Here is a 130,433-nt window from a genome sequence, read left to right as displayed (position 1 = left end):
AAAATCCCTCCTATCGTATCCATATTGGTAGTTACTTTGCCTTCTTTGTTCCTTAGAGCATACATCTGGTTTTTTGCCTATTCCAAGTTTCCTCTTCACCACTTTCCCGCTTCCTCCATTCATTAGAGAATGCTACATTATCTCCATGTTCTATCTTCTTTCAAGGAATTATGCTTAAAAATCAACTTCGACAGCTCTGTTAGTTCTATCTGGTCTGTTTGAGGCTATCATGCTTTGACGTTTTTTAATAAGGTTCATCGTCTCCTAGGACACCTTGCTAGTGTCCTGTCGGACTACAGTAAGCCCCTACTTACACTGGACACTCCATAATGATACTCGTCAGATTATTATTCATTGCGTCAATGCTAAGGCCGTTTTCCTCAATAAAACCCAAGTATCTGTTCTCAAGCGAGACTCTGAATTTCTGTACTTTCCATCTCAGTGCTAGCTCATTGATTGGCTTCTTGCGTATCAGTTTATGTTGTTCCTTCTTCATGCCTAGGCACATTCAAGACCTTGCCATTCTATCGTGACTGCATCGTATCTTGCCAAGCACTTCCACATCTTGCACGATGCTTGGGTGTGCACTCAGTATAAAGTCTATTTCGTTCTTACCTTCACCGTTAGGGCTCCTCCATGTCCACATAACGTTCACTCTTTTTCCATAGAAGGCATTCAATACTCGTAAATTGTTGCTTTTTGTGAATTCACTAATACCTCCCCTTTGGCATTTCTTGTACTGATGACATTATCCCCTACAGCCTGGTCTATACCCTGCTTCTTTCATACCTTAACATTGAAGTAGCCCATAAGTATAGTATACTTTGTTTTTACCTTGCCCATCGCCTATTTCACGGCTTCATAGAAGCGTTCAACTGATACGTCATCATGGCTGCATGTAGGTGCGTAGGCCTGTACCACCTTCATCTTGTATCTCTTATTTAATTACGATACCTACCAACCTTTTATTATTGCTATAGTATTCATTTCTGTGGATAAGGAACCCCACCCCCAGTTCTCTTCTGTTAGCCAAGCCACGACAGCAAAGGACGTGCCCATTCCATAGCTATGTACAGGCCTCATGTGTACTCCAGCCTCACTGATCCCAAATTCATCCCAATTAGCACCCTCTCGCTCCTCGAAAAGTGCAGCTAGACTTGCCTAACATAATAAGGTTCTAGCGCTAAATGTTGCCAAGTTAAGGTTCAAATGGCAGCCTATACGGACACAGAGATTCTCTGCACCTTCCGCTGTGTCACAGATATGTCCGCCGCCGTGTTCAGTTTCTTTGCAGCCGCTGGTGACTGAGGGCTGTGGTTTATTTGACGTATGTATGTGGGAGGTATTGGCCAGATACCGCACCAGGGTGGCCAATCCTTCTCTGTTGATGGAGTGCGTTACCGGGGGTGATCACTGGTGAAGCTGCACTCCAGGCCTTTTAATGAAATTCCATCATCACGTCGAAATATATATATATATATATATATATATATATATATATATATATATATATATATATATATATATATATATATATATATATATATGAATATATATATATATATATATATATATATATATATATATATATATATAAATATATATATATATATATATATATATATATATATATATATATATATATATATATATATATATATATATATATATATATATATATATAATTCAGTGGGGAATGGCCTGGCACCGGCAATTGAACCATGGACCTCTTACACGTGAGGCTGATACTATAACCACTACGCCATCGCTGCATCATCGTTATCATACGCCGCAATAAAACTTTGAATCAGCTAATGATATCTAGGGTTCTATGTTCCAAAACAAAAATACCATCACGGCCACAATCGAGACTTTCGAGTTGTGCAGAGCACAACCACGGCACCACCACGGCGCACTTCAAGTCAACTGAAACGACAAAACTAACTTTACGCACATACTGCAACAACGTGGAGTTCTGCGGCCGTACGACGAAAAAAAAACGAAGCGCGTAATGGCACCGAAGAACGCTACGTGTCCAAATATATCACATGTCATCGACACATTATGTCCTCATGCCTAATATTCAGGTACAAGTATCTTTTACGCACTCCCTTCATTCCCCATCCTTGCCCATTCAAAACAGGGCACTAATGCATTTGCCTCTTGATAACTCCAAGGTGAAAGTCATCTTTTCCTTATTCTTTTCAGTCAACCAATTGATCCTCTCCGGTACCCTATCACCTAATGTGTTTTCGCAAGGCCTCCAGCGTCGGAGGCGCTTACTGCAAGCTTTCTGCACCTCAGTGGCTTTCGCACTGCCTCCGTGATTGGGCACACCTTTTTCCAAGTGACGTGTCATGTCCGGAAATGGTATGTGACGTTACGTTATGTTGACGCCATTTTTATTGCTATCCGGGATGTCATGCTGACGTATTTATTGTGGCGTCCTCACAAGATGATTTTGTTCCGATAGCAATTATATAGAGAGTCTCGGCTGATTTTTTGCCGTCGTCGCCGCCGCCACCACCACCTTATTCCCCGTATATGTATACGTATCTGGAAACTCGAGAAAAAAAAAAGCCGCCCACGCTCGGCGCCTAGCTCGTCGTGATGTGCCTACGAGCGTTTATCTCCCACACGAACTTTGCCCCGTGGAGGGGGGGGGGGGGTTGGGTGATTGTGCGTGCGCGCTTATCCTTCGCTGGGAAGAATCGCGTGCCTTCAGCTTTTACTGGAACGATTGCGTTAGTTGCATGGCCCACAAAGGCAATTTGGACGCTGCACAGGAATCGTTTGCGAAAACAGCGCACTTTTCGTACACAGCGAAGTATAACAACCGGGAAACTAGCAGTTTGGCACTCCTCTGAAGCTGTAATTACGCTTTGTGCGTCGCTTTTGTTTAAGCAGTGCGTTAAGCACCGCATGGTAAACATTGTTAATTCGCTGTCGTCCTATGCGTGTTCTTTTCATGCGTAATTTGTGTGGAGCAGCTCGTGGCACGTTTCGATTCGCTAGCCGTTCTCAGCGTAACAACTCAAGCTATTGCTATCGCATTCATTGCTTCGGCCTTGCGGCGACATTGTGACTTTTTTTATCATCACTACTGTGTGCCCCACTGGTGGTCAAGTTTAGTGTTTCGTAAGGCAAGGAAGGCATCAGGGGGTTGTTTACAGCCTTAATAACATGCGTCAAACCATAATTCACAGCACTGAAAATGGGTAAGAAGGCGGGCTGTTTGTTTGAATAACAAATTTTTTTTCGCAATAAAACTTTGAATCCTTCCTTCGCACATCATAGCAGGTCCTTTTGTATGCGTCTCTCGGAGAGCTGTCCATGGAGGTACTGTATATTCGCTATTATATTCCTTATACTCGTTATCTTGCCAGCTTCTCCGTCTCCTTCGTTAACATTCCCGTAATTTCTATTTACGTCACACCTATAACTCAATTTACTCATGCATGGATATAGCGAAAAAGACCACACACACCATTACAACAATTCATATTTGCGACGGGCACGCTCACCTTCGCAATTGTTTTCCGTATAGCGTAGAACTTGTCCGTTGGATCACCGGCCTCTGAGATCGGTGCGTCAAAGTCGTAGCTGGTAACAATTGGATGGAACTGTTCGTCCACATTGGCTGAAAGTATACACAAATAGACTAGTCACTTAACAAGACTCGCCGACATGCATAGTCTGTACGATACAGAACTGTGTTGGGCTGTAACTTCAGTGGCATTAAATAAGATGACAAAACCGAGACAACAAGTTACAATACTTATCATCGCGAATTTTTACAGTGAGACCTGTTGCGAGATCACAACAACCGCCGCTTTTTGCACCTTAATTATCCGCTTCTGCCACAAGTGTCACCAGTGTCAAACCGCTATCACGTGAAACAAGACAAAACCCAAGTAAGAGTTGGATTCGAACTCAGGTCTTCTGCGTGGCTGCCCTGTATTCTACCATAGAGCAAACCTTGCACTTTACTAATGTGGAAAGTGACCATACACAGACTTCATATCGGTGAGGGATTTGCATTAACATGTGCGATGGAATGTCTTAGAAAAGTAGCATAACAAGCACGCATCAGACAATGTGAATTTCGCAACGTGCGGGTTCTTTATTGCTTCCGACCCACTTCAAAAGGTCAAGTTGTAACTATTTGTCACCAGCCAACACATGAATGAAGTGGACATAATGTTTTATACGCAGTGGATACCTGACTCCTTCGAAGAACTTCAAATAATGGCATAGTGGACGCTTCCCTGCTACACAAATCATGACAATTTATGGTGTATGGGGTACCATGCGAGCATATTTCTAGTAATATACTCAAAAGTGTTTTAAAAAGGCTGTTCTTACAGCTTTCGCTGTGACTGTGCTGCGTTCTCCACGCAGGTCTAGCATTTATTATTATTATTATCTTACAAAGCGATCATCTGAAGACAACGCGAAAACACTGAGCAAGTCGGCCGGTAATATTGCTCTAATTGGAGGTGGAGACTGTAAATAATAATGCATGTCTCCCGGGAGCACCGATGTGCACGACAAGAAAGCCACCGCAGAAAAGCCTAAAGCAGTTATAGGTATTGGACACAGCAACAGAATGTACTCACTTTACTGTTGCACTATGTAAGTTTTGATATACCGTAATTCAATACTCTATTAGTCCAGAGGTCGGCAACCATCTGAGGTGCAGGGCCGAGTTGCATGAAGCCGACAATGTGGGGGCCACACGTGTGGGGGGGGGGGAATTTTTTGCTGGCAAAAGAGCGAAAATTCGACGTACTGACAAGAATGCAAAAGCTGGAAAACAAACATAGAGATTATGTTTATTTTAATCCCGCATGTCACGAAGTTGCAATTCACACACATAGGTTGCCAGTAAACACTCCCTTTGAGGTAAAAGCTGCCATGTTGGGCTTAACGTAATTAAGAAGCGACAAGGACAGGGGAGGAGGGGGGGTCTTAAGTCGTGCCAAGGGCCACATAACACTGCCCCATGGGCCGCATGGTTGCCTACCCCTCTGTTCAATCATTTGATTTAGAATTGCTTTGTTTTGGGCAAGTCTGTATGACGTCTGCATGTTAAACAACACGAAATACGACAAACACAAGAAACACGCACACCCAGGTATAGTGCGTTCGAGAATACATGTAGATTATGCGCAATGTCTACGAAGGAGAATGTTAATGGTGACTTCTGCTTCTAATCCAGAGTGAAAGAGACATATGCACCACCGCTGGTTAGAATTACAATGAAGCGATAAGAAATTGCAGTGCTTACATCCTGATTTGTATCCAAATGACGTGCCTCCGTGGAAGACGTACCTGGTGAAATAAGTCATTAGTAAAAGAAAGCAATCCATCTCATAGTTGATATTTAACATATTTGATAAGTTTTTTACATGCACTGGCGTAAATCTATGAGAGGTCAGGGGGATCTTGACTAGAGTTGTCAAGTTCGGAAAAAAAAACGATAAAATTCTGGAAAAAGATTTTTTTTTTTCAATTTTATTTTCGGCGCAGTTGGAAAAGTTTGCTGAAATTTCTGTGAGGTAAAACATACAGAAACATACAGACCCAGCGCTGAACGGGAAACCAAAATGTCACACGTGATACCAAAACACCGAATGACGGCTGACCACTCGCCGTCGCCATCACAAAAAGTCGCCTCCAGCGCAGCTTCGTCGCTCGGGTGAAGCCATGTTGGGGGCGCTTTCTGATGTGTTGGTACCCGTTATTTCTCTGTTTTGACTTTTTTTTTGTACACTTCTGTGACCAGTGGTGGAAGTCTGGTTATAAAGCCGTGTGCGATCGCATTCTGCAATGGCTGGGCCAATTTCCAACGTTTGAATGCACTTCGCGGCCTGGGAGATCGCTGGCGGAAAACCGGGACTCGCTGTCTGTAACCACTACAACAGCAGCTACGCTTCTTCAATGGGTCGTCTTAACATTATGAAGAAAGCTAGAAATGGAGCCAGTCATACTGAATCTGTATGAGAGTTTGAATTACCTTCATATTTTTACCAACTTGATCAATGATTCCATAGTCGAAGCCACGACGAAATAGACATTTCTCAGTTCTTTGTTCTAACCGCCGTAACAATTCTCCCATTCACAGAGAGCTCAATGAGATCGCGGTGATGCTTCTGGTCGACCTTTGATCTGCTAAATGCCACCTTCGTTTATGACAAGAGAGAAACACTTCATTTTTCGTATTCACATGATAGAAGTTATTGCTTTTGACACTTGGCAATAAACTATCACCATGTGGCAATAAGATATTGCCATAGGCTAAAAAAATTTTATTTTCCGTTTTTTTCCAAAATTTCCGAAAAAACGTTGAAAAAACTGTTTTTTTTATTCTGCAACATTTTTGGTAATTTTGCATCTATAAATTTCTGACCCTCCTGTGCTTAGGCTAGGGGTACACCCTCTCCAAGTTACCCGCCTTGTAATCCATCTTTCAAACATCGTATATCTCAATGGCTTGACAGTTAAGTACAAGGCGTTCAACATTTGTAATGCCTGTTTTTTTTGTTTTTTTAACGCGTACCGCTGTTGTGTACCCTTCAGCTGTGTGAGATTACTGGCACCGCAACTGCCACTCCATTGGTTTCAGAGAAGACCCAATGAAACAATGCAGTTACGTGAGTTGACGAGCGATGTTCATTTTGAATATAGCATTTCAAAACATTATTTTATTACTTATGCGTCATTTTTTTAATTTTATATAAACAATGTTGCCACCATGGCAAGATATGTGTTCCCCTTCTGACTTTTCAGGATATACGCCACTGGTTATATAAAGTCGTAACTCAATAGACTTGCATGTTGACAGAGGCATTCATGTTGAGCATCTTGTCCAACTGGCTCACGAAGACGCTTGTGCTCACGACCGAGTGAGGTTCAGCCCAATGGTCCAACCAGCCCGTATAGTATTCCGAGTTGACCAGAGGACCCCGCTCCTGGTGTCGCCGCTGCACAGCGAACGCTTCGCCGACGTCGTTGCCTGCGCAACGATACGGAGGAAAGCACACAACCTCGAAGCTCAATTGCTGCGCACACAGAGAGTCGCGTATCATTCCTCAATGTGCCGCTTCATGAACTAAAGCAGTTGCCTCGTTCAGTTAATTATTTAGTAGCAGACAAGCGACGGAATCAGTACAGCGGTTACTTTAATTTTGTGTGCAGCAGGCATGGGTAAGCAAATAAACTTGTGTTTTGTTGTCGATTAGTCGGTTGCTTTCTCTCTCTCTCGCTCTCTCTCTCTCTCTCTCTCTCTCTCTCTCTCTATATATATATATATATATATATATATATATATATACATATATATATATATATATATATATATATATATATATATATATATATATATATATATATATATATATATATATATATATATATATATATATATATATATATATATATATATATATATATATATATATATATATATATATATATATATATATATATATAATCATCAGCCTGACTATGTCCACTACAGGACAAAAGCCTCTCCCATGTTCCGCCAGTTAACCCGGTCTTGTGCTTGCTGCTGCCAATTTATACCCGCAAACTTCTTAATCTCATCTTCCCACCTAACCCCCTGTTTCCCCCTAACCCGCTTGTCTTGTCTGGGAATCCAGTTAGTTACCTTTAATGACCAGCGGTTATCCTGTCTACGCGCTACATGCCCACCCATGTCTATTTCCTCTTCTTGATTTCAACTATAATATCCTTAACCCCCATTTTTTTCCCTAATCCACACTGCCCTCTTCTTGTCTCTTAAGGTTACCCTTACCAATTTTCTTTCCATTGCTCGCTGCGTCATCCCCAATTTAAGCTGAACCCTCTTTGTAAGTCTCCAGGTTTCTGCTCCGTAGCTAAGTATCGGCAAGATACAGCTGTTATATACCTTCCTCTTGAGCGATAGTGGCAATCTACCTGTCATAATTTGACAGTGCTTGCCAAATGTGCTCCACCCCATTCTTATTCTTGTAGCTACTTCAAACTCGTGGTTCGGCTCCACGGTTATTACTTGCCCTAAGTAGACATAGTCTTTTACAACTTGAAGTGCACTATTACCTATCTCGAAGCGCTGCTCTCTTCCGAGGTTGCTGTACATTACTTTCGTCTTCTGCAGATTAATTTTAAGACACACCTTTCTGCTCTCCTTGTCTAACCCCGTAATCATGACTTTCAATTCGTCCCCTGAGTTACTCAGCAATGCAATTTCATCGGCAAAGCCTAGGTTACTAAGGTACTCTCCATTAACTCTTATCCCTAACTGTTCCCATTCTAGGTGTCTGAAAACCTCCTGTAAGCACGCGGTAAATATCATTGGGGAGATTGTGTCTCCCTGCCGTACACCTTTCTTGATTGGTATTTTGTTGCTTTCTTTATGAAGCACTTTGGTAGCAGTTGATCCCCTGTAGATTTCTTCCAGGATGTTTATATATACTTCATCGACGCCCTCATTCCGCAGTGTCTGCATGACGGCTGATATTTCTACTGAATCAAACGCCTTCTCCTAATCAATGAAGGCTACGTATAGTGGTTGGTTATATTCTGAGCATTACTCTATTACCTGATTGATAGTATGAATGTAGTCAATTATTGAGTAGCCTGTTAAAACTCCTGCTTGTTCATTTGGTTGATTGAATTCTAATGTTTATTTGCTCTGTTATCAATTACTTTTGTAGATAGCTTGTATACTACAGAGAGCAAGCCCATCGGCCTGTAATTCTTCAAGTCCTTGTCATCTCCTTTCTTATGTAGTAAAATAATGTTAGCATTCTTCCAAGGCTCTGGTACTCTTCCCGTCAGGAGACACCTCGGAAACAGGGTGGCTAGTTTTCTAACACAATCTGTCCTCCATCTTTCAGCAGATCTGATGTTACCTGATCCTCACCAGCAGCTTTGCCTCTTTGTAAGCTCTCCAAAGCTTTTCTTACTTCTTCTATCATTACTGATGGGGCGTCATCTGGGTTACTGCTAGTTCTTATAGTAGTAAGGTCATGGTTGTCCAGGGTACTGTACAGACCTCTGTAAAACTCCTCCGCTATTTTACCTATCCTATCCATATCGGTAGTTATTTTGTCTTCTTTGTCCCTTAGTGCATACATCTAATTTTTGCCTGTTCCAAGTTTCCTCTTCACTGCTTTGACGCTTCCTCGGTTTTTTAGAGCGCGTTCAATTCTCTCCATGTTACACCTTCTTACATCGGATACCTTAGGCCTATTAATCAACTTCGAAAGCTCTGTCAGTTCTATTTTGTCTGTTGTACTTGAGACTTTCATGATTTGACGCTTGTTAATGAGATTCTTCGTTTCCTGGGTAAGCTTGCCAGTGTCCTGTCTACCTACCCTGCCTCCAACTTCTACTGCACACTCCGTAATGATACTAGTCAGATCATCATTCATTGTATCTACGCTAAGGTTGGTTTCCTCACTAAGAGCCGAGTACCTGTTCGAAGCGAGACTCTGAATTCCTTCATGTACTTTCCCTCTCAGTGCTAGCTCATTGATTGGCTTCTTGCGTATCAGTTTCTGTCGTTCCTTCTTCAACTCTAGGCGAATTCGAGACCGTACCATTCTATAGTTACTGCATCATACCTTGCCAACCACTTCCACGTCCTGCATGACGCCTGGGTGTGCACTCATTGTAAAGTCTATTTCGTTCTTATTTTTCGCCATTAAGGCTTCTCCATGTCCACTTGCGGTTTCCTCGTTTTCGGTAGAAGGTATTCAAAATCCATAAATTATTGCGTTCTGCGAATTGTAGTAGTAGCTCTCCTCTGGCGTAACTAGTACCGATGCCATAATCTCCTACTGCCTGGTATCCAGCCTGCTTCCCTACCTTGGCATTAAAGTCTCCCATAAGTATAGTATACTGTGTTTTTACCTTACTCATTGCCGATTCCACATCTTTATAGAAGCTTTCAACTGAAGCATCATCATGGCTGGATATAGACGCGTAAGCCTGTACCACCTTCATCTTCTATCTCTTATTCAGTTTAATTACGATACCTACCACTCTTTCATTAATGATATAGTATTCCTCTATGTTGCCAGCTATGTTTCTGTGAATAAGGAACCCCACTCCCAGTTCTCTTCTGTCAGCCAAGCCCCAATAGCAAAGGACGTGCCCATTCTGTAGCACTGTACTCCTAACTTGTCCTCCTAACCTCACTGAGCCCTATTATATCCAATTTAACGCCCTCTAGCTCCTCGGATAGTACAGCCAGACTTCCCTCACTAGATAAGGTTCTAGCGTTAAACGTTGCCAAGTTCAAGTTCCAATGGCGGCCTGTCCGGATCCAGAGATTCTTAGCACCCTCTGCTGCGTTGCAGATCTGACCTCCGCCGTGGTCAGTTGCTTCGCAGCTGCTGGGGACTGAGGGCCGTGAGTTAATTGACGTATGCATGTAGGAGGTAGTGGCCACATACTGCACCAGGGTGGTCAATCCTTCTCTGGTGAGGGAGTGCGTTACCGGTAATGGTCACTGGTAAGGCCGCACCCCAGGCCTCTTTATGCAGTTCCATCACCACGCGGATAGTTTTTAACTCGGTTGGGTACTGACCTTTTGCATGGGAGGCAAATGCTCTAACCACTACGCCATCGCCGCACTATATATATATATATATATATATATATATATATATATATATATATATATATATATATATATATATATATATATATATATATATATATATATATATATATATAAAGGACTGTCATTTCTGTCATTGACAGAAATGAGAGCCCTTTATATTTTAGTTTAGCTCGCTCTCTGAACAGTTACGACATTCAATCTCTATTTAATGTACCTGTGCCGAAATCCACCGTCGTATAGGCGCCATCAAGTTTCCCACATTTCATGTATTTGTCACTGTCGCCATCCGTCGTGTAGAAGATAACGTCATCACCCAAGTAGTGGCGCATAATGTCACGTAGATAGGCAGTGTATACGTAATCACACGCTGCATAACTACCGTATTCGTTTTCCACCTGGTAATCGTATGAAGAAAATGGGATAAAAATGTAAGTTGCAAAAGATAATACTCCATATCCATAAAGGACAAGCAGTAGCGACATGAAGCATTACATATATGCATATAGATGTGAGTTTCAGAAAATAAAATGTGATGTTAGTTTTATAGCAAAAAAACAAATTAGGCGCAACAAACAGAAAAGATGCGTGGAACAGGCCCACGTCCTCTCGTACTTTGCCCGTTCTTACATTCCCTCAAACAGCCAGCTTCTTTAGTTTGCTTTAAGAAGCCTTCATTCTGCCTTTCAACACAGTGTTTTCAAAGGGCACCAGTAAAGTATGATATCTTCCATACCATCCCCTATAAAGTAATCGTGAAGGTAAGAAACACATACCAGGAACACTTGGCTTGGTTATTTTCAATATGTCACCAAATTTCATATTACTCACAAAAATGTATTCTGCTGAGCACTAATGTGATGACCTTTCCTACTTGTTTTCACTCTCATGCATTCATCGTCATCACCAGTTTCCAGGTATCTCGTTGAGCGATTTGAACGCCGAGGTGCTTTGTTAACATCCCCAAACCCTCTGGCCACAAGTGCATTTTATTACATAAACAGGATGTGCACACAAGTAACTGCACAATGTCTCAGTATACTCACCTGAACAGCAATGACAGGTCCTCCGTTGGCGTACAGTAGAGGATGAATGAGTGGTAGAAGCTTAGAAAAGTATCGATGCACATAATCGATGTAACCTGTCAACAATGAATATTTGCTTTATATAAACACGTCGATGTCAGACAAGCGATGTGTCTCGTAAGATTAAATATGCCAACTAATTCTGTTTGGCTGGTAGAGCTGATCAACAAGCTCCATAAGTGCACATCTTTTAAATAAGCAACATGTTTCATCATAATTACCCATAAGTTGATGCTCGTTCCTTTTGTAAGTCACTGTTATAACTTAAGTAATATAGTGTAGTTTAGCCGTTAGGCTTCTGTGCTGTGCGCGCATATCTATGACTTCGGAGTTCATGACAGGCGCCGGGTAAGGCTTTTTCCTATTACATGAGCATCACAGAAATTAACATTTACCGCTAACAATCAGTGCAGTGCCGCGCTCACTTTACTTTCTTGCTTGGACGCATCTTCACTAACAGCGCGACCGAAATAACAAGGACACCTGCAGGCGATAGTAGCTCGCGTGAGTGTTCACATGGTGCTTTTCTACGCATATCTTCTGGCATGTTTTAGGCGCATCTAGGTCTCGAAAAAACAGCTCGTTTGTATAACCTTTCGTTGCGTATTGCTTTTTTAGAACATTGCACTAACTGTATCACACCTCCAGGAGCAAGGAGAAGATTTCCTGACATGTCACAACAATGATGTCCTCAGACAAAAAATAGCTGCGACAATTTTGCCAAATACACACACACACACACACACACACACACACACACACACATATATATATATATATATATATATATATATATATATATATATATATATATATATATATATATATATATATATAACCAACATTCTCTTCCAGGGCTCTTACCGTCTCCCCCCTCCACGAATAGCTGAGCTTTTTTTATTATTTCACTATCTTCCCTACTCCACCTACTGCAGGAAACAATGCTACATGTCATCACAAATGTCGAGACAAGCTCCGTTTTCAAGAACGCCGTTTTTAAGTGTTCAGATTATCCCCTTTTGGCAGGTGGCCAATGACAGGTAACCCGATATGACAGTCTCGCTGGAAAAACACCTGTCATTACGCTATGGAAGTGGCGTGTGTGGGCTGATCCTCGGAGAGAGTTTGGAGATATGGGGAGTCAAAGACAAGCTGACATGAGAAGTGATCGAAACATTCGAAATCTTCAATACAAAATAACGCGCGTTCCTCACTGCACCGATAAAGGACACTGATGCTCAAGAATTAACTAGCCCGGCAACGAATCTTGCGAAGCTTACGAAATCGATCGTGATAAAAATGATTGCGTAAGCACACCTTGCGTGACATCCTTAAAAAAAAAGAAATTGAGTATCTCGATGCAGCCATCACACAATGATGAGTGTCGTTTATCTTTTTTTTTGTATGGAATGTAAAGTCTCTCACTGATTCAGCTTACACTGGATGTTTCAAGAAATGTGTGCAAAGTCATCGTAAATCAAGAAAGTGCGATTTTTGTGTGATTCGTCCATAATTACTTCTTTTGCAGGCGCAGGCATCTTCAAATGGCTAAAGACAACACCTTGGACAGTACCTCGGCGAGTCAAATTAACAAACGTTTAGTTAGCAGATTTATGTGGTTATGCCAAGTACAACTGAAGTCCTTCAGGCAAGTAATCCTTTCTAACTTTGAGACTTCAAAAAAGAGGCTGCTTGAGATAATTGAGACGCGATGAATTTCAACCAAAATCATCCGTGAAATCTGAACCAGAACGCTCAAGAACTCAGCTCACATATTCTTTTGAGACGTCTTAAATGAGTGAGCGTTGATATATAAACCAACTTTTTAGATGCGGAGCATCTAATACTCGAGGCTTGTAGTGCGGCGCCGTCCGCAAGCCTCCTCCTCCTTCTTCCACCATCTGTGCATCCCTTCCTCCTCTGCACACCGCGCGCGCTTCACTCCTCCTCCATCTGTGCACCCTTCCTCCTCTACACACCGCGTGCGCTTCTCCTCTTCACGAACATTCGCTAGCTGTGTAATGTAGCGCGCATGCGCCGTCACGCTTCGAGAACATCGGCAGCTGACGCGCGTGCATGCGCCGTCGCGCTTCGAGAACATCGGCAGCTGACGCGCGCGCATGCGCCGTTGCGCTTCTCCCCCTTCTCGAACATTCGACAGCTGACAGTGCATGCGCCGTCGCGCTGTATATATACTCAAGGTCGGCGCTCGCTCGCTCAGTTGCCGCTCGTCGGTTGGTTTGTACGGCGCGTCGACGTCCAAGGTCGCGGTGAAAAGAATTCCAACGAATCCACAAACACAATGATCGACGTCCCTTCGACCAGCGCCGCCCTTTCGCATACGTGTGTACGTGTTCACTCATTTAACACCCCCTCCTACAACCACGTTAACCAATTTAGCCATCGACCCAAGTAAGTCGCAATTTAACACCCCATTTCACAACCACGTTAACCAATTTAGCCATCGACCCAAGTAAGTCGCACTTTAACACCCCGTTAACCAATTATATGCTCCGCATCCTCCTCAGTGTTCCCCCGAGGGAAGCTGCGGGCAATTTTTTTGTGTAGGCGTGCATGCTCCGCTTGCAGTTATATTACGCACGTCGCACACACGTCAACTAATGCGAAAGAACTACACCTCTGTAATTGTTGTCTTGAACAGTGACGTCATTCTGGTCGTCTGCTTGTTGCACTTATAGGTACTTCAGTTTCGATTTCCCCGTTGAATCTGACCAAGTTTAATTACTTCGTAATTATTACTACAGGCCGAATTTTCGACGCCTCGAAGCTGCAATGGATTCTTCGCATGAAATGCTTCAATTCTCTTATTTAGGCATAAACACGTAAGTTCACTAATTATAAAATTAATTACCTTAACTTCGTAATAAGATCGTCTTGAGATGCATGTCACTACAAAAGAAACAGTAATTGTGGAGGCAGCGAGCCGCGGTAACATTTTCGTGGTTGACTTTTCGTGATAACACATTTAACACATGACATTTTCGTGATAATTGACATTTTCGTGATTGAAATTTCCGCGACTTTTTCGCAACATTTTCGTGATAAACACATTGCTTGAAACACCCTGTACATGTGTTGCCCCTTTCATTAAACTATCAGCCAGTTCGGCGCTGGGTTCTGTTTTTATTTTTTTTTCTAGATTTTAAGACCACCTCTGTGCGCTGTAAACCTTTCTAATATGCTTGCGAACTAGCCCACCAAGCTATCCTCGAGGACTATGTGAAAGTTCCAGTCCTTGAATGCACACAAATCAATTAGTTTGATGAATGTTTGAAAGGTTCGCTTGTGTTCTTGGGCAATCGAAGGCTGTGGGTCCCACCATCTGCAAGGGTATTTGATTCCCCATTTTAATGCATTTAAATTTGTCATAGTCACTACGCTACATTTAGAAAACAGCCTGTAATATCGCCTGTGCTTTCCTTGGCTTGATTGTCTGCTAGTTTAATTAGTTCACACGTATTATTTATAACGCAAAAGTGACACATAATAATATGTTCTACGTGAACATGGAATGGGTTTGTTCATTAACGTACCAAGCGAGGATTCGCTTCACCTACATTTAAGATATTTTTATCTTACGTGGGTCACTGGTTCGGAGGCCTATTGAACGGTTCGCCGACAGCAACCAGTAAGGCAGGCCCCCCTGAAACAAGAATAAAAGAAAAACGTGCAGCAGAGACAAGTGATCATAGTATGTTGGGTTGAGCGTCCCAAAATGACTATGAGCGACGCCGTAGTTGAGGGCTCCGGAAATTTCGACCACTATGGGTTCTTTAACGTGCACCCAAATCTGAACACATGGGCCTACAGAATGTTCGCCTCCGTCGAAATGCAGCCGGGATTTGATCCTGCGACCTTCGGGTAAGAAGTCAAGCGCCAACCACTAGACCTCCGCAGCAGGGCGCAGAGACAAGTATATGGAGACCAGACGCACATTGGTCTTAATGAAATTCCAAGAACTTCTAGGTACAAAATCCCCGCAGAATAAGGACGGGTAGGTGTGCCTAACGGTAAACATTCTTGAGGTCTGACTGGCAATTGATATGATTTACAGGAGCGCCCCGTCACGGTGGTCTAGTGGCTAAGGTACTCGGCTGTTGACCCGCAGGTGGCGGGATATGATCCCGGCGGCGGCGGCTGCATTTGCGATGGAGGCGGAAATTTTGTAGGCCCGTGTGCTCGGATTTGGGTGCGCGTTAACGAACCCGAGGAGGTCCAAATTTCCGGAGCCCTCCACTACGGCGTCTCTCATAATCATATGGTGGTTTTGGGACGTTAAACACCACATATCAGTCAATCAATCAATGATTTACAGTAGCGGAAAGTGTATGAACACTGCATTTTGCCACTTCTAACGCATTGGGTCACAACATAAAGAATAACAAAAGATTCATTCTAAAAAACAGGGTGTGCAAACATGGACGCGAGAAAGAAGTCAAGACACCACAAATCTCTTAAACTCCCACGGGGGCAGGATTGAAAGGTTTTTCTATTGCATGGGCTTGCGCAGATAAGGTTTTGTGCCTTCTGTCCTTTTCCACCTTTGTTAGTCGGCCCTGTCTTCATTTCCTTTTTGTTTCCATGTCTCTTGGAATGGGCACTTAGAAACTAGCCAAGCTCTCTATTACAAAAAACGAATTCGAAAAGAAGGAAAGAATCACACAGCGTGGGATGAAACGAAAGATGAGTTCAAGAGAGAAGAAGACAGCAAAATCGATCAAAGATAAAACAGAACCAATATTCTAGTTGACATAAAGAGTGAGGGGGGATGAACACGGGTATGATGACGTCATAAAAGGGACAAAGATAACCGATGGTCAGTTAGAGTGATGGAGTGGATATAAAAAGGTGTAAAGCGCGGTCATCACGGATAACGGAGGGGCAGCTGACGTGTTGAAAAGCTTTCGGGCATAAAATGAAATCACCTCATGGAGGGCAGCGTAATTTTGAGGTTATTGGGAGAAGCCTTCAGTCGCAATAAACATAAGATAGCATTACGATGATGATCATGATGATAACGACGAGGACGATCAACAAGCAAAAATCTGCATACACATAAATAGACTGTTGACATATTAAGTCGTTCCCCAGTTCACTGCTATTTATACCAGATTTCCACAAATGCCTTAGTTTATCAAAAAAGCACTAAAGAGATTGATAATAAAGAGTTCCACAGCAAATATCTGAAAGAACTCAGAAATACATGATGTTCAAGAAAGGACAAGGATTTTCATGACCTTGATAAAAGATATGTCCAGTTGGCCAGCGCTTGAACTTGTCAAAGTTCCGCGCATGCGTTGCTGAGAAATAGACCCCACTGCATTCTTGATAACAAGCTCGATGGAGAACGCGTATAACGACCAGCCATGCACATTCCGAGAATGCCTACAGTATATTGTCACGATGAGTCACAAGTACTGTGGGACTTATTAAACCACCAGGTAGCTAGCACTAGGACGATGCGTCAGTCGTGGCTGGCTCTCGAGCAAAGAAGCAAGCGATCTTCTTTTTTCCTCCAGATTGAGAGCCGCTCTTGCTGTCAACCCACTACGTGCTGGTGGCATTATCCCCCCTTCCGAAAAGAAAAAAAAAGAAGTACCAAAAAGAGGAAAGGAAAGTGCATAGCAGCACCGCGATGCTACTACATAGGCACGTGAAAAAAATTGGAAATTCGGATGAAGTGAAAGTAAAAATTGAAGAGCGTGCCAATATAGGAAACGTCAATGAACGAGAAAGTAAGTTCACAAAATAAACAAAAAACACAAAGAACGCTGTACGGTAAAGGAAAAGTTACGAACAACGCGCAATACTTGGTTTTATGCGCAACACATGAACGACGTCCGGCCTCAGCCGTGTCCTGCTCCGTGCATGGGGTGTTGAGTCCGGAACCACTTCGTAGTTCACGTCACTGACGCGGCGTAACACTTTATATGAGCCAAAGTACCGGCTCAGCAACTTTTCACTAAGGCCACGGCGGCGGACGGGCGTCCACACCCAAACTTGATCTCCGGGGCTGTAAAACACTTCTCTGTGGCGGGTATTATAGCGTCGTGCGTCTGCCTGCTGTTGCTGGCCGATGTGCAGTCGCGCGAGCTGCCGGGCTTCCTCAGCACGCTCTGCGAATTCTTCAGCGTCAGTTGCCAACTCTTCTTCGTCCTGACACGGTAGCATTGAGTCTAGCATGGTCTGCACTTCGCGGCCGTAGAGAAGCCGAAATGGCGTGAGTCGCGTTGTCTCTTGCACGGCGGTATTATACGCGAAGGTCACGTAAGGTAAGATACGGTCCCATGTTTTGTGCTGTACGTCGATGTACATTGAGATCATGTCTGCGATGGTCTTACTCAGTCGTTCGGTAAGTCCGTTGGTTTGCGGGTGGTACGCAGTTGTCCTTCGGTGTCTGGTGTTGCTCAGTTTGAAAACTTCGTCCGTAAGCTGCGCCGCGAATGCCGTCCCTCTGTCCGTTATTACACTGGAAGGAGCACCGTGTCGTAACACGATGTGGCGCATGAAAAATTGTGCTACCTCAGAAGCCGTGTCTCGTGGGATCGCCTGGGTTTCAGCGTAGCGTGTCAAATAGTCGGTCGCGACGATCACCCATTTGTTGCTGTCCGCAGACATAGGAAATGGCCCGAGAATGTTTATGCCGACTTGGTCGAACGGCGTGCAGGGTGCATCAATGGGCTGAAGCAAACCAGCTGGCTTAACAGATGGTTGCTTTCGGCGCTGACATTCCCGACCGCTCTTGACGTACTTCTTTACGCTTGCTGAAAGTCCTGGCCAATAGTACCTCTCGCTCACTCTGGCAAGTGTCTTTGAGTAGCCCAGATCACCGGATGTGGGTTCGTCATGGCAAGCGAAGAGGACGTCGTCTCGCATGTCTCGAGGAACCACCAGGAGGTAAGCACGATTGTTCTAACGAGCGTTCTTCTTGTACAGCACACCGTCTCGCAGGCAGAACGACGTCAACGAGCGAGATAAATGACGTGGTATGATTGCGCCCTGGCCCTCTAAATGATCAATGATTGGACGAATCTCTGCATCATCTCGCTGTCGTTTGCTCAAGTCTGATGCACTAACGTCGCCCAGAAAGCCTTCGTCTTCCGCTGCTTACTGACTGACGACATGAAGGGGTGCGCGTGACAGTGTGTCAGCGTCTTCATGCTTACGGCCGGACTTATGGACGATGGGGACATCAAATTCCTGCAACCGCAAGCTACACCGTGCTAGCCGACCTGAAGGGTCGCGCAGGCTTGCCAACCAACAGAGCGCGTGATGGTCCGTCACTATCTTGAAGGGACGACCATAAAGGTACGGGCGGAACTTGGTGATTGCCCACACGACTGCGAGGCACTCTTTCTCCGTAGTGGAATAATTCGCCTCGGCACGGGATAGAGAGCGGCTGGCGTAGGCTATCACTCTTTCGATGTCCTCTTGACGCTGAACGAGCACTGAACCGAGCCCAATGTTACTAGCGTCGGTATGGACCTCCGTGTCAGCATTATCGTCGAAATGAGCGAGAACGGGCGCTGATTGCATGCGCTGTCGCAGCTCATCAAAAGCTGCTTGTTGCTCGTTTTCCCAGACAAACGGCGTGTCGTCCCTTGTGAGACGAGTCAGAGGTTCTGCTATCTGTGAAAAGCCATGAATGAATCGGCGATAGTAGGCGCACAAACCAAGGAAGCGCCGGACGGCTTTCTTATCGACAGGAGCTGGTAATTCGGCAACAGCGGCAAGCTTGTCTGGATCGGGACGGATTCCTTCGGCGCTAACTACATGTCCAAGAAATTTTAGTTCTTTATAGCCGAAGTGGCACTTCTGTGGCTTTAGTGTGAGGTCCGCCGATCGGATAGCCTCCAGCACGCTGCGCAGGCGGTGAAGGTGCTGCTCGAACGTGGTAGAGAAGACCACCACATCATCAAGGTAGACAAGACAAGTCTGCCACTTGAGCCCTGTGAGGACAGTGTCCATCATTCGCTGGAAAGTTGCCGGGGCTGAACACAAGCCAAAAGGGAGCACTCGAAATGGGTATAGGCCGTCTGGAGTCACAAAGGCTGTTTTCTCACGGTCTAGCTGATCTATCTCGATTTGCCAATACCCGCTTTTGAGATCGAGAAAAGTGAAATAATGGGCACGACGAAGTCTATTCAGCGAATCGTCGATACGTGGCAGCGGATACACATCCTTTTTCGTCACGTTGTTAAGCTTTCGGTAGTCGACGCAGAAGCGTAGCGACCCGTCCTTCTTTTTGACAAGTACGACTGGAGATGACCACGGGCTGTTAGATGGTTCAATAACGCCATCGTCAAGCATCTTGGGGATTTGCGTACCTATCGCTTCACGTTCTTTGGCCGACACGCGGTAGGGGTTCTGGTGTATCGGACGTGCGTCCTCGTACGTGATGATCCTGTGTTGAGTGACGGACGTCTGGCGGATCTTTGAGCAAGTTGCGAAGCAAGAGCTGAACTCGAACAAGAACGCTCGTAGCGCAGTCTGGTTAACGGTGGACAGATCAGGACTGATGTCAATATCACTCATTGACGTGTCGGCGGTATCCACTATTTCCGATGTGAGACAGTTGGTGACGTTTGCTACTTCGTGGGCAAACGCTATCGAAGAGCCACGGAAAAGATGTCGATGCTCGTCGCTAAAGTTGGTTACGAGCAATTGAGATCGGCCATCACGAAGGTGTATTACACTTCTAGCTACACAAATGCTTTGCTGCAGGAGGTGTTCTAAATTTGTCTCAGCCACCACATCGCCATCGCCCAAACCACAGCATGTTACGTCGACTAGAACACTTGTTCGTGGAGGAAGCGTCACACTCTGTTCAGAAATACGGAGTACGTCGACACGCCTTCCACCATCCTGCACGTAAATTGTTCGCTGGGCTGAGAACGTCACGCGGCGCTCTTGCAGATCAATGATAGCTCCATTTTCTTGTAGAAAGTCAACTCCCAGAAAGATGTCACGGGAACATTCGCGTAGAACAAGGCAGCTTGCTACGAATGTGTACCCTTGAATCTGTACTCTAGTTGTGCAGGCACCCAGTGGAGTAACGACATGGCCACCAGCTGTCCGAATCTGCGAGTTATGCCACGGCGTGATGACTTTCTTCAGCTGCGTTGTCAGTTTCCCGCTCAGTATGAAATAGTCTGCGCCGGTGTCCACTAACGCATTAACTGCACAACCATCAATTGTCACTGCTATGTCGAGTGAAAGTCGGCCATCCTTTGCAGCAGTATGTGATGTCGGACCGGTTTCTGTACAGTTCTGCGTCAATAGGAGGTCTTCAGCGCTTCGACATTCAGCGACCCCGCCCCCAGAGGTCGCTTGGGCTAGTTTTCCCGGCGGGGGCTGGGAGACCGTGTGGTAGAATACCGCTGGGGCGTTGATGAAAATAGCCTCGGTGATGGCGAGCGGGACTGGCGCCCGGCAGATGGTGGTGCATGCTGCTGGGAGAGGTAGTTTTCGATGTCGCGCGGTCTCTGGCCGTAACGGGGTGGCGGTGAGTACGCAGAGAAGCCGCGAAGCCCAAGACGGCGATATGGGCACTGGCGGTACAAGTGATCAGCTTCTCCACAGTGAAAGCACAGAGGCCGGCGATCAGGTGTGCGCCAAACATCAGACTTTCGAGGAGACGTGCGCTGATCGTCGATGTACTGAACTGGTTGCACTGAACGATGGGCGACAGAAGCACCAGGGACAAAGGCCAACGGTGGTGGCGTGTACGTGCCTTCGTAGTACGGTATGTGCTGCGCTGACTGTAGTGAAACAGCAGTAACAGGATGGACGAATAATGGCGGCGATGCAGCAGGGCGTTTCAAAGCTTCCGCGTAAGTTGTCTCACGGCGGTATTCAACAGGAGCTGGCACAGCTGTATCATGAGGCAAGGTGTCCCGGATGGCCTGTTGCAGCTCATCCTTGATCACAGTTGCAATAGAGTTAACTGTAGGATGAGGTGTTACACCAGCCTTTTGTAACTCTTCACGTACTATATCACGGATGAGTTCACGTAGACAGTCGTTGTTGGTTCTAGTGGTGGTGAAAATGTCGGCAGTAGACATGCCACTGACTTGCCTGTCGTTTTGGTTGGATCGCTGCTGCAGCATTTTTTCCATTGTCACGGCCTCGGACAAGAACTCCGCGACCGTCTTCGGAGGACTTCGCACGAGGCCGGCAAAAAGCTGGTCCTTGACACCGCGCATCAAGTGACGCAAATTCTTGTCCTCCGTCATTCTTGAATCGGCCCGTCGGAAGAGGCGCGTCATGTCTTCGACGAACGTGGTCACAGTTTCGTTTGGCAGCTGGACGCGGGCCAGAATAGCTCGTTCAGCTCGTTCTTGGCGATCAGCACTGGCATAGGTCTGCAGAAGTCTACGAGAGAATTCGGGCCACGTCGTCAGCTGCTCCTCTCGATTTTAATATCACGTGCGTGCCCCGTCTTCGAGATAGAAGTAGACACGACCCAGTTTCGCCGCGTCGTCTCACTGATTCAAGGTGGCTACGCGCTCGAAATCCGCCCACCAGTCCTCAACGTCCTCGTGCTCAGAGCCATGGAACGTCGCCGGTGCGCGTGGGCTTTCCAACGTGTAGCGGTTCGACGTCGTGCTTCCCGTGCCGGTTGCCGAGGTTTGCACCGAAGCACTGGTCATGTTTGTCGACGTGGTGGGAGCAGTATCGTCGGCTTCCGGAGGCAATCCCCTGATTAGGCGGCTGGTCCGATGCACGGGAGTATTGACTGGCAATGGACTCGTATCGCGGCTTCCTGGGGGGCTCTGCAGCATCCGTGAAACTACCCAGCACTTCCACCAGTTTGTCACGATGAGTCACAAGTACTGAGGATTTATTAAACCTCCAGGTAGCTAGCAATAGGACGATGCGTCAGTCGTGGCTGGCTCTCGAGCAAAGAAGCACGCGATCTTTTTTTTTCCTCCAGATTGAGAGCCGTTCTTTCTGTCAACCCACTACGTGCTGGTGGCAATATAATGTAAAGTAAGGCCCTATTCTGTGTGCAGCGCAAGCAACGACTGGAAAAGCGGTCCTTGAGTGTAGCTTTAAAACGAATTCCGTCTTCACTGCTTCACTAATTCCCGTCACATCATCGATGCCTGTTAGTGCCGTCTTCTTATTCGTCTCGGTGTGAAACTTGCATGTCATGGTTGAGGCGAATGCAGACCTCCAGTACGCATCTACTGCAGTGTCTTATTGTTAAAGTCCGAGCTTGACTGACAGGTTAACATAGAGATGATAAATACGAGAAGAAACACGTACTAATCAGAAAACAAAAAAAACCAATGATCTCTGAGAAGTAAAGTATTCTTTCATTTTGTTTTTAAGGATCGATCAGTAAAACTTAAGATTTAATGACTTTTTATCTGAACGACCTGGCTAGCTTTGTTCCTCACTAGTGTATCTTGTTGCATCTCAACCGGCATATGCAAAAAGCATGTACGTTGAGCGCATTCAATTTCAGCCTGTGGGTTATGTCCGTGCTATAGAGCTGTAAAGCTGTAACTTTGTAAAGCTGAAAGGTGACACGTTGGTTTCTGATTCATCATCATCATCATCATCATCATCATCATCATTATCATCATCATCCCAATCAGCCTGACTACGCCCACTGCAGGACAAAGGCATCTCACACCTTCCGCCAGTCAATTATATCCTGTGCTTGCTGCTGCCATTTAATATCCGCAAACTTCCTGATCTAGTCTGCCCACCTGAATTTATGTGTCTCCCTCACCCGCTCACCTTCTCTGGGACTCCAGTCAGTTACACAAATGAAGATCACCCCTCACACAAATGACGCACCACTGACCTGCTAAAGCTAAGTCGCTACGGACGCTCACTGTACATTTAGTGATTTTGGTATCTGGCCGCTATGTGACTTACATGAAAAAGCAAAAAACAAACTTGCTTCAGCATAGCAGTGTTGCGCCTGTTAAAATATTTCTCTCCCGCCAGCCATTCTACCCTTCTTGTGTATAACACATCTTCGTTCACAAAACGAGGATATCAAAATAAAGGTGACCACGAACACGCGCACCATATCTCTCTCTGAATCAATGTAAGGTCCAGGCCTGAGCAGGACGAGCAGGTCATGCTTCTGCGCCAGCCTCAGGAAGCGGACGATGTCCTGTTGTCCTTGAAAGTTGAACACTCCCTCCTCAGGTTCGTGGCTGCTCCACTCCACGTAGCTGCATCAGACGCAATACACGATGGATCTAAGTACACGTTATATCTCGGATTTTTAATGTATATGTTTTTTATCGGGATTTCTCGTGTATTATTTACTATTGATTTTAATACTACCACTCTTTTCGAGGCCATAGCAGGTAAGCTTACATATTGGATATGCAGGTACATAAAAAATCACCACCATATCTCCCAAGTGAAGGATATTAGAAGAGCTTGCTTAAAGATGATCGGGTAATCCGCGAATCATCCGAATACATCTCGCGCCCTCCTATATAGAAGCGACAACGTTGTTATATGATATCCTGGGCTGCCACTGCAGGGTCTTGACAGCGAGCCAGAGCTCCCGGCGAAGAGAAAGAAGGCGCACATGTCGAGAGTGGTGTACGCAGCCTTCAGCGGTGGCGGACCATCTAGACAGCATTCTTGAAATCACCGAAGAGGATGCCTTGAGCGGCGGCGCGTCATCTAGCGAGTATTGCTCTAATCATTGGAGAGCCAACGCCTTGAGTGGCGGCGCGCCTACTGGTAAGCATTTCTAAAATCACTTGAGAATCGTCATGGCCTCCGAGATGGTGGATGTGCGGCTTATTTCTATCCAGCCATTCTAATCGCACGGAGAGCGTGTTTCCAGAGCTGGGCGTACCCCGCTCTTTTTTTTCCGCACCACGGTGCATGTGACGAGAGAAAAAAAGTAATTTTGCGCCTTTATGTAACCTCGCGCTGAATTGTAAATGTCTGGTGAAGGTGTACGAGAGGCAAAGTCAGTACTGGGGCGTAGCCAATATATTTTCTGAAGTGGGCAGTTTTTTTTTTCTATGAATTTGCGCTTCCCATATTAAAGCACTCATAAGTGCGATATGCCTCAAGAGATCTACATATGAAAAAAACTTGCTATACTTCGAAGTTTGTGGGCTGTATAGTGTGGGGGACAACAGCGAAGACAAAAAATAAAAACGATGACAGCGTGATCCGCAATTGAAGTGAGAAGAGTGCCGCTTTCTACGCCCATGGGTTACACTCGATTAAATGCCTTTTTCTTTCCTTTTATGGAACTATGCTCGTTTTCATTGTAACGCTGCTTTAAGAATTCTTGCAGATGCGTTGATGTAATCCGCGCTGTTGCAAAAGCCGCGTTCTCACTGTGCACAACGATTCACACTCGCCCGCGAGGCAAAAGCCGGAAAGAGAGTAGGATGAAGGCGGTCGCCGTATGTCTATAGACTGAAGTATACGTCGCCGCGACGACCACAGGCTGGTTACAGGCGCGTTTTTGGTCACTTATGTTTGGTCGCGCTGTTCAGTGGATACGTTAAGTGGTGTAAGAACGAACATCAAAATTCCTTGCTTGTTGAAAAAGAATGCAACACACTTTCAAAGTTTGGTGAACCTAGTGAACCTAGTATGATACATCATGCCCTATATAGCAGTGAGAATTCGCACTTTTTTTTTGTTCAGTAGTCTACCTCAACGAATACTCAGTTTCTCCAGAAAGACACACTTCTGCTGCATGTGTGAATGTCCCTTTGATTTGTATGCAGTCAAGAGTGCAATAAATGAACACCATACTGATATTGCCAGTATGCTACCAAAGCATAATCTATACACATGTGACAAAAAAGGAGACTGCGACAACTCAGGCACTTTCACTGTGAAAGACATAGGGAGTAAATATAGGTCGGCTAATCGAAGACTTTGGCAATATTCGTGCAAAATTACTTATCACCTTACTTCAGTGACATGTCCAGGGCACTCAGTTATTTAGAGTGTAACTGGGCTTCGGTTGACCACCTCTTGTATCCGTGCACGATGAAATAGTAAAACGATGTGTCACAGGAGGGCAGTATTATCAAGCAACAATAATTTGCCCAGTTTTCACCCATACACGTCTCTAGAAGAGAGGAATGCTAGAGTGAGTCTATATTTCTCAAAAAGAGGTATTTAGCACCGAGCCAAAACGGACCGTAATGAAAAAAAAAGTAATGCTGCCACAGATGAATTGAAATCTCCTTGCAATGTTCTCTATCAGGAAAATTTAGCAGTTTCCAGGCTTTCTTCGTAAATTGGATCAAAATAAATGCAGCAACAGAAAAAATGCTTGCCTTCAGAGCAGCCAGAAGATTTTGGCGGCGAGTCTTGCTCATTATTGCAAAAAAAAATCATGCGTACGCTGAAATGCCGTGCGCTCTGCTATCTGCCGTGGTCTCTGCCGCCACCAGAATCCACAGTGAATACGCCCTCTCGCGGTAGGCGGGTGCGTGAGGCGAGACTCGTTGGTTTTGCTGGGGAATGCGGCCAATGGGAGAGAAACACGCCGTGCGCCCGCCATCATGGAGCTCATGGAATTTTGCACACCGCCGCCAGACAAGGCGCGAGCATAAGAAGCTTGCCAAACGAGACCCCCCCCCCCCCCCTACCCATAAAAAAATCGCGAATTGAATGTAGTGCTCAAAAATGTATACAATATAGGTTTCTAAAATATAATTATGAATTAATATCCAAATTACTTTCGAAAATGTTATATTGAAGTATACACATAAATATACGAATATGCGAGTAGTAAAGAAATATGTGCGTAATACACAAATGTAACCAAAAGTGTACATGAAATAAAGGGCTACGTGGACAAGTCACTACAAACCAGTAAACACTGTACACTTGGCCGCTGATATGCTTCCAATAGTCATAAAATGATACGCTTCAAATAGTGATAAAATGAATCAGGGGCTGGGAACGCTCCCGTGTTAATAGGCTACTTTCTATTTTTGAGAAAAAGTATGAAATTGAATTCGCGTTAGTAACCGATGGATCTAAACAATTCCACTCACTGACAGAATGTTCGGAAGTGGCATTGTGGTAACTATAGTGTGAGCGATGTGTATGATTGTGAGTGAATGTTTACTTAGATCATCCACTGTTTACTTGGACTATCCATTTCAAGAATCGGCAAGCTTCGGCTATATATACTCGAACTTAGCTTCCCTGTTCCATGTGGTGTCAACAAATATTAAAGCTTTTTTTTTTCTGTAAAGAGTGGCACTGATGGTGCAGCAAATGACGCTTACACAGAACTGTGTTCAGCTATTTCAGCAAACAATGAAAATTGCAACGAACGCATATGCGTGCTTACACCAATGTCCATGTCACAGTTCCTCGGCTTCCACAAACTGATTTGAGAAGAACGTTTGCGGACCGTTGGAATAAACTGGCAGTAAAGTTAATAGACAATTACGGACAAAAATTTAAATAGAAGAACTAAGGTTAGCGCTATTTTTCAGGCGTAAAATATGCGAACCAGATGTTTCGTTTTTTTTCTTTTGAATCTTCTTGTATGCAGTTGTTTTAATATCAGAGCACAAACTAATTTCTGCTTAATAACAGAAGGATATGCAGAATCATGACGGTTCGAACGACTGGTTCTAAGGCCCGTTGCCAAGCGAACTCGTCTTTAAATGAAAGTTTTTTTTTAAACTAATGGGTCTGTCGCGCCAAAACAGTGCCATATTTTTATTAAAAGCTACCTCGAAAGAATACCTGCTACAAAACATATAAAAATCACAGTATATCCACGGAGTGACTGATAATGAGTGGGGCGAAGCTTTGGAGGGTTTTATTGGTAAACCATGAATATGTCCGTCGGTATGTCAGTCCGTTACTCTGTCCGTACATCCGTCCGTCTGTCTGGTGGTTTTTCTGTCCATCCATCCGTCCAGACCTACTGAGTGAGTCATCGAACTAGGCGGTCACGTACGAGCTAGGAGGGACAGACCCGCGGCTTTAGCAGCTTCGCCCCTAAAAAAACGCGTTTGTTTTTATTGTATGCTTTTTAGGGGCGAAGCTCCTAAAGGCGTGGGTCTGTAAATCCCTTGTATGTATGTACGGGACCACTTATAGTTGCACTTTTGCCAACTGCCCACGACTTCGTTCTTGCAAACATCCCACTACGCCCTATCCTCGATCCACCTCTTCACCGACCATAAACCAAATAGTGTTGAGAAGTAGTCAATATGAAGTGCAAGATAGTTGTCTACATGTATCCAGGTGTGCTTTAAAGGACCATCGATTTTGCCACTGTGTCCATCCTTTGTTTGTATGTGACCGTCCATAGTACCACTTTGGCAAACCACCCCTACTTCGTCCTTGCTAACATCCCACTACGGCCCATCCCCGATCCACCACTTCACCGACCAATAAAGCAAATACTGTTGAGAAGTAGCCAATATGAAATGCAAGATGGTTGTGTACATGTACCCAGGTGTGCGTTAAAGAACCATAGATTGTCCCACTGTGTCCATCCTTTTTTTTGTATGTGACCGTCTATAATCTTACTTTGGCAAACCACCCCTACTTCGTCCTTGCTAACATCCCACTACGGCCCATCACCGATCCACCACTTCACCGACCAGTAAAGCAAATACTGTTGAGAAGTAGCCAATATGAAATGCAAGATGGTTGTGTACATGTACCCAGGTGTGCGTTAAAGAACCATAGATTGTCCCACTGTGTCCATCCTTTTTTTTGTATGTAACCGTCTATAATCTTACTTTGGCAAACCACCCCTACTTCGTCCTTGCTAACATTCCACTACGCCCCATCACCGATCCACCATTTCGCCGACCATAATGCCATTATAATGAAAGGGGAACGTAAGCGACGTATAGCTACCACTTACGAATAATAAATTATTTTATAAATATATACAGTGTTTGTTACGTCTTTGATGATGAAGTGGGCGATATTCGCAGATGGTTTAGTGATAAAACGCTCCAGCGCTTCGCCTCACTTATCATTATTCATTCCGTGGATATGCTGTGAATTTTTTCTAACTGACCGCGATGTAAAAAAACCTATACAAGTTACGTGAGACTTTCGGTGCGTGTGTCTTCTTATACAGGAAAAAGGTTGAAATTTAAGGGCTCGTTTTTTTTTCTTCGTTAGACACAATATAATGAGAACTAACGTACAATGATTAAAACTAGGATTCCTTAGTAGCAATTGCAAAGTAAACATGAAGAAAGAAAAGTGAACGAAAAGATAACTTGTCGCTGGCAGGGACCAAATCTGCGACCTTCTATCAACGCGTCCAATACAGCAAGGCGCACATAGGCACCCCCTTTCATCTTATGCAAGTGCCTGCAGGAACCCCTGTAATTTTTTTTTGTTCACCTCAGTGCCTTTTGCCTTTGTGACACAATGAAATGCAATTTTTGTTGTCAGTTGCAGGAGATAAAGAAATTTATGGGCAGTGTTGTCCCAGATGCTATGGTCCACAGAAAACGACCGTACAAGAAGAAGAATGCATACTGACGTTTGTATTGCGTTGAGTCCAGCAGCCCTCATTGTTGACAAGCGGTCGTCCCATTGCTGAGGGAGTGAACGGAAGGAATGGATGGACCCAGACACAATCTGTATCGGCTCGCCATCCTTCAGGTAGCGGTTGTTCTTGTAGTCGATCACGAAGGACCTTCCAACCTACGTGCATGCGCCAGTTGTCATTCAAATGCAACTAATGGCGAACGCTGAAGGCTCTTGTACAGATTGAACCTTGCGCTCCGCGGAAGGAACAAAAGCAAAACCAGCGTTGTTACATGAAGCATTATTACAAACTTCTAAATTCTTCAAAGTAAACATTAGTTCGCAGTTCGCTTAGGCCATTGTCTACACTGCCTTCCTAAAAATAAATTGTCTTGTTTCATTCTGTTTCCCACTTTCGAGAGCACAATACTTTTCAGTGTTGAAAACCCAATTCATAAAGCAAGAACAATACAGCGTCACCACGTGGTTTCCGCAAGTAGCCACTGAATTAAGATTGAATTCATCATCACTTCTCTTTGACGAAGGCAGCGCCACCTATGCGGAGACAAGAAGACACATAAAACACAGAGATGCACCGAATGGCGCTCGTCTGAGCTGCTATGTTTTTTGTTGTCTTAATCTTCATCGCGCTGCATTCGCCGGAGTATATGCAGCAACTTGCCCAAGTCAACGTGCTATTTGAACACTTCTCTCTGCTATTTTCTAGGGGTGTGCGAATATTTCGAAGCTTTCGAAAAACGAATCAAAGAGCATGATTCGATACTCGAATAGAGTAGTACATATTCGAAAATATTCAAAAAACCGAATATTTTTCGGGTTGTTTTCGAATAATCAACACCGACGAGAGAACTCCAAAACAACGAAACTTTAGAACAGCCAAAAGTCATTTTTTTTTCTTTTTGTCCCTAAAGTTATCTGCACGCAGCCCGATCTTTTACGAGATTACCGACACTATACACTGACTGCTCGACAGATTTGTTTCGTCTGAAAACTGACCTTTTGTCCACTTTTTACGATGATGAAGGTCTGTAGTATTAATCAGTGCATAGCTGTCTCCATGTTGTAATAACTGAAGCTTGAGGACTATGACTACATACAGCTTCATGTCTAACAACAGGCGCAAATGTTGCGTTTGCGTAAATTGTTCTTGCAAAGGTAGAATTAAGCTCCGATCGTTACATGATTTTGGTGCGCAGGCCATGTTGTGATTACCGGTATATCTGCTTCAGTACATCTTCAGCTGTATTCACGGTGTTTGGTTGAAAATTGTTCGGTTTGATAAATTTTATTTAAAACAAGGCGACACAGTTTCACATAACATTATTGAACACAGTATTTGAATGTATACAGCTACAAAATATTACAAGGGCTCTGGTTCCTGCTGTATACGAGGTTACTTTACTTTCCGTGATTTGCTGTTTGCACTGTTTGCTGTCAGTGGGAAAAAAGGCATGAAATTGACAGTCGAGTGCTCTATTCAATACGTATTCAACAGAAGCTGTTTGAAAAAAAAAATAAATCCTGATGGAAGAGGCAGACTGGGAGACTTGATTTCAAGTTACATATATTTAGGGCAAAAAGCACTCAAGCGTGTAAGCGTGTTCTAGCGAGGGGACATTAATTTGTCTGTGGCCAATCCTACCCGAGACAAATGCACTGGTGAACGGCTGAAATGCTTACAAGCGTAGTTACACTGTATACCAGTGCACACCCTTAAAAGTGCTTTGCGCGTCTATAACTAACGCCCCACGAAAAGGGTGTTTTGACAAACCAGAGCACCCATCGTAGGTGTTTTTGGTGTTTCGAAACACCCATGACATCGGTGTTTGGTTTGCCAATATAACCATATTGTAGGGTGTTAGCTATAGACACGCATTGATTGGTTGATATTTATGGTTTAACGTCCCAAAACCACCATACGATTATGAGAGATGCTGTAGGGGAGGGCTTCGGAAATTTCGACCACCTGTGCTTCTTTACCGTGCGCCTAAATGTGAGCACACTGGCCCACGTCTTCTTCGTCTAAATCGAAAATGCAGCTGCGGCAGCCGAGATTCGAACCCACGACCAGTTGTAGACCCGCAAAGCAACCTTAAGGGTGCGAACTGGTTTACAATGAATGATGTTAAATTTTGTGAAATAAATAAGCGCGAGCTATTTCATTACAAATGGAAAGTAAGAGGAAACCCATGTTTGATTTTGATTGTGTAACACGTGGTTAAATTATGACTCCATATGGAGTAAACGAGTCGCGCAACATTTCACGGGATGCCTCAAGGTCCCTCATTAATGTCTGCTTGTGAGTGTCCCACAAAGTAATTTAGGACTATAAAAAGCTCATGTTACAACAACCATGCTCTTATAGGCTTTTGCTCTAGTATAGTTGGACGCATATTTACCCTTACAAGGTTTACTTTGGTGTGTGGGTAAAACAGACGACATCGTCATCGTTATTTCTAGCATATAGCGCAGTCATCCGCGACTAAGTAACTTTTTTTTTTATTTTAGGTTTTGAGTCGTTGAGTTTTAGGTTGTAGTTTTTGTGAACATGGGCCCTGGTTCAGTCGATGAATTAAAATTGTTAGCAGAAATGAACGATTAAGGCAAAATAAAAATAAGCAATTCTAAATAAATACATTTGCGTAAACTTGAAGAATTAATGAAGGCGGATGACCAGCCTTATTGAAGGCTTTAGACACGTCAAGTAAATTCAATCCTCGTTGACTTCAGATCCAGTGTGTGATGCAAGTCAACAATGAAAACAACAGTAAATTTCAGGTTCTTTTGGCGTTGTGAGAACAACGCTTCCCACTAGGCACCCGAGACGCTCCACCCGAAGTGGGAGGTGCGTCTTTCGCGCGCCGAAAATCCGCCCGCTTCTGAGATCTGCGACGGAAAGTCACTGGTGATCCCGCTGTGTACTCACTCGGTGATGACAAACGGTGGGTTCGTGAGCCGAACCAATGCGAGGGGTCATAGTGCCACGCTGGGCCCCGGAAGAGGCTTATTCATGCGGGCCAGAAGTACCTTAAGGTAATCAGGGGGCCGTCACAATTACGGTTCCGTCCCTGCCCGTTTGTCGCCGACGTGGAAGTTGGTTCCTTTGTCCTAGGTCAGCAGAAGCACTCGGTCATTTGGGGCGCCCCAGCACTTCGCGGGGTGCCGTGCGGGCACCACAGTGTCTACGGTCAAGGCCGAACCGGTCGTACACTGACCGAATGCCGTCAAACCAATGCTCCGTGCCACAACAAATGCAGCACAACGGCTTGCATGCCTCTCCAAGCCTACCGCACAAAATAAATAAAAGAAAACTAATACTGCCATACACCTTGTTCTGACGGTGGTCCTACTTCAAAAAAAAAAAGTAGCTGAGTTTCAACAAAAAAAAAAAAGTCTTACAATACCCTTATTGAGCTGACGTGAAAGAACTGATTTTTTATTTTTTTAAAAAAGCTTGCAAAGGGGGAATATACGATATGGTCTAGAATTTCACACCGAACGTATCTGTGGGACGAAAGATTCCATATTCGCCCCCTTTACAACAAGAGGAAATGGGCAAGCTGAGTTTACTGTTTACTGACAATTGAACTTTCAATAAAAAAAGCAGCCCCACCGTGGTGGTCTGTCTAGTGGCTAAGGTACTAGGGGTCTAACTCGCCAGTCGCGGGATCGAATCCCGGCTGCGGCGGCTGCATTTTCGATGGAGGCGCAAATGCTGTAGGCCCGTGTGCTCACATTTGCTTGCACGTTAAAGAACCCCAGGTGGTCGAAACTTCCTGAGCCCTCCACTACGGCGTTTCTTACATTCAATCATATTGTGGTTTTCGGACGTTAAACCTCAAATATCAATCAATCATCAATCATCATTGAAAAAGAGAGAGAGAGAGAGAGTTAGTAAAAAAGTAAAACCAAATACTCATCGCGAACAAAACCGCGAACCTCAGATGCGTGCATCTAGGTACCTTTCCTATGCCCGGCTTGGCTACACAGTTATCACCAGCTAATAATTAAGAAGGATTCAACGAACTCAAGTGTAGTCGAATCCCTATGACGTGGGAGTAGTAGGCGTTATTGCAAGTTATCGACTTTGCTAAACAAAACTCAATTACGTGTTGTAAATCTACCCGAAGGTCCGTACCCCTAAAGCCCCTCCATCGGGCCTACTGCCGTCGGCAAACGCATGAATAAGCCTTAGGTACCCCTTCCGCCTAATTGCTAATGTTTGTCCGTTCATATGCGTACGCAGGGGGGGGGGGGGGGGGATGGTGGGAAGGGTGCCTCTCCCGATACATAGGCTTAACTATAGAGCTCCCCCCCCCCCCCCCCCCCTCGCTGAAGTGGAGCCCTGCGCATGCCTACGAGTCTAGTGTATTCAAAAAGGCTTTTCTCACTCTCTGCGGTGCTCCTAAGGCGTCTCCGAGTGGCGTCACTTGAGCCCAGAACGCTATGATGAGCAATTTGAACACGAAGCCCATTGGCGAATCGCTGATCATCTCAATCTGGCCCAGATTGGCTGCCGACTTGAAGACAACGATGTTTTCACTGCGACCACCGCCAGCAAGCGCGGGCCTGCTATCCCGCTGCTGCGAGATTACCGCGATAGAGGCGCGATATTTCCGCTAGCACCTCGCCACTTGAAACGTGAGCTACATCGCCTGCCGACATCCGCTAGCTCTTCGCGCGAGTGATTTACAAGCTGATTTTGTTTTGTTTTGTTTCCCTGGGATGTTGGCTCATACCCACTCAGGGGGGATTGGCCAAGAAAGTGTATTGCAGTTTTTCTGTGATCATTTTTACTCTGTGTAATGAATTGATATTATAATAAGACTAATGTAAAAATAAAAACAACATAAAAACAGCAAACGAAAAAAAAAATCAAGTTGAGCAATTTTGAGATTGGAGGTGTTATGATTACCTCTCAGCTGCGTTTACTTCACTCTGCCCTGGGGAGGAATAAACAATTTTTTTTTTATTGAAGATCACAAAGGTATACGCTTGGTTGCCTGAATATAATCGCAAACGGCATTGAAAGCATCCCTGTGGCAATGTCCCAAAACTGAGGCACCAAAGCTTAGCGCCGTTTCCGCCGTCAATCTAAGGCCTATTTTCCGAAATGGCATAACTAGTAACCTTTTTCTAAGTATATCTAGCGGCGACAATACAAAAAATAATGATCTAGTGATTCCATTTCTCCGCAGAATGCGCAGAGGGGTGATGTTGTCTGACCAGCTCTGTGTAGATACAGGTTTAGGGGGGGGGGGGGGGGACACGACATCGAAATTTAGTGATTAAGACTTCGAGCTTTCTGGACTGACTCCAATGGGGTTGCCATGGAAACATGAGGTGGTTATAGTCTGTCCATGTAGTTACTTTTTTTTATCGTATCAGTGGGGATTGCTGATTTTCGATATCTTATTGCCGTGATATATACAACATCTGGCAGTATGGACAAAATGGCCCATCAAGTGCGGCTCGTGCTAAGGAATCGGCCAATTCGTTTAATCTTAATCCACAGTGTCCCGGAACCCGTAGTAATCTCAGGAGTCTCAACTGCGGGGGTACTAATGTTTTGAATGTGCTTAGAATTCGAGAGTTCTCTGAAGCTGTCAGAGCTGCACAAACTGAAAGAGAATCCGTCATTATGACTGCGTTGTTTTGATTTGATGGAAGTTTTCGAAGAGCTAAAATAATCGCCAAGAGCTCCGCTTCGAAAACTGGAGTAAAATCAGGCAGTCTCACTGAAAAGGACCAGTCAAGCGAAACAGAGGCAATGCCTACACCTGGCTTTTGATTATTTACGGAAGCATCTGCGGCTATTATATTTTTAGTTTCTGCATGCTCCAAGTAATCTAATAATATGTTATTTAAAAATTGGAGAGATTGTAATTTGGCGTTTTGGGGGAATATATCATCATACTCAATAATAACATGACAATTAGAGTCATTAGTCTCAATTACATTTCTAATATTCACATTTATACTTTGTAGATTTTTTTGTACAAACATTATCTGAGGTGTGTGAAACCGTGGCCGACAAGCAAGAAAGAAGGCGTCTGGGTTTGCGATTAAAGCATATTGAGATCTTCTTGCCGGTAAGCTATAAAATTTTAAAAATGCTTGTACGGTCAAAATTCGAAATCGACAAAGTAGTGTACGCAGGTGCGCTTCCTGGCACAGTACGTTGATAGCCACAAATCTAGGGAGTCCCAGACACATTCGCAGTGCTTCTCGCTCCAAGACAACTAGAGGTTTCGTTTTATAAGCAGGGTCACCCGAGAATAATATGCAGCCGAATTCCATGATGGGGCGCATATAAATCTTGTACAACGTTATCAAGGTGTGCCTCCGTAACCCATATTTCCGGTTACTTAGCTTGTGTAGTAAGCCTGAAGCCCACTGTGCTTTGGTAGTTATATACTCTATGTGTGGACTCCAGTTAAGTTTGTCATTATAAATGATTCTCAAATATTTTATAGAGTCTACTTGCTGGATGGGTTCCTGTTTATATAGAATTGAAATTGAAATTGGTTCTGCAAGCGGAAACGCCATGAGCGCGCTTTTGTTGACATTTAACGATAACGAAATCGACTGCAACCAAATTTCTAACATGTTAATATATCTTTGTAATTTGAGTTGTAGTGAGTAAATACCACAGTCAGCAGCAAAGAGTGCGATGTCATCAGCATAAATGTAGACAGTAACTTCTTTATCTGTTGGAATTGTGCTCATTAAAGCATTAAATAATATTTGAGATAAGACTGCTCCTTGGGGAACTCCGCGCGTTTGTTTAAATCTAGATGAGGAACATCCATCCTTGACGCAGTAGAATTCTCTTGATTTTAAGAATTCTGCCACCCACTCAATAAAATATTTTGGGAAGTTCAATCTCTCTAGCGTATTTAACAATATGAAGTGCTCCACACTGTCATACGCCTTGGCTATGTCAAGCGTTACTAAAGCAGCGTATTGCCTTCTTTTACGCGCGAGCTGTATTCGGCTCTCTAAATCAGCATGGGCACACCAAATAGAGAAATCACTACGAAAGCTGATTTGGTTCGGTTTTATTACTAAATTGTCTGCCATCCAGATACTTACTCGGCTATGTAGGACCCTCTCTACCAGTTTGACCATGTTAGATGTTAGAGAGATTGGTCTGATATTATCGACTGTTAATCCTCCACCCGGATTTTTTAGTATAGGAATCACCTTTGCTATCCTCCAATCCTGCGGCACCCATGAGTTTTTTAAGGAGTAGATAATAACAATGGCGACGTCTCGAGGCGATAAATTGAACAGAATTTTAATCATGGGTACTGTGATTCCATCTGGGCCAGGAGATGCACAGGGTAAATGTTTAATGACGTTGGATACTTCAGTCTGTGTCACTTCTTCACAGTCAGACTTTGTCATAGACTTGTGCCAGTTGTTTGGCACAACTGAAGTGAATCTACTTTCCAGACCTTTACCGATTGCCTCTAATGTAGTGGTCATTTCTTGTGCCGACAGATTATCACAAGCTACATTAACTGTTGATGGCAAGATTTTCCGAGCTCTCATATATCGGAACAGTGCTTTCATATGTTTAGGCTTCGACAGGTATTCGTAATGTCTTCTGTCATATTCTTGTTTATCTTGAGCTACCGCAGCAATGAATTTATAATCGGCCCAGTTTTGGGGGGATTGATTATGTAAGAGCTGCTTCCAAGCTGCCTGACGTCGTCGGTGCTCTCTTGTACATTCATCATTCCACCAACGGCTATATACTCTTTTTTGTGGATTCAACAGTAAATTCGGCTCTTTTGTAGGATCTTTTAATGACTGCGTTTATTTTCAGTGCTTTTTTATCATCGCTCTCTTCCGAGTGAAAAGCCAATGCTGACTTCAGGTCATTCCTAAATTTAGTGTAATTTACAAATACTCTTACATTTGAACAAGATGGAATTATCGGGCAAGAAATTTCAAAACTTATCGGTAAGTGGTCACTGTTGGTGCCACAGTCCAGCGCTTTCCAAGAAGAAGTAGTAATGGCTGAACTGACAAAACTTAAATCTAAGGCCGACCTGGAGTGATTACGAATAAATGTGGGGGTTCTGACGTTGAGGCACGTCAGGTCATTAGCCATTGTCCACTCCCACAAGCGTTTCCCACTAAGATCAGTTCTAAAACCCCAACTCGTGTGGTGGGAATTAAAGTCTCCAACTAAAACTTTGTCTTTGCACCACGATTTTTAGCTAGATCCAAACTTCGTGTGTCTTGAACTTCATCCGGAAAATACATAATAACTAAAGTGAAAGGAGTGCAGTTGGGCAGTGTAATGTCTACTGCCAAAATTTCGCATTCTGGCGACATACGTTTGTATGAGCCATACTAATTCTATTATTAATAAAGAGAGCTAGACCCCCACCTCTCGATGGACGGTCCAGTCGAAAAGATTGAAAGTTATTTAAATGGAACAAATTATGTACAGATAGCCATGTCTCTTGTAATGCTATAATATCAGGAGCGACTTTAGAAGTCAAGTATACCAAATCCGTAGATGCAGAATGGATTGATCGGCAATTCCAATGGAGAATCTTAAGCGACCCAATGGTTTCGAAAGAGCTGCTTCCGCTATAGCTTTCTCTAGAATGTTTTATTTCAAGAAATCCCTCTTTGAAAGGCTCTCCTTTTCTTTCAGATACTTTTTTGTTCTTTGTTTGTTTCGGTGAGTTAGTTTTCCTTGACACAGGGGATCTAGATCTCTTCAGGGACCTAGGGTCCAAATCCATGTCATCGGAATCTATTGTATATGCAGCTTTGTCCTCACTTGCACTCTGTATATCTACTGCAGAGGGTGCTGTAGACGGAGAATACGATGGTGCGGTTTCCAATTCCTCATTTTGGCTGTGGACGCCTATTGCAGAGGCTCCTGCGGGTGGATAATACGATGGCGCAGTTTCAGATTCACCGTCAGCTATTGGTCGTGAACTCTCAACATGTTGGTATACTAGGCCTGACTCTCCCGTTGTACCAAATATGCGAGTCATCTGGTTAGCCAAAATTTGAGATAGAGAATCGCAAAGGTTTAGAAGTCAGTCGTTCCATGGCTTTTTCTAGAGCCTTTTCTATGGCCTCCGCTATATTCAGAGAAATCGACCCATTTATTTCCGAGAGATGTCGTGCTGCAACAATGGCATACCCCTGAGTTCTAGTCTGTATTTCCGCTAGGGCTTCTCGTCGAGAACAGCGCCTACGCCCTATAATTTCAAGAATTTGCATTTCTCGAGCCTTTGCTGAACAATCAGGATTATCTGCACAGTGTTGTTCGTTGCAGAGACAACATTTCTCTTCTTTAGCTTTGCAGTAATTTGTTTCGCGGTTGTCACCACACACTCGGCATCTGAGTTCTGACCTGCATCCTTTAACAGTGTGACCGTATCGCCAGCACTTCGTACACTGAAGTGGTCGCGGTGAGAGCGGTTCCGCTCTGTATATTAGTGGCCATGCCTTGATTTCGCTTGGGAGATTTGCTCCAGCAAAGGTTACAATTACCGACTCAGTCGGCGTCTTCTGCTTCTCTGCTAGTCGTGCACACCTATAAACGGAAATAGCACCAGTCACGGCAAACATCTCTAATACCTCAGGCGGGGTCAAGTTAACATCGACACCGCGAACTATACCTTTCACACATGCCAGATGCGGGGGAATAAAGGCGCTCACCGGATTGGTCGCGAAACTCGAGCACTTCAATAGGTCTTGGACACAGAGCTGATCAGACGAAAAACATAGAATACCACCTCTGCCGAACTGGCGGACCTCTGTGATGCTGTGAAAGTGAGACGTCGCAGCTCTAAGCTCCGCCTGGATCACTTTCGGATTCTTCATCCGAATGAAGCCGTCATTGCTAGGGACGATGGCCACAGGAACTGCGGGAATGCCGTTGCGTAGAAACTGATCCACTGGTATTTCCTGTGGCGGAAGTGAAGCAGACCAGAGGCAAGCCACTGGTCCAGGTGAAGAAAACTGCATCTAAGTGATCTTTCTATAGCGCTAAAAGCGCTTACTTAGCTGTAAAAGCACTATAGGAACACCTAATAAAGACAAAGAAACCACAACCACTACACAAACTTAGGCCAAAACCCTAGAGCAAGCACGACCAGCTACTTGCGTGTTCGAGCGTTCCAGGCCTGTCTCCTGGTGTAGTCGCTGACGCACCGTCTCATCGTTTTCAGCTTTTTTGATGACGTCATCGACCCGCCAGCTATCATCGATGACGCCATCAAAAAAGCTGAAAATCTGGACCGTCAGATTCTTCTCAACCACCAGAAAAACGCCGACCAACACCACAACAAAAACTTGCTATTAACTTTCACGAGCAACCCACCGAACATAAACAAGATCCTAAGAAAACACTTTAACATATTGGAACAGAGCGTGCGGCTATCCAAAATTTTCACTTCTCCTCCTTGTGTGGTATACAGACGGCCGAAAAATATAAAGGATCATTTAATAAATTCAAAGATAGGCGTGAAATTTCAAATTGGGTGTCACCCTTTGGAAAAAGCAGATGCAAGGTTTGCAAATATATGCAGACAACGACAGTGGCGAAAAGCACCCACTCGGATTTTAAGCACAGGATAAGACGTGCACTAGACTGTGACTCAGACAACGTCATATAGCTCCTGAAATGTGGCAATGTAACAAGCAATACGTGGGCCAGACAGACACTCCGTTTAGAATTAGATTCAACAACTATCGGGCACATGTACGATCCCTGCCAGGCCTTCCACTTTCAAAACACAGCACATTAAAAGACCACAGCTTTGATGACATCAGAGATACACTATTAGAAAACCTATTTCAAACAATAAGAGAACGGGAACAACGGGAATATTATTTCATGTACAAAGTTAACACGATAAATTACGGAATAAATGAACACGCAGGCACTCTGTCAGCGTTACGACCGCTAAAAGACGCAAACGCTTCTCTCTAATCAGTCCGGTCTCATTACGACAATACTATTACCCGCTAACAAAACTTTTAGCCTATGCATCTGACAACATAGAAATGGTTTGCCTCATCACGCACAGCTGGAACGCACAGATAAGTGGTCCCGGATGTCGTACAGCCGCCCCCCCCCCCCCCGCTTTTCTTTTCTTTTTTTTTTCTTCTTTAAGTTTTAACGCACATTCCGTTCCTTCACTGACAAGGAGCTGAAAGCTAGCTGGTTTCGTTAACTTTTTCATACATGCGCGCATGTCTTCCCAGTGAGCCGCAACTGTGTGGTGACTGTCCCGGATGTCGTACAGTTCCCCCCCCCCCTTTTTTTCTTTTCTTTTTTTCTTCTTTAATTTTTAAGGCACATTCTGTTCCTTCACTGGCAAGGAGCCATTGCATATAATGAATTTCGATGGCGGCGCCTCAATCACCGGCTTTTTCATTCCTTCAAACGCCACCAGCACGCGCTCGAAGCGCTTAAGCTCTCCCCATTACCTTGTCTTAAACTTCAAAAAGGAACGAGCCGCCAGCGGATTACACGGAAAGGTGAAATACAAGAACGGCGGCACACTGCCCACTTGGGGAAGAGTGGGTGCGGGGGAGGTATTGTTGACAATGATGGCATCGCTCATCTACCTCTGCCCTACTCTGTTAAGATGCTGCCCCATTCTAATTACGCCGTGTTGGTCTTGCTCCTTTTCCTAGATTTTCTATAATTATTTAACGTTTCTCCTCCCGTGTCGCTGTTTCTTTATTTCTTTTTTTTACTTTTCTTTTGACCCCTTCTCTCCTGTCTCGACAGGCTATAAGAAGGCACGAAACATGTGTAAATATTATTGTGCCTTGGAAAAGACGGGGTTCCCGTCCAAACGTCGGCAGAATAAACAGTTGTTATGTGAAAGCGCATCTACTTTCATATTTATAACCTGCGGCAACAACCAAATTTATTCTTCTGCACATATGCCTCATATATATATATATATATATATATATATATATATATATATATATATATATATATATATATATATATATATATATATATATATATATATATATATATATATATATATATATATATATATGAGATCTAACAGACAGTAATGCCAAGGAATGTACAGTACAGGGGAAGTTATTAGAACCAATGGAATGTAAATAGGATGAAAGAAGAAAGAAAAGTGGATGAAAAAATAACCAGCCGTGAGCAGGAATCGAACCTATGACCTTCGAATAACGCGTTTAATGCTTAACGCATCGAACGCGAGCATCAAACCAGTTATTCGAAGGTTGTAGGTTCGAGTCCTGCTCACGGCTGGTTATTTTTTCATCCACTTTTCTTTCTTCTTTATTCTTATTTACATTCCATTGGTTCTAATAACTTCCCCTGTACATTCCTTGGCATTACTGTCTGTTAGATCTCATCAATATTGTGTTAAAACACGGAAAAACGAGCCCTTAGGTATACACTTCTTTCCCTTATTTCATTGAACGAGGGTCTCGTACTGGCAGACTCGTGTGTTTAGGTTTTATAAGAGGGACATTTAATCAACTGCCCGCTCATAATAAGTTCACGTGCTACGTGTCGCCAAACATGCGCATAAGAGTGTTTTCACACTCGTCGTTCGGCTTATAGATGGCGCTGACTGTCACTCCTACTTCTAAATTCACATATAAACCCAAAAAAGTGGATGGAGGGAAGGCCGCTGTGATAGTTCAGTGGTTAGAGCATCGAACGCGTTATTCGAAGGTCGTAGGTTCGATTCCTGCTCACGGCTGGTTATTTTTTCATCCACTTTTCTTTCTTCTTATTTACATTCCATTGGTTCTAATAACTTCCCCTGTACATTCCTTGGCATTACTGTCTTTTAGATCTCATTAATATTGTGTTAAAACACGGAAAAACGAACCCTTAGGTATACACTTCTTTCCCTTATATATATATATATATATATATATATATATATATATATATATATATATATATATATATATATATATAACGTATGTTTCGACTTTAATTCGAACTTGAGTTCCGTTTCCCCTCATTCAAAAGCAGAATGAAATTTGTATATTTGTTCCACTTCTCCTGAGCAAATCTATGGGTGGCAATATTTCATGTTGCATTGTGAAGCATGTATACAGGACGCGTGTGCTTGTGAAGCATAAAGGCTACTTTCACTGCATTTCCAAGCAGAGAAAGTTCTTTTCACTGTTTTCACAAGCAGAGGCGTGGCCAATGATCCGGATTCGATTCCCACTCAAATCGCAACAGCCCTGGTTCGGTCTTCACTTTGCTCCAAGGTCTTTTATCATATATTTATTTTATTTGCATCGTTCTCGATTTTTCGCTCACGCATGTGATTTTTCGCTCACTCACAACCAACGACTCCGACACCGAAATTTCTGAAAAATGAGCTCTTTAACGCTATCGTAGTAAAAGGGTGGCAACCTATGTTCTGTTATGGTCTGCTTTGTTGTAGAGAGGTAGAGCTTCATATTACCTCACCTTCTCCATATTGATAGATTGTGCAGCAAAAAAAAAAAAAAAACAATGATGCCCAAAGTGAACAATCAGCAAACAAAACACAAGCATGATAGCACACTGAAGCAAGCTGAAATAACGTGTGAATGAACAGTTTGCTTGCATCAGTTCACACTGTCATAAAACGTTCACACGCACACTTTTCTATTTCTATATTCACAGTATATGTGCTAACATGCTAATTCATATATCAGGGCCTTTAGCTGAATATCACAAGCACTTATCTAGCCCAGTCTCCATAACTTAGTTGACGTGCACATGCTGGACATTGTTTCATTATGCTTGTCCAAAATATGGCGTAAATATCGAGCAAGTTTTCGGTGTTTCGGGCAGAGCGAGTTGCAATATGAGTACATGCAGCTGTTCACAAAGAACTTAGGCATAAATGTCCATCTGAAATTGGTCTTCGCCTACCAGAGCTATAGTTGCAGAGTGCCATAAAGAAGAGTTCGATGACCCGTATTCATTTGAAAAGTTTTATTCACGGCTCTTTTGCAATGCAGCGCGAGCGAAGAGGGGTACTGTTGCGTTTAGTTCGGGTGTGTCCACGAATTCGGCAGTAGAGTAGTCCGAGCAAGGCGCTTGTTCAAGCTCGATAACGTTCAGGACATTCTCTGTCTCGAAGAGCACGAAGGGTACGTACAGCGTCTTCTGAGGTCCCATGGGCGTCCAGTATCGACCAAGATTGAACCCATTCAAGAAGGCTGCACCCTGCGTCAAGAGAGAAGACTGCCACTCATAGGCATGCGTACGGTGTTTGTGCAGGCGGTTGGGCATTGCCCCCTTGTCACTTAATTGAAAGACGCAAACACTGCCACCTATTTTCACTTAATTGGGGTGAGGCGCTGCAATGTTCCCTCGCTCCCCACCCTTCTTTCTGAAGGCGAACACTGCGTGCGCCTGTGCTGCCTGTTGAACAAAACAACAACATACAAGCGCAAAGTCGGCAATTGCATTTTCTCAGCTAATCAATATATTTGCACAGCGCAAGACTACGAGTAGTTACGTGGTAACTACTCGTAGTCTTGCGCTGTGCAAACATGTTGATTTCTAATCACCAACTAGCCCAAGCATCTGTCTTATGCTCAGCTAAGCTCCGATAGGTAAGTTTAAGTTTATAAACACAGCACGCATGCATCGTATTACAGCACTCGATGATCATATTTCGGAAATGCTTAAGCACGCCGAGGCTATGTATAGGTGCTCCACGAGCTTGCGCAACTCACATAAGGGTAAGAGCATTCTAGTCCAAACGAGGCAGATGTTCAGGGAACGCGGAGGCGTAAAGTCACCTAATAAGATGAATCTCTTGGCTAGTTGGGCTGAACTTCTCTAACCAACAAAGAGCGTGGCGAAAACGTAGTCGCAGCAGAGGAACGAATAACGCACCACACGAGATGCTATCAGCTAATAATAAATTCTGGTTAAAGACGTGTATAAATACCTAAGAGGAGTTTACCAGAAAAAATGCAAAAAATTCAAGAAAAAAAAAAGTACACAGAGAAGAAAAAAAAACAGGTAAGCTTCGTGCGCATGGCGAAAAGAGCTCAATCATGTCAAGTCAACCAAGTAAACAAGAGTCCTAAAGTGGGCTCGTTGTCAGATTATTAGATTCGATTGTCTGTAGCACGACCTCGATGCAAGGAAAAAATAATTAAGGCACGGAGAAGACACACGTGTTGCGGTATATGAAATTTCTTTGTCAGATAGTAAAATAGATGGGCAACTGACATCAATTAACGATGCAATATAGAGGTCACCGGTGATTTCTCGCGCTATTTGATTACTGCTCCGTGCTAGTGTGTCACAGTTTTTTTTTAATTCAGGGCAACAGTAACAATTGCTTGCAATGAGCGCCGAGATTGCCACTAACGGTTCTATAGTCATGCTGTACTGGTGCTCATGAAGTCCGTCATTTAAACTTTGGACAGACTGACCGAAGCTTGGATACGATATTGTTCTTTTATCTCGTATCTCTGTCTCGAATACGTGTTGCGCAAGTATTTTCTAACCTATTATGATACGATTCCAACTTCCAAGACAGCTGTGCCTGCAACCCTGACACAGAATGTGGGGGGAGGCTATGTAAAGATTTCGCTAGGTTTCAAGAAAACGGCTCCACTGTACTTCTCCCATGTAGTTGCAAGACAAAAATCTATGCCAAGTGCAATTAGACTAGCTACCGTATTTATTCTTAAAGCTTTCATTGCAAAGAACACAATGTAGCTTAATGAAACAAACTCGACACTGTTGCAAAGTCGCGACGTGAGTCTGTCCTTCCATCAAGATTGTGTACTTGCACTGCATCATGCCCTCAGGCAAGCACATTATACAGCCTAACAACATAACTTTCTGTGCTGTATTCTATCACAAAAATGTGAAACAAACGAGGATGACCCATCAGAAAGCGACAATGATTTTTTTCTCGTTAAATTAGTTCTTGCCTTTTTCCAGTGGTCCAGCCTCAAGAATGTGTCCAGTGGTGGGGACACTTTCAATGGAAACCTTGCCTCATAAGCAGCAAAACCAGGAGGGCAGTGTGTCTCCTGTGGCATAGTCGCAAATTTTCCTGGCAGTACCTTTCGTTCGTCGATGGAAGTGACGTTCCAGTGAGTGAGCTCGATTCCAGAAAAAGTCACATTCGAAACGATTCCCTGTAATATTGGGTGAACAAATTATTCGCCATGATTCAGGAGTTGGGACACAGAATTATTTCAAACCCTCAGTAGTTAAATCGGAAGCAATATATGCACAAATCTACAACAATTCAGCGATAAACTCACTTTCGCATCGTTGAGGTCGCCGTAGGCATTTCTTCCTTGACTTTCGACCAGCAAAGAAAGTCTTTGGTCCTTGCTTATGGACACCATGATGTCGAACACGTTGTCCATGCGGGAAATAACACCTTGGTAGCGCTAAAACAAGAAGCAACTCAAATAATAAGTTGATTTAAATGAAGATAATTTGTAGGTTGACATTTAATCAAAAGCAAGTTTACTATTTCTTACGCCAGCTTCATAGTTAACCGCATTTGATGAGTTGACACACCCTGCAGACGGTCACGGCAAGAGTACGGCTTATATTATACCTTCGTTCACATGCAAAAAAGTTCTGGAATTGGTAACCCACTACAGCATGCCGGTTCTCACACTCTTGACGGGGTACACTTACGGAAATTACATATTAGAGCGAAGCCTCTACTACTACATGTCTCGCATGGTCACTCATCGAGTCCCAGTGACTTTGAATAATCACAGTGGCGCAAGGGTGACGCAACGTGCTTCCGGTCGGCCTTGTCAAAAAAAAAAGAAACCGCTTGGCTCGAGGCGCAAAAAAAAAGGGGGGGGGGGGTTCAGTGCCACTAACGTAAAACCTGTGGAGGAGGCAAATCATGCACTGTGCGCCGGTGTTCCCCACAGAACAAATTCCACTTTTTACTGCTTTACTTACCACCAATACGCTAACGCACCACCACTTAGCAGAATGAAGAAATGGTGCATAGTACACGCTAGTAAGGCTAGTGAGGAGCACACCAAACAGCCCATTTCAAGGCGCTAATCCTTTGCAGATGTGTTACAAACAGGAGTAGCATTGATGACATCACCGTAGAGATGTATGTTTATTCCGTTGGTTTTAGATAAGAAACTGTAGTGCTTTGCTAGATTTCGTCGGTGATTTGACATAGCTGCTAAGACAAACGTAATGTTTTAGGCAGCAACGACGAACCTTAAACCAGTGGATAAAAAACAGCGCAGCAACAAGAATGGCGGAAAGAAGGAGAGGGGGACACCACTAAGAAAACTCGCTAGCTTTGGAGCCAGTTTAACAGTCACCCCTCAACAAGGACCCGAAACATCGGGTCATTTTAAGTTCTTAATTTTAACATTAGAAACTTTGGACTAAAAGTGGCTGTATAGTTCTTTTTTTTTCGCATAATATGAATAATATGGACTGGTTGCCAGGAGTTGAATTTACCCAATTTGCGTGGGGCACATCCGCTCAGGAAGGACAGTCACGTCGAGGTAACACGCCGACAAGCCGAGACCTCTACAATGCTTGGTCTCTAATAGGAGAAGGCTCTTGTCTCTCGGCTAGCACCAACGCTACAACGAGAGTCTCGTACTGGCAGACCTGGTGCATTTAGCTTGTTTACGAGGGACTATAAGTCAGCTGCCTGCTAGTAATATAGGTTCACGTGCTATCGACATGACGCCATACAGGTTCATGAAGAGTGTGCCATACTCTATGCCCTGGTTACCGGTGGCGCTGACTGACACTCGCACGTTTAATTCACGTATATATACCCAATAAAGTGGATGGGGGCATAGCCGCCATGGCATCGGAATTGGTAGAGCATCGAACGTGTAATTCGAAGGTCACAGGTTCGGTTCCTGCCCACAGCAAGTTATCTTTGCAATCACTTTATATCTTCATATTTACATTAAAATTATGTCTGATAGCTTTTCTTTGTAGCAATGTAAGATCTCAGTAATATTGTCTCTCTCTCTCTCTCTCTCTCTCTCTCTCTCTCTATATATATATATATATATATATATATATATATATATATATATATATATATATATATATATATATATATATATATATATATATATATATATATATATATATATATATATATGTGTGTGTGTGTGTGTGTGTGTGTGTGTGTGTGTGTGTGTGTGTGTGTGTGTGTGTGTGTGTGTGTGTGTGTGTGTGTGTGTGTGTGTGTGTGTGTGTGTGTGTGATCTAACAAACGATACTGTAGGGGAAGTTATTAGACCGAATTGTAATGTAAATGTGAAGAAAGAAAAGTGGGTGAAAAGATAACTAGCCGTGGGCAGGAAACGAACCCGTGACCTTCGAATAACGCGTTTGATGTTCTACCACTGAGCTACCATGGCGGCTATCGTCCTAGCCACTTTATTACGTATAAAAGTGAATTTAAACGGGGAGTTTCAGTTAGTGCCATCTGTAGCCATGGCGGTGAGTGTGGCACACTTTTTATGAGCCTGTGTGGCGTCACGTAGCACGTGGTTTTGGGACGTTAAACCTTACATATTTTTTTTACATAATCACTTACACACATATTCTGTGATTCGCGTGCATTGCGGGCGCGAGCTGTCAAAATAAAAGCTATAGGGAAAAAAAAAAGACGAAGAGAGAACGCAGAAAAAGGGCAACATTCGTTTCTAACCCCCATCCACATTTTTCGCTGCGTTCGCGAAACCCCGTAAAAGCTTCTAGGCGATGCGGCCTCTTCAGAATCAGTGTGTCAGTAAGGGCGCGTGTGTACATACGTCGTTTACGTAGACGTATCCGCGGTCCCGCAGTCCAGGCACACTGAGCCGTCCAGGGTCCCGGGGCAGGAACGACAGAAATGTGTCATACAGCACCAGCGCTTGACTCTGCGAGAAATAGGCTCAGGTACACGCACAAAAAAAAAAAAACCCTCTGTGAACCACACTGTTGCTTTAGTCTATTTTTCCTTTAAAAACACTGAATTGTGAGAGACCTACTTGACTTTTATTGGTAAAAGGTACTGTGGAAGCCTAATGTTGGTAATTTTACCATCACAGCTTTGTTATAGGAAAAATTCACTGGAAGAGATGGATGGATGGATGGATGGATGGATGGATGGATGGATGGATGGATGGATGGATGGATGGATGGATGGATGGATGGATGGATGGATGGATGGATGGATGGATGGATGGATGGATGGATGGATGGATGGATGGATGGATAGACAGACGGACGGACGGACGAATGGGCGCACTTCATTAGTTTCGTCGGACCACACTTTATTACGTTGTGGGCCGCTCTCGTGTCGGAACGGAAAGGTGACTTACCCCCGTATTCTAGAACGTCCCTTCACTCAACGCTTCACCTTCCCTTGAGAAAGCCGATGAGAGCGCCTTCTCTAGGCACGGAAAGTCACTGCATATCAGAGATAATGTGCTGCGATTCTTGGGCAGCGCAGCGTCATTTTGAGCCGAGATGTGGCGCAGTGCTCAACTCTGTCAAGTGAAGGGTAAAGTCGAGTAGAGGAGCGTTTGTGAATACGGGGGTTATTTTCAAATTTCGGGCCAAAATCTTTGCGAGTGACATCTCGGACTTCAGTATGTATTGTTTGCACTCTGAAGACGTTAGCTCAACAAAACTTCCTGAGGCTTGGTACGTTAAGCCTATGGCCCTCGCAGACGACATAGTACTTCGTTTTTACCCTTCATGAACTATACGTTACGTAGGATTTCGCATACGGCGTCATAATTTTTGATGTCATGACGTTATGTGCAACTAATCCAAGGAGTCGTCGCTGCCCTTTTTTCATCTCGGAAAATGTTACTGTGGCAAACGCGGCAATTTGGGACGGTGAAAGAGCCACTGCTAACATAAAAAAAATGGCAGATCCCACGTATAGTGGGAATCGATGATATGCGAAGCACGAATGAGAAATGTTGATATGTCGCTTTAAAATTAGCACAACGTTATGAGATGGGGGTAAATGATGCCGTACATGATTTCCTTGTAATGATTATTATGTTTGGATGTGTCGTTTACTTTCGTAATCTATTCACGTCACGTGATACCGAATTCAGTATACGTGGAGCTAGCGAAATTGCCGTGAGCACGCTATGAGCTGTTGTCATGTTCTTACATGACACGAGTGTCAAGATTATCATGTTTTGTCCCAGTCATACATTTCGTCATCCACTGACATCACGAAACACCAAGTTTGGTAAATGTGAAGCTAGCCAAACGGCCACGAGTGCATCATGAAGGGCTCTATTTTGTCTGACCTTAAGTTGAGCGTGCACGATGGGCACAGCGACGCTACGTTAGCAAAACTCTATAGCACTCTATAGTGACGCCAGGCGCGACCAGCGTCCGTCGGCGCGGCCCGATGGCAACCGGCGCGAAAGGCGACATGCCGCATTTCGCGCCGTTCATTTACCCAGACAACACTGCGTCTCCCTCTTTTCGTGACTGAGAGACGCTGGACGCGCTGAAACGCGCATGCGTCAAATCAACGCAGCGCAGCGCGTGCCTGCGAGTATATGGCAGGACCGGCGCCTGGCGTGCCAACGCTGGGGTGACGCGATGAAATGAACGCCCTTGAGCACGCGCACCGCGTCACGGCGGGATGTATTGGCGCCTTGACTGTGGCATGTAGTCATGTTCTCACATGACATGCATCTCATGATTATCATGTTTGCGCCAGTAACATACCTTCGTCATATTGACGTCACGTAATACCAAATTTGGCATATGTGAAGCTAGCGAAACGGCCGTGAGTGCATGAGTGTGGCATGTAGTCATGTTGTTACATGACACGCGTGTCTTGATTATCATGTTTGAATGTGTCATTTATTTATGTCGTCTGTTCGCATCGCGTAATACCGAGTTTGATACATGTGAAGCTAGCGAAACGGCCACGAGCGCATAATGAGTGTAGCATATAATCGTGTTGTTACATGACACGCATCTCATGTTTATCATGTTTGCACCAGTATCATACCTTCGTCATCCATTCACGTACCGTAATACTAAATTTGGTATCTGTGACGCTAGTGAAACTGCTGGGAGCGCATCATGAGCGTGGAATGTAGTCATGTTGTTACATGACACGCATGTCATGATTTTCATGTTAGGGTCTGTCGCTTGTATTTGCCATGCAATCATGCCATATCATACCAGTTTTGCAACATGCCCTACGAACGAAACCACCGCAAGAGCTGTAGAAAAATCAAATGTTAATTATGATAGTCATGACAAACATGTCATGATTTTCATGTTATTACTAGTCAAATATGTTATTCATAGAGTCATATTATGCCATACCAAGTTTGGTATCAATACCATTATCGAAAGGGCAAGGAGAGCTAAATGTCGTAGGCGGCTAAATAGATAAGTACGTTCAAAGTCGCCGAAGTTCGCTAAGAAATGCTTCGAATTTTAAAAAAAATTGCAGCATATCCACGGAGTGAATGATGGAGAGTGGGGCGAAGCGTCCATCCGTCCATTCGTTCTTGCTTCCGTCCGTCCATACGTCCGTCTGTGTGACCGTCCATGCGTCCATCCGCCCGTCCGGGCGTGCGTCTCTTCGTGCGTCCGCACGTCCATCTGTGCATCCATCTTTGCGTTCGTCCATACATCCGCCCCTGCGCCCGTTCATGCGTCCATCCATGCATCTGTCTGTGTGTCCGTTCGTCCATATAGTCACCACTCCAAGTACCACCATTTCACATTTTTTCATCATATACCATTCCGCATATAAAAGCACCGTCATACAGCGGACATTCCAAGGACTAAACGAGAGGTGGCACACGCACACTTTCTTACGGCTTGCGCTTCGGGTCTACTTCCCACCTTTAACCACCTAGAGTTCATGGTATATACTAGTTAACTGTATTCGTGGCACTGAGGCTCAACGCTCGCGAAACCACTCTAAAACCAAGGAGGTTACGCCCAGCGATTATAGCGTAGCAACCATTTCTTGTCAGATAGTTCTCAATGTACATGCCAATGGCTCCCAATGGGGAATGAGAGACAGGAGAGTTCGGCTTTTAGGTAACGCGAACGCTGCGAATTTTTTATTGTTCAACAACGCACTGGAGAAATCTCCCATCGGCACCACCTTGCAGGTCAAAACGTAAGACTGGTTACACACCAGTCTTACGTAAGACTGGTTACACACCATGGTTACACACTACGACTACAACTACGACTACTAAGAGGGACGCACGGGTACCGTTTAAGGAGTTTCGCCCCTTAAAAAATTCTCTTTAGCGTTCTTTTTAAGGGGCTCCTCGACACACTGCGGTCAAAGACGAGGGAGTGGTTTACTTCTCGCTTTCGCTAACCTTCCTACAGGCAGCGCGCCTCCTCTATGTTACCAATGCAAGCCAGATGCACCCCATCCAGCCCTTCCCCACCCTCTTCTCTAGCCCTTTCCTTTTTTCGCCCGTCGCCTAGTCTTCGTGAGTGCTTTGAGGTCATGGGGGAGAGAGCCCATCATGTAGTGCCTATCGACGGAAATCATATGAGGTATTTTTTTTTTGTTCAGTTGCACACACATCCATGGGGCGGCGTCTTCCATTCCTCGTGTTCATAATGTTGGCTGTCACGCTGGCTCTGTAAGATACCGTGTTACGAGATAGCATGTCGCCGTTCGTGGCGCATTGCGGGCAACCAATGGAGAAGCGTTACTGCAACGCAACTGCGTGCACCGACTTGGAGAGCGCTGTGATGCAGCGGTGTCATTTCTTCGAGCTGCAAAGAAAGAGCCCGAAAGAAATCTGAACGCTAAACCTTGAGCAATATTGGTGGGCGCTGCGGATAGGGTTGGCCGTTTGGTGCCCTTCGAAGTATCGTTAGGGCGGACAAACAGACAAATGCACAGACAGACAGACCGAAATTTTTTCGTCAAAGGTCCGCGAGAAAGACTATCGTCTGTAAAAAAATCTGACAGACGTATTATATTGAAGTGAAATACTTGGCTGGCGCATCTCCGTGGGAATGCGTTCAGAAGCACGCGTGCTGTGAGCGCCACGACCCCTCATGCAGCGCCGCATCACGTTCACTTCTTGGCGGACCGACGGCTCTCGTTGAGAAGTGCGCGTTTGCACATGACATTGAAAGAAATAAAGGAAGTGTTGCTACAGCTGATATCTCCACCTCACCCCCGATTTCTTCGAAGCATTCGCACAATGTCAGCACAGAAAGTTGAGCCTATCAAGATTGCGCGCTTGTCGGCTACATGCTTTCATCGCCGTTTGCGCAGTCGGAAACGCACTTTTAAAATGAAGGAAGCCTTGTCGATCGCGCACAATAATCACGCGAAACAAGAAAAAACGGATGGGCGGCTTCATGGAAATGCAGTGCAGAAGACAATTCCCATCTGATCGTTGGCTTGTATGAACCAGTCGAGAGTATGTACTCTATTGAAATGACGGGAATTCTTGCGTCTCAAGGTGTACCAGAAGGACACGACCTGCCAGAAGAGAATAACGCGCCCGTTTTTTATATATGTACATTGAGAGAGTGTTGAGGTGCCCATTTAAGCATTTTAGAATATATCGTCATTTCTCAACCCTCTCAAGGAAATATTCCATTTTTTCTCTCTTTCTTTATCTTCGTTTTGTGTAGTTGCCGTTCTAAGCTACTGTAAGAGAGGAACTGCTCAAGTGGCATACACATCGCGTGATGAGGAATCATTAGCTGAGGAGCCACGGACGCCAAGCTACTAAAAGAAGGCAGAGAAGGTGGAGCTATGCGCTATACACTAACCATCGAGACAGCCAGGCCCCGAGGGCGGAAGAATGGTGGCTGCTACATCTCATGGTATTTTAATGCATTAGATTAATGTTTTCTAACGAGCCTCGGTTGAAACATTGCACAAAGTGCGGTGTATAACTATGGAACTTCGTAATAGCATAGGCCCTCAATACTTTTGGACTATGGCAATAGTATCCTAATTAGTAAAGAAAGAGGCAGCTTCCCCCTAGCCTGAAATAAAAGCGGAGCCTTCTTAGTTTCTGTTTGGTTTTCTTTGTTTTTCTTCCTATTCTTTTTTGGTTTTTTTCTTTTTATTTGTAATCATTCCTCCCTCTCTCCATTACTTTCTCTTTCTAGCTCTTTCTGCTTTTTTTATTTGCCACTTTCTCTCATTTCTTACATCGCGCTTGCTTCTTTCTAGTTTTTTTGCGCGCTTTTGCCTGCATCATGCCAAGCGACTAATGTAGCCAGGTCTCCTGAAGTGCTCCGCATTATCAAGGCGCTCGAAGGACAAGATTAGGAGAACTTCTCCTTGGCACGATCAAGCACTCGCTTAATATCTTGATTACGCTCGAAGAACGACAAGAAGAGTATTTCTCGTTGGTGCGAGTGCACGTTCATATGGCTATGCTATTCGCGGTTTTGCCTGAGTTACGTCAAGCGACGAGCATTCGATATCAACATACGAAAGCATACGCTGTCAGCATACGACAGCAAATGAAAGCCCGGCCTTCTAAAGGTGCTCAATACGTCGTAGTTTCACTGTGGATCTCGATATAAGCAGCGTTGAGTATCAATACCACTATACCGTGGCATTTTACCAAACCACGAACTATTACTGTCAAATCTCTATTCGTGTGTTCGAATCATTCATTGCAAAAACAATGAACAATCTTGGAGTATTGCAAGTTGGAACTAAGATACAAAATACATATAAACTTATATCTGCACTTTATTTTATCTATGCAAAAGTTTCTCGTAGCGTCATTCTACGAGAAACTGTTGTATGGATAAAATAGGCATGCCTAAAGATTTGTTTAAAACGGGGCCTACGGAATTAAATATTGGACGTATTTCTGATATTTGTTTCGTTTGAGTGCTGATTCTTCCAATAAACGAGCTTGCTTGATGATTGAAGTAAGCTTTATACGACATCAAACGTCAAACCTAATGTGACCTAGTAAAATGCACTGATTGAATTAAGAGAGTGCGGGTATTTATTTATATTGATGGGCATACACACGAAGCTCCATGTATTACAGTTTGATGAGCTGGTGGACAATAAAATGAAACATATATGAGAATGATATGAGTTGTAAATTCAAAGAGGGCTTATGCTAAAAAAAATCACGAATCTCCACAAAGTCAATCGTGACGAGTGAGCGAAGCTCTGAGTATCGCATGGGTGAGTAACCGCACGTTATCCGAGCGTCGCCCCTTATAATATACAATGAGTGACATAAAGTAAATAGTCAACGGCAAAGGTAGGTCCTCAGGTTCATAATGTGTAGCTTCATGTCACCCACTAGTAAAAAGGGTTTGTGCTTGTAGGTATTACCAATTCTTTCATCACAATTGTTATCAATGTTCGTCTATCATAAACGTTCTTTATGCACATGCATACATATATGGCTCGACTATAGGTATTTTTTTATATACCTTAACAGCGTAAAGTGAGAGTCGACGACAAAGCTAGGTCCTAAGGCCCGTAATGTCTATGGTTCAGGTCACTTACTAGTATAAGGGGCTCACGCTTGTAGGTGTTTTGTTCCGTCACCATTATGATTGATGTTCGTCTATTGGTTAACCTTTCTTTTTTTTTATTTATGTGGGGTTTAACGTCCCAAAACCACTATATGATTATAAGAGACGCCGTAGTGGAGGGCTCCGGAAATTTAGACCACCTGGGGTTCTTTAACTTGGTTAACCTTTCTAAATGCAAAGCATTTGTTTGCGTACTGCTGGCACATTTTTTCGTCTATCTATCTATCTATCTATCTATCTATCTATCTATCTATCTATCTATCTATCTATCTATCTATCTATCTATCTATCTATCTATCTATCTATCTATCTATCTATCTATCTATCTATCTATCTTTCTATCTATCTATCTATCTATCTATCTATCTATCTATCTATCTATCTATCTATCTAACTATCTATCTATCTATCTGGCCGCATTCCCCCCTTTAATTTGGGACGAACCAAAATTGGTATGGGATGATAAGATTATTTCACAAATATGAGTCAGTGATTATGACACGAACAATGTCCCAATACCATCGCGTACGTCGTCAAACCCTTTGTGCCAAAGTGTGGCACATCTTCGGGTGCGGGTATGTACTGGCCATAGGTGATTGACAGGTTACGTCTACCGACGAACGGTGATAACAAACAAGAATAATTTTAACGCGAAATCGTTAAGAAAAAAGCTGGAATCGGCAAGGTTGACCAAAATAATGCAAAAAAAGATAATATCAGGGCCCCAGAGAGTGGAACCCAAGCATTCCGCGTGGCAATCAAGTAATCCACCACAGAGCCAGGCCAGGTCTCGATACTGCTGTGGAAAAATACGCTAATCAGGCGTAATGTTGGTGAAACGTCAATCATCGCTGTAATGCTGGCTATCAAATTTTATAAACATTACATATAGTATTTATAAAACACCTTCCCTCCGCATGCTACGTATATCGTCGACCTCATAGGTACGTGTGATCTGCAAAATTTTTTGTCGTGTGTTTTGATTGATGGGTGCTTAAATGGCAGTGTTTTTACGGTGTTGTGTCCTTTTATTTGTTTCTGGTTCACCACCTTAGGGGATGGTGAAGTGTCTTGAGCGTTACACCATGAAACCACGGTAGTGAGGGTTAACAACCTGGCTCCACGGGGGCAGCGCGCAATTTGAAAATAACGCGCAAAACACGCTCTGCATCTGATTTCCAAGCCGGCCTCCACCGCTGGGCGGTATATATTGTATATAGTGTTAATCCGTTGTTATGAATAGTGATGACTATTCTGGTTAACCTTTTGTTATGTAATGTGCTTTGATTGATAGACGCTTTAATTGTGCTGTTTTTACTGCGTTGTGGCCTCTTATTTTGTTCTTGTTAACCTTTTGTACTGTACTTTGCCATGCGCACGAATGCCAAACTGATAGAAAAACACTGTCCCTAAGGTGCGTCACCCCTAAAAATATTGAGGAAAGCAAATAAGGTGAGATAATAACACTATCTGGGGTTTTACGTGTCGAAAGCACGACAAGATTATGAGGCACGCTGTTGTTCCTGCCATATATCTGGCGTTCTTTAACGTGCGCTGACATTCTAAGCGTGCAACGTGATATTTATAAAGCTCCAAATTCTTTAAAGCGTGCAATATGATGCTTACGAATCAATAAACTGTGAGCACCTTTCTGATTTCACGATCTGCAAGTGAGAGCATGCCAACAAGACTTTCACGAGCAGCAAGCCCTGTTATTATCTGACGCAGCTACAATGAATTGACAAGCCTGACAATACGTTCTAACCCCCAGGAGATACTGTTCTCCTTCTGCATTCGAAAGAAATAACTTAAAGAGATTAGCGAAACACAACGTTTCATGTTTCCTTACCTGCCTAATTTCCTCGAACGTCACAGGATGTTCTGACGTTTTGGTGTCTCCTGAGATCATCTCTCGGAGCTCACTCAGGCCAAACAGCTGCGACGACAGGAAAAAGAATAATTTAGCAGTTAAAAACTGAAGGAATAAATAATAATAGCATCAAGAAATGTATGCTAGATTTTAAAAACTAAACTCACTCTTTTAAGCTTGAACGGTCCAAGACTCATTTTTCGTCTGGGTTTCGGAACGGGTCCTGGTGGCAGTGGCAGATACTGCGTATAATTATTATTCTCTGTAAATGACAGTTTTCAAACGTATTCCTGGTATTAGCTATTTGTATTTCATGTCCATTGACACCACCCAACGTTAGTCTCAGTTTTATTATCCACATGCATTTTGCAGTACTTGTACGGAAATCGCAGTTTTGATAAAGCTAAGGAAAACATGAGGGTGGTTAATATAGTGGGGGTAAACGGTGGATCAAGATTGGTAGATTAAACCGAATGTGTTGTTGCTGTTTTTTCTCGTGTTCAGCGTTGTCAAGTGTTTTTACAATACTGGCCCTCTTGGTGGAAACAATTCGCATGGAGTGTCCCGAAATAATAATGTTTAACGAGATCTACAAGCAATGATAATCCCAAACTTGAACAAGATTATCTTTAAACGAACTACTGGTATTAAGTGCATGAAATATTCTTTTGATGATTTGTGGGGTTTAGCATCCCAAACCGAGCATATGATTATGAGAAACGCCGTAATGGAGAGCTCCGGACATTTCGACCACTTGGAGTTCTTTAAAGTGCACACAAATCTGAGATTACGAGACTACAGCATTTTCGCCTCCATAGAAAATGCAGCCGTCGCAGTCGGGATTGGATCCCGCTACCTACGGGTTATCAGCCGAGTACCTTAGCCTCTAGACTACTGAGATAATTTGTTATGTTAGGCAATAAGACCGGATAACGGTTTTACACAATGGATCGAATACCTGTATCAATCATGCTTCGCGTACTTAAATGGTTCGCGTTTGCAAGTGAAACTTGTCGTTTGTGAGTGTGTGTGCGCGTGCGTGCGTGCGTGCGTGCGTGCGTTTGTGTGTGCGTGTGTGTGTGCGTGCGTGCGTGTATGTGTGTGTGTGTGTGCGTGCGTGTGCGTGCGTGCGTGTGTGTGCGTGCGTGCGTGCGTGTATGTGTGCGTGTGTGTGCGTGCGTGCGTGCGTGCGTGCGTGTGTGTGCGTGTGCGTGTGCGTGTGCGTGTGCGTGTGCGTGCGTGCGTGCGTCCGTGCGTGCGTGCGTGCGTGCGTGCGTGCGTGCGTGCGTGCGTGCGCGTGCGCGTGTGTGTGTGTGTGTGTGTGTGTGTGTGTGTGTGTGTGTGTGTGTGTGTGTGTGTGTGTGTGTGTGTGTGTGTGTGTGTGTGTGTGTGTCAAGGCGAAAGCTTTAGATGCTTCATCAAGCGCGAAAACTGACCATCGTCGTCTTCGAGATTTGGCGAGACCCGGTGATGCTCCGCGAGAGACCGGCGTCAGCGTAAACGCGATTGATGCAAAAAATATTCTTCGCGTGACGAAGTCACTATGTCGTCAACAAATCTGCAAAATTCATCGCCATGACACCGTACGTCCTTGTGTCATGTAATTAAACGTAGTATTACATGACATCAGCGCTTGGTTAACGGTGGGCCAATCCCGGAGGCACGTGTGGTTCAGAAAGCTCGCAGGGAGATGAGAAGAAAAAGATGGCTTTCAATCATCATAAGGGACCCCAGGAGTTTTTACTTCATATTTGCCTCCGGCATTTAAAGACTACCGAGACAGTGCACACGCTACGGCATCTTCTATTCCTGCGACAGTAAGCACGGAGAAATATCTGCTCTAATATGGTACAAAGAAACAAATGCAAGCTATTATTGTCATGCCTGGTTCCTCTTCAATTTTGATGCAGCCGGCCCGTCACATGAGTAACCACTGCCTTGCAGAAATTGCTCCTGAGTGTCTGAGAACCTTCACCTTCGAGATTATTTTACAATCTTCTGGTATAAGATTGGATGGGTGCAATCACCATTTTCTGTACCTCACGTATAAATGCCAACGCGCCTTTCCGCAGATCGAGGGCCACTGACTAATTGCTGTCATCGCTGTGCAGCGTGTAGTGCTTGTTTTGTGACTTTCCTATTTCCAGCCCTGATAAAGAGTTTCGTATCTAACAGCCGTCCTTTATCGTCACGCTCACGAGACGTTATTATCATTATCAGGCTAACTACACCAATACTGCAGGACAAAAGCATCTCTCATGTTCCACCAGTAAACTCAGTCCTGTGCCTGCTGCTTCCACTTTACACCCACAAACATCCTAATCTCATCTGCACACCCAACTTTCTGTCTCCCCTCACTCGCTTGCGCTCTCTAGGAATCCAGTCAGTTACCCTCAATGACCAGCGGTTATCCTGCCTACACGCTACATTCCAGACACATGTCTATTTCTTTTTCTTGGTTTTATCTATGATATCCCACACCCCGGTTTATTTCCTGACCCACTCTGCTCTCTTCTTGCCTTTTAAGGTTACACCTACCATTTTTCTTTCCATTGCTCGTTGCGTCGTCCTCAATTTAAGCTGAACCCTCTTTGTAAGCCCCCAGGTTTCTTCTCCTAAAAGCACCCGCAAGATGCAGCTGTTTTATACCTTCCTCCTCAGGGATAGTGGTTGTCTACCAGTCCTGATATGAGAATACTTGTCAATGTGCTTCATACCTTGCTTATTCTTCTAGTTACTTCAATCTCGTGGTTCGGCCCCGCGGTTACTACCGGGCGTACGTAGATGTACTTTTTCTCAACTTCAAGTGTACTGCTACCCATCTCGAAGCGCTGTTCTCTTCCGAGGTTGTTGTATATTACTTTTGTTTCCTGCAGACTAATTTTAAAACTTACCATTTTGCTTTCCCTGTCTACATCAGTAATCATGAATTGCAAATCGTCCCCTGAGTTACTTAACAATGCCATGTCATCAGCGAATCCAAGGTTACTAAGGTACTCCCGTTTAACTCTTATCTCTAACTATTTCCATTCAAGCCCCCTTAAAACCTCCTGCAATCACGTGATAAGTAGCATTGGGTATATTGCATCCCCTTGTCTTACACCCTTCTTTATTGGTATTCTGTCGCTTTCTTTATGGGGTACTATGGTGGCCGTTGATCATCTCTAGATTTCTTCGAGGATATTTATATATGGTTCGTCGACGCCCTGGTTACGCAGTGTCTGCATTACTGCGGATAGTTCTACTGAATCAAATGCCATTTCGTAATCTATGAAAGCTCTGTATAGTGGTAGGGTGTGTTCTGAGAATTTCTATATTATGAATATGGTCAAATGTTGAGTAGCTTGTTCGAAATCCTGCTTGTTTTTTTTTTGTTGATTGAATTTTAATGTTGTCTTAATTCTGTTAGCAATTACTTTTGTAAATGGCTATAGTATACGACGGAGAAAAAGCTGATCAGCCTGTAATTCTTCATGTTCTTGTCGTCCTCTTTCTTATGAATTAAGATGATGTTAGCATTCTTTCACGATTCTGGTACCCTCACCGTCAGGAGCCATTCCGTAAACACGATGCATATGGCTAGCTTTTTCTAACACAATCTGTCCTCAGTCTTTCAAGAAACGTGATGTTACCTCATCTTCACCAGTAGCTTTACTTCTTTGTAGAACTCCCTCGAAGGTTTTCCTAACTTCTTCTGTCGTTACGGTGGGATACCATCTTTGTTAGTACTGATTCTCGCATTATGGTCGTGGTTGTCCCAGCTACTGTACAGATAGATCTCTGTAAAAATCCTCCCTATCGTATCCATATTGGTAGTTACTTTGCCTTCTTTGTTCCTTAGAGCATACATCTGGTTTTTGCCTATTCCAAGTTTCCTCTTCACCACTTTCCCGCTTCCTCCATTCATTAGAGAATGCTACATTATCTCCATGTTCTATCTTCTTTCATGTGATTATGCTTATTAATCAACTTCGACAGCTCTGTCAGTTCTATCTGGTCTGTTTGAGGCTATCATGCTTTGACGTTTTTTAATAAGGTTCATCGTCTCCTAGGACAGCTTGCTAGTGTCCTGTCGGACTACAGTAAGCCCCAACTTACACTGGACACTCCATATAGATACTCGTCAGATTATTATTCATTGCGTCAATGCTAAGGCCGTTTTCCTCAATAAAACCCAAGTATCTGTTCTGAAGCGAGATTCTGAAGTTCTGTACTTTCCATCTCAGTGCTAGCTCAATGATTGGCTTTTTGCGTATCAGTTTATGTTGTTCCTTCTTCATGTCTAGGCACATTCGAGGCCTTGCCATTCTATGGTGACTGCATCGTATCTTGCCAAGCACTTCCACATCTTGCACGATGTTTGGGTGTGCACTCAGTATAAAGTCTATTTCGTTCTTACTTTCACCGTTAGGGATCCTCCACGTGCACCTAACGTTCACTCTTTTTCCATAGAAGGAATTCAATACCCGTAAATTGTTGCTTTTTGTGAATTCACTAATAACTCCCCTTTGGCATTTCTTCTACCGACGCCATTATCCCCTACAGCCTGGTCTATAGCCTGCTTCTTTCCTACCTTAACATTGAAGTCGCCCATAAGTATAGTATACTTTGTTTTTACCTTGCTCATTGCCTATTTCACGGCTTCATAGAAGCGTTCAACTGATACGTCATCATGGCTGCACGTAGGTGCGTAGGCCTGTACCACCTTCATCTTGTATCTCTTATTTAATTACGATACCTACCAACCTTTTATTATTGCTATAGTATTCATTTCTGTGCATAAGGAACCCCACCCCCCGTTCTCTTCTGTCAGCCAAGCCACGATAGCAAAGGACGTGCCCATTCCGTAGCTATGTACAGGCCTCATGTGTACTCCAGCCTCACTGATCCCAATTACATCCCAATCAACACCCTCTCGCTCCTCGAATAGTGCAGCTAGACTTGCCTAACATGATAAGGTTCTAGCGCTAAATGTTGCCAAGGTAAGGTTCAAATGGCGGCCTATCCGGACACAGAGATTCTCAGCACCTTCCGCTGTGTCACAGATATGTCCGCCGCCGTGTTCAGTTTCTTTGCAGCCGCTGGTGACTGAGGGCTGTGGTTTATTTGACGTAAGTATGTGGGAGGTATTGGCCAGTTACCGCACCAGGGTGGCCAATCCTTCTCTGTTGAGGGAGTGCGTTACCGGGGGTGATCACATGTGAAGCCGCACTCCAGGCCTTTTAATAAAATTCAATAATCACGTCGATATATATATATATATATATATATATATATATATATATATATATATTGTTACGGTGCGATGGATGGCTTTATTTACAGGAGATGATCAAATGCGAGAGTCCAGGGATCTGGCCGATCACCGCTCGTGCCAACCTCGTTCTCCTCTTCTTCCACGCGCATCCTCAGTATCGTAGCAATTCCCCCTTTGCAGACGATGCCCACCGGGCGAGTTAGGCTTCGTTGCGATGATGATAGCGTTTTAAACGGGCAACATGAACGATGTTGGTCTTGCTTGAGCGGCGGCCAGTTGACAACAGCTGAGATATCACGTACGTGACATCGCTTAGACGTTTCAAGACAACAAACGGACAGGTGTAGTTGGCCAGAAACTTTTGGCAGAGGCCGCGCTTGCGAAGCGGCGTCCAAAGCCACACCAAATCCCCTTTCTCAAACCATACGTGCCGGTGACTTCTGCCGTAACGGTTTTTGGAGCGTTTCTGTGAGACGAAAGTTCGAAGACAGGCGATGCGCCGGGCCTCTTCTGCGCGGCAAATGGTTTTGGCGAGAGTAGGTTGATCAGTCTCGGAAAAAGGAAGAATAGTGTCAAGAGCTGTGCGGGGTTGGCGTGCGTAGAGTAGATAAAATGGACTGTATCTCGTTGTTTCGTGCTGTGCAGTGTTGTAGGCGAAAGTTATAAATGGAAAAATCGCGTCCCATGTTTTGTGTCCAGAATCAACATACATGGAAATCATGTTGACGAGAGTCCTATTTGTTCGTTCCGTCAAACCATTAGCCTGCGGGTGATACGGGGTAGTGTGACGAAAATGGCACGAAGCAAGACGAAGGAGGTCTTCAACTACATCGGCAACAAATTGCCGCCCGTGATCACTGATGATGACACGGGGGGATCCATGGCGTAATATAACGTGTGACAGCATGAACTGTGAAACTTGAGTGGCCGTTGCCGCAGGAATCGCCGCAGTTTCGGCGTAACGTGTGAGGTGGTCAACGCCCACAATAATCCATCGGTTGCCGTTCGTTAATCGCGGAAAAGGGCCGAGCAGGTCGACACCTACGACGTCAAATGGTGAACTCGGGGGTGCTATGGGATGAAGTAGTCCGGCTGGCGGAGTTGTAGGACGCTTGTGGCGCTGACGTTGCTCACAACTTGCAACGTATGCAGTCACACTTTTACGCATCTTCGGCCAGAAGAAGCGTTCTTGCGTGCGATAAAATGTCCTAGAAAAACCCATATGGCCAGATGTTGGGTCGTCGTGCATTGCTCGAAGTACGTGTTGTCGAAGACTTGTAGGCACAACTAGAAGTAGGCGAGGGCCTACGCCGGAATAATTCTTTTTGTAAAGAACGCCATCCTTTACGACGAAACCACGTTGACCCTTCGTTCCGGAAATAAAGAAAGAAGCGAGACTGTTGTCATTGCGTTGCTCTGCTCGAAACGTTGTTAGGTCGGGGAACGGAGTATCCACTACAGCCAAATATTCATCAAAGTTGTCAGCGTCACACTCGGTTGTCGGAAGGGGAAGTCGTGAAAGGCAATCAGCGTCGGCATGACGACGACCGCTCTTGTAGCAGACTTCAAAGTCGTGTTCTTGCAATCGTAATGCCCAACGAGCAAGACGACCAGATGGGTCCCGTAGTCCAGTGAGCCAACATAAAGAATGGTGGTCCGTGACAATCGAGAATCGGCGTCCATAGATATAAGGGCGAAACTTGTGCACGGCGAATATGACCGCGAGACATTCCTGCTCTGTGACAGTATAGTTTCACTCCGGCTTACTTAAACAGCGACTGGCATAGGCAACGACGTGTTCAGCAGCTCCATGGCGTTGTACCAAGACGGCGCCAATACCTACACCACTGGCGTCGGTATGAACTTCTGTGGCAGCAGATGGGTCATAGTGGCGAAGTACGGGCCCTGACGTAAGAGCAAACTTGAGTTGCGAAAAAGACGACTCGCATTCCGCTGACCACCGAAAAGGTGAGTTCTTGTTGAGTAGGGACGTCAAAGGGTAAGCGAGGTCGGCGAACCTGGGCACGAAGCGACGGAAGTACGAGCATAGGCCCAAAAAGCTTCGCAACTCTCGTACCGACTGAGGTTGTTTGAAGCTGCTGACTGCTGTGACTTTCTGGGGGTCGGATCGAACGCCATGCTTGTCAACCAGGTGACCGAGAACGAGAGTCTCACGGCTGCCAAAGTGACACTTCTTAGAGTTCAGGGTGAGCTTAGCTCTCTCAAGGCAGGTGAGAACAATGTCTAGACGATGGTTGTGTTCATCGAATGTACGGCCAAATATTATAATGTCATCCAGGTAGCAAAGACAAACTTCCCACTTTAGTCCACGTAACACAGAGTCCATGAAGCGCTCAAACGTGGCTGGAGCGTTGCATAGGCCAAACGGCATTACATTGAATTCAAATAGACCATCTGGGGTTATGAAGGCCGTTTTCTTTTTGTCATTCGGGTGCATGGGTATTTGCCAATAACCAGATCTCAAATCCACGAATGAGAAGTACGATGCCGAATGTAAACAATCGATGACATCATCAATCCTGGGAAGTGGGTAGACATCCTTTTTAGTAACAGAGTTGAGCCGTCTGTAATCCACGCAGAATCGCCATGTACCATCCTTCTTTCGGACAAGAATCACAAGGGCAGCCCAAGGACTACACGACTCTTGAATAACCCTTTTCTTTAACATCTCTTCTACCTGTTGAGTAATGACCTTGCGCTCCGCAGATGAGACACGGTATGGTTTCTGCCGGATAGGGTGAGCGGATCCTGTGTCAATCCCATGGCGAGTACGCCCCTCGGGTACACTTATTTGCTCTTCTTTCTGCGCAAAGTCAAATGTAGTAGCGTGCTTCGCAAGGACTTCGACCAAAGCTTGACGTTTTTCTGATGATAGCGACTTGTTTACCATACTCAGAAAGTTGGCTTCTGTATGGTACGTTGCACAAATAGGATCTACTCTCTCGTCACTTAAAGATGCAATAAAACTGGTCGCATTTTGTTCGAAGCGGGCGAGTCGCATTCCGCCGGGTAGCATAACAGGTTCATTTGAATAGTTCGACACCCATAAGGCCGACCGCCTATCACTGATCGACAGAACACAATGTGGAATGAGCACATTTTTCTTGGCGCAATTAAGAGGAATGGGCTCCACTAGAACATCAAACTTTCCGGCGTCCGAGGCAGAGGCGTCAACGCGTACGGTCTTCAAAGAGTTGGGCGGCAAGACAACATCCTCAATGACGGTGATAGATCCTTGACAGCACCTAGGATCGTCAGTAAATGCCGATAGCATAATCTCGCCAGCACCGCGATCTACAGTAGTCCCGCACTCGCGTAGAAAATCGATGCCCAAGATGATGTCATGGGTGGAGCTGGTCAGGACGGCGAATTCAGCCTCGAAGACCTTGTCACCCAAAGTGACACTAACAACACACACACCGATCGGGCACAATGTCTCCCCGCTCACTGCACGAAACGATGCACAACTGTCCCAGCGAAACATCACTTTATGTCCTAGCCGCAATTTGAAGTTAAGACTCATCACTGAAACAGCTGCTCCAGTATCTATTAAAGCCATCGTAGGAAGTCCATCAATAAGCACGGGGACCCTATTTTGAGTCATAAAAACGGGTGGAGGCATAGGCGGATGTAGTGACAAATGTTCGGCGACCTCACCTCCATTGGCCGCACCACCTAGTTTCCCGGAGGCGGGGAGGTGACGCGTCGACCAGGAGATGGGGAACGGAACCGGCGTGTTGTGGGGGGCGTCAAGCTTCGCACGGAGGAAGGCGAGTCGTTGCGTAAATTCCGGTGGAAATTGCGTCCTACATGTGTATCACTGTGGGTCGTTTGCTGGAAGCCGTCCCCAACGTACGCATCCCGCATTGAACGCATACCACCGCGCCAGCGGTTTTGTCGAGAAGAAGGTGATGGTCCCTCGTAGTAGCGTTGCTGGGGGCGACGCCTTTGACCACAGAATCGAGCCACATGTCCACGGAAACCGCAGTTATAGCACACAGGGGCCTCACGCACGTCGCCAAACCTTCCACGAGGTGCCATGTGCCCATGATCGTCCCACGAAGACACCATTGTAGGTGGTTGGCGGGAGGCGTTCTGGAAACCACGGCGATGATGTAAGTTGTCGGTTGGGGGCGCTGGTGCTCTTGATTGGGGCACATCATATAACGTGGCATCAACGGCAGCACACATTGCGTCGTATGGCGGGGAGGTGTCGATAGCAGGTGCTCTCGGCGGGTTGACAGCATCACGTCGTCCAAGTTCTTCGCGTACGATTTGCCTGATCATTGAGGCAAGATCACAGGGGGATGTTGGAGGGACGTCGACACTTGCAACGGTGGTGACGTTGGCAAGTCTACCAAATTTGGGAGTGATGCGCCTAGCCTTCAGTGTCTCAAACGTGCGGCAGTGTTGTATTACGTCCGCTACAGACGCCAAGGTGTCCTTGCCGATGAGGAAATTGTAGACATCCTCAGCAACCCCTTTGAGAAGATGCCCTACCTTGTCATCTTCTTTCATGCGTGGGTCTACAGACTTGCACAATTTCAGGATCTCTTCAATGTACGTTGTGCTTGTTTCACCGGGGACTTGAGCACGCTGCATCAAAGTTTGCTCAGCGCGCTTCTTCTTCATCAATGGGTCCCCGAAGCAGCTCGCTATTTCTTTCTCAAACGCTTCCCAGGTCATTATTGTTTCTTCGTGGTTTTCAAACCACACCAACGCCGTCCCTTGAAGAAACAATCCGACGTTGGACAACCGGGAGGCCGCATCCCAACAGTTGTATTTACTCACACGGTTGAAGTGTTTCAGCCATTCGTCGACGTCTTCTCCGACCCTCCCTGAGAAGCTTCGTGGTACCATGTGCCGGGGCCACGCAGCGCCAGACGAAGAGTGCGTGGTGTCGCCGTCAGCAATCGGATCCATAGAGAGCGGTGGTAGACCAGCCAGTCGGCGGCTTCGGCGTAGTTCTTGAGGTAGCGCTTCCGTGATCGTTGGCCTTGGATCGCTCTGCTGTACCCCGCACCTTCCACCAATCTTGTTACGGTGCGATGGATGGCTTTATTTACAGGAGATGATCAAATGCGAGAGTCCAGGGATCTGGCCGATCACCGCTCGTGCCAACCTCGTTCTCCTCTTCTTCCACGCGCATCCTCAGTATCGTAGCAATATATATATATATATATATATATATATATATATATATATATATATATATATATATATATATATATATATATATATATATATATATATTGATTCAGTGGGGAATAGCCTGGCACCGGCAATTGAACCATGGACCTCTTACACGTGAGGCTGATACTCTAACCACTACGCCATCGCTGCATCATCGTTATCATACGCCGCAATAAAACTTTGAATCAGCCAATGATATCAAGGGTTCTATGTTCCAAAACAACAATACCATCACGGCCACAATCGGGACTTTCAAGTTGCAGCAGAGCACAAGCACGGTACCACCACGGCGCAGTTCAAATCAGTTTTTAGTTTCAGTTCAAATCAACTGAAACGAAAAAACTAACTTTATGCACATACTGGAACAACGTGGAGTTCTGCGGCCGTACGACGAAAAAAAAACGAAGCGCGTAATGGCACGGAAGAATGCTACGTGTCCAAATAAATCACATGTCATTGACACATTATGTCCTCATGCCTAATATTCAGGTACAAGTATCTTTTACGCACTCCCTTCATTCCCCAACCTTGCCCATTCAAAACAGGGCACTAATGCATTTGCCTCTTGATAACTCCAAGGTGAAAGTCATCTTTTCCTTATTCTTTTCAGTCAACCAATTGATCCTCTCCGGTACCCTATCACCTAATGTGGTTTCGCAAGGCCTCCAGCGTCGGAGGCGCTTACTGCAAGCTATCTGCACCTCAGTGGCTTTCGCACTGCCTCCGTGATTTGGTACACCTTTTTCCAAGTGATGTGTCATGTCCGGAAATGGTAATGTGACGTCACGTTATGTTGACGCCATATTATTTGCTATCCGGGATGTCATGCTGACGTATTTATTGTGGCGTCCTCACAAGATGATTTTGTTCCGATAGCAACTATATGGAGAGTCTCGGCTGATTTTTTGCCGTCGTCGCCGCCGCCACCACCACCTTATTCCCCGTATATGTATACGTATCTGGAAACTCGAGAAAAAAAAAAGCCGCCCACGCTCGGCGCCTAGCTCGTCGTGATGTGCCTACGAGCGTTTATCTCCCACACGTACTTTACCCCGTGGAAGGGGGGAGGGGTGATTGTGCGTGCGCGCTTATCCTTCGCTGGGAAGAATCGCGTGCCTTCAGCTTTTACTGGAACGATTGCGTTAGTTGCATGGCCCTCAAAGGGCACTTTGCACGTTGCACAGGAATCGTTTGCGAAAACAGCGCACTTTTCGTACACAGCGAAGTATAACAACCGGGAAACAAGCAGTTTTGCACTCCTCTGAAGCTGTAATTACGTTCTGTGCGTCGCTTTTGTTTAAGCAGTGCGTTAAGCACCGCATGGTAAACATTGTTAATTCGCTGTCGTCCTATGCGTGTTCTTTTCATGCGTAATTTGTGTGGAGCAGCTCGTGGCACGTTTCGATTTGCTTGCCGTTCTCAGCGTAACAAATCAAGCTATTGCTATCGCATTCATTGCTTCGGCCGTGCGGCAACATTGTGACTTTTTTTATCATCACTACTGTGTGCCCCACTGGTGGTCAAGTTTAGTGTTTGGTAAGGCAAGGAAGGCATCAGGGGGTTGTTTACAGCCTTAATAACATGCGTCAAACCATAATTCACAGCACTGAAAATGGGTAAGAAGGCGGGCTGTTCGTTTGAATAACAAATTTCTTTTTGGCAATAAAACTTTCAATCCTTCCTTCGCACATCATAGTAGGTCCTTTTGTATGCGTCTCTCGGAGAGCTGTCTATGGAGGTACTGTATATTCGCTATTATATTCCTTATACTCGTTATCTTGCCAGATTCTCCGTCTAATTCGTTAACGTTCCCGTAACTTCTATTTATGTCGCACCTATGACTCAATTTACTCATGCATGGATATAGCGAAAAAGACCACACCCACCATTACAACAATTCATATTTGCGACGTGCACGCTCACCTTCGCAATTGTTTTCCGTATAGCGTAGAACTTGTCCGTTGGATCACCGGCCTCTGAGATCGGTGCGTCAAAGTCGTAGCTAGTAATAATTGGATGGAAGTGGTCGTGCAGATTGGCTGAAAGTATACACAAAAAAACTAGTCACTTGAACAAGACTCGCCGACATGCATAGTCTGTACGACACAGAACTCTGTTGGGCTGTAACTTCAGTGGCAATAAATAAGACGACAAAACCGAGACAACAAGTTACGATACTTATAATCGCGGATTTTTACAGTGAGACCTGTTGCGAGATCACAACAACCGCCGCTTTTGGCACCTTAATTATCCGCTTCTGCCACCAGTGTCACCAGTGTCAAACCGCTATCACGTGAAACAAGACAAAACCGAAGTAAAAGTTGAATTCGAACTCAGGTCTTCTGCGTGGCTGCCCTGTATTCTACCATAGAGCAAACCTGGCGCTTTACTAATATGGAAACTGACCATACACAGACTTCATATCGGTGAGGGATTTGCATTAACATGTGCGATGGAATGTCTTAGAAAAGTAGCATAACAAGCACGCATCAGACAATGTGAATTTCGCAACGTGTGGGTTCTTTATTGCTTCCGACCCACTACAAAAGGTTAAGTTGTAGCTATTTGTCACCAGCCAACACATCAATGAAGTGTACATAATGTTTTATACACAGTGGATACCTCACTCCTCCGAATAACTTCAATTAATGGCATAGTGGACGCTTCCCTGCTACACAAATCATGACAATTTATGGTGTAGTGGGTACTATGCGAGCATATTTCTAGTAATATACTCAAAAGTGTTTTAAAAAGACTGTTCTTACAGCTTTCGCTGTGACTGTGCTGCGCGCTCCAGGCAGGTCCAGCATTTATTATTATTATTATCTTACAAAGCGATCATCTGAAGACAACGCGAAAACACTGAGCAAGTTGGCCGGTAATATTGCTCTAATTGGAGGTGGAGACTGTAAATAATCATGCATGTCTCCCGGGAGCACCGATGTGCACGACAAGAAGGCCACCGCAGAAAAGCTTAAAGCAGTTATAGGTATTGGACACAGCAACAGAATCTACTCACTTTACTGTTGCACCTGTGTAAGTTTTGATATACCGTAATTCGATACTCTATTAGTCCAGAGGTCGGCTACCATCTGAGGTGCAGGGCCGAGTTGCATGAAGCCGACAATGTTGGGGCCAACGTGGAGGGGGAATTTTTTGCTGGCAAAAGAGCGAAAATTCGACGTACTGACAAGAATGCAAAAGCTAGAAAACAAACATAGAGATTATGTTTATTTTATTCCCGCATGTCACGAAGTTGCAATTCACACACATAGGTTGCCAGCAAACACTCCCTTTGAGGTAAAAGCTGCCATGTTGGGCTTAGCGTAATTAAGAAGCGACAAGGACATGTGAGGAGGGGGGGTCTTAAGTCGTGCCAAGGGCCACATAACACTGCCCCATGGGCCGCATGGTTGCCTACCCCTCTGTTCAATCATTTGATTTAGAATTGCTTTGTTTTGGGCAAGTCTGTATGACGTCTGCATGTTAAACAACACGAAATACGACAAACACAAGAAACACGCACACCCAGGTATAGTGCGTTCGAGAATACATGTAGATTATGCGCAATGTCTGCGAAGGAGAATGTTAATGGTGACTTCTGCTTCTAATCCAGAGTGAAAGGGACGTATGCACCACCGCTGGTTAGAATTACAAAGAAGCGATAAGAAATTGCAGTGCTTACATCCTGATTTGTATCCAAATGACGTGCCTCCGTGGAAGACGTACCTGGTGAAATAAGTCATTAGTAAAAGAAAGCAATCCATCTCATAGTTGATATTTAACATATTTGATAAGTTTTTTACATGCACTGGCGTAAATCTATGAGAGGTCAGGGGGATCTTGACTAGAGTTGTCAAGTGCGGAAAAAAAACGATAAAATTCTGGAAAAAGATGTTTTTTTTTTTTCAATTTTATTTTCGGCGCAGTTGGAAAAGTTTGCTGAAATTTCTGTGAGGTAAAACATACAGAAATATACAGACCCAGCGCTGAACGGGAAACCAAAATGTCACACGTGATACCAAAACACCGAATGGCGGCTGACCACTCGCCGTGGCCATCACAAAAAGTCGCCTCCAGCGCAGCTTCGTCGCTCGGGTGAAGCCATGTTGGGGGCGCTTTCTGATGTGTTGGTACCCGTTATTGCTCTGTTTTGACTTTTTTTTGTACACTTCTGTGACCAGTGGTGGAAGTCTGGTTATAAAGCCGTGTGCGATCGCATTCTGCAATGGCTGGGCCAATTTCCAACGTTTGAATGCACTTCGTGGTCTGGGAGATCGTTGGCGGAAAACCAGGACTCGCTGTCTGTAACCACTACAACAGCAGCTACGCTTCTTCAATGGGTCGTCTTAACATTATGAAGAAAGCTACAAATGGAGCCAGTCATACTGAATCTGTATGAGAGTTTGAATTACCTTCATATTTTTACCAACTTGATCAATGATTCCATAGTCGAAGCCACGACGAAATAGACATTTCTGGGTTCTTTGTTCTAACCGCCGAAACAATTAACCCATTCACAGAGAGCTAAATGAGATCGCGGTGATGCTTCTGGTCGACCTTTGATCTGCTAAATGCCACCTTCGTTTATGACAAGAGAGAAACACTTCACTTTTCGTATTCACATGATAGAAGTTATTGCTTTTGACACTTGGCAATAAACTATCACCATGTGGCAATAAGATATTGCCATAGGCTAAAAAAATTGTAGTTTCCGTTTCTTCCGAAAATTCGGAAAAAACGAGAAAAAACGGTTTTTTTATTATGCGAAATTTTTGGTAATTTTGCGTCTATATATTTCTGACGCTCCTGTGCTTAGGCGGGGGGGACACCCTCTTGAAGTAACCCGCCTTGTAATCTATCTTTCAAACATCGTATATCTCAATGGCTTGACAGTTAAGTACAAGGCGTTCAACATTTGTAATGCCTGTTTTTTTGTTTTTTTTTAACGCGTACCGCTGTTGTGTACCCTTCAGCTGTGTGAGATTACTGGCACCGCAACTGCCACTCCATTGGTTTCAGAGAAGACCCAATAAAACAATGCAATTACGTGAGTTGACGAGCGATGTTCATTTTGAATATAGCATTTCAAAACATTATTTTATTACTTAGGCGTCATTTTTTTAATTTTGTATAAACAATATTGCCACCATGGCAAGATATGTGTTCCCCTTCTGACTTTTCAGGATATACGCCACTGGTTATATAAAGTCGTAAGTCAATAGACTTGCATGTTGACAGAGGCATTCATGTTGAGCATCTTGTCCAACTGGCTCACGAAGACGCTTGTGCTCTCGACCGAGTGACGTTCAGCCCAGTAGTCCAACCAGCCCGTATAGTATTCCGAGTTGACCAGAGGACCCCGCTCCTGGTGTCGCCGCTGCACAGCGAACGCTTTGCCGACGTCGCTGCCTGCGCAACGATACGGAAGAAAGCACACAACCTCGAAGCTCAATTGCTGCGCACACAGAGAGTCGCGTATCGTTCCTCAATGTGCCGCTTCATGAACTAAAGCAGTTGCCTCGTTCAGTTAATTATTTAGTAGCAGACAAGCGACGGAATCAGTACAGCGGTTACTTTAATTTTGTGTGCAGCAGGCATGGGTAAGCAAATAAATTTGTGTTTTGTTGTCAATTAGTCGGTTGCTATGGTATATAAATATAAATATATATATATATATATACATATATATATATATATATATATATATATATATATATATTTATTTATTTATTTATTTATTCATTCATTTTACCTGCAGCGCCAACAAGGCATTACAGCAGGGGGGTATATGCAAATACATGAATACGATTCATCATATGGGGGAAAAAATAAAAGAAAGAAAAGGAAAAAGAGAACTGACATGAGAATAAGTGGTACAAATCTGCACAATAGCGCGTCAAATGTACAAGCAGTGCCACAATAAAAAATTTACATGTGCGACAAAAACGTGTGAAACAGAGCATCAGATGTACAATTAACAATATTACCTGGTAGTTTATTCCAGGCCCCAATGGAATGGGGAAAGAGAGAACCCTTGTACACATCAGTACGGCCATCAATTTCACGAATTTTCCATTCATGGTCGCGTCGCTTAGATACAAAGTGCGGGGTTAGTAAGAAAATTTTAGGATCAAGACTAGTCTTATTGAAATAAATACGATATAGTAGTTCAAATTTGTGATGCAACCGACGTTTACTTAGTGTTTCCCAGCCCAACTATGATTTAAGTAATGTAATGCTAGTGCGAAAACTATCATTTTTAGTTACAAATCGGGCGGCTTGGTTCTGGACGCGTTCTAGCAGTGTACATAAATTTTCAAATTGTGGGTCCCACACGGCGCAGGTGTACTCCGTAATGGATCTTACGTTGGTGAAATATAAAAGTTCTTTAACTTTTGGAGGAGCATCACTGAAGTTGCGCTTTAGAAAGTTGAGCATGCGGGAAGCAGAAAAGGAGACGTGTTCAATCTGACGTTTCCAGGTTAGGTTAGATGAAAAATAGACGCCGAGGTATTTATAATCTAGCACTGTATCAAGATGCGTACTTCCCAGAGTGTATTTTGATAAAACAGGGCTGCGACTGCGTGTGAAGGAAACGTGCTTACATTTCGCAATATTCAAAGTCATTTTCCATTTTGCACACCACGTTTGGATATGGTCGAGATCGCTTTGAATATAGTCCATGTCAAGTGGGCTTTTGATACTGCGATAAACAACGCAGTTGTCTGCGTAAAGGCGTACTTTGCAGGACAAATTACTTACAATATCATTAATATATACAAGGAAAAGCAGGGGCCCTAAAACAGACCCCTGCGGAACACCAGAACTAACATTCACAGCACCTGATATACAGCCGTTTATCAGGACACATTGGGTACGATTATGCAAATAACCTGTTATCCACTGGACAACATCATGATGTAGGCCAAGAAAAGACAACTTATGGAGCAGCAACGAGTGCGGGACAGAATCAACTGCTTTTTTAAAATCCAAAAATACACAGTTAGTCTGTTCTTTTACGTCAAATGATGAGAAGAGATCATGACTAAATTCTATTAATTGCGTTGTACAGGAAAAACCTGCCCGAAAGCCGTGTTGTCAGTTAGTAAAATATCTATTAGATTCCAGGTGTTTTATTATGGCGCTATATATTATATGCTCTAGGATTTTACTACAGACACTTGTGAGGGATATGGGCCTATAGTTTTCAGGATTGCTTTTCGGGCCACTTTTGTGAATGGGCGACGTTAGCGATTTTCCAATCCTCAGGCAGGTCACCAGAAGCGATCGACTTGGAGAACAGAGTAACGATAAAGTGGGCAATAGTCTCACGGCGGGCATGAAGGACGTAATTGGGTATGCCGTCAGTTCCGCCTGAAGAATTAACTTTAACATTCTGGAGTAGTTTGAGTACACCATTATAGGTCACAATGACGGGATCCATTTGTTCATTTATTTGTTCTGAGACACTCGGAGCATTTTCACAATACGTTAGAGAGAAAACAGACTGAAAGTAATGATTGAAACAATTAGCCTTTTCATGGTCCTCAGAGACAGTTGTGCCGTTAACGTGAAGACAGGGTATTCCTGTATGTTCCTTGCCCTGGGATTTCAAAAATTTCCACATTTCTTTGGGATTTTCCTTTAACTTAGTTCCCGAAGAGCAGAAATATTTGTCTTTAGCAATTTTGTTCCGTATTTTTATGTCTTTCCGAGGAGCCTTACGGCATCCATTACGCTCTGGTCTTTCTTTTTTCTATACGTTTGCAAAAGACGGCGCCTTTTGTTGATAAGTAGATGTACGTCACGGGACACCCACGGCTTGTCGGCACGCCTTTTGCGGGATATTAGTTTGCTAGGAACACATTTTGCTATTAATTGCTGTAGTTTGTTCTTGAAAGCTTTCCATAGAGTGTTGCAATTAGAGCATCGACTCATTTCGTTAAACTCTGGTAAAAATGATGCAAGTTCCCTGGATAAGGAGACATAATCTCCTTTATTATAAAAGAAAACCTTACGTGGGTTATTGTGCACAGTTTTGAATCTAATTGGTGGTAAATAGGCAACGACGCAGTCATGATCACTAATTCCAGGGACAACGACAGTATCTCGGACAAGTCAGGGCCTATTTGCGAAGAGCAAATCTAAAACGGAACCGCGGTCTTTTCCTTTTCTGGTAGGTTCGGTTACAAATTGAAAAAGATCGTTTGCTTGTATCAAATCGTAGAAACTGGAAGACAGCGCACACGAGTCGGTGGAAATGCATTTTTGATCCAACCATTGAACGTCCGGCATGTTAAAATCACCTCCAAGTATGTAACCGTGGTTCAATGTTCACAGAAAGTCTGATAAAGACCTGAAGGCTTCCGGATTAGCGCATGCTGGTGAACGATAATATGACCCGACGGTGGTGACTCGACAGCTGTTTAAGTGAACGTTACACCATACTGATTCTGCGCAGCTCAACGATACGGTTAGTGAAGTAGATTGTAAGCTGGCATCGACAAGCAGAAAAACACCTCCCCCTTGGGTATTTCTGTCACTACGATATACGACAAAGCCATGCGGAAAAACTTCAGCGTCCCGGACCGAACTATGAAGCCAAGACTCTGTGCCAATGATAATGTGGGGCTTGGCTGTTGAAGTGAGCGTAGCAAATTCGTCAACTTTGTTTTTTATGCTACGGCAGTTTACTACGAGGATAGTAAACTCTGGAATATGTAATGCTGTCTGAACAGAGAGACAGTTTATATATATATATATATATATATATATATATATATATATATATATATATATATATTATCATCATCATCATCAGCCTGACTACGTCCACTACAGGACAAATGCCTCTCCCATGTTACGCTAGTTAACCCGGTCTTGTACTTGCTGCTGCCAATTTATACCCGCAAACTTTTTAATCTCATCTTCCCACCTAACCCTCTGTCTCCCCCTAACCCACTTGTCTTGTCTGGGAATCCAGTTAGTTACCCTTAATGACCAGTGGTTATCCTGTCTACGCGCTACATGCCCACCCATGTCTATTTCCTCTTCTTGATTTCAACTATGATATCCTTAACCCCCGTTTGTTCCCTAATCCACTCTGCCCTCTTCTTGTCTCTTAAGGTTACACTCACCAATTTTCTTTCCATTGCTCGCTGCGTCATCCCCAATTTAAGCTGAACCCTCTTTGGAAGTCTCCAGGTTTCTGCTCCGTAGCTAAGTACCGGCAAGATACAGCTGCTATATACCTTCCTCTTGAGTGATAGTGGCAATCTACCTGTCATAATTTGACAGTGCTTGCCAAATGTGCTCCACCCCATTCTTATTCTTGTAGTTAGTTCAATCTCGTGGTTCAGCTCCACGGTTATTACCTGCCCTAAGTAGACATAGCCTTTTAACACTTGAAGTGCACTATTACCTATCTCGAAGGGCTGCTCTCTTCCGAGGTTGCTGTACATTACTTTCGTTTTCTGCAGATTAAGTTTAAGACACACCTTTCTGCTCTTCTTGTCTAACTCCGTAATCATGACTTTCAATTCGTCCCCTGAGTTACTCAGCAATGCAATGTCATCGGCAAAGCGCAGGTTACTAAGGTACTCTCCATTAACTCTTATCCCTAACTGTTCCCATTCTAGGCCTCTGAAAACCTCCTGTAAGCACGCGGTAAATATCATTGGGGAGATTGTGTCTCCCAGAAGTACACCCTTCTTGATTGGTATTCTGTTGCTTTCTTTATGAAGCACTTTGGTAGCAGTTGAACCCCTGTAGATTTCTTTCAGAATGTTTATATATACTTCATCGACGCCCTCATGCTGCAGTGTCAGCATGACGGCTGATATTTCTACTGAATCAAACGCCTTCTCGTAATCTATGAAGGCTACGTATAGTGGTTGGTTATATTCTGAGCATTACTCTATTACCTGATTGATAGTATGAATGTGGTCGATTGTTGAGTAGTCTGTTAAAAATCCTGCTTGTTCATTTGGTTGATTGAATTCTAATGTTTATTTATTGTGTTAGCAATTACTTTTGTAAATAGCTTGTATACTACAGAGAGCAAGCCTATCGGCCTGTAATTATTCAAGTCCTTGTCATCTCCTTTCTTATGTAGTAAAATGATGTTAGCATTCTTCCAAGGCTCTGGTACTCTTCCCGTCAGGAGACACCTCGGAAACAGGGTGGCTAGTTTTCTAACACAATCTGTCCTCCATCTTTCAGCAGATATGATGTTACCTGATCATCACCAGCAGCTTTGCCTCTTTGTAAGCTCTCCAAAGCTTTTCTTACTTCTTCTATCATTACTGATGGGGCGTCATCTGGGTTACTGCTAGTTTTTATAGTATTAAAGTCGTGGTTGTCCAGGCTACTGTACAGATCTCTGTAAAACTCCTACGCTATTTCAACTATCCTATCCATATCAGTAGTTACTTTGTCTTCTTTGTCCCTTAGTGCATACATCTGATTTTTGCCTGTTCCAAGTTTCCTCTTCACTGCTTTGACGCTTCCTCCGTTTTTCAGAGCGCGTTCAATTCTCTCCATGTTATCCCTTCTTACATCGGATACCTTAGGCCTATTAATCAATTTCGAAAGCTCTGCCAGTTCTATTTTGTCTGTTGTACTTGAGACTTTCATGATTTGACGCTTCTTAGTGAGATTCTTCGTTTCCTGGGTAAGCTTGCCAGTGTCCTGTCTAACTACCTTGCCTCCATCTTCCACTGCACACTCCGTAATGATACTAGTCAGATCATCATTCATTGTATCTACGCTAAGGTTGGTTTCCTCACTAAGAGCCGAGTACCTGTTCGAAGCGAGACTCTGAATTCCTTCATGTACTTTCCCTCTCAGTGCTAGCTCATTGATTGGCTTCTTGCGTATCAGTTTCTGTCGTTTCTTCTTCAAGTCTAGGCGAATTTGAGACCGTACCATTCTATAGTTACTGCATCATACCTTGCCAACCACTTCCACGTCCTGCATGATGTCTGGGTGTGCACTCATTGTAAAGTCTATTTCGTTCTTATTTTCGCCATTAGGGCTTCTCCATGTCCCCTTGCGGTTTCCTCGTTTTCGGTAGAAGGTATTCAAAATCCATAAATTATTGCGTTCTGTGAATTCTAGTAGTATCTCTCCTCTGGCGTTTCTAGTACCGATGCCATAATCTCCTACTGCCTGGTATCCAGCCTGCTTCCCTACCTTGGCATTAAAGTCTCCCATAAGTATAGTATACTGTGTTTTTACCTTACTCATTGCCGATTCCACGTCTTTATAGAAGCTTTCAACTGAAGCATCATCATGGCTGGATATAGACGCGTAAACCTGTACCACCTTCATCTTGTATCTCTTATTAAGTTTAATTACAATACCTACCATCCTTTCATTAATGCTATAGTATTCCTCCATGTTACCAGCTATGTTTCTGTGAATTAGGAACCCCACTCCCAGTTCTCTTCTGTCAGCCAAGCCCCGATAGCAAAGGACGTGCCCATTCTGTAGCACTGTACTCCTAACCTGTCCTCCTAACCTCACTGAGCACTATTATATCCCATTTAACTCCCTCTAGCTCCTCGGATAGTACAGCTAGATTTCCCTCACTAGATAAGGTTCGAGCGTTAAACGTTGCCAAGTTCATGTTCCAACGGCGGCCTGTCCGGATCAAGGGATTCTTAGCACCCTCTGCTGCGTTGCAGATCTGACCTCCGCCGTAGTCAGTTGCTTCGCAGCTGCTGGGGACTGAGGTCCGTGAGTTAATTGACGTATGCATGTAGGAGGTAGTGGCCAGATACTGCACCAGGGTGGCCAATCCTTCTGTGGTGAGGGAGTGCGTTACCGGTGGTGGTCACTGGTGAGGCCGCACCCCAGGCCTCTTTATGCAGTCCCATCACCACGCGGATTTTTTTTACTCTAACCACTACGCCATCGCCGCACTACAGATATATATATATATATATATATATATATATATATATATATATATATATATATATATATATATATATATATATATATATATATATATATATATATATATATATATATATATATATATATATATATATATATATATATATATATATATATATATATATATATATATATATATATATATATATATATATGGCACAACGGGAGCGTTGTCACCGAGGATAAATATATTTATTTCCCAACAGTTTCGGGAGGGGTCCTCCCTTCATCAGGGGATGAGTTATATTGACATGAACTTCCAAACTTCGTTGCTGCCGCGTCCCTCTCGCCTTGAAAGATGTTTGCGAGAGTGAGACCAAGGCGGCGGCTTCCAAATGACACGGGGAAACAAAAGGTAAGGGCAGTCTTAAACACGCATGGTCCCACTCATTTCTATCGATTAGGAAAATCATTGAAAAGCGGGTGCAATACGAAAAACACGTGGAACAACTAACCAAATATCTATCTCACGAAATTGCACCTAAGGGCCTCCGCCTAGCCTGCAGCCCCTCAATGTCTACACTGAGTGAAGCAGAAAGGGGGAAGTGGGAAAAAATATTACTAGAAGCGTCCTTGCAACTGACTCGGGTCATTGCGGACCATAGTGAGCGTAAGGCCGCCGAATACAGTGTCACGGAGGCCACGCAGAAATTGGTATCTAATCTTGGAGAGCATGAGGCAAGAGAACTGGAAAGATATGAACTAAAAAAGAAAGGCGAAATTTTAGTAGTAAAAGATAGAAAAATCAATCGGGACTGCAGAAGCTTCACTGCTCTGACACAGAAAAATAGGAATCAGGCCGTACAAGAACGCCATGGAGCACCCGCAGCACAACCTAATTTTGAGGAGAAAAATGGGAACTCGAAAATACAGTTCAATCCTAATCAAAATACCCTTACTCTCGAATATGACGCTGACACTCCCGTGCCATGTGATAGCCAAGAGCAGCCAAAAACTTATGAAAAAAATGTCCTTAATCTGTTCAACACAACGCTCACACCCGCTCAGCTTCAACTTTCGTCGAGAGGCTTAACCTTTTGTCCATGATTCGGTAGATTCAATGAATTTGGACTGTACCAAGACCTCGATAACTTTACGCGTAATCTCCGCCTCCGTGAATACTTTCATGATCGCAAGGACTCTACAGACGAGAATAGATTGATTCGTGGTGACAAATCATGGTGTCCAGGTGAGCAGAGGGACAAACACCTCGATATGTATATATCAGCAGTTCAAAAAAATATCATCAGAGCGTATGAAAAAAAGACCATTTCGAAACAACATATCAAAGTCAGAACGAAGGGCACTCGATGAACTACGAAAAAACACTGGAATTACTATCAAACCGGCTGATAAAGGGGGCTGCATAGTAATTCTAAACACGTCGGACTACTTAAAGGAAGGGGAACGACAGCTATCAGACACAAAATTCTACAAAGAACTTCCAACGGATCCGACTCCCGAATTTGAAAGGGAGATAAAAGTAACCCTAAACAATCTCCGCCGGAACGAGAAAATTACCGGCAAAATGTTAAAAGCAATGTTACCGGCCCATTCTGTTCCCGGTCGATTCTATTTGCTCCCCGAAATACACAAGGCAGGTCATCCGGGACGTCCGATAGTATCCAGTAACAGCACATACAGAAAATATATCAGAATTCATAAATTCCTTAATAAAAAACATTCCCCCAAATTTTCCCTATTACCTAAAGGACACAAACCACTTCATCTGCGAAACTTCAAGTCTCGACATCCCAGGCAGCAGTTTTCTGGTGACCATGGACGTCTGCTCACTGTACACCAACATACCCAACCATGACGAAATAGCGGCTATGGTTTCTTAATATGTAAAATCTGACTCATCAACTAATGTAAGTGGCGAGGTACTGTTTACACTTCTTGAACATGTACTAAATTATAACCATGGTTCGCCCATGGTTATAACTTGTACTAACTTGTGCTAATTATACGAACTTGTACTAATTATACGAACTTGTACTAACTATAACCATGGTTATAACCATTGTTCGACGATGGTTCGCCAATAAAGAACGGAAAAAGATCAACCAAGGGCAATGTACATATCTTACAACGCATTCCCTCAGCGCATGTGCGGTAAGGACGAAATTTTCTGCCGTCTTCTGGCCACTGTTACGTTATATCTCGATTAAACCATTGTAAACGGGCAAGTATTTCAAAGGGAGAGCTCGAAGCGCAGCTCTTTGTGTCGCAAGTAATTATCAAAATAGTGTCACTGGGATTGCATATATATATATATATATATATATATATATATATATATATATATATATATATATATATATATATATATATATATATATATATATATATATATATATATATATATATATATATATATATATATATATATATAGTCTAGTAGATCCTCCGTGAGCGGTCACAACGTGGTTTATTTCGACGTTTCGGCCTAGAGTCTGGCCTTCATCAGGAATAAAGATACAGTTTGTCGGTGCTCAGCTTTATACAATCTCAAATCAGAGGGCAAGGTAAGAGGGGAAAAAAAAAAGAAAAAAAAGAAAAGGAAAGAAAAAAAAGGAAAAAGATAAAAATAATATACGGTGAACGCCCCTCGGGTGCCCCCCTTCCACTTTTCCTCCACTCCCCCCCATCTCTCTCCCCCCTCTCCCCTTCACCTTTCTGATGTCAGCGGTCTGTGTATGTTTCCGTTCACTAGCGCATTCCTCCCGATCAGACGGTCCCTCCTGGCACTGGCGGTTCGGTGTGGGGCAAAAAAGAGCTTTTCAGGAAGTCCTAAGCCTTTAACTGCTCGGGGTCCCGTAAACAATTCGTCGTAGAAAGACGGGGGCCGCGTATTGTGGCAGAGGCTGGTCAGCGGGCATTTTAGGAAGTTATAAGCCTTTAACTACTCCGCGCCCTGTCAACATTTCGTCGTAAAAATAGGGGTGCCCCGTATTGCGGTAGGCTGTGCAAGCGCGTGCAATGCGAATTCCTGGCCCGCTTCTAAATTACGCGTGTCGTGGGGGCCTCCCGGCTGTGCACATGGTTGCTGTTGGGCATGTCGTGCATGGCACAATTGATTGGGTAGTAAAATAAAACAGAAAACAGATGACAGCTGCACTTAGGAAGAGTAGTTACACTTGGAATTGTTTTAGGTTGTCCAGTGCCCTTCGCAGCTGCAGTGCCGTGAACTCAGTTACTATTTTCATCGTTGCCGTTATTGTTTTCTAATGCTTTAATTGCTGCAAGTGTACCAGGATTCTCATTTATTCCTCTATCGAGGGTGTTAAATTGGTGGATAAGGTATGACTCTCGTTGTTCACGTTCTCGATTTGATTTAAATCCCGTCTCTAAGAGCGTTACTGATAGTTTGTCGAATGCATGGTCGGGAAGATTGAGGTGTTTTGATAGAGGTAGACTTGGGGCTGATTTCGCATGGGCTCTGTGATTATTGAAGCGAATCCTAAATGGTGTTTCTGTTTGTCCGATGTACTGCATACCACACACGTTGCATTCGAGTAGGTACACCACATTAGAAGAATCGCATGTTAGGTTTCCTCGTATGTTAATCGAAAACTTGGATTGCGTGCTGGTTGCTTTGTCTGTTTCTCGCATCGCCTTACATACAAGACATCGTGGCTTTAAGCAAGGGCGGCATGAATTATTGGGGGGTGATGTGTTAATTTGGGAGTGGACAAGGGTGTCTTTGAGGTTACGTGGTCGTCGGTAAACGACGCCTGGAGCGGATGGGAATGCGCGTTTCAGACGTTCACTTTGTTCCAGAATGTTGTAATGTCGTTTAAGGATTTTGTTTACATTGGGGAAGTTTGTGCTGTAAGTCAAGCAGAGGTTTGTTCGTTGTGGGTCTTCTCGTGGTGGTCGCTTCATAAGTAAGTCTTCACGCTTTAGTTTTCTCGCTTTTTGAACAGCGTCATTAATTACATGTGGGGGGTATTTTTGTTGCTCGAGCATAAGTTTTAGCCTCTGTGAGCTCGTGTCAAAGTCAGCGTCTCTAGAGCAGATTCGCTTAAACCGGTGAGCCTGGCTGTATGGAATACTGTTTTTACAGTGGCGTGGGTGATCGCTTTGGTAATGAAGGTATTGTTGTCGATCCGTTGGTTTGCGATATAGGGTTGTAGAGAGCTTCTCTTCTTCTATCGTTATGGTAACATCAAGAAAATTTACGGTAACTTGCGAGTATGTGTGTGTGAAGTGTATGTTCGGGTGTACAGCATTGTAAGTGTCTATAAAGCTGAGAAGTTCGTCCTCGCTGTGGGTCCAAATAAGAAAGATGTCGTCTATGTATCTTCTGTATAACATTGGTTTCAAGGAACTTTGTGCAAGAAATTCAGATTCTAGCTTTCCCATAAATATGTTGGCATAATTAGGTGCCATTTTGGTGCCCATAGCGGTCCCGCTGATTTGCCGAAAATACTCTTGGTTAAACTCGAATGAATTTAATTCGAGGACCATCCTCGTCAATGTTGCAATGGCAGAGAAATCTGGGGTGTTAGATTGTCTATGGTTTGTGTACATGTTTCTTAGTGCAGCTATGCCGTCATCGTGAGGAATATTTGTATATAATGAAGAGACATCAAGGGTAACCAAGTACGAGTTTTTCGGCACACAGATACCCGCAATGTCTCGAAGAAAATGTGTGGTGTCTTTTATGTACGACGCGAGGGTGCATGGAATGTGGCTTATTAGTTTGTCCACGTACCCTGATATGGGTTCAGTTATTGTACCGATGCCTGATATGATTGGTCGACCTGGGTTACCGGGTTTATGAATTTTTGGGAGGATGTAGAAGCGACCTGGATGAGGGTATGCTGCTTGCATCAGTTTGTGGTCAGTGTTGGTTATCTTTTCTGCGTCCAACAGTTTCTTTAGTTCTGTTGATACGATACGTTTGTATTCGTCTGTCGGATCACCTGGGAGGCGTTCGTAAAATCTTGAGTCGTCTAGTTGGCGGTATGCTTCTTGTAGGTAGTTGGTTGTATTAAGGACTACAATTGCTCCTCCTTTGTCAGCGGGTTTTATTGTTATGTCTGTCCTAGATGCCAAATTTTTCATGCTTATTTTTTCAGATTTGGTCAAGTTTTCTCGGTTTCCTTTCTGTCTGTGGTATTCGTGTACTATATCTTTCTGTACTGCGGTGATATAAAGGTCCAAGCACTTGTCTCGATTACTGTTCGGTGTCCAATCATTTGATTTACGACGGTGAATTGTTTTGTGGTTAGAAGGCCTATCTAAGAAATATTCGCGCAACCTTAAGCTTCGAGCGAAGTTGTCGAGGTCTCGGAGTAAGTGGAATTCATTGACAAATTTTGTGGTCGGGCAGAAGCTTAGTCCCTTAGATAGCAGTTTTACTTCGTCAGGTGACAAGCTCGTGTCCGATAAGTTTACAACCACAGTGTCACACGGTGTGTTCCTAGATGGGTGCTCGTTTGTACCATTAGTGTTTTCCTGGGTGGTGGTGTTGTAATGATTTCAAATTCTGCATAGCTGAAAGCCTTAATTGTGACTCCAGTAACGTAATATACATGCTACATTGCAACATCTGCGAACAAGAATATATCGGCCAAACAGACACGCCATTTCGGCTGCGGTTCAATAATCACCGGTACCACACCACTTCACTGCCGAAGCTACCTTTATCTAGACATCTGCGCCTGCCAAACCACGGTTTTGAAAATATCAGCGTAACTCTTTTGCAGTCCGGTTTCTCAAACAGACGCGAGCGCGAACAGCGTGAGGCATATTTTATTTTCAAATTTCGAACATTAGTAGCCGGCATCAGAGAGGGCCCCGGAAAACTCAACTGCCTCCGAGAAGTAAGCCAGGAGGAAATTGGTGACAAAGATTGATAGCTGGAGACCATGCTTTTTTCTGACTGACTCGTACGTGTAAATGTCCTTTCTTGTTTTTTGTTTTTCTTTATTCTTCTCCTTTTTTTCTTCCTTTTTTTTCTTTTTTCCACATGCACATACAAAGTGTTTACGTTCGCCTACCTCTTGATGACCATTGAAGGGAAACGGACGAAGATTAAAGGTAAATAGCCGACCGACCCATTAACGGGAAACCCTTCCTTTACGCACGCCGCACGCCGACCGACCCATTACGGGGAAACCCTTTCTTTACGCACGCCGTCACGGACCCTCCCGGCACCGCGGCGACAATCTTGGGTGGCACGACACACGTCGAGAACTGAACAGCACGTGATATGAACCGTATGTGGACGTACACGGACAGTTGCTTTCGTTCTCAGTGTTGACAGTGGTTTTTCCTCTTTTTTACTTTCTTTCTTTTCTTTCTTTTTCTTTTTCGTCTTTTTTCTCCCCCTTTTTTGTTTTTCCGTTTGTTTAGTTCCCTCTCACTCTCGCAAACATCTTTCAAGGCGAGAGGGACGCGGCAGCAATGAAGTTTGGAAGTTCATTTCAGTATAACTCATCCCCTGATGAAGGGAGGACCCCTCCCGAAACTGTTGGGAAATAAATATATTTATCCTCGTTGACAACGCTCCCGTTGTGCCATATCCCATACCTTCACGAATACTAACTGGCCCATTGAATTATTACTCCCACTATATATATATATATATATATATATATATATATATATATATATATATATATATATATATATATATATATATATATATATATATATATATATATATATATATATATATATATATATATATATATATATATATATATATAAAGGGCTGTCATTTCTGTCCTTGACAGAAATGAGAGCCCTTTATATTTTAGTTTAGCTCGCTCTCTGAAGAGTTACGATATTCAATCTCTATTTAATGTACCTGTGTCGAAATCCACCGTCGTATAGGCGCCATCAAGCTTCCCGCATTTCAGGATTTCGTCATTGTCGCCGTCCGTCGTGTAGAAGATAACGTCATCGCCCAAGTAGTGGCGCATAATGTCACGTAGATAGGCAGTGTATACGTAATCACACGCTGCATAACTACCGTATTCGTTTTCCACCTGGTAATCGTGTGAAGAAAATGGGATAAAAATGTAAGTTGTAAAATATAATACTCCATATCGATAAAGGACAAGCAGTAGTGACATGAAGCATTACATATATGCATGTAGATGTGAGTTTCAGAAAATAAAATGTGTTGTTAGTTTTATAGCAAAAACAAAACAAATTAGGCGCAACAAACAGAAAAGATGCGTGGAACAGGCCCACGTCCTCTCGTACTTTGGCCTTTCTTACATTCCCTCATACAGCCAGCTTCTTTAGTTTGCTTAAACTAAAGCAAACTAAAGTTTGCTTTAGTTTGCTTAAGCCTTCATTCTGCCTTTCAACACAGTGCTTTCAAAGGGCACCAGCGAAGTATGATATCTTCCATACCATCCCCTAGAAAGTAATCGTGAAGGTAAGAAACACATACCAGGAACACTTGGCTTGGTTATTTTCAGTATGTCACCAAATTCCATATCACTCACAAAAATGTATTCTGCTGAGCACTAATGCGATGACCCTTTCCTACTTGTTTTCACTCTCATGCATTCATCGTCGTCACCAGTTTCGGGGGATCTTGTTGAGCACTTTGAACGTTGAGGTGCTTTGTTAACATCCCAAAACCCTCTGGCCACAAGTGCATTTTATTACATAAACAGGATGTGCACACAAGTAACTGCACAATGTCTCAGTATACTCACCTGAACAGCAATGACAGGTCCTCCGTTGGCGTACAGTAGAGGATGAATGAGTGGTAGAAGCTTAGAAAAGTATCGATGCACATAATCGAGGTAACCTGTCAACAATGAATATTCGCTTTATATAAACACGTCGATGCAAGACAAGCGATGTGTCTCGTAAGATTAAATATGCCACCAAATTCTGTTTGGCTGGTAGAGCTGATTAACAAGCTCCATAAGTGCACATCTTTTAAATAAGCAACATGTTTCATCATAATTACACATAAGCTGATGCTCGTTCCTTTTGTAAGTAACTGTTATAACTTAAGTAATATAATGTAGTTTAGCCGTTAGGCTTCTGTGCTGCGCGTGCATATCTATGACTTCGGAGTTCATGACAGGCGCCTGGTAAGCCTTTTTCCTATTACATGAGCATCACAGAAATTAACATTTACCGCCAACAATCGGTGCAGTGCCGCGCTCACTTTACTTTCTTGCTTGGACGCATCTTCACTAACAGCGCGACCGAAATAACAAGGACACCTGCAGGCGATAGTAGCTCGCGTGAGTGTTCACATGGTGCTTTTCTACGCATATCTTCTGGCATGTTTTAGGCGCATCTAGGTCTCGAAAAAAAAGCTCGTTTGTATAACCTTTCGTTGCGTATTGCTTTTTTAGAACATTGCACAAACTTTATCACACCTCCAGGAGCAAGGAGAAGATTTCCTGAAACTTTCCTGCTTTCCTGACATGTCACAACAATGATGTCCTCAGACAAAAAATAGCTGCGACAATTTTGCCAAATATATATATATATATATATATATATATATATATATATATATATATATATATATATATATATATATATATATATATATATATATTGATAGTACACCTTTAGTGGTGAGCAGAAGAGACGTTTACTTTGTGGAAAACGTAGCGGTAGAACCGACCAGCTGTCAAGCGGAGCGAGCGCGAGCAGCAACAACACTCTTCCTTCTCTTCTTCAGCTGGCGTTCCGGCCTGTGCCAAATATCAATGCTACAAATCACTCCCCCCTCAGAAAAGGAGCCATCCTGGCGACCTATGGAACGGGTACGACGGGTGGGTCGTAGTGCGGCTTCAATCGATCTACGTGAACAGTCTCGCGGCCTCGATGCCGTCGGTCTGTTGATGGTTGAACCGGCTCAACAATATAGTTAACCGGTGAGGCCTGACGTAGGACTCGGTAGGGGCCTTCGTACTTCGGCAGTAGCTTGGTGGAAAGACCAGGAACAGATGAGGGAACCCGAAGCCATACCAAGGCGCCAGGCGAGTATGACTGCGAAGACAGGTTTTCGTCGTGACGGTTCTTCTGGTACGCTTGATCTTGGGCGGTTAAGGAACGCGCGAGTTGCCTGCATTCTTCTGCATAGGTGGCGACTTCAGATAGAGTTGTGGATTCCGAAGCGTCTGGATGATACAAGAGAATGGTGTCCATGAATGAGGAAGGTTCGCGCCCGTAAAGGAGGAAGAACGGAGAGAATCCTGTCGTAGACTGAGTGGCGCTGTTGTAAGCGTAAGTTACAAAGGGCAGTATGCGGTCCCAGTTGGTGTGATCAGCGGACACGTACATGGATAGCATGTCGCCCAGTGAGCGGTTAAACCGTTCGGTCATTCCATTCGTTTGCGGATGGTATGCGCTGGTTGTCCGATGCACAACGTTGCATTCGCGAAGAAGGGCTTGTACCGCTTCGGAGAGGAACGTACGGCCGCGGTCACTGAGTAGCTCACGAGGCGCGCCATGGCGTAGAATGAGATTGTGAAGGATAAATAAGCCAACTTCACGTGATGTGGCCTCTGGCAGCGCAGCAGTTTCAGCATAGCGTGTCAAGTGATCAATGGCGACAATCACCCAGCGGTTCCCGTTAGGCGTATAGGGAAGGGGACCGTACAAGTCAATTCCGATGCGGTCGAAAGGGCGGGAGGGGCAAGGCAACGGCTGCAGTTGTCCATTGGCTATGTGTGGTGGGCTTTTTCGGCGTTGACATTTGGAGCACGAACGCACGTACTGTCGGACAAAGCGGTACATTCCGCGCCAATAGTACCGCAGCCGGAGACGTGCATACGTTTTTATCACACCGGCGTGGCCGCATTGAGGATCCGCGTGAAAAGAGTCGCAAATGTCGGCACGTAGGTGGCGAGGAATCACAAGCAACCACTTGCGGCCGTCAGAAAGGTAGTTGCGACGGTACAGGAGTCCATCGCGGATGGTAAAGTGTCGAGCTGTGCGCTGCAGTGAACGATTGGGCGTAACTTGGGACGGCTGAGACAGTAACTCTATCATAGAGGCTATCCAAGCGTCTTGGCGCTGTTCATAGGGCATGTCCGCGTACGAAAGTGCCACAGCATCGAGGCTGGATACAGAAGTACTTCCGTGTTCATGGGGAAGTGGAGAGCGGGAGAGAGCGTCGGCATCTGAATGTTTGCGGCCTGACCTGTAGACGACACGGATATCATAGTCTTGGAGGCGTAACGCCCAACGAGCGAGACGGCCAGATGGGTCTTTTAGTGACGATAACCAGCAGAGGGCGTGGTGATCAGTCACGACGTCAAATGGACGGCCATAGACGTAGGGTCGAAATTTTGTGATTGCCCAGACGATGGCTAGACATTCTTTTTCTGTGACTGAATAATTCTGTTCAGCCCTAGTAAGAGTGCGACTGGCATAAGAAACGACGTACTCGTCGTATCCAGACTTGCGTTGAGCAAGAATAGCGCCAAGTCCGACTCCACTTGCGTCGGTGTGTATTTCTGTAGGGGCATCAGGATCAAAGTGACGGAGAATCGGTGGAGATGTCAGCAATTGACGTAGTTTCGCGAATGCCTTATCGCAATTGGAAGACCACGCCGAAATGCCCTCGGTGTCAGAAAGTAGCCGTGTTAAAGGGGCCATGACAGATGCAAAATTACGGACAAATCGGCGAAAGTATGAACATAAGCCGATAAAGCTCCGGAGTTCCTTAAGTGTCGATGGCTTCGGAAACTGGGCGACAGCACGGAGTTTTCCAGGATCAGGTAGAACGCCGTCCTTGCTGACAACATGCCCTAAGATGGTGAGCTTCCGGGCGGCAAAATGGCACTTTTTCAAATTTAGTTGGAGCCCAGCATGTGTAAGGCAATGCAGGACACTTGCGAGGCGCAGAAGATGGGTATCGAAGTCTTTTGAAAAAACGACGACGTCGTCCAAATAGCAAAGACACGTCTGCCATTTAAGGCCTCGAAGTATGTTGTCCATCAGACGCTCGAAGGTGGCTGGGGCGTTACAAAGGCCGAACGGCATCACGTTAAACTCGTACAAGCCGTCCGGAGTTACAAACGCAGTCTTGGCGCGGTCAGCTTCATCCATGGGTACCTGCCAGTATCCCGATCGAAGATCCAGCGAAGAAAAGAATTCTGCACCTTGCAAACAGTCGAGAGCGTCGTCAATTCTGGGGAGCGGATAAACATCTTTGCGCGTGATCTTGTTAAGGCGCCTGTAATCCACACAGAATCGGATGCCCCCGTCCTTCTTTTTGACCAGTACCACCGGGGAGGCCCACGGACTGTTAGACGGCTGTATAACGCCACGATTGAGCATATCAGACACTTGATCGTCTATAACTTGGCGTTCGGCGTGGGAGACCCGGTATGGACGCTGACGCAATGGTGCGTGGGTGCCAGTGTCAATACGATGGACAATTGCAGATGTTCGGCCCAGACTGGTTTGTTTGAAGTCGAACGATGAGCGGAAGTGGTCGAGAAGTGTCAAGAGTTGAGTTCGTTGGTCAACAGGAAGGTCAGGATCAATCGATGGAAGGAAGACGTCGAGGGAAGAGGTGGCGGATGTGAGAGCGGAAGTAACACTGGCGATCTCAAGGCTTTTTGCTTGATAGGGCAGTTGATTGGTGCAAACACAATCGATGTCCTCAAGGCGGCCGATGCATTCCCCACGGAATAGGGTGACTGGTACAGAAAGGAGATTCGTGGCATAAATGTTTGCGCAAGTGGCTTCGACCGTCAGAAGAGCAAAAGGCAGAAGAACGTTTTTTCGAGAAGTGAAGTCTTCTGACGGCGTGAACATGACGTGCGAAAAAGCGGCATGGTCGCACGAGATCGGCACAATAACAGAAGACATAGGTGGAATATCAGTCTCCGCGGCGACGACAACACGAGAAATAGAAGGCTTATTATAATCGTCGTCGGAGAGCGATGACAATTCTAGTTCGGCCCGGGCACAATCAACAACGGCATGATGTGTGGAAAGGAAGTCCCAGCCTAATATGACGTCGTGTGAGCAGTGCGGAAACACGATAAATTCAACCACGTACAGAACGCCCTGGATGATTAACCGAGCCGTGCACGTCATAGAAGGGTTCACGTGATGCGCTGTTGCCGTACGAAGGGAGAGACCAGAAAGCGGAATCGTAACTTTTCTTAACTTGCGACACAATGCTTCACTCAATACAGACACGGCAGCTCCGGTATCTATTAATGCTTGAACGGGGATACCTTCAATCAAGACAGTTATTTCATTATTCGGTAGAGAACGAGGCCTTGTGGAGTTCGACGGTGGCGCAGTTCTTGCCTCCGGAACTGCGATGGTCAGTTTTCCGTTTGGGCAGGTGGTGCACGCCGAAGCATTGGTGAAGGCGAACGTCGGCGCGGGGAAGGCGATCGGCGTGGGTTGAAGGCGCGGCGGCTCGGCGGAGAAGTGTCCGAAGCTGCATGGAACGGCAGCGTCTGTGGTGGTTCTGTGGGGGCGTAGCCGTAGGTGCCATCAATAATGCCTGAGTGAGGGACGCGCCGGCGACAGAACCGCTCAACATGGCCAGGCTGACGACAGTAATAACAGATAGGTCTGTTATCCGATGTACGCCAAGGGTTGTTGGGAAGCGTTGAAGGACGGCGGTAAATGGGAACATGCGAGCCTGCCGGTACGTGTGTTGCGTAGAAGGCGTTCGCTTGGTGGGCAGGGTCGACGACGTTTGACGGCGCATGTACCTGCCTTCGCGCGACGTCAGCGTAAGTCAGGGGAGCGGACACAGGTGGTGGCTGGTACGTGGGGGGAAGTGCCTCGCAGACTTGCTCTTCGATGGTTTGGCGCAGTGACGAGGTCAGCCCATGCGTATTGCTGGGAAGCAAGGGGGCAAGGGACAACTGGCGTGCCACTTCCTCTCGGATAAATTGCTGGATTTGCGGGGTCAATACAGTCTGTTCTGGAGATATTGCACCAACGGTCAATGCTGGCGTGCTGGTCATGTCGAAAGTAGGCCGTCGCGTTGAAATGCGCTGTTTTCGCAACTCATCGAAACTTTGGCAGTGTTGGATGACTTCCGAAACTGTTTGCGGGTCTTTAGCCACCAGCATGTGGAAGGCATCGTCCTCGATGCCCTTCATAATGTGTTTTACCTTGGCGGTTTCCGACATGTCAGGATCAAAGCGACGGCAGAGGCCTACGACGTCCTCAATGTAGGACGTGAAACCCTCTCCCGACAGTTGGGCGCGATCCCGCAAGCGCTGTTCTGCACGGAGCTTGCGCACTGTCGGTCGGCCAAACACGTCCGCGAAGGTGGTCTTGAAAGTGGCCCAGTCGGTAAGCTCGGCTTCGTGGTTGTTGAGCCAGAGCTCTGCTACTCCTCTGAGGTAAAAGTGGACGCGGCCCAGTTTGTCGTTTTCGTCCCACCTGTTGTTGACGCTTACTCGTTCGAACGAAGAGAGCCAGTCCTCGACGTCCTGCTCATCGGTGCCGTTGAAGATGTCTGGATCTCGCTCTCTCGGGACGCCGGGACAGTGGACAGGTGGAGATGTAGGAGCCGTCTGCTGTGCAGCGTCGATGGACATTGTTGATGGCGAAGGTAGAGTTCGGTTGCGGAGTTCCAGGATGGAAAAAGGTACCCAGCACTCTCCACCACTTGATAGTACACCTTTAGTGGTGAGCAGAAGAGACGTTTACTTTGTGGAAAACGTAGCGGTAGAACCGACCAGCTGTCAAGCGGAGCGAGCGCGAGCAGCAACAACACTCTTCCTTCTCTTCTTCAGCTGGCGTTCCGGCCTGTGCCAAATATCAATGCTACAATATATATATATATATATATATATATATTGTTACGGAAAAGAAGAGACGCCGTAACGACGAGGCTGGGGATTAGATATATTCCAAACCAGCGGTAATGGCGTGCCCGGTTCACCAGCGATCGAGCGGAGACAACCCTTCGTCTTCCTCGTCAGGCACACACGCGCGTCGCCCCCTAGAATATCAGTATACATGCATGTAGCATAACCCCCGGCGGCGCAAGCGCCGTCTCGGCGCATTTAGATGTCAACGTCACTAGGAGAGTTGTAGGGCTTCAAGCGCGCAACATGTACAATATCGGTAGCCTGTTGGGCACATGAAGGCAATGGGGTGGCAGGACCAATTTCATATGTTACAGGCGTAACCACACGGAGGACACGGTATGGGCCTGTGTAGCGAGTAAGCAGTTTTTCTGACAAGCCAACTTGACGGGTCGGAGACCAGAGCAGTACCAAAGAACCGGGTGGAAAGTGTACGTCGCGGTGTCGTTGGTCATACAAGCGCCGTTGCTTCTCTTGAGAGGTCAGAAGGCGAGTACGGGTGATTTCGCGTGCGTGAGCGGCCCGAGTGATAGCGTCCATGGCATATTCACTGGTCGGTACCCCAGGAGACGGTATGACGGTGTCTAGAGGCAATGTTGGTTCTCGGCCAAACAGCAGAAAAAATGGAGAGTAACCGGCAGTGTCATGGCGCGAAGAATTGTAGGCAAATGTGACGTACGGCAACGCGAGATCCCAGTCGGTGTGGTTGGTAGAAACATACTTAGCGAGCATGTCTGTAAGAGTTCGATTTAGGCGCTCCGTGAGTCCATTGGTTTGCGGGTGGTATGACGTAGTCAGCTTGTGTCTCGTTTTACAGGACTGCAAGATGTCGGCTATGACCTTCGACAAAAAGGTGCGGCCACGATCTGTAAGCAGCTGCCGTGGGGCTCCGTGTTGCAAAATCACGTCCTTGAGGAGGAAGTCGGCGACATCTGTGGCGCAGCTTGTTGGGAGAGCTCGTGTGATGGCATAACGCGTGGCGTAGTCGGTGGCCACGGCTATCCACTTGTTACCCGAGGAAGACAAGGGAAAAGGGCCAAGTAGGTCCAAGCCAACGCGGAGGAACGGTTCTGACGGAATATCGAGTGGTTGAAGGCGTCCGGCGGGAAGTGTCGATGGCGTTTTGCGGCGCTGACATTTCTCACAAGCCGCAACGTACCTTCTGACTGAGCGTGCAAGCCCTGGCCAGTAGAAGCGTCGGCGTATTCGGTCGTAAGTGCGTGACACACCAAGGTGACCAGCAGTCGGAAGGTCATGAAGTTCATGTAGAACTTCCGAGCGAAGGTGTTTCGGAATGACAAGCAGCAGAGCCGGTCCATCCGGCTCAAAACTTTGGCGGTATAATACACCATCGTGGAGCACGAACGAGCGATAGGACTGACTGGAAGATGGTGATTCGAGGCTCTCAATGATAGCACGCAAGGACGCATCATAGCGCTGCTCATCACCGATGCATGTCACTTGCGAAAGGGAAAAGATGCAAGGCTCGGTGTCAGTGTCATGCATAGTGCTCGACTCAGCGACCGGCTAGCGCGACAGGCAGTCTGCGTCCTGATGTAGGCGTCCAGACTTGTACGTCACCGTAAATGTATACTCTTGGAGTCGCAGAGCCCAGCGCCCGAACCGGCCAGTAGGATCCTTCAGTGACGTAAGCCAACATAGCGCATGATGGTCAGTTATCACAGTGAAATTAGTGCCATATAAATATGGGCGGAACTTTGAGACTGCCCAAACAAGAGCAAGACATTCACGCTCCGTAATAGAATAGTTGCGCTCAGCAGCTGTGAGGAGGCGGCTAGCGTAGGCGACAACTCGGTCGTGTCCCCGTTGGCGCTGGGCTAACACGGCTCTGATTCCGTGACCACTAGCATCGGTTCGAACTTCCGTCGGAGCGAATGGGTCAAAGTGAGCCAATATGGGTGGAGTCGTCAGTAGCGTGATTAGGTGAGAAAAAGCAGCAGCTTGGTCGGTACCCCACGTAAATGTGACGTCTTTCTTTAGAAGGTCTGTGAGGGGTCGAGCGATGGTTGCGAAATCTTTCACAAACCTTCTAAAATAGGAGCAAAGTCCTACGAAACTCCGGACGTCTTTGGCTGACTGGGGTACAGGAAAACTGGTGACTGCACGAATTTTCTCGGGGTCCGGCTGCACACCAGAGGCGTCGACAAGGTGGCCCAACACTGTAATTTGCCGGCGTCCGAAGCGGCACTTCGACGAGTTCAATTGGAGGCCTGCAGTGCGGAATATGTCGAGAATAGCTGACAAACGCTGAAGGTGGGTCTCAAATGTTGGGGAATATACAACGACATCGTCAAGATAACAAAGACATGTTGACCATTTGAACCCTTGTAGCAGAGAGTCCATCATGCGCTCAAACGTGGCTGGGGCGTTGCATAGCCCAAATGGCATAACCTTGAACTGATATAGGCCGTCTGGAGTTACAAATGCAGTCTTCTCTTGGTCTTTTTCGTCGACAGCAATCTGCCAGTATCCGGAACGTAGGTCTATTGTGGAAAAGTATCGGGCGCCGTGGAGACAATCGAGAGCGTCATCGATGCGGGGTAAAGGGTAAACGTCCTTTTTCGTGATTCTATTCAGATGACGGTAATCCACGCAGAAGCGCCAGGTGCCATCTTTCTTTTTAACGAGCACAACGGGGGATGCCCATGGGCTCGAAGAGGGTTCAATAATTCTTTTGGCTAACATCTTGGTGACTTCTTGTTGAATTATTTTACGCTCGGTGGCAGACACCCGGTATGGTCGCCGATGAATGGGATGAGAATCACCTGTGTTAATGCGGTGCTTGACGAGTGAAGTCTGGCCGAGTGGACGGTGGTCGACGTCGAATATGTCGCGGTATGAAGCCAGGAGGCGGCATAGCGCGGTTGACTTCTCAGGTTTGAGGTCCGGGGCGATCATGGAGCGTAAGGTCGCATCGAGGCACGTGACATCCTGCGAGTGATGTGGGTGCTCGGGACATACGTCTGCCGTAAAACAGGTGACGTGGTCGTCAATTAAGGGCCTTAGTGTGGCGACCGAAATTCCTTGGGGTAGCACTTGTTTTATGAAACCAAAATTGATGACAGGTAAATATGTTCGGTTAGAGGCCATGCTTACGACAGAGTGTGGGACAGTAATGTCACGCGCCAGGAGAACATCAGTAATCGGCGTCACGATATAATCACCGTCAAGCACGGGAGAGGGTGTAGCCAATTCGATGAATGTGAGAGCTTTAGGTGGTATCCGGAAGAAGTCAGTGGTGCACAAGCTGTTCGGGGGTTCAGGGTCAGAATCCGGGAGAAGAGGAAGTTCTAGGCAGAGAGTACCGGCGGCACAATCGATGAGGGCAGAATGCGTCGATAGGAAGTCCATGCCGAAGATTAGGTCGTGGGGGCAGTTTTCAAGGACCGTAAATAAAACGGAAACATGGCGGCCGGCAATACTAACACGAGCGGTACACATTCCAGTGATGGCCACAGTTCCACCATCAGCGACACGGAGGGCTTTAGTTGCTGCAGGCGTAAGGACTTTTTTGAGCAGGCGACACAGATGAGCACTCATTATAGACACCTGAGCTCCGGTATCGACTAACGCCGTCAAGGAAATACCGTCCACATACACCTCAATCAAGTTCGTATCAGTGGGGAGCGTCAATGGAGGATTTGGATCATTCGCAAGCGATGCAGCACTACCTCCCGGAGCTGCATGATCTAGTTTTCCGTCCGAGAGGATCCACAGTTGACCGGCGACGGATAGCGGCGTGGTTGGGGCGATGGGGAACGGCGACGTTGTGGTGGCGGCGAACGAGCAGTGGAGCGGCTGTTGGGGATGTCGGAAGAAAGGTACACACGACTGGGCGAATACCGACGGGAGTCCTCGTATGGTCGATTAGAGGAAAATTGACTCCAGTTTGAGGGCGTCCAAGTGCTGCGGCAGTAGCGGGAGATATGGCCAACTCGGTGGCAGCGGAAGCAGATCGGCTTGTCGTCTGCAGTTCTCCATTCCGCCGGATTGCGGGATCGCGGAATAAAATGTAAGTCATGGCGTGGTGCATTTGTTGTCATTTGTCTGGAGACGGGTCGGGACACAGAGCAGGCCACAGGAAAACCAAGCTTTGCAATTTCCTGCCTCACGACGGCTTGAATAACGGAGACCGGCGGAGGCGTTTCTGCGGCGCCATGATCGAGCGGTTGTGGAGGAAATGGTGCCGGACTTGACGCCTCAAGCTCCCGTCGAACTATTCGTGTCACGCTTTCCTGCATGGGTGGTGCGGCACCGAGATCGGTGCAAGTGGATGTAACAGCCGTGTTTGGTAGCCGCGTAAACTGAGGCAGAACACGGCGGCTTTTGGCCATTTCGAAGCGACGGCATTCCTTGATAGTCGTATCTACGGTCGTGACGTTATTGTAGACGAGCAAATTGAAGGCGTCGTCCGCGATGCCCTTAAGTATGTGGCCCACCTTGTCACTCTCTGTCATTTGTTCGTCGACTTTTCGGCACAACGCGAGCACATCCTGTATGTACGAGACATACGACTCTGTTGACGACTGCACACGAGTGGCGAGTTCTTTTCGCGCTTCCATTTTGACATGTCGCCTTAGAAGACGACATTAACGAAGTGCGCGCGGGGCACTGGCGCTGTGGCACGAGCGCGAGCCTGGCGTCGAACGCTGGCCAGGAGTGACTCCAACGCCTGGGCTACGCTTTTGAACTTGTTCACGTTTCCTGTCCTTTAATAAATCGTCTACAGTCACAAGCGGCTGTACAGACGTAACAGTTGGCGACGAGGAAGACTGGATCGACTCATCGGCACTCCACCGACGTCAAGGAAATAACATGGCGACGCCCGACTTCGGTCGGCTACCCGAATTCAGCGGCAGCCCCAGCTCCTGGAGATCCTGGTATGGGAGGCTACAGTTCTTCTTCGAGGCTAACGAGATTACGGACGCATCGAAGAAACGTGCTCATCTGCTAACGCTGTGCGGGGAACAGACTTATGACATCGTCTGCGCCCTCGTTCAACCCAAGCAGCCCAACCAAGTGAGCTACGAGGACATAGTCAAGATGCTCAAGGCTCACTTCGATCCACAACCGTCTGAGGTCTTCTGCAGGGCACGATTCCAGCGACGTGACCAAAAGCACGACGAAACGGTCAGTGATTACGTCACGGCGCTCAAGAAGCTAGCAGCAGATTGCAATTTCGGGACAAGCGCAGACACTGCAGCGAATCCGACAATGCTGCCTATGGACGTCATGCTGCGTGATCGTTTCGTTTGCGGTTTTCGGAACGAGCAGGTCCAGCAACGGCTCTTCGCAGAAAAGGACTTGACGTTCAAGAAAGCTTTCGACCTTGCACTGCGAGCTGAAAACGCCATCGAAGACCAGAAACGCGTGAAAACCGAATTTAAAGAGTTTCACGAATCCTGCATAAGCACATGCAAGATAGACAACCAAGGTCACTCTAGTGCCTCTGCCCAAAAGAAGAAACAACGCTGTTGGCGTTGTAACGCGCTACATAATCCGGACACTTGCAAGTTCCAGACAGTCTCCTGCAACTACTGCAAGAAACGCGGACACATTGAAAAAGCCTGTCTGAAAAAGCGGAAAGAAGCAAAAACGAGCAACAGCATCGAATATCCCCAACAAGGAACTTCGACAGCTGCCTCAGCACCAGTGTCGACTCAGCAGGACTCATCAGACGTGGCCCTTTACGAGCTCAACACCGTAACCAACGCGTTCAGCACACAGAAGGTCATGACTCGGCTACGCGTACATGGCAAGTTCTTGGATTTTGAAGTCGACTCGGGTGCAGCCTGCACACTCATCAGTGAGGTCACGTTCAAAGCTACGTGGACAGATGATCGACCACGGCTTCAGACCGACAACATGCTCCTACGCACATGGTCAGGACAGTCTCTTCGAGTTCTCGGATGTGCAACGGTGATTGTTACGCACGGAAACAAAACCATGACACTACCACTTGTTGTCATCAAGGGAGCAGGTTGTAACCTCCTTGGACGAAACTGGTTTCCTCACCTGGGTATACAGATCACGGGCATCAATGATGTATCCGGCGATGAACTTGTTTCGAAGCTTCTCGACAAGTACCAATCTGTATTCGACGAGGACATATCAGGACACATCGGTCCAGCGGTACAACTAGACCTCGTGGAAGGAGCGAAACCAAAGTTCCTAAAAGCACGGCCGGTTCCTTTCGCGCTCCGGTCAGCTGTAGAAGCAGAATTGGATCGACTGCAAAGTCAAGGCATAATCGAGCCAGCACAGCATTCGGATTGGGCAACGCCTCTCGTACTGGTTCGAAAGAAGAATGGCTCGTTGCGAATATGCGGCGACTACCGTTGCACAGTGAACCAGGTATCAAAGAAGGCAGACTACCCACTTCCCTCAACTGATGAAGTGCTCAGCCACTTGAGGGGAGGCAAGGTCTTCAGCACCCTGGATTTAGCACAAGCGTACCAGCAACTTCACGTGACGCCAGAGACAGCAGAGATATTGACCCTGAACACGCTGAAGGGACTATACAGGGTCAAGAGATTGCCTTTCGGAATTTCTGCAGCCCCAGCCATTTTTCAACGTTTTATGGAGACAATGCTGTCAGGCATCACAGGCGTGTGCGCATACCTAGATGACGTGATCATCAGTGGGAAAGACGCCACGGAACACGCCGAGAGACTGGAAGAAGTGCTGAAGAGGCTACGAAACTACAATCTGCGCCTCGGAAAAAACAAGTGCTGCTTTGCGGTGCGACAAGTTTTCTTTCTGGGACACCGAATCGACGAGACAGGCGTCCACACAAACGAAGAGAAAGTTCGAGCCATAACGGACGCTCCAGCACCAAACTGCAAACAAGCGCTTCAATCATTTCTCGGAATGCTGGCTTTCTACGACAGATTCTTGAAGAACAGGGCAACAGTTGCCAGCTGCCTATACCAGCTTCTTCAGAAGGACGCCACGTGGAGATGGGAGACAAAGCATCAAGAAGCCTTTGACAAGCTTAAGGCATTGCTGCTCAGTCAGACCGTACTGGCACACTACGACGAACAGAAGGAGCTTCTTGTCTCTTGTGATGCTTCACCATATGGCATAGGAGCTGTTCTGTCTCAACGTGATGACCAGAATAGAGAGGCGCCAATCGCTTTTGCATCTCGGACGCTAGGGCCGGCAGAACGCAAATATGCTCAATTGGACAGAGAAGGCCTTGCTGTGGTGTTTGCAGCCCACAAGTTCCACAAGTATATTGCGGGAAGAAAGGTGACTTTCGTCACTGACCACCAACCACTGCTCGGCATACTGGGTCCACAAAAGCCAACGGCTCAAGTCCTTTCTCCACGGATGACCAGATGGTGCATCAAGTTATCGGCGTATGACTACAGCATAATCTACAGGCGTGGCAAGAACCATCAAAACGCGGATGCGTTGAGCCGTTTGCCATTACAAGAACGTCTCGATGAACCCTGGCCTCCAGGTGACGTACTATTGTTCGAAGCGTTATCGAGACCTCCGTTGACTGCTGCCGAGATAGCACGCCTGACACAACAAGACAGCATCATGCAGAGGTTGTACAAGGCAGTGCAGGATGGTACAGTGGAGAAACTCACTGGAGATGAGTTTGCTCCTTACCGACGACGAGCGACCGCACTAGCACTACAGCGCGAGTGCATCACACTTGGATCCCGAGTGATCATACCGAGCTCAGCACGATCCCGTGTTCTGGCACTTCTGCATGCGGGTCACAGAGGCATGGTAGCCATGAAGAAGTGCGCAAGGAGCTACGTATGGTGGCCCGGAATGGACAAGGTGATCGAGGAAACGGTGCGACAGTGCCGTGAATGCCAAGCAACGCAAAAGAGCCCACCCAAAGCTCCTATTCCTACGTGGGACCGTCCCCAGACAGCATGGAACACGGTGCACGTTGACTTCGCGGGGCCACTACTCGGACGCACCTACTTAGTTGTTGTGGACGCATACACAAAGTGGGTGGAAGTCCGGCACGTGACACAAGCAACATCCGCGGCTGTAATCGACGTGCTCCGAAGCCTCTTTGCAACGTTCGGCATTCCCCGAAAGGACATCTCCGACAACGGAAAAGCATTCATCTCCAACGAGATCAAGCAGTTCTATGCGTCGAACGGCATACAGGCTGCAACCTCACCAGCATATCATCCGGCAACAAACGGCCAGGCAGAACGCTATGTGGCGGAGCTGAAAAGAGCGCTGTTGAAAGATGCAGACAAGTCCATACAGTGCCGACTTGCAAGATTTCTGTATCGGCAGCACACGACAATACACACTACCACAGGTATGACACCGGCGAGAGCGATGTTCGGACGAGAATTGCTCTGCCCTCTCGATCTTCTTAAGCGGGAGACGGATAAGCGAAGTCCTGAGAGCCAGGAGGCATTGCAAAAATCACGCCGCTTCGCTATAGGGGATAGAGTGCTTATCCGGCAGTTTTTGAAAAAGCCAGATTGGATTGAAGGCGAAATACTGCGCCGCGTCGGACCACGATCCTGGCTTGTAAAAAGCGACCAAGGAAAGGTTCGGCGTCACCTCAATCACATGAGGAAAACGAGTCAGACCAGACAAACAACCCAATCGCGGACAGATTGGAGCGCAGCTGACGATCTCTTGGACGCAACGCCAGAAGAGACGCCATCGAGCTCAGCTGCTCAACCGCCTGAATCGCCCGAGATGCAAGATCACACTCCCTCGCAACCGTCGACGTCACAGGCAGTGGCCACTCGGCAACTGCGACCACCAGAGGTTAGGCGACCTCCAGACCGCTATGGAGACTTCGTCTAAGGGAGGAAGAGTGACATGTCGCCTTAGAAGACGACATTAACGAAGTGCGCGCGGGGCACTGGCGCTGTGGCACGAGCGCGAGCCTGGCGTCGAACGCTGGCCAGGAGTGACTCCAACGCCTGGGCTACGCTTTTGAACTTGTTCACGTTTCCTGTCCTTTAATAAATCGTCTACAGTCACAAGCGGCTGTACAGACGTAACACATTTGGCGACCGGACGGGTCCCCAAAGATATCGCGTAGTCGCTCCTTGATGGTATCCCAGCTGGTGAGCTCGGTCTCATGGGCGTCAAACCAGACCCGTGGGGTGCCGTCCAAGTAAAATATTACGTTGGCGAGCATCATGGTAGGGTCCCATCGGTGTGTGTGGCTAACACGCTCGTACATACGGAGCCAGTAGTCGACGTCGAGCCCAGGTTGTGCGGAGAATGTACCTGGATCACGGGGGGTGGGCATCGTCAGGTATGTAGTGGCTGGAGCTACAGATGGAGACGCTGAGAGGCTGTTGTCATTGGTAGCCATGGCCGGAGACTGAATGGTGCGGCCACTGCGAAGCTTTGTGGTGAAGACGGGGAACGTTCCACCTCCACCAAATATGTTACGGAAAAGAAGAGACGCCGTAACGACGAGGCTGGGGATTAGATATATTCCAAACCAGCGGTAATGGCGTGCCCGGTTCACCAGCGATCGAGCGGAGACAAACCCTTCGTCTTCCTCGTCAGGCACACACGCGCGTCGCCCCCTAGAATATCAGTATACATGCATGTAGCAATATATATAAACAACATTCTCTTCGAGGGCTCTTAGCGTCCCCCCCACCCACGAAGAGCTGAGCTTTTTTTTATTATTTCACTATCTTCCCTACTCCACCTGCTGCAGGAAACAATGCTACATGTCATCACAAATGTCGAAACAAGCTCCGTTTTCAAGAACGCCGTTTTTAAGTGTTCAGATAATCCCCTTTTGGCAGGTGGCCAATGACAGGTAACCCGATATGACAGTCTCGCTGGAAAGACGCCTGTCATTACGCAATGAAAGTGGTGTGTGTGGGCTGCTCTTCGGAGAGAATTTGGAGATATGGGGAGTCAAAGACAAGCTGACATGAGAAGTGATCGAAACATTCGAAATCTTCAATACAAAATAACGCGCGCTCCTCACTGCACAGATAAAGGACACTGATGCTCAAGAACTAACTAGCCCGGCAACGAATCTTGCGAAGCTTACGAAATCGATCGTGATAAAGGCGATTGCGTAAGCATGCCTTGCGTGACATCCTTAAAAAAAAAGAAATTGAGTATCTCGATGCAGCCATCACACAATGATGAGTGTCGTTTATCTTTTTTTTTGTATGGAATTTAAAGTCTCTCACTGATTCAGCTTACACTGGATGTTTCAAGAAATGTTTACAAAATCATCGTAAATCAAGAAAGTGCGATATTTGCTTGATTCGTCCATAATTACTTCTTTTGCAGGCGCAGGCATCTTCAAATGGCTAAAGACAACACGTTGGACAGTACTTCGGCGAGTCAAATTAACAAACTTTTAGTTAGCAGATTTATGTGGTTATGCCAAGTATAACTGAAGTCCTTCAGGCAAATAATCCTTTCTAACTTTGAGACTTCAAAAAAGAGGCTGCTTGAGATAATTGAGACGTGATGAATTTCAACCAAACTCAGCCGTGAAATCTGAACCAGAACGCTCAAGAACTCAGCTCACATATTCTTTTGAGACGTCTTAAGTGAGTGAGCGTTGATATATAAACCAACTTTTTTGTGTAGGTGTGCATGCTCTGCTTGCAGTTATATTACGCACGTCGCACACACGTCAACTAACGCGAAAGGACTACACCTCTGTAATTGATGTCTTGAACAGTGACGTCATTCTGGTCGTCTGCTTGTTGCACTTATAGGTACTTCAGTTTCGGTTTCCCCGTTCAATCTGACGAAGTTTAATTACTTCGTAATTATTACTACAGGCCGAATTTTCGACGCCTCGAAGCTGCGATGGATTCTTCGCATGAAATGCTTCAATTCTCTCATTTAGGCATAAACACGTAACTTCAATATTTATAAAATTAATTAACTTAACTTCGTAATACGATTGTCTTGAGATGCATGTCACTACAAAAGAAAAAGTAATTGTGGAGGCAACGAGCAGCGGTAACAATTTCGTGGTTGACTTTTCGTGATAACACACTTAACACATGACATTTTCGTGGTAATTGACATTTTCGCGACATTTTCGCAACATTTTCGTGATAAACACATTGCTTGAAACACGCTGTACATGTGTTGCCCCTTTCATTAAACTATCAGTCAGTTCGGCGCTGGGATCTGTTTTTATTTTTTTCTAGATTTTAAGACCACCTCTGTGCGCTGTAAACCTTTCTAATATGCTGTGCGAACTAGCCCACCAAGCTATCCTCGAGGACTATGTGAAAGTTCCAGTCCTTGAATGCACACCAATCAATTAGTTTGATGAATGTTTGAAAGGTTCGCTTGAGTTCTTGGGCAATCGAAGGCTGCGGGTCCCACCATCTGCAAGGGTATTTGATTCCCCATTTTAATGCATTTAGATTTGTCATAGTCACTACGCTACATTTAGAAAACAGCCTGTAATATCACCTGTGCTTTCCTTGGCTTGATTGTCTGCTGGTTTCATTAGTTCACACGTATTATTTAGAACGCAAAAGTGCCACATAATAATATGTTCTACGTGAACATGGAATGGGATTGTTCATGTACGTGCCAAGCGAGGATTCGCTTCACCTACATTTAAGATATTTTTATCTTACGTGGGTCACTGGTTCGGAGGCCTATTGAACGGTCCGCCGACAGCAACCAGTAAGGCAAGCCCCCCTGAAACAAGAATAAAAGAAAAACGTGCAGCAGAGACAAGTGATCACAGTGTGTTGGGTTGAGCGTCCCAAAATGATTATGAGCGACGCCGTAGTTGAGGGCTCCGGAAATTTCGACCACTTGGGGTTCTTTAACGTGCACCCGAATCTGAACACATGAGCCTACAGAATGGTCGCCTCCGTCGAAAATGCAGCCGGGATTCGATCCCGCGACCTTCGGGTAAGAAGTCAAGCGCCAACCACTAGACCACCGCAGCAGGGCGCAGAGACAAGTATATGGAGACCAGACGCACATTGGCCTTAATGAAATTCCAAGAACTTGCCAGGTACAAAATCACCGCAGAATAAGGACGGGTAGATGTGCCTAACGGTAAACATTCTTGAGGTCTGACTGGCAATTGATATGATTTACAGGAGCGCCCCGTCACGGTGGTCTAGTGGCTAAGGTACTCGGCTGTTGACCCGCAGGTGGCGGGTTATGATCCCGACGGCGGCGGCTGCATTTGCGATGGAGGCGGAAATGTTGTAGGCCCGTGTGCTCGGATTTAGGTGCACGTTAACGAACCCCCACGAGGTCCAAATTTCCGGAGCCCTCCACTACGGCGTCTCTCATAATCATATGGTGGTTTTGGGACGTTAAACACCACATATCAGTCAATCAATCAATGATTTACAGTAGCGGAAAGTGTATGAACACTGCATTTTGCCGCTTCTAACGCATTGGGTCACAACATAAAGAATAACAAAAGATTCATTCTAAAAAACAGGGCGTGCAAACACGGACGCGAGAAAGAAGTCAAGACACCACAAATGCCTTAAACTCCCACGGGGGCAGGATTGAAAGGTTCGCCTACTGCATGGGCTTGCGCAGATAAGGTTTTGTGCCTTATGTCCTTTTCCGCCTTTGTTAGTCGGCCCTGTCTTCACTTCCTTGTTGTTTCCATGTCTCTTGGAATGGGCACTTAGCAACTAGCCAAGCTCTCTATTACAACAAACGAATTCGAAAAGAAGGAAAGAATCACACAGCGTGGGATGAAACGAAAGATGAGTTCAAGAGAGAAGAAGACAGCAAAGTCGATCAAAGATAAAACAGAACCAATATTCTAGTTGACATAAAGAGTGAGGGGGGAATGAACACGGGTATGATGACGTCATAAAAGGGACAAAGATAACCGATGGTAGGTTAGAGTGGTGGAGTGGATATAAAAAGGTGTGAAGCGCGGTCATCACGGATAACGGAGGGGCAGGTGACGTGTTGAAAAACTTTCGGTCATAAAATGAAATCAGCTCACGGAGGGCAGCGTAATTTTGAGGTTATTGGGAGAAGCCTTCAGTCGCAATAAACATAATGGCATTACGATGATGATCATGACGATAACGACGAGGACGATCAACAAGCAAAAATCTGCGTACACATAAAGAGACTGTTGACAGGTCGCTCCCCAGTTCACTGCTATTTATACCAGATTTTCACAAATGCCTTAGTTTAACAAAAAAGCACTAAAGAGATTGATCATGAAGAGTTCCACGGAAAATATCTGAAAGAACTCAGAAATATATGATGTTCAAGAAGGACAAGAATTTTCGTGACCTTGATAAAAGATTTGTCCAGTTGGCCAGCGCTTAAACTTGTCAAAGTTCTGCGTGTGCGCTGCTGAGGAATAGACCCCACTGCATTCTTGATAACAAGCTCGATGGAGAACGCGTATAACGACCAGCCAAGCACATTTTGAGAATACCTATAGTACATAATGTAATGTAAGGCCCTATTCTGTGTGCAGCGCAAGCAACGACTGGAATAGCGGTCCTTGAGTGTAGTTTTAAAACGGATTCCGGCTTCACTGCTTCACTAATTCTCGTCACATCATCGATGCCTGTTAGTGCCGTCTTCTTATTCGTCTCGGTGTGAAACTTGCATGTCATGGTTGAGGCGAATGCAGACCTCCAGTACGCATCTACTGCAGTGTCTTATTGTTAAAGTCCGAGCTTGACTGACAGATTAACATAGAGATGATAAATAGGAGAAGAAACACGTACTAATCAGAAAACAAAAAAAAAAACCAATGATCTGTGAGAAGTAAAGTATTCTTTCATTTTGTTTTTAAGGATCGATCAGTAAAACTTACGATTTAAGGACTTTTTATCTGGACGACCTGGCTAGCTTTGTTCCTCACTAGTGTATCCTGTTGCATCTGAACCCGTATATGCGATAAGTGTGTACGATGAGAGCATTCAATTTCAGCCTGTAGGGTATGTCCGTGCTATAGAGCTGTAAAGCTGCAACTTTGTAAAGGTGAAAGGTGACACGTTGGTTTCTGATTCATCATCATCATCATCGTCGTAATCCCCATCAGCCTGACTTCGCCCACTGCTGGACAAAGGCATCTCACACCTTCCGCCAGTCAATTATGTCCTGTGCTTGCTGTTGCCATTTAATATCCGCAAACTTCCTGATCTAGTCTGTTCACCTGAATTTATGTGTCTCCCTCACCCGCTCGCCTTCTCTGGGACTCCAGTCAGTTACACAAATGAAGATCACCCCTCACACAAATGACGCACCACTGACCTGCTAAAGCTAAGTCGCTACGGACGCTCACTGTACTTTTAGTGATTTTGGTATCTGGCCGCTATGTGACTTACGTGAAAAAGCAAAAAAAAACTTGCTTCAGCATAGCAGTGTTGCGCCTGTTAAAATATTTCTCTCCCGCCAGCCATTCTACCCTTCTTGTGTATAACACATCTTCGTTCAAAAAACGAGGATATCAAAATAAAGGTGACCACGAACACGCGCACCATATCTCTCTCTGAATCAATGTAAGGTCCAGGCCTGAGCAGGACGAGCAGGTCATGCTTCTGCGCCAGCCTCAGGAAGCGGACGATGTCCTGTTGTCCTTGAAAGTTGAACACTCCCTCCTCAGGTTCGTGGCTGCTCCACTCCACGTAGCTGCATCAGACGCAATACACGATGGATCTAAGTACACATTATATCTCGGACTTTTAGTGTATATGTTTTCTATCGGGATTTCTCGTGTATTATTTACAATTGATTTTAATACTACCACTCTTTCCGAGGCCATAGCAGGTAAGCGTACATGTTGGACATGCAGGTACATAAACAGTCACCACCATATCCCACAAGTGAAGGATATTAGAAGAGCTTGCTTAAATATGATCGGGTAATCCGCGAATCATCCGAATACATCTCGCGCCATCCTATATAGACGCGACAACGTTGTTATATGATATCCCGGGCTGCCACCGCAGGGTCTTGACGGCAAGCCAGAGCTCCCGGCGAAGAGAAAGAAGGCGCACATGTCGAGAGTGGTTTACGCAGCCTTCAGCGGCGACGGACCATCTAGACATCATTCTTGAAATCACCGAAGAGGATGCCTTGAGCTGCGGCGCGTCATCTAGTGAGTATTGCTCTAATCATGGGAGAGCCAACGCCTTGAGTGGCGGCGCGCCTACTGGTAAGCATTTCTAAAATCACTTGAGAATTGTCATGGCCTCCGAGATGGTGGATGCGCGGCTTATTTCTATCCAGCCGTTCTAATCGCACGGAGAGCGTGTTTCCAGAGGTGGGCGTACCCCGCTCTTTTTTTTCTGCACCGCTGTGCATGTGACGAGAAAAAAAAATGATTTTGCGCCTTTCTATAACCTCGCACTTAACTGGAAATGTCTGGTGATGGTGTGAGAGAGGCAAAGTCAATACTGCGGTATAGCCTATATATTTTCTCAAATGGGCTGCTTTTTTGTTCCTATAGATTTGCGCTTCCCATATTAGAGCACTCATAAGTGCGATATGCCTCAAGAGATCCACATGTGAAAAAAACTTGCTATACTTCGAAGTTTGTGGGCTGTATAGTGTGGGGGACAACAGCGAAGACAAAAAAAAAAAAACGATGACAGCGTGATCCGCAATTGAAGTGAGAAGAGTGCCGCTTCCTACGCCAACGGGTTACACTCGATTAAGTGCCTTTTTCTTTCCTTTCATGGAACTATGCTCGTTTTCATTGTAACGCTGCTTTAAGAATTCTTGCAGATGCGGTGATGTAATCCCAGCTGGCGCAAAAGCCGCGTTCTCACTGTGCACAACGATTCACACTCGCCCGCGAGGCAAAAGCCGGAAAGAGAGTAGGATGAAGGCGGTCGCCGTATGTCTATAGACTGAAGTATACGTCGCCGCGACGACCACAGGCTGGTTACAGGTGCGTTTTTGGTCACTTATGTTTAGTCGCACTGTTCAGTGGATACGTTAAGTGGTGTAAGAACGAACATCAAAATTCCTTGCTTGTTGAAAAAGAATGCAACACACTTTCAAGTTTGGTGAACCTAGTGAACCTAGTATGAAACATCATGCCCTATATAGCAGTGAGAATTCGCACTTTTTTTTTGTTCAGTAGTCTACCTCAACGAATACTTAGTTTCTCCAGAAAGACACACTTCTGCTGCATGTTTGAATGACCCTTTGATTTGGGTGCAGCCAAGAGTGCAATAAATGAACACCATACTGATATTGCCAGTATGCTACCAAAGCATAATCTATACACATGTGACAAAAAAGGAGACTGCGACAACTCAGGGACTTTCACTGTGAAAGACGTGGGGAGTAAATGTAGGTCGGCTAATCGAAGACTTTGGCAATATTCGTGCAAAATTACTTATCACCTTACTTCAGTGACATGTCCAGGGCACTCGGTTATTTAGATTGTAACTGGGCTTCGGTTGACCACCTTATGTATCCGTGCATGATGAAATAGTAAAATGATGTGTCACATGAGGGCGACATTATTCAGCGACAATAATTTGCCCAGTTTTCGCCCATACACGTCTCTAGAAAGGAGGAATGCTAGAGTGCGTCTATGTTTCTCAAATTGAGGTATTTAGCACCGAGCCAAAACGGACCGTAATGCAAAAATAGTAATGCCGCCACAGATGAATTGAAATCTCCTTGCAATGTTCTCTATCAGGAAAATTTAGCAGTTTCCAGGCTTTCTTCGTAAATTGTATCAAAATAAATGCAGCAACAGAAAAAATGCTTGCCTTCAAAGCAGCCAGAAGATTTTGGCTGTGAGTCTTGCTCATTATTGCAAAAAAAAAAAAAAATCATGCGCACCCTGAAATGCCGTGCGCTCTGCTATCTGCTGCGGTCTCCGCCGCCACCAGAATCCACAGCGAATACGCCCTCTCGCGGTAGGCGGGTGCGTGAGGCGAGACTCGTTGGTTTTGCTGGGGAATGCGGCCAATGGGAGAGAAACACGCCGTGCGCCCGCCTTCATGGAGCTCATGGAATTTAGCACGCCGCCGCCAGACAAGGCGCGAGCATAAGAAGCTTGCCAAACGAGACCCCCCCCCCCCCCCCTTACCCATAAAAAAATCGCGAATTGATTATAGCGCTCAAAAATGTATACAATATAGGTTTCTAAATGATAAATATGAATTAATATCCAAATTACTTTTGAAAATGTTGTATTGAAGTATACACATAAGTATATTGTCACGGGGTCGTGACGTGGCCGAAGACAGGAGACTTCGTGTTGGGATTTAACTGTTTATTTGGGCGAACCTGTGCCCGGTAAACGGAAAGTCCAATTACAGCAGCAGTCTCGCACAGATAGCAGTCTCGGACTGATAGCGGCGAACGGAGCGTCAGCCTTCGATCAACAACTGACAAGCGGCGAAGCGCGTCGGCATTTATACTCTTGCCGTCGAATGTTCTAGCGTTATCGCTGGTGGTGGCGTAGGTTCCAGAACAATCTGTACCGTTCGCACAGTGGGCGTGATCTTATCGAAATGATCTACTACAGTCCGGAACCGTCTCGAAAACTGCAGGTGCGGTTTGCGCTGAGAATCGTGTGGTGTTTTGGGACGATAACAAAAACTTGGGAAATGGAACGTGGTAATATGAATATGCGAGTAATAAAGAAATATGTGCGTAATACACAAATGTAACCAAAAGTGTACATGAAATAAAGGGCGACGTGGACAAGTCACTACAAACCAGAAAACACTGTGCACTTGGCCGCTGATATGCTTCCATTAGTGATAAAATGATACGCTTCAAATAGTGATAAAATGAATCAGGGGCTGAGAACGCTCCCATGTTATTAGGCTACTTTCTATTTTTGAGAAAAAGTATGAAATTGAATTCGCGTTAGTAACCGATGGATCTAAACAATTCCACTCACTGACAGAATGTTCGGAAGTGGCATTGTGGTAACTATAGCGATGTGTTTGATTGTGAGTGAATGTTTACTCAGATCATCCACTGTTTACTTGGACTATCCATTTCAAAAATCGGCAAGCTTCGGCTATATATACTCGAACTTAGCTTCCCTGTTCCATGTGGTGTCAAAAAATATTAAAGCTTTTTTTTCTGTAAAGAGTGGCACTGATGGTGCAGCTAATGACTCTTACACAGAACTGTCTTCAGCAATTTCAGCAAACAATGAAAATTGCAACGAACGCATATGCGTGCTTACGCCAATGCTCATGTTCACAGTTCCTAGGCTTCCACAAACTGATTTGAGAAGAACGTTGGCGGACCGTTGGAATAAACTGGCACTAAAGTTAATAGACAATTACGGACAAAAATTTAAATAGAAGAACTAAGGTTAGCGCTATTTCTCAGGCGTTAAATATGCGAACCAGATGTTTCGTTTTTTTTTTCTTTTGAATCTTCTTGTATGCGGTTGTTTTAAGATCAGAGCACAAACTAATTGTAATAATACTGATTGTTGGCCTAGTTGGTATTTACTTAATGGCATGATTTGGCCGCAAAAGAGACACACACAAGAAAAGGAACACTCAAACGACAAGCACAGGCGGCACTTCCAACTAAAGCAGACTAGGTGCAGACCCAGACTTAAGTACGAAAATATAGACATGCGCAGTCTTCATACAGCCTTACGCTATCCAACAATCAAACAATCTTGTCTCCGAAGCATACAACGTCACCGACGGTTCGCTGATACACCTTTCACCTTTCTTTTTAATGTAATAGGCTTCCATCAGCTCACGCGCAGTTTTGTACCTGCTTCTACCCAGAATCTTAAACTCATTAAAACGTGGTACACACCCACAGGCTTTACAGTGCATAGGCAAATGCGCCAAGCCATCGTTCATTAAATTTAATTCGTGCTCCCTAACTCGTTCATTGATGCAGCGCCCGGTAATCCCGATGTACGAGTTGCCACACGAAAAGGGAATCTCATAAACAACGCCTTTTGCACATCTCCCGTACATCGTGGCGTGTTTTTTGCCGCACCCTTGACGGCTCGCTTCCACCTCCCGAGCAGTTCTCGCGCTTTTGCGGAAAGCTAAGGGTGATGTTACTAGAGCTGCCACGGGGGAACAAAGAACCGAAACCGTAAGACCTGCAGTGATCCCTTATGTTCATAAGGTCTCCCACAACCTGAAAAAGGTAGCAGGCCGGTATGGGGTACCTGTCGCCTTCTCTGCGCCCATAAAGCTGGCTCAGCTGTGCCCGAGAACTGCTCGGGAGGTGGAAGCGAGCCGTCAAGGGTGCGGCAAAAAACACGCCACGATGTACGGGAGATGTGCAAAAGGCGTTGTTTATGAGATTCCCTTTTCGTGTGGCAACTCGTACATCGGGATTACCGGGCGCTGCATCAATGAACGAGTTAGGGAGCACGAATTAAATTTAATGAACGATGGCTTGGCGCATTTGCCTATGCACTGTAAAGCCTGTGGGTGTGTACCACGTTTTAATGAGTTTAAGATTCTGGGTAGAAGCAGGTACAAAACTGCGCGTGAGCTGATGGAAGCCTATTACATTAAAAAGAAAGGTGAAAGGTGTATCAGCGAACCGTCGGTGACGTTGTATGCTTCGGAGACAAGATTGTTTGATTGTTGGATAGCGTAAGGCTGTATGAAGACTGCGCATGTCTATATTTTCGTACTTAAGTCTGGGTCTGCACCTAGTCTGCTTTAGTTGGAAGTGCCGCCTGTGCTTGTCGTTTGAGTGTTCCTTTTCTTGTGTGTGTCTCTTTTGCGGCCAAATCATGCCATTAACACAAACTAATTGCTGCTTAATAACAGCAGGCCAAGCAGCATCACGATGGTTCGAATGACTGGTTCCAAGGCCCGTTGCCAAGCGAACTCGTCCTTAAATGAAAGTGTTTTTTTAAATAAATTAATGGGTCTGTCGCGCCAAAACAGTGCCATATTTTTATTAACAGCTACCTCGAACGAATACCTGCTACAAAACATATAAAAATCACAGCATATCCACGGAGTGAATGATAATGTGTGGGGCGAAGCTTTGGAGGGTTTTATTGGTAAACCATGAATCTGTCCGTCAGTCTGTCAGTCCGTTCATCTGTCCGTACATCCGTCCGTCTGTCTGGTGGTTTTTCTGTCCATCCATCCGTCCAGACCTGCTGAGTGAGTCATCGAACTAGGCGGTCACGTACGAGCTAGGAGGGACAGACCCGCGGCTTTAGCAGCTTTGCCCCTAAAAAAACGCGTTTGTTTTTATTGTATGCTTTTTAGGGGCAAAGCTTCTAAAGGCGTGGGTCTGTAAATCCCTTGTATGTATGTACGGGACCACTTATAGTTCCGCTTTTGCCAACTGCCCACGACTTCGTTCTTGCAAACATCCCACTACGCCCTATCCTCAATCCACCACTTCACCAACCATAAAGCAAATAGTGTTGAGAAGTAGTCAATATGAAGTGCAACATGATTATGTACATGTATCCTGGTGCGCTTTAAAGGACCATCGATTTTCGCACTGTGTCCGTCCTTTGTTTGTATGTGACCGTCCATAGTACCACTTTGGCAAACCACCCCTACTTCATCCTTGCTAACATCCCACTACGGCCCATCACTGATCCACCACTTCACCGACCAATAAAGCAAATACTGTTGAGAAGTAGCCAATATGAAATGCAAGATGGTTGTGTACATGTACCCAGGTGTGCGTTAAAGAACCATAGATTGTCCCACTGTGTCCATCCTTTTTTTGTATGTGACCGTCCATAGTCTTACTTTGGCAAACCACCCCTACTTCGTCCTTGCTAACATTCCACTACGCCCCATCACCGATCCACCACTTCATCGACCATAATGCCGTTATAATGAAAGGGGAACGGAAGCGACGTATAGCTACCACTTACGAATAATAAATTATTTTATGAATATATACAGTGTTTGTTACGTCTTTGATGATGTAGTGGGCGATATTCGCAGATGGTGCATGGTTTAGTGATAAAACCCTTTAGCGCTTCGCCTCACTCATCATTATTCACTCCGTGGATATGCTGTGATTTTTTTCTAACTGACCGCGATGTAAGAAAACCTATACAAGTTACGTGAGACTTTCGGTGCGTGTGTCTTGTTATACAGCAAAAAAAGTTGAAATTTAAGGGCTCGTTTTTTTTTCTTCGTGACACACAGTACTAATGAGAACTAAAGTACAGTGATTAAAACTAGGATGTTTTAGTAGCAATTGTAAAGTAAATATGAAGAAAGAAAAGTGAACGAAAAGATAACTTGTCGCTGGCAGGGACCAAATCTGCGACCTTCTATCAACGCGTCCAATACAGCAAGGCGCACATAGACATCCCCCTTCATCTTATGCAAGTGCCTGCAGGGACCCCTGTAATTTTTTTGTTCACCTCAGTGCCTTTTGCCTTTGTGACACAATGAAATGCAATTTTTGTTGTCAGTTGCAGGAGATAAAGAAATTTATGGGCAGTGTTGTCCCAGATGCTATGGTCCACAGAAAACGACCGTACAAGAAGAAGAATGCATACTGACGTTTGTATGGCGTTGAGTCCAGCAGCCCTCATTGTTGACAAGCGGTCGTCCCATTGCTGAGGGAGTGAACGGAAGGAATTGATGGACCCAGACACAATCTGTATCGGCTTGCCATCCTTCAGGTAGCGGTTGTTCTTGTAGTCGATCACGAAGGACCTTCCAACCTACGTGCATGCGCCAGTTCTCATTCGAATGCAACTAATGACGAACGCTGAAGGCTCTTGTACAGATTGAACCTTGCGCTTCGCGAAGGAAACAAAACAAAATCAGCGTTGTTACATGAAGCATTATTACAAACCTTTAAATTCTTCAAAGTAAACATTAGTTCGCAGTTCGCATAGGTCAATGTCTACACTGTCTTCCTAAAAATAAATTGTCTTCTTTCATTCTGTTTCCCACTTTCGAGAGCACAATACTTTTCAGTGTTGAAAACCCAATTCATAAAGCAAGAACAATACAGCGTCACCACGTGGTTTCCGCAAGTAGCCACTGAATTAAGATAGTCACTTCTCTTTGACGAAGGCAGCGCCACCTATGCGAAGACAAGAAGACACATAAAACACAGAGATGCACCGAATGGCGCTCGTCTGAGCTGCTATGTTTTTTGTTGTCTTAATCTTCATCGCGCTGCATTCGCCGGAGTATATGCAGCAACTTGCCCAAGTCAACGTGCTATTAGAACGCTTCTCTTTGCTATTTTCTAAGGGTGTGCGAATATTTCGAAGCTTTCGAAAAACGAATCAAAGAGCATGATTAGATACTCGAATAGAGTAGTACATATTCGAAAATATTCGAACCACCGAATATTTTTCGGGTTGTTTTCGAATAATCAACACCAACGAGAGAACCCCAAAACAACGAAACTTTAGAACAGCCAAAAGTCATTCTTTTCCTTTTTGTCCCTAAAGTGATCTGCACGCAGCCCAATCCATTACGAGATTACCGACACTATAAACTGATTGCTCGTCAGATTTGTTTCGTCTGAAAACTCACCTCTGATCCACTTTTTACGATGATGAATCTCTGTAGTATTAATCAGCGCCTAGCTGTCTTCATGTTGTAATAACTGAAGCTTGAGGGCTACGACTGCATACAGCTTCATGACTAACAACAGGCGCGAGTATTTCGTTTGCGTAAATTGTTCTTGCAAGTGTAGAATTAAGCTCCGATTGTTACATAATTTTGGTTCGCAGGCCATGTTGTGATGACCGTTATATCTGCTTCAGTACATCTTTAGCTGTATCCACGGTGATTGGTTGAAAATTGTTCAGTTTGTGTGTGCCACTTTTACTTAAAACCAGGCGACACAGTTTCACATAACATTAGTGAACACTGTATTTGTATGTATACAGCTACAAAATATTACAAGGGCTCTGGTTCCTGCTGTATACGAGCTTACTTTATTTTCCGTGATTGTGGTATTTTGAGTCAATTAAAACTCACTGTAATGGTGTTTGGGGAATGTTTGTGAATATTTGTTTCAAATATTATGTTGTGGTGTTATGAAACTGTTTTGAAAATGGTGTACTTACCATTCGAAAACTATTCGAGGAGTATTCGATTCGGTGTCATCACTATTTAATTCATACTTCATTTCATCCCAAAATTCACTACTCACGGACCCCTACTATTTTGGCATTTTTGTGCGAGAACTGCGCTCAATTTCACGATCAATTCAGTTATCAGAAATTCATGCTTGCCCTTTATACCACCGCAAACTGTACAGCAAGCAGAATTGAACACTAAATTTTAGCAGGGCTTATTTATTCAATTTGCTGTATCCTTACAATGCGCAGGTTACAGAAGGAAGGGGTAAAGAATATTCTGAAAGATAAGAATAAAAGTCGCACACTGTGCACACTGTATGAGGGCATAAATTGATGGCACAATACATGACACAACAGAAAAGCAACAAAAAAATACCAATGTAAGGAAAAAATGGAAAATAGAAAGGAAATATATTGATACAAAACAGCCGCTAAACACGGCTGCATGAAAGAGGAGGACGAAGTGGGTTTTTCCGTTGGATGCTGGTCTGTCGCCATCTTGCTCGTCGGGTTCTCTGCGCTGTAAATAGCTCATTAAACAAGTTACTCGTAACATTATTGGTGGAGGTGGACGACCCCCGTACCTCGATGGAGACGCGCAGCGGTCGCACCGTCGGCGACCTTTCGACTGCTTCGACTGCTGGTACTTCCTCTACGCCACCCTCATCAGTCCAAGCCACCACCTACGTCACACTACCGCACCTCCGGGATCCCGGCACTTTCTCCGGTGATGGTACGATCGATCTCGACACTTGGCTAAAGCGGTACGAGCGCGTGAGTGCTACTCACCGATGGGATCCCACGCTCATGCTCGCCAACGTGCTTTTCTACCTGGACGGCACTCCCCGAACATGATTTGAAAGCCACGAAGCCGACATAACGAGCTGGGATCTCTTCAAAGAAAAGATACGTGACCTGTTTGGAGATTCATCTGGTCGTCAGCTCGCTGCGAAGAAGACTCTTGCCACACGGGCCCAGTCTTCTACCGAATCGTACGTCTCTTACATACTTGACGTCTTGGCCCTTTGTTCCAAGGCCGACCAGTCCATGTCAGAAGACGGAAAGGTTAACCACGTCTTGAAAGGCATTGCTGACGATGCTTTCAACCTGCTGGTTTTTAATAACGTTTCGAGCATCAACACAATCCTTAAAGAATGCCGACGTCTCGAACAAGCTAAAGCCCGCCGCGTAGCCCAAAGCATCGTGCGCCTTCCGAACACAGCAGCCACTTCTTCGTGTGACGACGCCTTCAACCAGGCCTCTCGATGTGACAACCTTACACGCATCATTCGTCGAGAGGTCAAGGCAGCACAACCGGTAGCCACGCCATTACCGACGCCTGCGCCTTCCCCGACAAAAAATCTCTTTAATACAAGCGGTCGTTCGTCAAGAGCTATCGAATGTCGGCCAACATCCTGTTCCTACCGTATACTCTGCTGAGCCTTCTTATCGTACCCCTTCTGCACCTCGCATACAACGCAATCCGTCCGAATGGCGTACTCTTGATGACAGGCCCATATGTTTTAACTGTCGACGCGTTGGTCATATCGCTCGTCACTGCCGCAGCCGCTGGGCTCCATCGTCCCATTATGCACCTCAGTATCACACCACTTCTTTTCGCCAGGCGTCCCCACCACTTTCTCCATCAACGCCGACCACATTTTCCGCTCCTACAGCACCTCTGAGCAGACCTCGCTACGACCGGTCACCGTCCCCTGCTCGTCGTCAGTCCCGGTCGCCCCCTCAACGCCGTGCTGCCTCCCTGACCTATTCGCAGCATCTCCGACCAGAAAACTAGGCCGTGCAGCTTCTGGAGGTGGAGCTGCGTTGACGACCTTCGTAAGAAATCCTCGATTAACATTAACAACGAACCGGAACCTTTTGGACGTTACTGTCGACAATGTTCGTGTCAGTCCACCTGCTTGTGTTACCTTGACGATGTTATTGTCTTTTCGCCCACATTCGACTCGCATCTTGATCGTTTGTCAGCTATTCTGGACGTTTTTCGTCGAGCCGGACTCCAGCTTAACGCCTCCAAGTGCCGCTTCGCTCGTCGTCAAATTTCCGTGCTCGGTCACCTTGTCGATGCTCAAGGCGTGCGTCCAGACCCAGAGAAAATTCGCGCAGTCACGAACTTTCCCGTTCCGAAGACCACAAAGGATGTCCGCAGTTTTGTGGGATTGTGATCATATTTCAGACGCTTTGTTAAGGACTTTGCGACCATTGCACGCCCACTCACAGACCTCTTGAAGAAAGACGCCTCGTTTACCTGGGGCTATGACCAAGCGTCATCGTTTTCGCAACTTACGACATTGCTTACAACGCCACCAATCTTGGCTCACTTTGATCCATTAGCCCCAACCGAGGTTCACACGGACGCCAGTGGACACGGCATAGGAGCTGCGATATTGCAGCAACAACGCGGACACGACCGTGTTATAGCCTACGCAAGTCGACTGCTATCTCCAGCCGAGCGCAACTATTCCATCACGGAGCGCGAGTGCCTCGCCCTTGTATGGGCAGTCGCCAAGTTTCGCCCATACCTGTACGGGCGCTCATTCCGTGTTGTCACGGATCATCACGCGCTCTGCTGGCTAGCCTCCCTGAAGGACCCCACGGGACGTCTCGCTCGTTGGGCTCTACGCCTTCAAGAGTACACGTTCTCTGTAATGTACAAAACAGGGCGATTACATCAGGATGCGGATTGTTTATCCCGCTACCCTGTTGACGAAGCAACCGATACTGACGCTATCACGGACGTTTTTTCCGTGTCGCAGCTGTTAAACATTGGGGCGAAGAGCAACGTCGGGATGCTTCTTTACGAGCCATCATTGACAAACTGGAGTCAACGCCTCGCGACCCGTCCCTACGAATGTTTTTGGTGAAATACGGGATCCTATATCGCCGCAACCTTGATTCCTTTGGATCAGACTTACTTCCTGTCATCCCAGCGCACCTGCGTTCCACTGTCCTGCATCAACTTCATGACGCTCCCATGACGGGCCATTTGGGCATTTCTCGCACATACGATCGAGTACGACGTCAGTTTTTTTTGGCCTGGACTTGCCCGCTCTGTTCGACGCTATGTCGCCGCTTGTAAGCCCTGTCAGCGTCGCAAAACGCCGTCTGCCCTCCCAGCCGGCTACCTTCAGCCGATCGACGTTCCCAACGAGCCTTTCTTTCTAGTTGGTCTCGACCTGTTGGGCCCTTTTCCACTCTCCACAGCCGGAAATAAATGGATTGCTGTTGCCACGGACTACGCGACGCGGTACGCAATCACACGAGCACCACGACCAGCTGCGCTACCGACGTTGTGGACTTTCTGCTGTACGACATAATATTAGTGCACGGTGCTCCCCGTCAACTTCTCACCGACCGTGGCCGCACGTTCTTATCAGCTGTCGTTCATGAAATCCTGAGGTCTTGCCATACCAAGCACAAATTTACTACTTCGTACCATCCCCAGTCAAATGGCCTCACGGAGCGCCTTAACAGTACCCTAACCGATATGCTTGCCAAATACGTTGCGCCAGACCACCATGATTGGGGCATTCATTTGCCGTATGTGACGTTCGCCTACAACTCATCTCGTCACAACACTGCCGGATATTCGCCCTTTTATCTACTATATGGCCGGGACCCAACTCTACCTTTAGACACGTTACTACCTGCGGCCACTGAATATGCTGGTGAAGCCATTGCTCGCGCCGACCACGCGCGCCAAGTCGCCCGTAACCGTCTACAGGCTTCACAGGCGCGCCAACAACAGCTCTACAATTCTCACCATAGAGACGTGCACTTTTCTCCGGGTTCTCTCGTGCTCCTCTGGTCACCTACTCGGCGTGTGGGACTGTCTGAAAAACTGTTGTCCCCCTACACTGGACCATTCCGTATCGTTCGCCAAGTGACACACGTCACGTACGACATTGTTCCAACCGATCCAACAAAGTCATCGTCAGCTTCGAGCGACACCATTCACGTGGCTCGGCTAAAGCCCTATTACCCCTCTTCGACAGCATCTGCGTAAATTTAGCACCGGGACGGTGCTTCTACCGCCGGGGGTTATGATACAAAGCAGCCGCTAAACACGGCTGCATGGAGGACGAAGTGGGTTTTTCCGTTGGATGCTGGTCTGACGCCATCTTGCTCGTCGGGTTCTCTGCGCTGTAAATAGCTCATTAAACAAGTTACTCGTAACAATATTAAGAAAAATACAAGCACCATGAAGATATTTCTGTTTGCTGTCAGTGGGAAAAAATGCATGAATTTGACAGTCGAGCGCTCTATTCAATACGTATTCGACAGAAGCTGTCTGAAAAAAAAATCCTGACGGAAGAGGCAGACTGGGAGACGTGATTTCATGTTACATATATTTAGGGCAGAAAGCACTCAAGCGTGTAAGCGTGTTCTAGCGAGGGGACATTAATTTGTCTGTGGCCAACCTTACCCGAGACGAATGCACTGGTGAACGGCTGAAATGCTTACAAGCGTAGTTACACTGTATACCAGTGCACACCCTTAAAAGTGCTTTGCGTGTCTATAACTAATGCCCCACGATAAGGGTGTTTTGACAAACCAGAGCACCCATCGTAGGTGTTTTTGGTGTTTCAAAACGCCCATGACATCGGTGTTTTGGTTTGCCAATACAACCATATTGTAGGGTGTTAGCTATAGACACGCATTGATTGGTTGATATTTGCGGTTTAACGTCCCAAAACCACCATACGATTATGAGAGATGCTGTAGGGGAGGGCTTCGGAAATTTCGACCACCTGTGCTTCTTTACCGTGCGCCTAAATGTGAGCACACTGGCCCACGTCGTTTTCGTCTAAATCGAAAACGCAGCTGCGGCAGCCGAGATTCAAGCCCACGACCAATTGTAGACACGCAAAGCACCCTTAAGGGTGCAAACTGGTTTACAATAAATGATGTTAAATTTTGTGAAATAAATAAGCGCGAGCTATTTCATTACAAATGGAAAGTAAGAGGACACCCATGTTTGAATTTAATTGTGTAACACATGGTTAAATTATGACTCCATATGAAGTAAACGAGTCGCGCAACTATTCACTGCAAACCTCAAGTTCCCTCGTTAATGTCTGCTTGTCAGTGTCCCGCACTACTGAAGCATACATATCAGTTGAGGCTGACTACAAAGGGGGTAAAGTAATTTGGGACTATAAAAAGCTCATGTTACAACAACCATGCCCTTATAGGCTTTTGCTCTAGTATATTTGCACGCATATTTACCATTACAAGGTTTACTTTGGTGTGTGGGTAAAACAGACGACATCGTCATCGTTAGTTCTAGCATATCGTGCAGTCATCCGCGACTAAGTAACTTTTTTTTAATTTTAGGTTGTAAGTCGATAATCAAAATTAGAAATGGTAGCGTTCATAGTGATGACTTCCGTGGAAATCTGGAAGAAAATAGGGGCCGAATACGCAAATCTTATCTCGCAAGTGCGGTTTCTCAATTCCCAGCCGGCTTCACCCATGATATGTCCCTCATCGCGATTGGCTGCAGTATTCTCTTGCATTTTCTTTTACTTTAGGACATTTTTTGAGCATGGGCCCTGGTTCAGTCGATGAATTAAAATTGTTAGCAGAAATGAATGCATTAAGGCAAAATAAAAATAAACAGTTCTAAATAAATACATTTGCGTAAACTTGAAGAATTAATGAAGGCGGATGACCAGCCTTATTGAAGGCTTTAGACACGTCAAGGTAAATTCAATCCTCGTTGACATCAGATCCAGTGTTTTATACAAGTCAACAATGAAAACAACAGTAAATTTCAGGTTCTTTTGACGTTGTGAGAACAACGCTTCCCACTAGGCACCCGAGACGCTCCACCCGAAGTGGGAGCTGCGTCTTTCGCGCGCCGAAAATCCGCCCGCTTGTGAAGGCTGTGACGGTAAGTCACTGGTGATCCCGCCGTGTCCTCACCCTGTGATGACAAACGCTGGGTTCGTGAGCTGAACCAATGCGAGGGGTCATAGTGCCGCGCTGGGCCCCGGAAGAGGCTTATTCATGCGCATGCGGGCCAGAAGTGCCTTAAGGTAATCAGGGGGCCGTCACAATTACGGTTCCATCCCTACCCGTTTGTCGCCGACGTGGGAGTTGGTTCCTTTGTCCTAGGTTAGCAGAAGCACTCGGTGATTTGGGGCGCCCCAGCACTTCGCGGGGCGCCTTGCGGGCACCACAGTGTCTACGGTCAAGGCCGAACCGGTCGTACACTCACCGAATGCCGTCAAAGCAATGCTCCGTGCCACAGCAAATGCAGCGCAACGGCTCGCATGCCTCTCCAAGCCTACCGCACAAAATAAATAAAAGAAAACTAATACTGCCATGCACCATGTTCTGGCGGTGGTTCTACTTCTCAAAAAAAAATGTAGCTGAATTTCAACAAAAAAATGTCTTACAATACCCTTATTGAGCTGGCGTGAAAGAACTGATTTTTGATTTTTTTTAAAGAAAGCTTGCAAAGGGGGAATATACGATATGGTCTAGAATTTCACAATGAACGTATCTGTGGGACGAAAGATTCCATATTTGCGCCCTTTACAACAAGAGGAAATGGGCAAGCTGAGTTTTACTGTTTACTGACAATTGAACTTTAAATAAAGAAAGCAGCCCCACCGTGGTGGTCTGTCTAGTGGCTAAGGTACTCGGCTGCTAACCCGCCAGTCGCGGGATCAAATCCCGGCTGCGGCGGCTGCATTTTCGATGGAGGCGAAAATACTGTAGGCCCGTGTGCTCAGATTTGGGTGCACGTTAAAGAACTCCAGGTGGTCGAAACTTCCAGAGCCCTCCACTACGGCGTTTCTTACATTCAATCATATTGTGGTTTTGGGACGTTAAACCTCAAATATCAATCAATCATCAATCATCATTGAAAAAAGAAAGAGAGGGAGAGGAAGTAGAAAAGTAAAACCAAATACTCATCGCGAACGAAACCGGGAACCTCAGATGCGCGCATCTAGGTACCTTACCTATGCCTGGCTTAGCTACACAGTTATCACTAGCTAATAATTAAGAAGGATTCAACGAACTCAAGTGTAGTCAAATCCCTATGACGTGGGAGTAGTTGGCATTATTGCAAGTTATCGACTTTGCTAAACAAAACTAAATTACGTGTTCTAAATCTACCCTAAGGTCCGTACCCCTAAATCCCCTCCATCGGGCCTACTGCCGTTGGCAAACGCATGAATGGGCCTTAGGTACCCCTTCCGGCTGATTGCTAATGTTTGTCCGTTCATAGGCGTACGCAGGCGGGGGGGGGGGGGGGGGGGGGATGGTGGAAAGGGCGGCTTGCCCTATACATTGGCTTAATAATGGAGGGGGCTATGCAAGAGCCTTTGCCCCCCCCCCCCCCTCGCTGAAGTGGAGTCCTGCGCACGCCTATGAGTCCAGTGTATTCAAAAAGGCTTTTCTCACTCTCTGCGGTGCTCCTAAGGCGTCTCGGAGTGGCGTCGCTTGAGCCCAGGACGCTATGATGAGCAATTTGAACACGAAGCCCATTGGCGAATCGCTGGTCATCTCAATCTGGCCCAGATTGGCTGCCGACTTGAAGACAACGATTTTTTCACTGCGACCACCGCCAGCAAGCGCGGGCCTGCTATCCCGCTGCTGCGAGATTACCGCGATAGAGGCGCAATATTTCCGCTAGCGCCTCGCCACTTGAAACGTGAGGTACATCGTCTGCCGACATCCGCTAGCTCTTCGCGCGAGTGATTTACAAGCTGACGCACCGTCTCATCGCTTTTTGTGTTTAACAGTACGTCCAACACGTAACGTTCCTGCCAGGAGAAAACTGACTCTTCATTAAGATCAAGAAATAAAATAGGAGAATTTTTCGCAGGTTTCTTGCTATACGTATGCATGAAGGCACCTCTTGCGCCAGTCGAAAGCAGGTTGGACGGCGAAAGAAATTTATGTAGCGCGAGGCGATGATGACATTGTCGTGCATTTATTTATTTATTTACATTACCCTCAGGGCCCATAAAGGCGTTACAGAGGGGGTGGGTAATATAACAAAAATGCAACAATAACAGAACACAATAATACAACCAATTAATTAGAATACATGTTCAAACAATATTCAGTTGTTAGAGGCTTAAGATATGATCGGTTAGTGCAGTCTTGAAGGATGGCACGTCCTCAATGGAGGTGATGGAGGGGGGAAGGTGGTTCCACTCGGCACTGGTCTTTGGCAGATAGGAGTCTGAAAAAACGTTAGTACGGCAGAAAGGAATAAAAACTTTATACTGATGATCAAGACGTGACGATATGTATGAAGGTTGCGAGATGAGTTCCTGCTTAAGTGAATTATTTTGGTAAAGGATTTTGTGAAAAAGGCATATAGACGAGAAATTTTTCTTCGAATTTGCAAATCAGTTAGTCCAAGGTTTGATTTAATTAGTGAAACGCTAGATGTGCGGGTATAGTTTGAATTAATCAAACGTGCTGACCAATTTTGAACCGACTCATTGATTGCTGATAATGTTTTTGACCGGGGTCCCACACAGATGACGCATACTCAAGCTTAGGTCTAATTAGCGTTTTGTACAGCATTAATTTTAATTTTTAATTTTATCTGAATACACGTGCTTATCTCCTTGCTCACTTGACGATTATGGCTTAAACGCGGCTTGGAGGTCGAAAATAAACATGTTGTTGCTGGTAGCACTCTGTCCTCACAGTCTATTCCTTCCTGTGTTCGTTTTTTCGCCTCGCGCTACATAAATTTCTTTCAAATGTTTCACCAACAAGCCCACATCGCCACTCTTGTGGACGGTGAAAAACTGCCGCAATGCGTAGCATAAGCAAATATGCACATCAACTAATAAAATTAGTCATCAATATGATCACATTTTGATGGTTTAATAAATGACACAATCGTAGCGCTTCGTGGGCTCTCAGGACAGCCCGTAGTTGTAGCAGTAACTCTGGACATCGCAGCGTCCCAATCCTCTTCTGTTAGCCGACTTCGAAGTTACTAACCCCACCATAATCAGTACAAGTAGACGGAAAAGCCTCGGAGGAGACCATACTGAGGAAAGGTAGACTTGGATAGAACGGGGTCTGGGGCATTCTAAACGTGATGGCTTGAGGTCTAGACAACTTATTGTGCGGAGGAGCAAATGACTACCCACTCAACTGGTAGTGTTTAGCCACTTCACTGAATGTAAGTAAAGCGTCCCTGAACATCTCGCTGCCAACCTTTGGGCCTACGTCCTTCCCCGCGCGGAGGGTATGCGCGCGCGCCCGGGAGTGAGCAGGGTCATTCAGGTTTACTAGAGAGTCCAGAAGGGGCTCGAGTAGTGCAGGAAACGAGGTAATCGAATGTGGAGAAAGTGTCCTACTTCCAAGTAATTTCAATACTTCAGCACGGACGGAACCAGAGGCAAAATCCTTGACTACTGGCATTTAGTCGGTTCCACTAGTAATCGGAATTAAAGGGGCATATCCAAAATTTTAGGGGGAGGGGGGCGTGAGCCGGGTGGCGTACGCAAATAAATTCAGGTGTACACTTCATTTGTAATGTACAGTGCGATGAAGTAAAGCTTGCGAGGAGCATTATGCTGTGGGTATCGCTTTTTATTCAGCAACTCCACGAGACGAAAGGCAGAAACTTCCAGCTCACGTGGACGAAACAGGCCGCTGAAAGGTTAAGCAAAATAAACTGACTAGCACAAAACGAAGAGCAGACACAGAACAGCCGCCATGATACTGGGCCGAAGCATAGGATACTAAGCAAAAGCTAGCACATTTCATCTCGGCTCACTTTAAAAATGATAGTCTTTCTCGAGATACTTCGACGCATAGATTTTGGTCTGTCTGTCTGTCTGTCCATCTGTCCGTCTGTCTGTTTGTCTGTACGTCCGTCCGTCCGTCTGTCTGTCTATCTGTCTGGCAATCGATTCAGCCATGAGAGCGAAAATTTAGCCCTTTGCTGAACGACCACCTATTTCGATCTTTTGGCTGTGTTCATACTAGTGAACATTGTCACTCAGAAAACAAATATTACGCATAATTGATTGATATGTGGGGTTTAACGTCTCAAAACCACCATATGATTATGAGAGACGCCGTAGTGGAGGGCTCCGGAAATTTCGACCACCTTGGGTTCTTTAACGTGCACCCAAATCTGAGCACACGGGCCTACAACATTTCCGCCTCCATCGGAAATGCAGCCGCCGCAGCCGGGATTCGAACCCGCGACCTGCGGGTCACCAGCCGAGTACTTTAGCCACTAGACCACCGCGGCGGGGACAAATATTACGCATATTCGGGTGCAACACCCATACGGGAACATTAGGTAGTCATCATCATCATCATCATGATCATCAGCCTGACTACGTCCACTGCAGGACAAAGGCTTCTCCCATGTTCCGCCAGTTAACCCGGTCCTGTGCTTGCTGCTGCCAATTTATACCCGCAAACGTCTTAATCTCATCTGCCCAACTAACCTTCTGTCTCCCCCTAACCCGCTTGCCTTCTCTGGGAATCCGGTTAGTTACCCTTAACGACCGGCGGTTATCCTGTCTACGCGCTACATGCCCGGCCCATGTCCATTTCCTCTTCTTGATTTCAGCTATGATATCCTTAACCCCTGTTTGTTCCTTGATCCACTCTGCTCTCTTCTTGTCTCTTAAGGTTACACCTACCATTTTTTCTTTCCATTGCTCGCTGCGTCGTCCTCAATTTAAGCTGAACCCTCTTTGTAGGTCTCCAGGTTTCTGCTCCGTAGCTAAGTACCGGCAAGATACAGCTGTTATATACCTTCCTCTTAAGGGATAGTGGCAGTCTGTGATAATATTAGAGTGCTTGCCAAATGTGCTCCAACCCATTCTTATTCTTCTAGTTACTTCAATCTCGTGGTTCGGCTCCGCGGTTATTACCTGCCCTAAGAAGACATATTCTTTTACAACTAGAAGTGCACTATTACCTATCTCGAAGCGCTGCTCTTTTCCGAGGTTGTTGTACATTACTTTCGTTTTCTGCAGATTCATTTTAAGACCCACCTTTCTGCTCATAGAATGGTGACCATAGAATGGTACGGTCTCGAATTCGCCTAGACTTGAGGAAGGAACGACAGAAACTGATACGCAAGAAGCCAATCAATGAGCTAGCACTGAGAAGGAAAGTACAAGAATTCAGAGTCTCGCTTCCGAACAGGTACTCGGCTCTTAGTGAGGAAACCAATCTTAGCATGGATACAATGAATGATAATCTGACGAGTATCATTACGGAGTGTGCAGTGGAAGTTGGAGGTAGGGTAGTTAGACAGGACACTGGCAAGCTTTCCCAGGAAACGAAGAATCTCATTAAGAAGCGTCAAGTCATGAAAGTCTCAAGTACAACAGACAAAATAGAACCGGCAGAGCTTTGGAAGTTGATTAATAGGCGTAAGGTATCCGATGTAAGAAGGTATAACATGGAGAGAATTGAACACGCTCTGAAAAACGGAGAAAGTGTCAATGCAGTGAAGAGGAAACTTGGGATAGGCAAATATCGGATGTATGCACTAAGAGACAAAGAAGGCAAAATAACTACCAATATGGATAGGATAGTTAAAATAGCAAGGGAGTTTTACAGAGATCTGTACAGAAGCCGGGATAACCACGACTTTAATACTATAAGAACAAGCAGTAACCCAGATGACACCCCACCAGTAATGATAGAAGAAGTCAGAAAAGCTTTGGAGAGCATGCAAAGAGGCAAAGCTGCTGGTGAGGATCAGGTAAAATCAGATCTGCTGAAAGATGGAGGACAGATTATGTTAGAAAAATTAGCCATCCTGTTTACGAGGTGTCTCCTGACAGGAAGAGTACCACAGTCTTGGAAGAACGCTAACATCATCTTAATACATAAGAAAGGAGATGACAAAGACTTTGAAAAATTACAGGCCGATCGATTAGCTTGCTCTCTGTAGTATACAAGCTATTTACAAAGGTAATTGCTAACAGAGTCAAGAAAACATTAGAATTCAATCAACCAAAGGAACAAGCAGGATTTCCAACAGGCTACTCAACAATCGACCACATTCATACTATCAATCAGGTAATAGAGAAATGCTCAGAATATAACCAACCACTATACATAGCCTTCATAGATTACGAGAAGGCGTTTGATTCACTAGAAATATCAGCCGTCATGCAGACACTGGGGAATCAGGGCGTCGATGAAGTATATATCAACAGTCTGGAAGAAATTTACAGGGGATCAACTGCTACCATAGTGCTTTATAAAGAAAGCAACAGAATACCAATCAAGAAGGGTGTAAGGCAGGGGGACACAATCTCCCCAATGCTATTTACCGCGTGCTTACAGGGGGTTTTCAGAAGCCTAGAATGGGAACAGTTAGGGATAAGAGTTAATGGAGAGTACCTTAGTAACCTGCGCTTCGCCGATGACATTGCATTGCTGAGTAACTCAGGGGATGAATTGCATTAGGTAGTGTGTTACTTTATTTCTAAAATGCATAGATGCGTAATTCTAAAGACTGCAGGGCTTATTACGCTGCGCTGGAAATGCGACGCTATGACCGACAAAACATATGTTTCCCACACTTTACTAAAACTATAAGAAATACATGGGCCTCCACCTACCCCTGGCTTCGCGTTTGAAAAAAAAAAAACTTTATTTCTTCAAATTAATGTTAGATGGTGTTCATATCTCACGCAGTGCCTACTCACTGATTTTCTCGCGCAGAACGTCAAATAAACGTTTTATTCTCTCTCTCCAGGCAGAAGATCTGTCGACGACCTTTGCCAGCGAAGCACGAAGAGACAGTGCCATTTTTTTTTTCATCAAAAAGAAAGTTGATTCGTATATAAGTGAGGCTTCGATATCCTAGCATGTTTCCGAATTAGAAATTCTGCAAGGCTCCTTTTGACATCCGCAGTTGTGACTTACTCTTTGTTATTCGGCAGCTGTTATCATATAATCAGTTTCTTTTTTTTTTCACCCTGTCTTCAATGCAAAGTGCACATGCACAATACCATGAATATATGTATTTAAACGTGGTTAGTGTGACGAAATTAATATTTGTTAGTAGCCATTTTGGGCGGACGTAAAAGAATCCCATGTGGTCGAAATTTCTGGAGCCCTCCATTACGGCGTCGCTCATAATGATATGGTGATTTTGGGACATTAAACCCCACATATCAATCAATCTACATTTGTTAGTAGGAACTGTCCTTCGTTTTTCATTTCATGCCAATCAGCTTTTAGCGCTTATTTTTTCAGTGTTCATGGATGGTCAGCTAACCCAACAGTCTGTTTTGCAAGCGAGACTAGTCACCCGCGCGCTCTTTTTAGTTTACTTGAGTCGCACAGTTTAAAGCCCGTATTCTAGAACGTCCCTTCACTCAACGCTTCACCTTCACTTGAAAAAGCCGATGGAAGCGCCCTCTCTAGGCACGGCAAGTCACTGCATATCAACGATAACGTGGTGTGATTCTCGAGCAGCGCAGCGTCACTTTAAGCCGAGCAGCGGCGCAGGGCTCAACTCTGTCAAATTAAGGGTGAAAGTCGAGTCGAGGAGCGTTTGTGAATACGGGGGTAAGAGCTGCTTTAGTACCCGCGAGCGCGTTGAATTTTATACGCAAGATGGAGATGACAAGGGGGCAAGATGATGAGTCTTTTCGTCAGCGCGAGTCATGACCATGAGTATTTTATCTTCATTTTTTTCTCAGGACGTGGAGCTTACGTTCAGTGTGATAGCGAGCGTGGGTAGGTAACGCCATCTTTAGGCGGCCACGGTTACTATGCAGTACACGATGTTCAAATCAGCTAACGGCCGTAGACTTCGGTAATGAAGCAGTGCGTAATTTAGGCATATATCATTTGTAGACAGAAGAGGGAGCTATTTCTAGCTGACATTCAAAATAGTTCCGACGCTCATCAGCAGCGTTTTCCATTCATGCTGAAAAAGTGTTAGATAGAAAATAGATACAAAATCTATCTATCTATCTATCTATCTATCTATCTATCTATCTATCTATCTATCTATCTATCTATCTATCTATCTATCTATCTATCTATCTAGCCACCTACGACTTTGAGCTCTCCTGGCCGTTTCGATAATGGTATCGATACCAAACTTGGTATGTCATAACATGACTCTATGAAGAACATATTTGATTAGTCATAACATGAAAATCATGAAATGTATGTCATGAATGTCATAATTTACATTTCATGGTCCTGCAGCTCTTGCGGTAATTTCGTTCGCATGACATGTTGCAAAACTGGTTTGGTATGGCATGATTGCATGGCGAACACAAGCGAAGACCCTAACATAAAAATCATGACATGCGTGTCATGTAACAACATGACTGCATGCCATGCTCATGATGCGCGCACGGTCGTTTCGCTAGCTTCACTTATACCTAATTTGGTATTACGGATTGTGAGTGGATGACGAAGTTATGATACTGGTGCAAACATTATAAACATGAGATGCGTGTCATGTAACAACATGACTA

General features: G+C 45.3%; 2 protein-coding genes and 1 long non-coding RNA gene across 5 annotated transcripts in view; 1 reads left to right on the top strand and 2 right to left on the bottom strand.

The window, feature by feature from the left end:
• LOC142782190 (uncharacterized) overlaps nt 1-13,367 on the top strand; it is a 32,540-nt gene extending 19,173 nt beyond the window's left edge. Inside the window, exons 2-3 of the long non-coding RNA XR_012888397.1 lie at nt 2,209-2,370; nt 13,247-13,367. This is a non-coding gene — a long non-coding RNA (uncharacterized LOC142782190). The remainder of the gene's footprint in view (nt 1-2,208; nt 2,371-13,246) is intronic.
• The window catches only part of LOC142782165 (beta-galactosidase-like), a 49,344-nt gene extending 15,434 nt beyond the window's left edge, over nt 1-33,910 (bottom strand). Inside the window, exons 1-9 of one of the 2 annotated variants that reach the window (XM_075882240.1) lie at nt 33,642-33,910; nt 29,243-29,406; nt 23,786-23,936; nt 15,319-15,382; nt 11,680-11,774; nt 10,851-11,031; nt 6,838-7,018; nt 5,291-5,334; nt 3,525-3,640 (exon numbers count right to left, since the gene is read on the bottom strand). In XM_075882240.1, the coding sequence (XP_075738355.1) occupies nt 3,525-3,640; nt 5,291-5,334; nt 6,838-7,018; nt 10,851-11,031; nt 11,680-11,774; nt 15,319-15,382; nt 23,786-23,936; nt 29,243-29,406; nt 33,642-33,743 (1,098 nt within the window). In that variant the 5' untranslated portion in view covers nt 33,744-33,910. The remainder of the gene's footprint in view (nt 1-3,524; nt 3,641-5,290; nt 5,335-6,837; nt 7,019-10,850; nt 11,032-11,679; nt 11,775-15,318; nt 15,383-23,785; nt 23,937-29,242; nt 29,407-33,641) is intronic. The other variant, XM_075882239.1, reaches the window with a different exon arrangement.
• Nucleotides 33,911-43,234: 9,324 nt separating this feature from the next.
• On the bottom strand, nt 43,235-123,676 carry LOC119177885 (beta-galactosidase-like). 2 transcript variants are annotated; one of them, XM_075882237.1, is made up of 15 exons: nt 123,376-123,668; nt 114,389-114,552; nt 107,399-107,549; nt 104,543-104,606; nt 86,811-86,905; nt 85,946-86,126; nt 72,390-72,570; nt 70,844-70,887; nt 69,082-69,197; nt 56,855-56,929; nt 56,667-56,753; nt 48,073-48,180; nt 45,556-45,687; nt 45,217-45,426; nt 43,235-43,483 (listed from the first exon to the last, which is right to left on the bottom strand). In XM_075882237.1, the coding sequence occupies exons 1-15, from the start codon at nt 123,475-123,477 to the stop codon at nt 43,250-43,252; spliced, it is 1,944 nt and encodes a 647-aa protein (XP_075738352.1). In that variant the 5' UTR covers nt 123,478-123,668; the 3' UTR covers nt 43,235-43,249. The 2 variants fall into 2 exon arrangements, with proteins under 2 accessions (XP_075738352.1, XP_075738353.1); XM_075882238.1 differs by lacking the exons at nt 85,946-86,126; nt 86,811-86,905 and having other exon boundaries at nt 123,376-123,676.
• Between the last annotated feature and the right edge of the window lie 6,757 nt (nt 123,677-130,433).

The sequence above is a fragment of the Rhipicephalus microplus genome, chromosome 2 (genome assembly GCF_043290135.1).
Source record: "Rhipicephalus microplus isolate Deutch F79 chromosome 2, USDA_Rmic, whole genome shotgun sequence".
In the NCBI taxonomy this organism is placed as follows: Eukaryota; Metazoa; Arthropoda; class Arachnida; order Ixodida; family Ixodidae; genus Rhipicephalus; species Rhipicephalus microplus.
The sequence above is the reverse complement of the archived record's forward strand: the minus strand, read 5'-3'. Positions and strand labels throughout refer to the sequence as shown.

Excerpts from the sequence above, each read along its gene's own strand:
- LOC119177885 (XM_075882237.1), bottom strand. The coding sequence starts at position 123,477 with ATGACCAGCGATTCGCCAATGGGCTTCGTGTTCAAATTGCTCATCATA. Across the intron at positions 69,198-70,843 it reads ATTTGGATACAAATCAGGAT|CCAATCTGCACGACCACTTC; the intron begins GTAAGCACTGCA and ends GTATACTTTCAG. Across the intron at positions 48,181-56,666 it reads CGTTCGAGGAAATTAGGCAG|AGTCAAGCGCTGGTGCTGTA; the intron begins GTAAGGAAACAT and ends TATTTCTCGCAG.